At 40.3% G+C, this 144179-nt stretch overlaps 2 protein-coding genes and 2 long non-coding RNA genes across 8 annotated transcripts in view; all 4 read right to left on the bottom strand.

Annotated features, from left to right (window-relative positions):
* Window positions 1–24721: 24721 nt before the first annotated feature.
* On the bottom strand, window positions 24722–25805 carry LOC116656393. The gene is made up of 2 exons (XR_004311359.2): window positions 25339–25805; window positions 24722–25250 (listed from the first exon to the last, which is right to left on the bottom strand). It is a non-coding gene; the product is annotated as an uncharacterized LOC116656393 (long non-coding RNA).
* Window positions 25806–41983: 16178 nt separating this feature from the next.
* LOC26515561 lies at window positions 41984–105388 on the bottom strand. 5 transcript variants are annotated; one of them, XR_006507856.1, is made up of 5 exons: window positions 105152–105388; window positions 104768–104948; window positions 63321–63374; window positions 43403–43907; window positions 41994–42757 (listed from the first exon to the last, which is right to left on the bottom strand). XR_006507856.1 is itself a non-coding variant. In XM_032455864.2 (4 exons), exons 2-4 carry the CDS (start codon window positions 104937–104939, stop codon window positions 42699–42701), a joined length of 285 nt encoding a protein of 94 aa, XP_032311755.1. In that variant the 5' UTR covers window positions 104940–104948; window positions 105152–105357; the 3' UTR covers window positions 41984–42698. The 5 variants fall into 5 exon arrangements, 3 of the variants coding, with proteins under 3 accessions (XP_032311755.1, XP_032311753.1, XP_044573613.1); XM_032455864.2 differs by lacking the exon at window positions 43403–43907 and having other exon boundaries at window positions 41984–42757; window positions 105152–105357; XR_004311344.2 differs by having other exon boundaries at window positions 41991–43907; window positions 105152–105354.
* Window positions 105389–119673: 14285 nt separating this feature from the next.
* On the bottom strand, window positions 119674–120627 carry LOC123257747. The gene has a single exon (XM_044717685.1). The coding sequence runs from the start codon at window positions 120625–120627 to the stop codon at window positions 119674–119676; it is 954 nt and encodes a 317-aa protein (XP_044573620.1).
* Window positions 120628–143319: 22692 nt separating this feature from the next.
* The window catches only part of LOC116656390, a 1099-nt gene continuing 239 nt past the window's right edge, over window positions 143320–144179 (bottom strand). The window contains exon 2 of the long non-coding RNA XR_004311355.2: window positions 143320–144179. This exon is cut by the window's right edge and continues 29 nt beyond it. This is a non-coding gene — a long non-coding RNA (uncharacterized LOC116656390).

Here is a 144179-nt window from a genome sequence, read left to right as displayed (position 1 = left end):
ATCGGATCGGTTCAATGGGCATATGCGTGCTCTTATGAGTTCCGGATCAGCTGCCGAGATCCAAGGATGTTTGCTTATCCAGATTATCCTGCAAAAGTTGGATCCTGCCACAAAGCCCAAGTGGGAAGACACTCTCGCCGGAAGCAACGACAGCCTTCCATCTTGGGAGTCCATGGCACGATTCTTGGAGCAAAGGGGCCGGACTCTTGAATGCGTCGACTTCTCTTTGGCTGCGTATCCACCAGCTAACCAAGTGGGCCGAGGTAGATCTTTGAATAACCGATCTTCGTGCATGGTTATTAACGCCCGTCCTGTTCTCTGCGCCCTGTGTGGTATTTCGGTGCACGAGCTTCCTTCTTGTTCAAAGTTCGAGCTTCCTTCTTGTAGTGCTTTGACAATTGAGGAACGGTACGACAAAGTGCGGCGTCTGGCTCGGTGTTTTGTTTGTCTGGAGGATGGCCATCTCGCTCGCGGATGCTCAGCTTCCCGCTGCTCGACGTGGAATCACCGGCATCATATTTTGTTGCACCCTCGCGGGCAAATTTCACCCGCACGAGTCTCGCGTCCCATCGGTGCCGTTTCTGTTGCGCACTCATCCCGCTCAATCAACCCTGTTATGAACCAGGATCGCAATGCTGAGCTAGTGCTCCTGCCAACAGCCAATGTGCTCGTTCGTGGTCGATCTGGAGCCTTCTTGCCTTGCCGAGTTTTATTGGATTCCGGTTCACAAGTGCACCTCATCTCGTCTCGGCTGGCGAATGAACTTCAGCTTGGCCGTTCCAAATGCTCCACAACGGTGGCCGGTTTCGGCGGCGCTGGGTTTGAAACAGATGGAGCATCCGTTAATGTGTGCTTGAAGTCCCGCCTTAGCACGTATTCAGTGGAAATTGAGGCTGTTGTAGCTTCACATATAACGGACTATCAACCTAGCCAGGACATAGATGCTTCGCGCTGGAAGATTCCTGGCAATATGGATCTAGCTGACCCCAACTTCCACAAAACGCAGTGAGTGGACCTGTTGATTGGAGCCAGCTTATTCTTCGACCTATTGATGGCTGGTCAAATCCAATTAAGTCACGGGCTCCCCATGGCCCAGAATACTCGATTTGGCTGGGTTATTTCTGGACGCGGTGAACTATCACGGGATGTGTCGTCGATCTATACTAGGAAAGACAACCCACGGAATAACCACTGAAATGATGTGACTGCTGCCCCTTCCAACAGTGTTATTGAAGGCCCACCCTTCAATGGGGGGAGGATGTTGGGCCAAGCAGCCACCAAAAAGTGCATTTAAAATAATCATAAAATGCTTAGCTGCAGCTGTTGTTGTCAGCGTGTATTCTTCTCTGTTTTGTCTCCCAGTTTCGCATGCGCTTTATTGGTATTTGTAGCGCATGCACTTTGGGAGCTTTGGTGGAGCTTTTGTGCAACCTCTTAGGTTTTATGCACTTGTAATTCGGCATTGTTTTGGTTCGGCCGCGGAATTTGTTTTGGGGTTAAATTGAGCCACAATAAATTGAATTATAAAATTGAACCTTGTCTATTAATTCGGCCGCTATCAAAACGCTGATAGCTCAACAGCCCCTTCTTAACATGTCTTCTTAATGGTTATTAAAGCTAAGGGTGTTCTTGGCTTTATTAAAATATTATTCAATAACACTCTAATATGCACATAGCTAATACACACTGTACCACATGGAGAATTTATACAACATGTAAATACATTGTATTATTGTATAAACTATAGCAGAAAGTCAGATGTAAAACTCAAATTGAAATGTATTCACTTGGGAATGCCTCAGATTATATATATGAAGTGCATTTCCCCACTGCTTATTCATATACTCCATCTTTCGCGCTACTACTTACCACATACATACATAAGTAATAAAGTTTCTTCGCTGCCGGCTTTACTGGCAGCGCAGCTACGAGACTTTAATGAAATAAAGAATAAGAGATCAATATGAGAAAAAACTTTGAATGAATAAAGACCATAAAGTTCTATTTTTGTATCTTGTATATATTTGTATAAATTACTGCAATAAAAACCTGCAAGGATACACCACACCACATGGCGACCGAGACAGGACACCGTGGAAGATTATTAGTCCTTAGCAAAGACTAAAGCATCAAGAATAGCTATCGTTGGGAAGCGGAAACAAAAGGAAAAATATGAGTGAGAAGAGTGATATGATGGGAAAGCGCGGCAAAAAGTTAAAAAAAGAATAGCGCATCTGGGATGGCTACTCTATATGAAAACTCCGGCATCGGCATTGTCGACAGCTCAAAAGTTACAAAACGAGCTTGACTTTTTATTTGAAAAAAAACGAAAAAGTCCAAACACAACTACTCATTCAAACATCAAATATTAAACCGCCAACCCAAAAGAAGCTTCGGCAACAAAAAAAGATATGCCCCAACGACTGCAGAGGTCCCCTGGAATCACCCTTCTGTGATCACACATGTGCCAGCACCGGTGCCCCAACAAGATAATGAAATGATAAAAGATATCTCATCAGGCTAAGCCCGGAACATTGAGCCGACAGCGCTACTAAGAGCGCCTACCGAATAAAATATTTTTACCGAATAAACAAATTAATTAGCCTTAATGTAAATATTGTAAAATTGAGCGGTAACCTTTCTGCATGATTAGAGTGCGGCCTGTAAAGCGACACAAATACCAGGCAGGAAATTATGTAATATTAATTTTTACAACATTTAATTGAACAATTTGAATATATATTTTTAAAATGTATTTTTAAATGTAGAAAGATTCACTGTGGAAATGGACAATTTGCGAAAGCTCCTAGAAGCGGCATATGTTGACGAAGGCTTACCATTCGAAAATGCTGATAAGTTTAGTACTAAGGAAGTTATAATCACAATAGTTAAAAATTGTGAGCACGGAAACCTAAAAACTATCTTAGAAGCAGGCAATTTCAGTAAAATAAATGATGCCGTAAGTAAATATATACATTGTAGCACAGAAATTACTGGAAGCATTTTCAATATCAGTGTATTTTATCACAATAAAAGTCAACCCTATCGAGGTAATAACTTTAGTTGAAAATTCAGAGGTAGAGGAAACGGTTGTGGATATTACCATAATGTTAAATATAATAATACCAACAATGGCGGCAACGTCTATAGAGGAAATTACCGCGGGCAAATCGCTTATAGAGGAAACTCTAATAATACCAACGTTAGAATGACCCAAGGTAATTCGGAAAACTCGTAGGATCCTTAAATGATCAGAACTAGACAACACTAAGGTGTACAACATCAATCTCATTCAAATAACACAGTGCAACAGTGATTCTGAACTTTTGAAGTGACATAGTAGCAATTGTTTATTGGGTCGAGTATATCACAAAACCATGTATGAAATATTTGTAACACCCTCAAAATCTTGATTTATGGTTAAAAAACCGTTTTTTGGGACTTTTTGCGCTTAAAAATTCCTGAACGCGTTTTTTTAAACCGATTTTAAAATTGCCGGTGTTTTTCAATAGTTTGAGGTTGTAGCTTCTGAAAAAATATATTTTAGATATTGTTAAACAAAACGGACAAAATTTTTACACCTGAAACCGAAATTTTCGCCTTTTATTCGTCTTTTTCGGACCTATTATATTTTTAAAAGTGAATTTTTTTTTTAATAATAAGGTATATATTATCTAAATACATTTTAATTAATAGATATTGAACTTGCATAAACGCTTATAACGGTAAAAAATATTTTCCGGTAAACGGTAAAAAAATATTATATATTTTTAATAATAGTGATTATAAGGCTGTGAAATAGGCAAGAACGCTCGTTTTTTATCATAACAAGAAAGGAAAGCTAACTTCGGGCGGAGCCGAAGTTGATATACCCTTGCAGTTAAGGTTGTTCCATTTCCGATCGTTCAGTTATATGGCGGCTATTGGATATAGTTGGCCGATCCCTATGAAATTTGGCAAATCAGATTATTTTGCCCAAAATGGAATCTGTACCAAGTCCCATATTTCTAACATTAAAAACACCAAAGTTATGCCCATTCCGATCGTTCTATGACAGCTATAGGATATAGTCGGCCGATCCTTATGAAATTTGGTACATAAGATATTTTGGTCAAACATAACATGTGTGGAAAGTCCCAACCCTCTAAGTTAAAAAACACCAAAGTTATGGCATTTCCGATCAATCAGTTATATGGCAGCTATAGGATATAGTCGACCGATCCCGGCCGTTCCGACTTATATACTGCCTGCAAAGGAAAGAAGGATGTGTGCAAAGTTTCAACTCGATAGCTTTAAAACTGAGAGACTAGTTTGCGTAGAAACAGACAGACGGACAGACGGACATGCTCATATCGACTCAGGAGGTGATCCTGATCAAGAATATATATACTTTATAGGGTCGGAGATGTCTCCTTCACTGCGTTGCACACTTTTGACCAAAATTATAATACCCTCTGCAAGGGTATAAAAGTAACTTAAACAAAGATTTTGTTAAATTTTGTCGTACAGTGTAATGTAGTTCGAACAAATCAAGAGTCCAAAAGATAATGGTCTTGTCTCAATTTTACAAAAATTTGCACCGCAATTCTAAACTCAACTGAAAAGTCTATGTGGCCAGTAAACGGAAATATTTATACTTGAAACCGAGTCAAAATTCACAAATAATTTCCATAAACAAAAACTGAGATTAAGAGATAAAACACCAGTTTACATAAAAAATTATAATAGAAACGCTCATAGTCAAGTAGAAGAAATTCAAGCCTAAGTGCAAAAATTATTTTACGGACGGAATAATAGAGCAGTCAGTCTCAGAATATAATAGTCCCCATCTTTTAGTACCCAAAAAAGCACTTCCAAACAGCGAAAAAATTATTATCCGACAAAATTCAATTCCAAAAATTGATGAATGGATAGAGCTTACCGAAAATTTAAGAAATATAACGTCCTTTTCAACAATCAATGGTGCCTACCGCTTCACGCGGTTTGGTCTAAAAATTGCTCCCAAACTCTCTCCAGAGAATGATGGTGCTATGGAGCATTCTCAGAACTGGAGGCCTCACAAGCATTTCTTTATATGGATGATTTAATATTAATATATAATATATGCTTAAAAAATTAACCGATGTTTTTAACAAAAGCTGGAAATATAATCTTAAACTACATCCAGAAAAATGTTCATTTTTTATGCATAAAGTCACATTTTTGGGACACAAATGCTCAGATAAAGGAATCTTACCTGATGACAAAACATATAAAGTAATTGAAAATTATCCAGTTCCACACGAGCCAGATGATTTGTTGCATTCTGTAATTATTATAGAAGATTTATCGAAAACTTCGCCGACTATTCGCGGCTCATAACTAGATGGTGGAAAAGGTTATGGAATGTGCCTTTGGAGTGGACTGATGAGTATAAAAAAACTTTCTTACACTTAAAATCCCAGCTCTTGAAGCCGACCTTATTACAATACCCTGATTTTAAAAAAGAATTTTGTATAACCACAGATGCAAGTAAACTGGCGTGTGGTGCCGTTTTAACTCAAAATCATAATGGCCACCAACTAACAGTTGCATAGCATCTAGATCATTTACAAAGGGTGAAAGTAATTGATGGATTGTGTATTTGATGGGGAATACTTTTTGAGATTGTGTTAAATACACATACATATATTATATAAGTAATAAAGTCTCTCCGCTGCCCGCTTTACTGGCAGCGCAGCTACGAGACTATAATGAAATATAAAATAAGAGCTCATTATGAAAAAGGCTTTGAATGAATAAAGACCATAAAGTTCTATACTTGTATCGTGTATCTTGTATATACTTGTATCTTGAAAGAACAAAAATTATTCTTCGTTAGCTTTTTAAGCATTTTATCCATTTATTAAGTCGAATCTATCCCCGCGATTTGAGCCGTACGTGATACCGTAATGTTCCTCAGCCGATTTGTTGGGAGGTGGCCTGTTCGTAGCATCGGATCCCGCGTAAATAAAATGTCCCATCCTTCTATATATAGTCGACCGATCTTTATAAAATTGGGTTGATATTATAAGTTGGTTTAAAAGGAATACATAGAAAGTCCCATCCTTCTTCACGTAAATCTTCCTACTCACTGAGTTAGTAAGATCACTCCCGTGATCTTTGTGAAACTTGGTCAATTAATTGAGCTGACCCAAAATATAATCTGTAGAAACTTCACTCGATTTCACTCTTTCTCTATATACCGAACGGTCGTAGATTTTTTATGCGCTTGCGTTTAAAAGAATTTAAGTTATTAAACTACATTCTGCATTTATAATTATAAGATTATTTTGCCGTATTGCTACTCGTTGTGCAGTGTCATATTTTGATGAACATTATACGGAAATGGTAATATAGAAATGCTTTCGAGTCTGTATCTTTTTTTACCTTAAGTTACCTTAAGTTCTTTCATTACACATTAGTAATTAATTTTCTGAATTTATTTATTTGCACTTATTTGTTAACGCTCACCCAAAATATAATCTGTAGAAACTTCACTCGATTTCACTCTTTCTCTATATACCGAACGGTCGTAGATTTTTTATGCGCTTGCGTTTAAAAGAATTTAAGTTATTAAACTACATTCTGCATTTATAATTATAAGATTATTTTGCCGTATTGCTACTCGTTGTGCAGTGTCATATTTTGATGAACATTATACGGAAATGGTAATATAGAAATGCTTTCGAGTCTGTATCTTTTTTTACCTTAAGTTACCTTAAGTTCTTTCATTACACATTAGTAATTAATTTTCTGAATTTATTTATTTGCACTTATTTGTTAACGCTCTCTTCAACGCAGAGAACTGCTAAATACCGCTCCCTACATTGTAGGTTAATTCAAAGGTTAAAGGTTTGTATTGTTATTGGTGTTTGTATACAAAGGTTTGTATTTCAAATGATTTATTAAAATGGATTATCATATTTTCGGCTAGTTAAAATGTATGCAACAAGCCCATTTCATAATCCCACCATCTTTTGTTGGCTGTTTGAAACTGTTGCATACGCCGAATGGTTTGGCCTCACTGCATCTGTGTCTGATGCCTTTTTCCATCGGGAGGATGGACAGGGGTATGATGGAGACGTGGAAAGTTGAAAAAATCGTTTGGCAGAGGTTAGTGATAAAGTAATGAAAGAATGGACCCATCAAGAGGAATGGTATCCAAAGGGGATGCCAAGCTTACCGAGAGGGCGGCACTAGAGCACACATCTCCAAAAACGAAGAGAGCCACAAACCAAACTGGCTACCATGCACCAGGCGGACTCATTACTTTGGCGCGGGCATGGGGAGTGGAGATCTTGGCGACTGGTAAATGACGGAAGGATAGGCGACGACGGTGGTGACGAGCAGAATAGCGAAGAGCCGGCGGAGGCACCGTGACGTGGAAGAGGCATCTGAATTGTAAAAGATGTTAAGCCAAGAAGCTAAAATTTGCTATGTAAAATAATTTATTTTCTAAACCTGAGAAGCAGCGGCGGGCTTATCAGCAGTTCTGTTTTTGTTTATTTCTCCCCCGTTCGCATGCGCTTTGCTGGTATTTGTAGCGCATGCGCTTTGGGGAGTTTTTTTGTAGAGCTGCTGCACACTAGCACATCTTGCATTTGTGCGCGTTCTCCCGCCTCGCCTCTTGCCAGCGAAATGATAAACAAATGCATTTTTCTGAGTTTCTATCGCTAAGCATTGATTTTCTTGTATTTTTGGCATTATCTGCGGCTTCGAGTTTGGTAAGATTGAACCCTCGAATAAAAACATTGAACTTTGATTGAAATTGAATTGTGGAATCGTTTATTTATTTGGCCGCTCATAAAAAATATGAATAGCTCAACATTTTGGTGACCCCGACGTGATTTCATCCCGATTAATTATCGTGATCAGCATTTAATACCGTTGTTTTTGTTGTCACAAAGTTGCATTTTAATTTAATTGCACAATGGAATCGGGAGCTGAAGCTTCTGCATCTGCTGCATCAAGCTGTGAAAAGATGCTGCAGAGACGCGCAGAGATAACATGCCAGGAAATGGAGGTACTGCATCGGAAGGTCAAGGCTGCGATGCAGACCGACGATTTTACTATTTTGACCCTCAAGTCTATGGAGAAGCGTCAGCGCGATCGCTTCACCATTCTGCAGGAGTAATTGGAGGAGCTAAATTACAGCGAGATCGGGAGCGATTTATATTGGCGATTCTCTCAGCTGCCTACGGACGTGCACGTTAACATCCAGGTGGAGGTGGCCACGGGTTCCATGAGAGTTGCTGCTCACTCTACGCTTTTGGATGCTACCTGTGGTGCTGGGATTTCAGCCACTCCATACAGGCCTGCTCCCTCATTGCCCCCGTTGCCAATGCCAACATTTAGCGGCGGCTATGCCGAGTGGCCGGATTTCTGCGCCCTATTTAGGACAACCATTGACAGTCCAGGCTCAAGGCTCAAGTCTGAGCACTTAGCCCGCAGATGCTCATCCTTCCGCTGCCCAATTTGCAATCGCTGACATCATGCGCTATTGCATCCTTGCGAGCATTTATCTAGCGCCACTTCCGTTCCCGCTTCCGGTTTGGATCCGGCCAATGAAGGTATGGTTGCGACCTCTCAGGCTCCTCCTGCTAATACTCTTGTTGCCCAGGATCGCTGCGCTGAAGTAGTGTTCTTGCTAGGCTAGATCACGAGCGTTTCTTCCTTGTCGAGCGCTACTTGACTCTGGCTCACAAGTTCATCTTATCACATCACGGCTGGCCAGCCAACTTTAGCTTCATCGGTCCAAATGTTCTCTAGCACTGACTGGCCTTGGAGACGCTGAATTCACTACGGATTCTGTGTACATTGAGGCAGTTGTGGCACAGAGCATCATAGAGCGTCAACCTGGCCTGAACATAGATGTGTCCAACTGGAAGGTTCCAGCCAATGTAGCTCTAGTTGATCCGAACTTCCACACGTTTTGGATGGGTAGTTTCTAGAGGAGGTGGCACCCCAGGAAAACTTTATATGGCCGCCTCATATAAGATGATTCCTGCTGACCCTTTAGACGATCGCCTCGATTATCTTCTCCACCAATTCTGGGAATTGGATGCTTGCACTGCGCCTATGATTCAGGCTACTAAGGAGGAGCTTGATTGCGAGGCCCATTTCGTCATGCACCACGTCCGTCTTGAATCAGGTGCCTTCAGTTCGTCTTTCAATCAATCTCAGTGCGGAGCTGTTAGGGGAATCCTATGCACAGGCTTTGTGGCGGTTCCATTCACTTGAGCGCGAATTTAAGGACCCATACGTCTTATAAGTCTCTCATCAAGGAATACTTGGATCTGGGTTACATGTCTATGGTGCCGCAGGAATTGCGAGGTAAGTGCCAGTATTTCCTTCCCCATCACTGCGTCCTGAAGGAAGACAGTTTTACTACTAAGCTGAGAGTTGTGTTCGATAGTTCGGCTGCTACATCCTCTGGTTATTCCCTCAATGATGTCCCGATGTCCGGCCCCGTTATTCAACCGAAGCTTTTTCATACCTTGCTTCGGTTTCGGTCTCACCTTGTAGCTTTGACAGGAGATATTTGTAAGATGTACCGCTGTGTAAGGGTCTTTCCGGATGATAGTTTTCTGCAGTGCATACTCTGGTGAGATTCTATCCATGATGACGTGAAGATTTTTAAGCTCGACACCGTGACGTATGGCAGGACAGGACCTATCGTCACCAGGGCAAAGATCCTATGGCAGAGGCTGTGCCGAGAAAATTTGACATGGGATGAAAGCCTTCCTCAATTCCTTCTCTCCGAGTGGTTGCAATTCTGTTCCAGTTTTGACCAAACTCAGCGAATTAAGTTTCCTCGTTTAGTCATTTCCTGCCAAGAAAGGCTGGTGGTCCACGGATTTTGCGACGCTAGCTTGGGTGCGTTTGGAGCTTGCGTATATGTATTTTCAGGGTCTGATTGTCGAGTGGCACCCATTAAAACTAAGACAGAACCGAAGCTAGAACAATCTGGAGCTGAGTTACTAGAAAGACTGATGGCTGAAGTTGCTGATCTTGGAACTGAAGTAGTGGAGATAAAGGAGATTATTATTGTTGGTGTGACTCCTCGGTTGCCATATCCTGGATTCAAGATGAACCTGCTCGATTTGACGTGTTTGTTTTTAATCGCGTCTCTTCCATACAGGAGCTCACCAAGGCGTTATGTTCCTACTGCTTTTAACCCAGCCGATCTACTGTCAAGAGGTTCTCTTCCCACTGAGCTATTAAACTCCCAGCTTTGGTCCCAAGGCCCTCCATTTTTTCGTGGTTTCAAAGATGATTGGCCCATCGCTATTGTGGCCGAAAAAACAACTATCGGACTTCGCGCCACGACTTTATTGGCTACGGCTCTACCCAGGGATATCGCCGCATTGTCAAAGTTTGCCAACTCGTTTCCCTCCCTACAGAGAGTGTTCGCCTACACTTACAAATTTTTCCGCCGCATCCGTCAAGACGGGATTTCTGTCCATGATCTCCAAGGAGGAACCCATCTGCTGTTGCGCGTCGTCCAGCTTACCAAGTTTAAGGAAGAGATAAGCTTACTGAAATCACGCAGATTGGTTCCGCCCTCAAGCCTGCTTGCCTCGCTTGCTCGCTATGTGGATGATGCTGGTTTGCTTAGTGTTGACGGGCGATTGCGGAACTCTACGCTGGATTTTGATGGACGTCATCCGATCATTCTTCCCAGAGGCCATCCCGTCACTTCGGCTATGGTGACTCACTTTCGCGAGAAGAACCTGCTTTCTGGCCCTCGAGCGCTAATTGCGAAAATCCGTTCTCAATACTGGCCCATTGGGGGGAGGAAGACCGTTTCAAGGGTTTTGAACAAATGAATACGCTGTTTTTGCGCAAAGCCTCGTCAAGTGGAGCATGTCATGGCTGATTTTTGCGGAACGTTTTTCTACAAGGCAGAGACTCGGAGTAAGGGTTTAAATGTTATGTGAGCGTATTCATCTGCTTCAGTACGAAGGCAATCCATTCGGAGTTAGTCAAGGACCTTTCCATCGCTTCATTTCTGAGCGCCCTCCAACGGTTTATTTGTACGCGACGTACAAGACAGATATACCCAGACAGATATGGTCGGATCATGCCACCAATTTTGTGGATGCCAAGAATGAGCTTATGGAGTTCAAGCGAAGATTCCTCAGCCAGGATCACCATTATATCGAGTGGCGGTTTATTCCTCCATTGTATCATGTTCCATCGAACGTTCCAATGATTTTAATGTAATAAACAGCCGAAGTTTGGTTTAATCTTCTTTATTTTATTTAGGTCAGGAGCAGCTGTTGTTGCCGCTCCGAGCTCATAGGAGTTTCTGAATTTACAAATTTACTTAGGAGTTAAAGGAGGTCTAAGTCTCGTAACTGCGCTGCCCAAAGCGGCAGCGGAGAGACGGTTATGTATTCTTAAGTATATAGTTATGTTATGTATATATGTTCGCTTAGGAGGAGGTATGTGGACATGCATAAGGTCCACTCGTGTTACGTATATGCGGACATATGCACTTTTCGGCGTACAGCAAAGGCACAGCGGGCGATTCATATTTCGGTGCACTTAGGTTTATGAACGAGACCTTGAATAACATAAACACTGCGACAAAGTGTTACAATGTGTACCCTTTAAGTACTCTTGGTACAGTGGGTGGTCGATATATATATAAGATATTAATTGTGCATATATGTGCATATTACATCTCCCTCCTTTTTAAAAATAACGTAATTTAATGAAGTTATTTTCTAACATAGATTGTACAAAATTTAATAAATTTTTCTTTTTTTGTGGGGTTATTTTCGGTATGCTTATTTTTCTCTTTTTTTTCATTATTTGGTCATTTTTATTTCTTTTTTTTGTTTTGTTTTTATGTATGGTTATTTTTCTCTTTTTTTTGTGTTTTTATGTATGGCCATACGTGGTATATTTATAAAATTTTGATTTTTTTGATTTTGATAAATTTTTTTTAAAAAATTTTGATAAAAAGTTTTAATCTATCTTTATGTACTATCCGTAATGAACGTCTTCATTGGACCGTACTTTAGAATAAAATCTTCAAATATAGCTTTTGCTTCTGTATTTGCATTTTTGTTTGGTATTGGTATCGCTACCAGGTATTTGGTTAAATCCCATATGAGTGTTACTGCGTACACGTTTCCATTGTTTGATTTTGGTAGTGGACCAACCGTATCTACAATTATGTGTTTAGTTGTTTTAGACTTTTGGCATTTAGGACATTTCTTTATGTACTCTTTTATGTCTTTGGACATATTTTTTCAGTAATAGTGTCTCTGGACTTAGTCTGCCTCATGAACGATCTCATTTCGTCCTGAACAGCACGACAACCGTCACAGCAAAAGTGGAGACCAGATCTACGCGAGATTGCATCCGAAACTGAGGCCGTGAACCCGGCACACTTAGCGTGTAAAACGTTTTTCTATTTTATTCATTTTCTATTTTACACGCGCAGCGAGTCGCAACGATATTCTTTCTTATGACCGTTCACTTTGGATGGCTGTTCTTGATTGCTCAGCAGGGCTTTACTCTCTTTCCCTACCGCGCTCTTATTCTAATAAGCTTCTCTCTCTTCATTTTCAATGCTCATTTATTTCCTTTTGGACCATATACTTAACTTATAATTAATCAGGAAATATTATTTGAATTAAATCTATCTTATCTCCGACACGGCCTTCCTGACTATAACACGTCCTCGTGTTGCTTTGCATAGAACAAGATTTATCAGATTTTTTTTAACACATCATTGTCAATATTTTATATTACTTATCATATCCCTATGATTACAAAGCTTACTTAAACTTCAAAACAAATTCAATTGCACTTCTTGTGCCTTCAAGCGTTAGTTTGACGGGATAACACTTCTCAAACTCTCTAGAGTACAAGCTCTCTTCCGTACAAACCCAACCACTTGGATATCCATCAGAGATTAGCTTAGCAGGATAACGCTCTCTTCCGCTCAAGCTCAATCATCTGGTTACCATTTCACTCATCATCAAATCATAATTTTAGCAGGCTTCTCTCATACAAATCAGAGTACTACGCTCTCTTCTGCATAAAATGTTTCCCTCGCACCCCTCTTGGTTCACAGATCTCTTGCTTGCACGCACTACTTTTTGCCGTCGTCAAGCTCTTCTTCAAGTTCTAAGGTCTCTCGATCTTTAGGCACACTACGCACACTACCATGCGGGTATTTATACACTCTTCTAGTTGTCAATGATTTTAACAAATATCGGTCACCATCTAGCAATTGTACAATTTCGAATGGTCCCTTAAACTTTGGATCCAACTTCGTTTGGTGCCACTCTTCGCTTTTCAGCAATACATGATCGCCAATATTATGCCTTACTACCTGAGCATGCTTTTTATTTACTCTTGCCTTATCATACTGAGCATTCTTACTTATGCCTTCCTTAGCTTCCTTCCTAGCCTTATTTAGATCTACACGCTCTTCCTCATTTACAGTGAGCATTCCCAAGGGTCTCGCTTCTTTGCCAATCATCAGCTCTAATGGACTATGGTTAGTTACCCGGTTCATGGTACAGTTTATTGCCAATTGTACTTCGCCCAATGCTTCTTACCATGTTCGCTCACTTGTCTCTACAGCCGTTAGCATGCCCTTTAGCACACTCATAACGCGCTCCACCTGGCCATTTGCCCTACTGGCACCCGTTGCTACTACATGAAGGTCAATTTTGTTATTGGAACAGAATTTTCGAAATTCGCTACTCGTGATGCATCTACCTTGGTCCGCTATAATTCTGTTAGGAACACCAAATACTGATATCGCAGACTTTACTGACTGTATGCAGTTCACCGTGTCCAAGTTTCACGTGTGGTACAGGTAAACAAATTTGGTGAAGGCATCAAATTAATTATTTCCGCTTAATTTCCCACTTATATCAATGTGCACCGTATGCCATGGTATCTCTACTTTGGGAATGGGATGTAACTCCGATTGTATTTTACCTGACACCGATTTTGACAATTTACATGTCTCACAATTTTCTACAAATCTTCGCACGTATTTTGACATTCCATCAAACCAATATTGCTCGTAAATCTTATCTAGGTTTTTTTGCCACCCCAAGTGCATTACAGCTTCGTGAACATGATTAACCACCGACCACCTAAATGCCCTGGGTACGACTGGCAAGCATCGTGTCTTCCCATTTCTTTGAATTTTACGATGCAGCAAACTATTCCTGATTTCATAAGAATTAGCTATTTCTTTCTGCATTTCACCACTATTTCTTCTGTTCGGAAGAAAGCCAGTTGTGGGTTATAGTTGCCAAGTCAACTCGTACCTCCACTACTTTACTCAAACTTTCCTGCTCTACTATGGTGACGGGATTCCTAGACAAGCAGTCAACGTGAGCCATTTGGCTCCCTTTTTTATATTCCACCTGGAATTCGTATGACTGCAGAAATGACCACCAACGATGAACCCGCGGCGTCAATGCCGCTTTCTTTTGACTTGCACTAACAGAATTACAGTCCGTATATACTGTGAAATATCTGCCGCTTAAATAATGTCGGAAATTTCTAATCGCATTGTACACCGCCAATGTCTCGAGTTCATACGAATGATATTTTGACTCGGATATTGTGGTGCATTTACTGTAATAATCAACTACACGGCGATGACCATCAACCATGTGCAATAGCATAGCGCCATACCCATCGGCGCTAGCATCCGTATGCAGCTTTATTGGTAAATTTGGATCGAATATGATCAAAACGGGATCACTAGTTAGCACCTTAATAATTTTGTTTCGAATTTCCTCATGCTTTTCGCTCCACTCAAATTCGTTTATTTCTGATGTTAGCAGATAAAGAGGCTTCATTACTTCTGAGAAATGTGGGACAAAATTTCCTAAAATAAGATGCTAAACCTATGAACTGTCTAGTTTGTGTGACTGATTCTGGTTTGGGCAGTTGGGTTAGTGCTTGTATTTTTCGAGGATTGGGTTTTAGCTCGCCATCTCTTATAAGAAAACCTAAGTACTCTATCTCTGTTTGCAGAAAGTTGCATTTTTTAATGTTAAAGGAAACGCCTGACTTTGATAATACGCTTAGAACTGTTTCCAATCTGTCAAATGCTTCCTCTATAGTACTAGAAACAATTAATACGTCATCGATATAGACTACTGCATATTTATTAACCAAATCCCCTAAAGCTCGAACTATGGCACGTTGAAAGACTGACGAAGCGTTTTTGAGGCCAAAGGGCATAGCTAAAAATTCATATTGACCCTCTGGTGTCACGAATGCAGTTCGCTCAACCGAATCGGGGTGAATTGGCACCTGATAGAAGCCACTGGCCATGTCTAGGCTAGAGAAATATTTACCGCCTTGCAGGCGATCTATTTGGTCTGATATTAATGGCAAGGGGTATCTATCTGACACAGTATTTGCGTTGAGTTCTCGATAATCTATGCACAGTCTGTCACTGCCGTCCTTCTTTTTTACAAGTAACATTGGACTAGAGAAAGGGGAGCTACTTGGTCTAATTACGTTGCATTCTAGCATTTGCTGAATCTTTTCTCTTACTATTCCTTTCTTACTCTCGCTAAGACGATATGGTCGTCTCTGTACTGTTTTGTTTACATCCACTAAACGGATTTCTAAAGAACCTGTAGTAACACGTCTAATTGGAATGCCATCAATGAAAAATTTGGAATATTTGGCCAGTATGTCGTTTAATTTTAACTTATCACTATTGATTAGCTCCAAATTAACATTACTTTTAGGATCTATCTCGTTTACATTTTTATCATTGTTTAAAGACAATACGGTTTGAGTTTTGTAGATATCGAATCTATCTCTTTCTAAAGTTACTCCAAAACCAAGCTCAAAAATGTCTTGTCCAATTATCATATCATATTTGAGGCACTTATTATCTACTACGTGAAATGACAATTCAAAATTAAATTCAGAAACTTGTATGGTGGACAGAATTTGCATATTGCTCTTGACAACATTGTCGCCTATGCCTCTCAAAACAACCATGTTTCTTTACTACCTACTGTTTCTTTAACCAAAGAGCATTCTGATCCAGAATCAAAGAAAAATGGAAACTTCTCACGAAATTGAATTGCAGTCCCATTTGGCTGATGTACTGCGCACATGTCTACTCTCCTTTCGTTGCTGCTTCGGCTCGCTGTTGCTATTCCTCTCGTTCACACTGAAGCGATATATCCAACGCCGCCACACTTAAAGCAAGTTATTGTTGATCTTTCGCCTTGGCTAGTCTCGTTTCGTTCTTCTGTTCTCCTCTTGCGACACTCCATTGCCTTATGTCCAAGTTTTCCGCAATTATGGCATCTAATCGGCGTCTGCATTTTGAATCTCTTTCTCTCGGGTCCCTCTGATCCAGAAAATTCTAAATTTCTGCTGAACGTGTGCGCCTTGAGTTGTTGTTGCAGTTTAGCGCGTGTTTTTTATGTTTGTGGTGAACGCTACACGCTGCAGTCATGGGTCGATTTGGGATGCATGAGCCAAGACTAGGGATATAGCGATCTCCTCATGGGTCATTGATTTCCACTTGGTCAATAACGATGTAATTAGTCGGCTGGAATACACCGAGAGGCATTCATTTGCATTGGGACGTCCCTTGAGCATGTTGAGCAACACTGCTGCCGGCGTCTCGTTGCCTTCGTAGCGTTCCATGAACAATTCTCGGAATTGCGACCAGCTCATTCCGGGAAAAAAAATTTGCGAAAGCCACTGCGATGCACTACCGAGTAGCGATTTGCTGAGCGTCATCACCAAGGATGCACCTTCTCGTGGATGTTCACTTAAAATCATATCCGCCGTTTTGCACCATGCTGCCGCGTCGGCTTCTGCAGCTTCGGGGTTGAATATCGGTAACATCGCGGATGCGGCGCGCGTGTCAGGTTGCGGCGTTGCTTTTAATAGTTCGGTTATCACTCTATTTTGCGATTCTAATAGTCTGCGCCAGCTATCTTCCGAGTTATCTTGTAGGGGCGGTGATCCCACTTCTGATGTCGGGAAATGTTGGTCGTTTTTTTCAGTCATTTTCTATTTTACACGCGCAGCGAGTCGCAACGATATTCTTTCTTATGACCGTTCACTTCGGAGGGCTGTTCTTGATTGCCTTCCCTTTCCTCTTCCTTCTTTCCATCATTGCGCCACGCTCAGCAGGGCTTTACTATCTTTCCCTACCGCGCTCTTATTCTAATAAGCTTCTCTCTCTTCATTTTCAATGCTCATTTATTTCCTTTTGGACCATACACTTAACTTATAATTAATCAGTAAATATTATTTGAATTAAATCTATCTATCTCCGACAAACACATATTGTTATTTACCTGCAAGGTCACTACTTTACGTACTTCATCATTATTAATGACTTCATATACGTTTGGCTTTGAAGCATTTTCTATGGATTGCTTATGCAATTCTGTTTTTTCATTTCCTGCGCAGGATTTTTGTCTACTTTGGTTTCTGGTAGTGACTTTCAGAATTTTATTGTTTAAATGTATGTTTTTCAAGACGGTGATTTTTATTCTAGACAGCGCATCGGCTACAAAATTATATTCGGCTGTAAAATTATATTCCTCTAATTCAAGTCTTATTCGTGTAAGTTTGGATCTGGGATTTATCATTGAAAATAAATAGGTAAGTGCTCTGTGGTCTGTTTTGACAGTGAAGTGCCTACCATAAATATATGGTCTGAAGTATGTTATTGCCCAATGAATAGCTGCTAATTCTTGTTCTGTAGTGCTATTGTTGCTTTCACCTTTCGTAAAGGATCTGATGCGTATTTGCTAGCATCTGTAATTATGCACAATTCTTTGCTAAAATCTGGGTATTGCAACAGAGTGGGGTTTATTAATGCTGATTTTAGATGTTCGAAAGCGTTTTGGCATTCTGTTGTCTATTCGAATTTTACATTTTTCCTACATAATCTTGTTATGAGACGGGAGTATTCTGCAAAGTTCTTTATAAAACTTCTGTAATAATTGCAAAATGCAACGAATCTTTTAGCGCTGTCCACATCATGTGGGACTGGGTAATTTTTAATGACGTTGTATTTTTTGCCGTCAGGCAAGATTCCTTTATTTGTGCATTTATGTCCTAGGAAGGTGACTTCATGCATAAAAAATGATCATTTTTCGGGATGTAACTTTAGGTTGTGTTTCCTACATTTCTCGAAAACATCAGTTAGGTTGTTGAGCATGTGGTTTTCGAAGCAACCTATGACTATTATAGTCATCCATGTAAAGAAATGCTTGTGAAGGTTCCAATCCAGAGAAACCTATAGTCATCATTCTCTGAAAGGAGTTTGGAGCTATTTTTAAACCGAATGGTAATCGCGTGAAACGATATGAATGTTTGTTAAAAAGGATGTTATATCTCGTAAATTTTTTTCGAGTTCAATTTGGTAAAAACCGGACATTAAGTCGAGACATGAGAAATACTTTGCTCTACCTAGTTGATCTAAAATGTCATCGATTCTAGGGAGTGGAAATTTATCAGATAAAAGTTTTTTATTAATTTGACGATAATCAATTACTAATCGCCATTTTTTATTTTCTGAATTTGGGAGTGACTTTTTTGGTACTAGCAAAAGTGGGCTGTTATAAGGTGATACAGAGGGTTCTACTATTTTATCATTAATGAGTTTTCGGACTTGTCTATACGGGTTCATCATCACTTAACCTCAGTTTTTGTTTATAGAAATTATTTGTAGTGATCGCTTCGGTTTCTAGTCCGAATACATCACTATACTGGGTGCATGATTTTGTAGGTGGATCATTGAATTGAGGTGGGAAGTTTTTTGTAAGTTGGGATAATACAGTTTTTTTACGGTTTTCTGGGTCTGTTTTTACTACATCGTAGTTTGAAAGTGGTTCATGTTGAATATTTTTAATATTAACTACCTGATCTATATTTGTGGTATTTAGTAGTCTTACATATGCATTCTGGACTGTTGCTATGGTATTTGCTATATAGATACCTTTATGAATCTCTTGATTCGGAATCAGTACACTATTTTCTTCGGAGTTTATCTTAACTTCGGATGACTTGGGATCTTGCTGGCAGAATTAGGGAGTTGTTGCCAGAACTGTATGTTATCGGAACATAAATTGGATATTTGAGATTATTTGGTCTAATTACAAGCCAGTCTTCAGAAGGCTTGAAGTCTAATTGACAACTGTACCTTTTGATAAAATCTATTCCCAGTATCCCATCACAAGGAATAGCGAATTGCACATTTACTATGTGGAAATCATGTGGGATGATGTACTTAGAAGTTTGAATTTCGATAGAAGTTATGCCTTTTGATTTGGTAACCTCTTGGCTTATACCCTGTATGTTTATGATATGATTATCTTGAATGTTTTGAAAATTATCAGAATTATCAGAATTAATAGAAAAACTAATTCTTTTCCTGTTGCTGCGTTTATGAAACTAACGAATGTACTTTTACTGAGATTTATAGTGTGAATCTTGTTGTTTTTTACTGACGCGTATCTAAAGATGTTTAGGAGTTTTCCGAATACGTTTGGGCTATCCTAATATTGTTATTTTGGTTATTATTATTATTACCGTTATTATTGTTGTTTCCCATCACGGCTTTTTCCGCCGCGGTTGTTTCCACCACGGTTATTTCCGCCGCGGTTGTTGTTTGTGTAATAACTGTTATTCTGGTTATTGTTATTTCTGTAGTAACCAGATTTTTGATTATAACCGTTACTTTGGTAATATCTGGTATTATTATAATTACCTCGATTATTACCTCTACCGCAATAATTGTTTCTGAAATTATTACCACGATAATTATTTCCTCGTTGGGTGTATAATATTGAATTGGCATTACCTATCATTTCAGTACTGCATTGTATGTACTTTGTGACGGCTTCATTCATAGTTACGAAAGTGACTGCTTCCAATATTGTTTTGAGGCGGCCATGCTCACAGTTTTTAACCATTGTGGTTATGGCCGCCTTGGTACTGAATTTGTAAGCGTGTTCGGCCGATAGACCTTCGTCAATGTACGAAGCTTCTAGGAGCTTTCTTAACCCTCTAGTGCCCAAGACCGCCTCTAGACGGGTAATGTTAAAAATACCGTTATTTTATTCTTTTCAATCCTTTTGACTCGGTTTTGCATTGTTTCTAATTTGGGAAAGTCCAAAAATTAAGTTGGTTGCTTTTGGAATACATACTAGAGCTTGCGCAAGCTGCTGTATTCATTTGAAGAAGAAAATTTGTGAAACTCGAATGAATTAATTATTTTGTAAAAAGTGCAAAATGTAAATATTTTTTTTAAATATTATAAATAGTTTGCCGGTGGAATAAAAAATTGTACCGTGTTGTTGATAGTCTCAAGGACGCAAAATACGAAACTCACACTAAAAATAAGCTTTCGTTAGCTTTTTATTGCATTTATAAAATATCCCGTCTAGAGGCGGTCTTGGGACAATTCGGGAAAAAAAATTTATAAAGTAATTTAGAAAGGGAAGCAACTTATGACATATTTAAGTACGAATAACTGCTTGAATAATGAATTAATTGAATAATGTAAATAAGTTATCAGCTCTTTCCGACGTGGAGATTGAAAAATTATTAAATTCTATTGATTTTGGCATTGATACCATGACATTGATCTATGTTGGGTAGAGAGATTTGTGTAACTTCAAGCGGAAGTCCTACTCCTTTTGCAAAATGGTTGTCACCCTCAAGTTCGATTGCGTCCAATTCACCTCAAGCATAGAAACGCAAACGTAAAGCGCCTGCTGATCATAATACTGCTCATGTTAAAGAAAGCACAATAGCTGAATGTGGATCTGTTTGGACTATGGATCCAAAAGCACCGCTTTTAAAAAAGATGTTGTGGTACCAAATGAACCTATTCATGGATATATCTGCAATATCCTTTAATGAGCCTGACCTCGGAGAACTTCAAAATCTGGATACGCCATTCAAGTGTTTTCAATTTTTATACCCTTGCAGAGGGTATTATAATTTTGGTCAAAAGTGTGCAACGCAGTGAAGGAGACATTTCCGACCCTATAAAGTATATATATTCTTGATCAGGATCACCTCCTGAGTCGATATGAGCATGTCCGTCTGTCCGTCTGTCTGTCTGTCTGTCTGTCTGTCTGTCTGTCTGTCTGTCTGTCTGTCGGTTTCTACGCAAACTAGTCTCTCAGTTTTGGAGCTATCGAGTTGAAACTTTGCACACACCCTTCTTTCCTTTGCAGGTAGTATATAAGTCGGAACGGCCGGGATCGGTCGACTATATCCTATAGCTGCCATATAACTGATTGATCGGAAATGCCATAACTTTGGTGTTTTTTAAGTTAGACGGTTGGGACTTGGTACAGATTACTGTTTGGGCAACATAATTCAATATGCCAAATTTCATAAGGATCGGCCGACTATATACGATCCGCTATACATCTAATAATTTAAAATGCGTGGCGCCACCTAGCGGACTGCGACTGAACTGCAAGGGTATATCAACTTCGGCTCCGCCCGAAGTTAGCTTTCCTTTCTTGTTTTTTATTATACTATTATTGAACATATCACATAGGTATCAGAATTGATTACCTAATTTTTTGTTGGCTTATCATCCCAAAGCCGCCTCTAGGCGGTCCAAGGATATAGTCATATAAAACTCGATCCGAGCAAAAATAAATGTTTTTTTAAAACAAACATTTAATTTTGATACATACTGAATCCAAAAATAATTTTTTTCTTGGAAAAGAAAATTTGGGCACTAGAGGGTTAAGTTGTCTATTTCCTCACTTTTCTTAAAGCGAAAGACTTTTCACTTCCTCACTTTTTCTTAAAGCGAACGGACGTGTTTTTTTTGTGCGCACTGCGTTTTGAAAAATCTTTATTTATTATAATAATTATAAACAATCCGGTGTTTATTTTTATTTATTTACATAAACCCGATTCTTTTCATCCCAAACATCCGATTCGCTTCGCGTGTGCAGTGATATATTTGGAGGTAAAATAATAAATTTATTAATATTCTTCCAAACATAGCACTGCTCTGCTTCTTCATCCTTTACGGTGTTGCTTCTTTTGTCTCACACTAGATTCTTATCTATATTCTTTGCTCTTATACTAACTCTCACTAATCGCCCTCTTTATTCTCCCTTTTTCGACTCTTTGGCACAGTGGTTCACGGTACGTCAATAATAAAAATAATATATTCATAATGGAATTTAAACTTGTCTGTGGTTTGAAGTCTTGTAATAAGACAATCTCTTCATCCCAGCCTACCATCCACTGCTGGCTATGTGAAAACGTTTTACACGCTAAGTGTGCCGGGTTCACGGCCTCAGTTTCGGATGCCATCTCACGTAGGTCTGGTCTCCACTTTTGCTGTGGCGGTTGTCGTGCTGTTCAGGACGAAATGAGATCGTTCATGAGACAGACTAAAAGTGGATTTAAAGAGCTGGTTAGCGGTTTTCGTAAAATCAACGACCAACTCTGTGCGCTAGATAAACAGTTTAGTAGTCTTCAACTACTAAATGAGTCTCCAAAGCGTAAGAAATCTGCTTTTAGTGATGTGCCCGTGGCGAAAAGTCTTCAGCCTATTCAGCCGACAACTATGCAGCCGCTCATATCTCTGGCCACCCCAAGGGCCGGACCTGGGAAAAATTCGGTTTCCGAATATCTCAGCATAAACGAGCAATTTTCCGATATGTCCTCTGTGGCATCGCTTCAAGTGATACCACCAGACCCAATAATTGAAACCCCCTTAAAAGTCACCGAACAGGGCAATCAAGCTTCCGGACCCCCGGTACGAACTGATGCTGCCATACTCGTTACGGCGGCACCAAAACCCTTGCAGGTGATCCCACCATCGAAACACATATTTGTTTCCCGGCTTGCCCCTGATACTTCTGAGATTGATCTCTCGGCTTACATCAAAGCCAAATCAAAAGCCGACATAAAGGTGGCAGATATAACTAAATTTAAATATAACTATACCAGGCATACGTCATCTTTCAAAATACGTGTGCCCGCGCAGATGTTCAAGACGATTTGTTCCGCCAGTTTCTGGCCAGAGAACATTTTCGTCCAAGATCATCAGCCAAGTACGGTGAAGAAAAAAATGACCAAACCTGTGGGAGTGAAACTCCCACATGTTAGAGCCACTGACCAACCTTCCACGTCAGCTTCAAAAAACTAATGCCTTCACTAACACTTACCTATCAGAATACTAGAGGGTTACGAAGTAAGCTTCCCAAACTGTATTCTGATAGTTCTTTCTTTGCATCTCACATTATAGTCTTTACAGAAACTTGGTTAAAGCCGGAGATCTTAAGCTCCGAAGTTTTTCCAAGTAAGTACACCACTTTTAGACGTGATAGAACTCTGCGAAGGGGAGGAGGAGTGTTAATTTCTGTAGACTCCAATTTCGCTTCTGAAGAGATTAAATCACAAGAGTTTGGTGACATAGAATTTCTTTGCATTAAAATCATATTGTCCGATAAATCATTATACGTTACGTGCTCCTACGTACCCCCTTCGTCCGAACCGCCCACATACTGGCAACATTTAGACGCTATTAGGTTTGTTTTTGATCGTCTGTCTGATGGTGACCAGCTAGTAGCTCTGGGTGACTTCAATATCCCAGAACTCAGGTGGTCCAATGTTAAAAATTCACCGTCTTTATTGCTGAATTCGCACCATGACTTCCCGGCGGGCATGTTCGACATGTCACTCGGGCAAATTAACCACGTTAGAAATTCTTTAGGTCGGCTGCTGGACTTGTGTTTCGTTTCTGATCCTGATGGAATTACTCTTTCCAGAACTTTACCACTTTCCAACCCAGAGGATCCATATCATCCCACTCTTGAGGTTTTAATAGAAAACAATAACGTAATTGGCCTTAAGCCTACACTTAAATCTCATAAAGTTCGTTTCTTTCGTAAGGCTGACTTTATGAAATTAAATAAGTTAATTTTGGAATTTGATTGGTCCAATCTACTGGCATGTGAAGATGTAAACATTGCCTTAATTAAATTTTATTATACTTTGAATAAATTTTTCGACGTTTGCGTGCCATGGAAATATCCGTCCGTTTCAATTAATCCGCCTTGGTATACAAGGCACCTAGGAAATTTAAAGATCGTTATGAATAGACTTTTAAATAAACATAAAATATCTGGCTGTACAGTTAGTTATTCAAGATACTTAGTAGCTCGGTCCAATTTCACCGTGCATAACGCTGAATGTTATAGGAGTTATATACGCCGCTGCCGGATTCAGTTTACTCAGGATCCGAAGCAGTTTTATAACTTTGTAAACACTAAGCGCAAACATGTATCTTCTCCTCCTATGCTTATGTTTGAGAACTCATATGCGAACACTGATCAGGCAATGGCCGATCTCTTTGCACAGTTTTTTCAAACAACATACTCACCTAGCACTAGTACAGGTCAGCCTTACACTTATAATATCCAATCAGCCAACCTTATATTTTGCCCTTCTTTTGATCAAAGTGGTGTGTTATTGGGTCTTCTTAAAGTCAAGCCCGTGTATTCGCCAGGCCCCGATGCACTATGGTCCAGACGACCCCTTTTGTTGGCATAAATTAATAACTCACGAATGGAACAAGATATTTCGATCTAGTTTTTTTTATTGGGTTAATATAATCCATAGGCAGTAGAAATTTAAAAAAAAATGGGTGTGGCACCGCCTCTTTTTATATATATTTTTTTTATTTTATTAAATGTTTTAAAATATGGTTGTATTGGATCAAAAACATAATATTAATATACAGTTTTAATAAAAATCAATGAAATTAAGGGTTCCACATAAAGGAAACAGCTTCAGGGATCTGAAATAGATAACGTTTAAGTTTGTATTATGCTTTTTAAATTTGATTAATTAACAGGCCCAAATGTTGTAAAAGCTCTTGATTTTCATTCTCTAGTTCAAAATTTAGTTCGTATTTAAGACTGTCATCGAATTCCTCTTCATATTCGAAGTCTTCACTTGGGCCCCCTTCGCATAAGAGCATTTCCAAGACTTCAGGTGGGAGCTTCATTTTTTTAAACGGTAGCATATTTTCTTACTGGCATCCTCAAAAGCTTGCATTTTTTTCTCAAATATTTCGCCACTAGTTTTAGATTTAAAAAAATCAAGAATTGCTTTGTACTTTTGTTCTTGGGTCTTCACAGACTTCCATATTTCAAACAATTCTGAGTTGTCGAATTTTAGGTTATGAGCTAAAAACGCAAATTCCAAAGAAAGTGGTTAAAAGTGGCAATTCTGACTATATACAATCGAAAGATAATTAATTACTCTACGACGTACAAAAGGTTTCAAGGTTGGACTAGGCTGGACTCACTTTCTACAGCTTTTTAAAAACGAGATTTCTACACAATTTTCACAGTTCAGACGATTCACTTTAACATATAACTACGAAGACACCACAACAATATATAACATTTCATTATACACAACACGTAGTACAAACCCCACTGAATCTTATTCATGTCTAAAGATTGGTAAAATTGTTGTATTTTTTGCGCAATGTGATGTTGAAAAAGACTCTTTTTTTTCACTTTTACACTTCAAACTTTTTTCAGTATGACCAGCTGAGTTTAAGTTCCGATTTCGTGAATGTGGCGCCATCTATAAAAATTTTTAGTATGCAGCATTGATAGTCGGTCTTCTCCGAATAAAATGCGATTAAAATGACTTCGATATTTTAACTTTTAAAATTTGAATTTTGGCCAACAAAAGGGGTCGTCTGGACCATAGTGCGATGGAGTACCAGGCTGTGTTCTGAAGAACTGCGCCGAGGCTCTGTGCAAACCGCTCCTTAAACTCTTTAATCTTTCGCTGGAGACTTCGATCTTTCCCCTTATGTGGAAGGAATCTTACATTATTCCTCTTCATAAAAAAGGGAAAAAATCCGACGCTGCCAATTATAGGGGCATTTCTAAATTGTCAGCAATTCCGAAGCTTTTTGAAAAACTTATCACTCCACATTTGCAACACCTATGTAGTTCAATAATATCTCCATGCCAGCATGGCTTCATGAAGCGCCGCTCCACCACTACCAACTTACTGGAGCTAACATCTTTTATCACGGATGGGTTCCGGAATGGCTTACAAACAGATGTCATTTACACTGACTTCAGTAAAGCATTTGACTCTGTCGACCATTCGCTTCTTATAAGTAAACTCAGTCTTTTGGGATTCCCAACTAACCTCCTTATCTGGATTTCGAGCTACTTATCTGGAAGAACCCAACGTGTCTTCTTTAAAGATGTTACCTCGCGTGTAGTCCGCGTCACATCTGGGGTGCCTCAAGGAAGCCATCTTGGACCCTTACTTTTTACACTTTTTATTAATGACTTGCCCCTTGCCTTAACTGATTCACTCGTACTTATGTACGCTGATGACGTTAAGCTTTGTCTTCAGTATAAATTCACTAGTGCCCAATCTAGACTTCAATCCGATTTGGATAAATTTCAAAATTGGTGTTTTGCAAATAACCTAAAGCTTAATGGATCGAAATGTAAACTCATGTCCTTTTATCGAACTAGTCCTCACCAGGCTATGTACTTTCTCTATGGGAACGCTTTAGAACGATTAACTCAGGTTAACGATCTGGGAGTCCTTTTAGATTTGAAACTTAAATTTACCGACCATATATCTACCATGGTTAATAAAGCTATGGGTGTGCTTGGCTTTATTAAAAGATGGTCAAAAGAATTTAATGACCCGTACATAACAAAAACGTTATATACATCATTGGTTCGTCCGATTCTTGAGTATGGATCGTGTGACTGGAGTCCTCAATATGGAGTACACCGAGATCACATTGAATCTGTACAAAAAAACTTCCTGATTTTCGCCCTTAGGGGACTTAATTGGGATGCAAATCTTCACCTTCCCACTTATCATAGTAGACTTTTATTAATCAACTTACCATCATTAACAAATCGTAGAACTATGCTGGGTGTTATGTTTCTATATAATCTTATATATGGTAATGTAGACAGTCAGCATTTACTAACACGCTTAAATTTTAACGTTCCTAGTAGAAGGACTAGAAACTTCCGTCCTCTACTCCTTAGCCATTGTAATTCGACATATGCCCAACACGATCCGTTCAGGGTATTATGTTCGGACTACAATGGTCTCTACCACACCTTGCCACTTTGCTCCACTAACAATCTTAAATCCTTTATACTAAACGCCTTATCTATGCAACACTCTTCCTCGTAATATCTTACCCCTACTCTTCTCCTAAACGTTCTCGGATCTATCCCCGCGATTCGAGCCGTACGTTATGCGGCAGCGTCCCTCGGTCGGTTGGACGGGAGGTGGGCTGTACGTATGCAGTGGGAACCGCGCGATTTCCGTCGTGAATTTTTCCGCAGTTTTGCCTTTCTGGGTTGTTTTCGCCATTTTGGCTTTAATTATGTCAGAGGTTTCTCCGACTATAGTGTCTTGTAGTTTTCTGATTATTGCTTCTATTGTTCTTTCATTTTGGACTCTGTATAAAGTTGATCCAATTATTTTGGATTTAATTACATCTACAGCCAAATTCTCGAATGTGCCTTTCGTTAGGTTAACTAACCTCAAAGCTGTTATAAATCTTTGAAGGTGTAACCTTTGCCCGTTAAATTCCGGGATGGCTTTCGATATTTCTTTAATGAATGCCCTTTGGGCAATGCTCTCATCAGCCATTGTGGTTGGTTTTAATTCTACAATGCTGTCGTTAAATTCAGAGTCGGTCAAGTCTTGGTCTGATAATTCAGATTGAATAAGGACTGCCGGTATCGTAAGGTTGTTAATATCTCTTTCTTCTATTTCTTGTTGGTCAATAACTTCTTTTGATTCAGGTTCGTCACCAGCTTCAATTGTTATTGAAGTATTGAGAATAGTAGGTATTGAAATATCAAGCTTGAACCTTTCTTTAACAGATGTTAAATTAGATCTTAGACTGATCAAAAACTTTGATACTCGAGACCAGTGATCTGGATTTAACTTTTCTCTGTGTTCATATATTAATATTCGAGCTTCATTAAAGCATTTAACTAAAATTTCTACGTGTTTATTGACCGTTGTTTTTGTATCGGTCTATTCTGTGTTAGTGACTTATGCGATAGTTCTTTCGATAATTCATTCCATTCCATTATATTATGGGTATGGATTATCTTTTAGAAACCATCATAACAATCGTTCTACCTAAAATTGGATGCTCGTCTAATCTTGATTTCACTAGCACACCCGGAATTGTTGTTAATACTATTCCTTTTTGGGTTGCGGTGCAGTGAAACAATGGTGAAACATGGCAGTTAAATGTTTCTATATAAAGAATTTCTAACTCATACACACTGGGGTTGTTGTTACTAAATGCTGAATTCTTTCATTTAAATATGGGTCCTTTTCATATGTTTTTTTCATGGCTCTTTGTGTATTCATACTGGGATTATTTCTTTTCAATTTTCTTTATTTTATTTATTTTTATTTCATTTTATTTTCATCGTACGAAAAGATAAGATTATTTAAGAACATATGAAATCGTATTTACTATATCATAATTTGGCATTGAGCGTTGTTTTGTTTTTTTTTAGTTATATATATATATACTTTTTTTTTTTTTTTTTTTGATATATATTTTGTCCAGATCGATAGCCTGGTTTTTATTAATCGCTCTTTTTGCTATGCATTTATTATGAAAAATGTATGGTTTCTACAAAATGAAAGCGATTAAAATGAATTTGATCAAAATGAATACAATAATTGATAATAGAATGTTTGTCAATTCTGTGTTCATTGTTTTGGACTCAATTTTATTTATTACATTTGCTGTGGAGTCCACTTGTTTTACATCTACTAAACCCATTTTGGGTATTTTTTCAAAAATTGGTATATAATTTTTTGCGTAAATCGTATGATTAAATTTATTATTTAATTACCTTTCAGTTTGGCTCTTTTAAAAACTTTCCTTATTTGGCTATATATCATAGCTTGCAAATAACTGTTAACCGGTTCGAGCGGTAATAAGTGTTTGTCACTGAGACTTTGACAAAAAGTCTGAGAGCAACCGATTGAGTTGCTCGTATACAAATTTTGCCCGCGCTCAGTCGAAAAACACTTTTTTCTGTTTTCGTTTGGTCTGTTCATTCTCGGACCGTTTGCTTGAGTTCGACGAAGTTGTGTGAAGTTTAGTGGGCTCAACTTGTCAATTTGCTTTGTAAATCTCTCGTGTAAACAGTGATTCATCAAATTTATTGAAAATGGGACGAGAACTTAATAAAAAAGTGCATCATTTTTTTATATTTAACAAAATGGACAACAAAGTTGTCCAAAGTTTAGTTGTTAAGCTTAACTCAAAATAAATGAATTTAAAAGGAAACTATTCATTTTTTAATTAAAATAATCAATATATTAGTTTGAAATTGGAAAATTCACGTTTAAAATTTTAATAAGTTTTTTCGTCAAATTTCATGTACCATGTGCCACTGTGCAGCGAAACGAAAACAAATTATTGAAAAGATTTTTTGCGCTGACTTTTTCAGTCAATCGGTCTTTTACTGAGTCTCTCTGTGCGAGTGTCACTCAAATCTCTCATTGAGCGATGTTCGGTAGATGAGAGTTTCATGATTTTCTCATCGTAATTCGTTCAACAGAAAACCGAAACAAAACAAAACAAGAAAGGAAAGCTAACTTCGGGCGGAGCCGAAGTTGATATACCCTTGCAGTTGAGTCGCAGTCCGCTAGGTGGCGCCACGCATCTTATATTATTAGACATATAGCGGATCGTATATAGTCGGCCGATCCCTCTTTGGCATATTGAAATATTTTGCCCAAAGAGTAATCTGTACCAAGTCCCATCTTTCTAACTTAAAAAACACAAAAGTTATGCCAATTTCGATCGATCTATGACAGCTATAGGATATAGTCGGCCAATCCTTATGAAATTTTGTACACAAGATATTTTGGTCAAATATAACATGTGTGGAAAGTCTCAACCCTCTAACATAAAAAAACACCAAAGTTATGGCATTTCCGATCAATCAGTTATATGGCAGCTATAGGATATAGTCGACCGATTTCGGCCGTTCCGACTTATATACTACCTGCAAGGAAAAAAAGGATGTGTGCAAAGTTTCAACTCGATAGCTCCAACACTGAGAGACTAGTTTGCGTAGAAACCGACAGACAGACAGACAGACAGACAGACTGACAGACAGACGGACAGACAGACAGACAGACAGACGGACAGACGGACATGCTCATATCGACTCAGGAGGTGATCCTAATCAAGAATATATATACTTTATAGGGTCGGAGATGTCTCCTTCACTGCGTTGCACACTTTTGACCAAAATTATAATACCCTCTGCAAGGGTATAAAAAATAGCCATGTTTTTATGTAAAACAAAAAAAAAAAAATAAGAACAAAAAAAAACAATATATATATAGCATAGCTTGCAAATAACTGTTAACCGTTTTTTTACTTACGCTCTGTTTGCGAGAGCAACCGAAACGAAGCATGCCGTTTCGGTTCCTCTCTGAGCAGCAGGCTTTGTTATGCCCTTGCAGAGGGTATAATAATTTTGGTCAAAAGTGTGCAACGCAGTGAAGGAGACATCTCCGACCCTATAAAGTATATATATTCTTGATCAGGATCACTTCCTGAGTCGATATGAGCAAGTCCGTTTGTCCGGAAAGCTCACTTCGGGCAGAGCCGAAGTTGATATACCCTTGCAGTTGTGCCATTTCTGATCGTTCAGTTATATGGCGGCTATTGGATATAGTTGGCCGATCCCTATGAAATTTGTCAAATAAGATTATTTTGCCGAAAATTGAATCTGTCCAAGTCCCATCTTTCTAAGATAAATAACAGCAAAGTTATGCCAATTCCGATCGTTCAGTTATATGGCAGCTATATGATATATTCGGCCGATCTATATGAAATTTGGCAAGTCAAATTATTTTGTCCAAAATAGAATCCGTACCAAGTCCCATCTTTCTTACTTAAAAAACATCAAAGTTAGGCCAATTCCGATCGATCTATGACAGCTATAGGATATAGTCGGCCGATCATTATGAAATTTTGTAGACAAGATATTTTGGCCGAATATAACATGTGTGGAAAGTCTCAACCCTCCAACTTAAAAAACACCAATGTTATGGCATTTCCGATCAATCAGGTATATGGCAGCTATAGGATATAGTCGACCGATCCCGGCCGTTCCGTTTTATATACTACCTGCAAGGAAAGAAAGGATGTGTGCAAAGTTTCAACTCGATAGCTTCAAAACTGAGAGACTAGTTTGCGTAGAAACCGACAGACAGACAGACAGACAGACAGTCAGATGGACAGACGGACAGACAGACAGACGAACAGTCAACAGACGAACAGTAAGGCGAATCGCCTTACGGTCCATATTGATAAGGATGGTATGAGCAGCGCTTGGACCGCTGGCCACATAACGATACTTTTCATCCGGGAACCGATGGAAACTGTATAGGTTCGGACGCACTTTTGTGACGTTTTGCGTCCAGCCACCAACAACTGTTCCGGAGTCTTCTCCAGAGAAGCCAAAAGATCCTCGGGCAGCTTGCTGGGTGGATCTAGGTATCTATTTAAATAACTATTTTATGGGTGGTGTTGTTTTGGGAAAGTAGGGATTGTAGGTGTTTCGTGTGGTGTGTGGGTGTGTTTGTGTATGTTTTAACAGAGTTTGGTTTCAGTAGGTTCAAACAACAACAATTAGTTAACAATTAAAAAAAGGCACAAGTTGCAAATTCCGCAAAAGGCTAAAAACTGGCGCTTCACACAGTTTCACATAATTGGCACATGCAACTCGTGTGTGTGTTTCAGTTTGTGTGTGTTTCTGTTTGTTGATGTTATTTGTTTGCTGCCCTTGGATGGCAATGACAAATACCTTAATTTGTCATCTTTGGAAAGTCTGTTAAAGGCTACCTCACTGCTTCTGGTGAGTCTAGTTGGTAGTGGTGGTGTTGTGGTGGTGTTCTGGTCTGGTCTGGTACTCATCGGCAATATATTTTTTTTTTTTGCCTCAACTTGAACGTCACGTCTACTTTTCTCTCTGCTTCTCTTCTGTCACTCGTTTTTTTTTTAAACAACACATTTATTTTGTACACACGCTTCGTCAGTTTTATGTTTAAATGCTACTCAACTAATAATTGGTAATTAAATGTTTCGTTTAAATAAATTCTCGTTTAAAAATCGACGCTTTAAAATTTTTGTCCATTTATGTTTGATCACATAAAAATAAAAACACATACTTTTTACTTCTTATTTTAGCTGATCACCGCCTGACATGATAACAATTAGAGCATTCTCAGCATTTTATTGTTAAAGGCGGTGGAAAATATTTTCCACATGTAACTTAATCAGATTTAGCGTGCTTAATCTTAGGACTCGTGTCCTCTCATTCGCTTTTGCAAGTTTTGGTTGTCTCTTTCGCAATCGTGTAGGACTCTTTAACTTATTTTCGGTTTTGTGCCTACATTTCAGATGCGCCCGTAGCGGTGAAATATTCAAAACTTTTTGGGATATTTTTTTCGGAGTGCCATAGCAGACAGTGGCAAAGTGGCATCCACGTTTGAAAAAAAAAAGACTAAAAGTCATTCAGGAGTGGCAAAGCGCCATCTACAAGTGAAAAAAGTACCAACAAATTTGTTGGGAGTGTCAAAGCGCCATCCACAAGTGAAAAGAAAAACTAAAAATTGTTTAGGAGAGCGGTCGCGGACAGTGGCCAGTTCTTAACAAAAACATTTTAGTTAAATTAATTAAATTAAAAATTTAAAATATGTATGTATGTATAAAATATGTTTTCTTTTATTGTTTGGTTTTTTATTTTCGTAATCTAAAAAAGCCAATATATGTATTTATACATATTCGTCAACCGTATATGTCTCTGTAATGCTACAAATATGCACCTTAGCTTCACAGCCAGTACCATGGGTTGCTCTACTTATCGAACTATAACTTGAGCAAGCGACTTTTCGCAGATATGAACAATATTTCAAAAGTTGCGTTCTCAAAGGCTATCTCAACATTTAATAGAAATATGATCGTTAGAGCCAATTTTGAAAAAAAAAATTTTTTACTGTTTGTTTTTTGTTTCAGTGTATTTCTTTTTCCTTAAGATTTAGATATTTGATCTTAAAGAAAGTGAAAAAACGTATTTAAAAAACATTTCTAACGAAATATAACATGTAAAGTTATGAGGGTCGTTCAATAAGAAAATTACAGATATTTTTTTTTTATTTTTCAACATAGTGCCCTTTTAGCTCTACAAACTTTGCCAATCGTTTTTCCAACATTTTTATCCCGTCCAAAAAATAGGATTTCGGAAGCTCTTCAAAATACTCATTTGTTTGAGCAATGATGATGCAACAATTCCATTTTCAATTCCTCGATTTTGGCCATGGAAACAGCGCAGGTGTGCACACGCGCATTATTCTAATGCAAGAGGACTTTTTTCTTGTTCAGATGAGGTCGTTTCTTTTTGATTTCCTCGCTCAACCAATGAAATAACGACGCGTAATACGCTCCTGTTATTGTTTTCCCTTTTTCCAAGTAGTCTGTAAAAATGATGCCCTGCGAATCCCGAAAGACCGTGGCCATCACCTTGCCGGCCGATGGCACAGTTTTTGCCTTCTTCGGAGCCCGTTCACCCTTGAGAATCCACTGTCTCTTTGTTTCTGGAGTGTAGTAATGTATCCAGGTTTCGTCTATAGTGACATATCGTCGAAGAAGTTCGGCCTGATTGTGATGAAAGACCATCAACATAACCTTAGAGTCCACTACACGATTGCGCTTATTCTCATCTGTGAGTATATGCGGCACCCATCTTGCCGAAATTTTTTTCACATTCAATTTTTCATTCAAAATTGAAGCGACTGTCCCTTGTGATATGCCTGTGGCCTCAACTAATTCGCGCACTTTGATTCGCCGATCACCCAAAATCAGATGATTTCAGGAGTAGCTACCTCAACTGGACGTCCTGAACGATGTTCATCTTTTGTGGATGAACGGCCACGTTTAAATTCGTTCACCGAGTTGTAAACCGTCGCAAACACAGGTGTAGATGTGCCATGAACTGCATCCAATTCGGCTTTGATATCCTTCGGACTTAAGCCTTTCAAATGGGGATGTTTGATAACAGCCCTGAACTCGCTTTTGTCCATTGTTACAAACACGTGTATTTTACAAACTTTGATCGACGATAAAAATTGACCTAAATTATCGATCAAGCTGAAATTTGGGCAGCTCCAATCGATAGTGGAACTTACACAAAAAAAAATCATTCATTTTGGATCGGGATGGTTAAGTTACCAATCGTATTTTGGTATGAATGGTATATCACTCATTCAGATTGAACGCACACAGAAAATTTTTAATTCTTCGGCTATATATAGTACGCGCCTGCTACAAGCAGGGCATGCGTGTCACCACCTAGCGTACTGTCGCCGATTTAATATCCTCTTACTTAACTGCTCTTAGTGTAAGTTTAGAACGTTTAATCGCAGAGTGCTTCTCATCGTCTCGTATTCGCTTGGGAATCACGTCGTAGATCGTGTTTTCTTAATAAATTATCTTGGAGTTCTTTTTTTTTTTATTATAATATCCTCTTAGTTAACTGCTCTAAGTGTAAGCTTGTAACGATTAATGTGATACTAGTGTTAAATGGTAAACTATTTAAAAGTTAATTTCCTCTGACCTCTGATATATATCCGACCAGACTTGTTATTTAACCTTTGCTCTCTAACTTTATTTTTGCTTATTGGCTATGGCTCTCTTAATGAGCTTTATGAGTTTCCACTTCAAGGAGGTTGTTCAGTTACCGAGCGTTTTCGGGAGCTTTATTTATTGTTTCAAATAAATAAAGTGACGACGGTGTCTGTAAGACTTCTCCTACTCGCTGAGCACTTTGCGGGACTCAGCCTTCACCGACTCCGTCTGAGGCTGGACGAGCAACTCTGACTGATCAGCTGCCAAGAGGACCTTACCATTGTCGACAAACAACCCAACCGAGCCAAGTTTTTTGGATGGAGGCAAACCAGGAGACAGATGAATTTGCCCCACACAAAGCAGCTCGTAAAAAATCCAGGTCCAATTAACAAATCAACTGCCTGAGGATGGTGAAAATCAGGAAATGCTAGCTTCACATTGTCGGGACAAGCCTAAAAACCTTGGGCATAAGTTTAATACGTGAGAATGGCCATCACAAATCATGCATGCGGAAGAGTTGGTTATCACAAACGCAGAGTTACCTGGATAAAAAGATCTACGCCATCCTACCGCAAGGTTTGGTGCATATGTTGTCGTCGGCAAACCCATGCACTCCAAACTCCAGCATCTCTGCTCAAGGAAACTGGCTATAGACTTCCCACGTTAGAATGGAATCCAAGGAATCCGAGTCAGCTTGCATTTTCTTTCACTTAGACTGCGTGGCACCATCAACTTTCTGCAACAGAGCTTGGATTATGATGCAGCTAGCAATCTGTTTCGTTGTGCCCATCCTTGCCAGGGCTCGCATATGCGAATTAAATTTATCCGAAATCTTGCGAAGCCTCGTCGCCGATGCAGATTCTACGGTCCTCAGATGCATTATCTCATTACCATGAGCTTAAAAAATAATCCTGCGATTACTAAACCTTTTGTTGAGCAGCTCCAATGCGACGTCATAATTTTTGTCCGTAAGCTCAAATGATCGAACAGTCTTCAAGGCAGATTCACGAAGGCAGGACCGCAACCGCTGAAGCTTCTCGACCCGACTTATAAATAGCATTGTGTCCACCATGGTCGAGAACAGTGACCGAAAGTCAAGCCACTCCGCATAACCTCCACTAAAAGTGGCGGCAAAGCTTGAAAAGTTCAAAATTGGTGGCAAAAGTAGCGTTGATCAGTGTCGAACTCGGCGGCAACAAACTGGAGCGCCTCATAATCTCCTGGTTCAGGATAAATCGTTCTTTCCTCGCCGCATCGTTGAAGTTGACGCTCAGTCCGCCCCTGAGTTCTGCAACATCCAGCTCGGACAGCTCCTTGTGTGTGCTCTTGAAATACGCGACGATGCCTTCCAATCACTAAGCCGCACATTTATCATCACCTCCGGAAATGCCTTCACTGCTTTTAAGGAGGGCAGCAATCCTTGAAGGTCCTCAAAAAGGACAACTGCACTTTGGCTCAGGAATTCTTTCCTTCCAGGAGTGGCACAATCGAAAAACGGATTCATTTTTATGTTATTTATTGTCAGCTCACGACCCACTGTGCAACTTCTTTATGACGGGGTAACGGGTGTGTATGAGCGATTGTAGCACTCTGCAAGCAGCGTATTTATCAACAGTCAACAGATGTTAATATTGCGCGCACAAATCACAAACTGAATAATGTTTTTTAATGTTTTAATTTGTTTATGTTTATATATTTTAAGCCGCGCAGCTCAAATTTCCAATGGAAAATAATTTAACTGTTCGCCCGCAGAGCGTTATGCGGCCACTACGTCGATCTTAAACTCGCAGGAATAACGGTAGGTCCCGGAGTCGTAGTTAAAGAATGTATAAAATCTGACTAATTTACCTAGATTCTGCAAGGGACTGCTCGGTTAACCAGGTGCTTGCTGTGATCAGGCTGGAGTTGATGTGGGGTACTTGAAGTCCTGGGATAGTTCTCCTCAAGTACAGATGGTAAGGTGGTTCGGCTGATTCCTTATCGGCCGGTCCTACTTGTGGTCCGTTTCACGGGAGCAATACTCGAAGTAGGTTGGGTAACGCGGGGTCTACTTGTGGTTCGTTTCACGGGAGCAACACTCGAAGTAGACTGGTATGCCGTGTGTTCTACTTGTTGTCCGTTTCACGGAAGCAGCACTCGAAGTAGAGTAGATAATGAAGCCTTTCTTGTGGTCCGTTTACACAGGAGCCACTCGAAGTAGGTTCGATGATGGAAGTTCTACTGGTCTGTTTATACTGGAGCCACGCGAAGTAGATAGCTTTTTTAGAGACTCCTAACTTGTGAACCGTTTTACACAGGATCACTCGAAGTAGGTTAGTTTTAAGTGCCGTAGTTCAAACACTGAGTAACGAGACGATTCACTCTGATTTTGCAACTATCTTTATTTCAGAAGAAAAATTCTTATATAAGATGCGAAATTATACATAATTTAATCTAAAAAAGGTCAATGTTATGGACGAGCTAAAACTAATTTTAATGCCAGGGTCACCCACCTCTGAGTCTGCTGACTCAGACTGCTTGTTCATGCATTGCTTGTTTTTTGCTTGCTTTGGTCCGTCGGTCATTCTTCCCGCTGATAATGCTTCTGGCGCCGTCTACTAGTGCTGGGTTAATAGGTTTGATATAGTTATTACTAATTTACTTATGCTTACCAATACCAATAACCGAAACCGTAAATCCCGGAGTCGTAGTCAAGAAATGTATGAAATCTGACTAATTTACCTGGATTCTGCAAGGGGCTGATCGGGTTGACCAGGCGCTTGCTGTGATAAGGCTAGAGTGGATGTGGGGTACTTGAAGTCTTGGGCTGGGTTTCCTCAAGTACAGATGGTATGGTGGTTCGGCTGATTTCTTATAGGCCGGTCCTACTTGTGGTCCGTTTTACGGGAGCAACACTCGAAATAGGTTGGGTAACGCGGGGTCTATCTGTGGTCTGTTCCACGGGAGCAACACTCGAAGTACACTGGCATCTACACAGGAGCCACTCGAAGTAAGTTCGATGATGAAAGTTCTACTGGTGGTCCGTTTGCACTGAAGTAGATAGCTTTCAGAGAGTCCTACTTGTGAACCGTTTTGCACAGGATCACAGGTTGATTTTAAGTGCCGTAGTTCAGACACTGAGTAACGAGACGATTCACTCTGATTTTGCAACTATCTTTATTTCAGAAGAAAAATTCTTATATAAGATGCTAAATTATACATAATTAAATCTAAAAAAGGTCAATGTTATGGACGAGCTAAAACTAATTTTAATGCCAGGGTCACCCACCTCTGAGTCTGCTGACTCAGACTGCTTGTTCATGCATTGCTTGTTTTTTGCTTGCTTTGGTCCGTCGGTCATTCTTCCCGCTGATAATGCTTCTGGCGCCGTCTACTAGTGCTGGGTTAATAGGTTTGATATAGTTATTACTAATTTACTTATGCTTACCAATACCAATAACCGAAACCGTAAATCCCGGAGTCGTAGTCAAGAAATGTATGAAATCTGACTAATTTACCTGGATTCTGCAAGGGGCTGATCGGGTTGACCAGGCGCTTGCTGTGATAAGGCTAGAGTGGATGTGGGGTACTTGAAGTCTTGGGCTGGGTTTCCTCAAGTACAGATGGTATGGTGGTTCGGCTGATTCCTTATAGGCCGGTCCTACTTGTGGTCCGTTTTACGGGAGCAACACTCGAAGTAGTCTGGTATGCCGCGGGTTCTCCTTGTGGTCCGTTTCACGGGAGCAACACTCGAAGTAGGTTGGGTAACGCGGGGTCTACTTGTGGTCCGTTTCACGGGAGCAACACTCGAAGTAGTCTGGTATGCCGCGGGTTCTCCTTGTGGTCCGTTTCACGGGAGCAACACTCGAAGTAGGTTGGGTAACGCGGGGTCTACCTGTGGTCTATTCCACGGGAGCAACACTCGAAGTACACTGGCATCTACACAGAAGCCACTCGAAGTAGGTTCGATGATGAAAGTTCTACTGGTGGTCCGTTTGCACTGAAGTAGATAGCTTTCAGAGAGTCCTACTTGTGAACCGTTTTACACAGGATCACAGGTTGATTTTAAGTGCCGTAGTTCAGACACTGAGTAACGAGACGATTCACTCTGATTTCGCAACTGTCTTTATTTCAGAAGAACAATTATTTTATAAGATACTTAATTATACAGAATTAAATCTAAGGAAGGTCAATGTTATGGACGTGCTATAACTAATGTTAATGCCAGAGTCACCCATTTCTGAGTCTGCTGACATTTCGGCTTAGCTAGCTGGTTTTAGCTTGCTTCGGTCAGGTGAGATCTCCAACATTCAGAAGATACCAACGATAATTCTATCCAGCCTGTTGTCTCCTTGGGCATCCCATGTAGTACTAGTCCTCTTTCTGGTTGGTCAGTGCGCATACAGGACTCATGGTCCTCTCTTGACCTGGCTTCTTGATCCCTTTTGGAGATGCATGCCGTATTACCGACGACTTGTTCTGCCTTGATATTCCTGATTCCGGTCGCACTGGCCCTATCACAATCCATCCAAGCGCGGTATTTTTTAGTAGTGGCTGTCTTTCTCCCAAATACGCTGCGAGATGATTTCGGCGCCCAACAAAAGATCAACATTCTGGGGCTGCGTAAATTCAGGATCGGCTAAGCGCAACTGAGGTGAGATATTTGGCGCTTGAATAGGGTGGGATAGTTAATTGGGAATTATTTCCGGTAGTACAACGACGTTGATTTGATCTTTAAAATCAGTGGTTAATGATGATAGGGTCACCACAGCCTTTTTTCGTGAACTTTTAGTTGTTCCTCCCAGTGCATCGATGTTCAGGGTTGATGGCTCCAATTGTAGTTCAAGTGTGTCAGCCATCCTTATGGTGATTATGTTAATCTATGATCCAGAATCTAGGAGTGTGCGACATTGCTGAGGGGTTCCTGCTGGTCCATGTATTGCCACTTGGGCGGTTGGTAACAGAACGGTGGGCTCATCTGTAATCGAAGTGGAGCGGTCGACGTAGTTTTTTGCATTGTTACTTGACTGGTTGCCTGACGCTCAAGGTTTTCTAACATCTGCTTCAGATCTATTTTTTGCTTCACCTGTTACATGATTCTCCAAATAACGGAATTTTACTGCATCGCTGTAGTCTTGATTGTGGATTCCGTAAAAATTTCGTAGAATCGATGCCAATGTCGGTAGTCTCTGTCAAACTTTGGAATTTCTACTAGTGGTATTACAAACGGAGGTGCGATCGCGGGATTTTGTGTCGATGCTGAAGTCGATTGCGATTCTTTGCTCAGAAACGAAAAGTATTCTGTTCGTACCACCTGAAATCTGTCATCGGTGTATCCATCATTTTTATACCCTTGCAGAGGGTATTATAATTTTGGTCAAAAGTGTGCAACGCAGTGAAGGAGACATCTCCGACCCTATAAAGTATATATATTCATGATCAGGATCACCTCCTGAGTCGATATGAGCATGTCGATATGAGAAACGGACAGACGGACAGACGGCGTCTGTCCGTTTCTACGCAAACTAGTCTCTCAGTTTTAAAGCTATCGAGTTGAAACTTTGCACACATCCTTCTTTCCTTTGCAGGCAGTATATAAGTCGGAACGGCCGGGATCGGTCGACTATATCCTATAGCTGTCATATAACTGATTGATTGGAAATGGTATAACTTTGTTGTTTTTCAAGTTAGAAGGATGGGAGTTTCAATGGGTTCCTCTTTTGGCAAAATAATTCGATATGCCAAATTTCATAAGGATCGGCCAACTATATACGATCCGCTACATATCTAATAATATAAGATGTGTGGCGCCACCTAGCGGACTGCGACTCAACTGCAAGGGTATATAAACTTCGGCTCCGCCCGAAGTTAGCTTTTCTTTCTTGTTTATGGCTGGTTCCAGGTCGATGAGATCATGGGATCCCGTGACGATTTCCTTAAATAGCTCCTTCATGTGTTGTCTGGCGTGTGTGGACACTTCCCGTCCTTCGGTGCGGTTGCACAGAAAGTCTTTCATATCGTCTAATCGTCCTTCATGTCTTGGTTTTAATGGTGCAAATCGAAGGTCTTCTCCTTCGTTTCCTCGTGATGGTTGTGTCTTTCGCTCGAGATTTTCGCCTGTTTTCCGGGGCCTTTGTGACGGACCTGACACAGATGGGATTCCATCCGAAAATGTAGCTTCATACTCTTTCATAAGCTGTTCTAGTGCTTTGGCCTTTGTGAAATACTCATTCTCAGGACTTAGTGCTAGCTCATGGAGCTAGGGTCTGGGTCCATGAGTGGGTGAGCTGTTGGAGTCTCTCCTCGAAGTATCCCTCCTTGAGTTTTCGCTCTGTCCTTAGTGAAGTTTCTTATTAGTCTTTGGATGGCTATGTTGTTTTCAATTTGCTCATCAATGAGCATTTGGATTACGAGGTCTGATTCTGATCCCATGGTTTCGATGTATCCCTTTTTTTTTGATGAGTTAAATTGCGTTCACGTCGGGGTCACCAAATGTTCGTCCGTAGAGCGTTATGCGGCCACTACGTCGAATTCGAACTCACGGGCAAAACCGTAGATCCCGGATTCGTAGTCAAGAAATGAATGAAATCTGACTATTTTACCTGGATTCTGCAAGGGACTGATCGGGTTGATAAGGCGCTTGCTGTGATAAGGCTAGAGTGGATGTGGGGTACTTGAAGTCTTGGGCTGGGTTTCCTCAAGTACAGATGGTATGGTGGTTCGGCTGATTCCTTATAGGCCGGTCCTACTTGTGGTCCGTTTTACGGGAGCAACACTCGAAGTAGTCTGGTATGCCGCGGGTTCTCCTTGTGGTCCGTTTCACGGGAGCAACACTCGAAGTAGTCTGGTATGCCGCGGGTTCTCCTTGTGGTCCGTTTCACGGGAGCAACACTCGAAGTAGGTTGGGTAACGCGGGGTCTACTTGTGGTCCGTTTCACGGGAGCAACACTCGAAGTAGTCTGGTATGCCGCGGGTTCTCCTTGTGGTCCGTTTCACGGGAGCAACACTCGAAGTAGGTTGGGTAACGCGGGGTCTACCTGTGGTCTATTCCACGGGAGCAACACTCGCAGTACACTGGCATCTACACAGAAGCCACTCGAAGTAGGTTCGATGATGAAAGTTCTACTGGTGGTCCGTTTGCACTGAAGTAGATAGCTTTCAGAGAGTCCTACTTGTGAACCGTTTTACACAGGATCACAGGTTGATTTTAAGTGGCGTAGTTCAGACACTGAGTAACGAGACGATTGACTCTGATTTCGCAACTATCTTTATTTCAGAAGAACAATTCTTATAAAAGATTCTAAATTATACAGAATTAAATCTAAGGAAGGTCAATGTTATGGACGTGCTATAACTAATGTTAATGCCAGAGTCAGCCACCTCTGAGTATGCTGACTCAGATTGTTTGTTCGTGTACTGGTTGTACATGCATTTCGGCTTAGCTAGCTGTTTTTTGCTTGCTTCGGTCAGTCGGTCATTCTTCCCGCTGATAATGCTTCTGGCGCCGTCTACTAGTGCTGGGTTAATAGGTTGGATATAGTTTTATGCTTATTACTAATTATTAATAGGTGTGCCAATAGGTTAGTGGGTTTGAATATTGCGACATGCTGATGCATATTGATTGGATGAAATTACTAAGTGTGTATATAGGGTAGTAGGTCATGGCACTAGGTGACAACATCAACAAATGGTTTTCCTAAGCACAATCACATCGGGGTTCACCAATGTTCAGGTACCGAGCGTTTTCGGGAGCTTTATTTTATGTTCCAAATCTAGGCTTTAATAAAAAACACGGACCTTTAGATTTCTATGTATGATTACAATTTATTTAAATGATTTGTTTTATATATAGAAAATATGACATATGAATGTGACTGCGTAGGGTTGATGACTGAATTAGAATAAAAAACGCGGGAGCGGAAGTCTGGTACTCTCCATGAGAAATAGGGTGTAGTTGTTAAATATTTTTGTGAGTGCTGTCTAACGATGCTGGCGACTGGTGGTTGTTTGAGGAGTCTGTGTAATATATGTTGTAAAGGGTAATTTTTTAAGAGTACTAATTATTTAAGAGTAAGTAAGAGTAATTACTTACTTTAAGAGTAAGTAATTATTTTTTTAGTCTATGGGGAAAAGCCGAATACGATTAAAGCTTACAGTATAACATAACACGTGATGCAACATGTGACACAAAAAGTGACGTTAAATTGGACCTTCCGAATGAACCACTTGAAACGGAGCCGCAAACAACATTTACGTGAAGGTATTTTAAAATAAATGGCAAAGGCCAGTTTATAGATTCCAATAAAAATGTTCATTCAATGATGAAAATTTGTGTGTTTTATTCGATTTTGAAAAACTACGCTTAAAAAATCAGCCGTTTTATATAGGTGATTGTAAGGAATACATTGTATGTCATTCTATATTATTTTATTTTATTTTTTTATTATTTAATAGAACATTTTTTTTTTTAACAACTTAGCCTAGAGGAGGTTACTCTATACTATACTACTCTAAGCTGCGGGAAAGCACAAGTATTAACAATTGAGCGCAAAGGTAATTGCAGAATTAACTGCAATTTGTATATTAGCCAAAAAGACAAATAAAGAAAAAGAAATAGAGCTATATTTGAATTGAAACTTTTTAAATTGGTGAAATGCTTACCCAAATATGACACTCCCCAAACGCGTAGCGATACGGGTATAACTTTAAGTCACATTCTTAGTGTGAAAGAATGAACTTCAAGATTAGTATTTAAGAAGTCAAGTTTAAGTTTTAGTCAAGAATATAAATTTATCACAAGCGCATTTAGTTTTTGCTTTGTACAACTATTATCTTTTGGGAGTCACGGGCGCGAGCACCAGTGCTTTTGTTTTGCGTTGTTGTCTCTAGCTACTAGAAATCGGTCCCCGAGAAAGTTGAAGAAGTCCATAAATTGCAGTTTCTTTATTTTTTAGTACTTGGATTAGATATGTCTAATATATCTAATATAATAAAAATATTGGGTGCTGTCGTACCGGAACGACAGGTTCAATAGGTATTGAATACCAGTTGCAATCCTTTAATGCTGTCGGGTCAGGCATCAGCCACAAAATAGATAAGATCACTAATATTTAAGAATTGGTCTCAAACCGTCTCTTATCGGCCGCACCGCTTCAACGGGCTTTATCTATAAATAAATAAATATCCATAAATTGAAGCTTTTGTCTCATTTCATTTCATATGCGCCCATAAATATACCTTTTAAAAATAATTAATTTCGTGTTATTATTTTCATTAAAGGTTATTGAAAAATCTCAATGACCAAACATTGGTGACCCCGCCGTGATTTAAGTAATAAAATTATATGTAATATAATATTAGGTATAATTTAATATAAATTTATATTTGCTACTGTTGGAATTATAAATTTATACATGAGTGTACAACGCACTATGTGGTTGGTTATGTACTTAACTGTAAACTAATTGTCGCTTACTTATGTTTCTAAGTTCGTCTGCCTGCGTGCAGTCTATCATATTTTATTGAAGTCAGTCGCTAATGAAGCTCAGAAACGAATAAATCTAATAGGTTATGGGCCCAGAGTGCGTATAAACTGCGTGTAACCTAAAATTTCTGAACATTCCGAAAAGTGACTCGAATTTGCAAAAATGAGTGTATCGTGGCAAATTGAAAAATTAAATGAAAGTAACTATGATGTATGGTGCATGACCATGGAGAGTTTCCTGATAGCGTCAGACCTCTGGGATGTGGTCAGTGGTGATCTGGTTAAACCAGAAGACGGTGCCGATTTAGTCAAATGGATTAAAACTGATAAAAAGGCTCGAGCATACATAGTAATGAACATGACGGGGGCGCAAATGACACAAGTGAAAAAGTGTATGACCTCCCGCGAAATGTGGACTAAACTAAACAGGCTGGACTCAATGAAAGTTTCTGGGCAGAAGCTATCAAGACTGCATCCTACTTGAGAAATCGCGCAGAGACGTCAACTTTACATGGTATGACCCCTTTTGAAGTATGGACTGGCAGAAAACCTTGCGTAGGGCACTTGCGAGTTTTCGGTGCGAAGACCATTGTTCTTAACAAGATGCGAAAGAGGAAATTTTCTCCAAAGGGTGAAGAGCATATTTTGGTAGGATATGCAGAATTGTCAAAGGCATACCGCTTATATAATTTTGAGAAAAGAAGAGTCATCACAGCCCGTGACGTAATTTTTATTGAAGACGATTTTACCAAAAAGGATTTGGCTAAGGTGTCTGAATATCAGATCGTTGAACTCCAATGTGAAACTCCAGTTGATGAGTGTTTGCAAGTAGAACCTGAGGTGAGTTCTAGCATTTTATCGTCTACGGAACAGCAACCTCAAGATGTTGAGGCTAGAAGAGGACCAGGACGACCAAAGATGATACTCACTGGGCTACCTGGACGCCCGAAGAAGCAATATACCATGCTAAATATCCTGACAACTGAGGATGTCTCAGTACCGAGTAGTTACAGCATGGCACTAAGCTCAGAGCATGGAGACAAATGGAAGGCATCGATTCAGAAGGAGATGAATAGTTTGAAAGCCAATGGTACGTGGTCATTAGTTGACTTACCCGAAGGCCAGAAGACCATTGGATGCAAATGGGTATTTGCAGTTAAACGAGACAAGTTTGGCAACGTCGAGACGTTTAAATCAAGACTGGTTGCTAAAGGGTGCGCACAGCGCCTAGGTATTAATTATTTCGAAACTTTTTCTCCAGTTGCTAGATATTCAACAATTAGACTTGTCATCGCCCTGGCCGTGGAATATAAAATGTTTCTGCATCAGATGGACGTTTCGTCAGCATACCTCAACAGTTACTTGCAAGACGAGGTATATATGCGGCAGCCTGAAGGCTTTGTTGACAAACAGTTTCCAAAACGGGTCCTGAAGCTTCACAAATCGTTGTACGGCCTTAAGCAGAGTGGGCGAGAATGGAATGAGCAGCTCAATGCCGTTCTATTGAAGATTGGTTTTACTCCGTGTCCGAGTGAGCCATGTTTGTACATACGCAATACCCAAGGCATCATGGGAATTGTAGTTGTGTACGTTGACGACTTGATCATATCCAGTTCGAGCAAAGATGACCTGAATGAGATCAAGGTGCTAATCTCACAGTCGTTTGATGTGGTCGACAATGGCACATTGAAACATTTCCTGGGTATGGAAATTGAGCGAGAGGGTGACACTGGTGGAGTAAGGATTGGTCACAAACAATATATTGAGACACTTCTTAGTGAGTATAAAATGCAAGACTGTAAGCCTAATAGTATACCCCTAGAAGTTGGTCATCAAATCAAAACCAATCCCTTATTGGATCGCTTATGTATCTGGCAATGACTACCCGGCCAGATATCCTACACTCTACAGTAAAACTTGCTCAGCGAAATGCAAGTCCGCATGGGGAGCACGAGGCAGCTGCTAAGCGTATACTGAGATACCTTAGAGGCACATCGGAGCTACAACTTTGTTTCAAACGCACAGGTCGAGATATCCATTGTTACGTGGATGCTGATTGGCGTTCTTTGCTGCAGGCGCTGCTTTCAGTTGGGAATCGAAGAAGCAGAGCGTAGTGGCACTAAGCAGCACCGAAGCAGAATATATTGCGTTGTCTGGCGCTGCTAAAGAGGCAATGTACATCAAGAAGCTGATTACCGAAATGGGGTTTGGTGGCATTAAAACGTTACAGGTCTTTAGCGACAACCAAAGTGTTTAGCCACAATGTTTAGCCAAAAATCCAAAGTTCCATGCGGGAAGCAAACACATTGATATTAAGTATCATCATGTCAGGGATATGTTTAAAAGTAAAATTATAAATATTGAATATGTATCTACTGAGAATATGATTGCTGATGTATTAACAAAGAATTTGAATAGAGTAAAACATGAGAAATGTATTAGTCTACTAGGACTTTTGTAATGAAGACATAATGCGTTGAGAAGGAGTGTTGGAATTATAAATTTATACATGAGTGTACAACGCACTATGTGGATGGTTATGTACTTAACTGTAAACTAATTGTCGCTTACTTATGTTTCTAAGTTCGTCTGCCTGCGTGCAGTCTATCATATTTTATTGAAGTCAGTCGCTAATGAAGCTCAGAAACGAATAAATCTAATAGCTACTATCATATGAGCAACATTGGTTGTACAACTTTTTGAAACACCTTAAGCTTACGTTAAAAAATTAACAAAAATTTTTTAATTAAAAAATTCATAACTTTATAATCAAGAAAGATATTAAAACGCTCTTTACACCGTTGGAAAGGTTTCTTAAATATCTATTTCAGTTTATTTAAGACCAAACGACTTAATAGTAGACAAAAAAATGCACTGAAAACACATTTTTTTTAAAGAAAAATATGTTAAAAACAAGAAAGGAAAGCTAAGTTGATATACCCTTGCAGTTGTGCCATTTCCTGCTGATCCTTATGAAATTTGGCAAATCAGATTATTTTCTCCAAAATAGAATCTGTATTAAGTCTCATCTTTCTAACTTAAAAAAAAACAAAGTTTTGCCAATTCCGATTGTTCAGTTATATGGCAGCTATAGGATATAGTCGGCTGATCCTTATAAAATTTGGCAATTCAGATTATTTTCTCCAAAATAGAATCTGTATCAAGTCCAATCTTTCTAACTTAAGGGGGCAGGATGGTTTCAGAGGCTGAAAAATAGCAGATTTTTGCGATTATGTTTTTCATTTCTGAGTGATTACAATTATTCAATTTTTTTACACGATACACGGCTATATTTGGAGAGTATCTAGGAATTTTTTTGTTAAGAAATAATTATTATTTATCCCGTGACGGGCAGTCGGCCGGAGTCGCTTCTGGCCTTACAGTGTTATCGGAAATGAAAAAATTGAATTGATTTACTGAAAATATTAGTTTCTTGTGCGGATGAACGAAACCATTTTGAAAAATATGCGATTTTGAATTTTTGGCGCGGTTCTAAAGTCGGAGGTACCATTTTTTCATAAAAATCAGCCTAATATTTCCCGTAAAAATGGTAAAAAAAAAATTTAAAAAAAAAAAACGCTCGTTCATCCGCAAGTATTTATTGTATTAAAGATGTGTGCAAAATTTTATTTAGATCCGAGCATTACTTTTTGAGTTACGTTACGCACCGACTTGAAAAAGTTGTTTTGAGAAAAACACGTTTAAAGTTTTATAAGCAATGGAAAGTATATGGAGAGAAAGAAACTAGAAAATCGGTATCTCAGCGAGCTTTAGTCCGATCGATATGAAACTTCACATGATATTCCTGAGATAATGTTCTATTATATATACAATTTTTGAAAAAAAAATTTTTTTGAAGTCTCAAACCATTCTGCCCCCTTAAAAAACAGCAAAGTTTTGCCAATTCCGATTGTTCAGTTATATGGCAGCTATATGTTATAGTCGGCCGATCCTTATGAAATTCGGCAGAACAGATTATTTTGTTCAAAATTTTAAAACACAAAATAGTTTTTGTAGAAACAGACAGACGCGTCTAGACGGTCAGACGGACAGACGGACATGCTCATATCGACTCAGGAGGTGATCATGATCAAGAATATATATATTTTATAGGGTCGGAGAGGTCTCCTTCACTGCGTTGCACACTTTTGACCAAAATTATAATACTCTGCAAGGGTATAAAAATTTGTATAGTCCTATAAGTGCAGCTACTAATTTTGTGCAGCCACCTGTGAAGCTTGGTGTTACGTACACATATGTACATACAGGGTTGGGACTTTCCACACATGTTATATTTGATCGAAATATCTTATGTACAAAATTCATCAGGATCGGCCGACTTTAAGTTAGATAGATGGGACTTAGTACAGATTGCATTTTGGGCAATCTTATCTGATTTGCAAAATTTTATTAGGATCGGCTGACTATATCCTATAGCTCTCATATAACTGAACAATCGGAATTAAGCCATTAACTTTGTTTTTGAACGGTTGTTTTTACGGTTTCCGTTTTGGGCAATCTAGTCCTATTTTTCATAAGGATCGGCCGACTATATCCTATACCTGCCATATAACTGATCGATCGGAAATGGCACAACCTTGCTATTTTAAAAGATGCTTAGGGCTGTTTCCAATATTTTTATAAGAAAATTTATTTAATGGTGAAATTCTCATAAGGATCGGACAACTATATTCGATCCGATATATATAATAATAATAAAGGCTGCTGCTAAACTGCAAGGGTATATCAACTTCCTTTTTTGATAATTTATTATATACTGAAACTCTCATAAGGATCGACCTCTCATCTGTTTATTTGTTTAAGCAATTTTTTTCCCGCACTACGAAACAATTTTGGATTTTTAATAGAATTCGGGCTAATTTTCAATCAAAGTTTTTAAACTAACCAAATTCCAAATTTTTTTTCTTCGTCGTGCCGAACAAGAATATTTTTGTATGCATATTTTTAATATTTTTGAATATTTTTGTACGCCTATATAGCATATTTTCGTCACCAAAGCATGCAGGTTCGTCACCGGTTCTTTACTTCGCCAAGTGGTTTTTTATATCATTTTAATTAGGCGCAGTTTATATATAGAAGCGATGAATTCCAGCGGCGTCGTCACAGGAGAACCCACTCCAGCTCAGAGTGTCATTTTAAAATGCAAGGCAAAGGGTATCCCCCAGGATTTGAAGAGGATCCAAGGAGCCTCCAGCCAGTACCCAAGGTGGAAGATGCCATGCTCCATGCCAATTGGTCGCCAAGTAGGAAGACTTCAACGCCATCCACGGGGAGCTTGAAGAATTGGATATTTCGAAGATCAGTAGCCACTTGCGATGGACCGTGTCTGAGCTTGTAGCGTCGTTGCATGCCGAAATCGAGCACGAGACGTCATTGCGTTGTGCTCGAAATGCTGCCTTAGTTTTCAAACCTTGACTCCTCTTGCTCTGCCTACTTTTAGCGGAGGATATTCGGAGCGGGCTGATTCTTACTCAGCTTTCTCAACAATTGTGGGCTGCAATCCTCACATAAGTGAGGTGAAAAAGCTGCAGAGATTGCGATCTTGCCTTCGGGACTCAGCCGTAGATGCAGTTCGTTCCTTTTAAATCTTCGAGAAGAATTATGATGTCGCGTTGCATCTCTTGGAAAAACGAATAAAAACCGTCGGTTAATATTTCAGCCTATTGAAAGAAGGTTCAGTGGCATCGCTTCGAGGGCTTTTAGATAAACTCAATGCCCACATGCGAGCCTTGAAAAATTATTCTTCAAGTGCTCCTTGAAGGGTTGGACCCAGCTACCCAGGCCAAGTGGGAGGAATGCAGCGATGCAGTACTCTGGAGGCTATGTATGTGGTCATGGCCGCGTACGCGCCGGGCACTCATATGGGAAGACGTAGAGTCGCAAATAATTGTAGATCGTCCTTTATCATCACTAATTCACCTTCCCCTGCCTTTATATTATGTGGTGGGTCCCACGTAGAGTCTGCCTCAGATTTCTGTTAATGCCCCCAAGAGCCGTCTTGACGAGGCAAGGCGACTCTGTCTATGTCGGAAATGACTCCAAACTGGCCATCACCTGCGTGCCTCTCTGCTAATTATCGCAGTTGTGGGAGGAGGCATCACTGCCTGCTGCATTTTTTTGATGTGCAGTTATCCAGCAAACCAGTCTTTGATTGTGCCGTCTACGTCAGCCACAGCCGAGTGCTCCGCGGCTTCATCACCCGCGGTTTCTTGGCAGTGTCTGGAATTGGCGACACTGGCTTTGCGATAGACGGATACTCAGTCAATGTGCTCCTACGGTCCCGTTGCTCCGAATATTCGGTCCTTGACATCGCAGTCATCGCCCCCAAAATCACGGATCTCCAGCCTAGTCTCAGCTTGTATGTCTCCAGTTGAAATACGCCGGCCAACCTCACTTTAGCCGATTCGAAGTTCTTCCGGCACAACGTATCTATTTGCTTACCGGAGCCAGTCTACTTCCTGTGTGTTGTTGCACCGTTGTTGCAGGAAACCCGGCTTGGATGGGTTGTGGGGGTGGGAGCGGTTCACACATGGAGTGGCCGTTGGCGAGAAGTATCGATCTAGTCCCCGGTCGAGATGTAGTTTAGACACTGTGGCGGGTTTTAGAACCGCATCTGAAACTACCAAGCGCGCAGTGGCTAAGCTTTGCCTCTTTGCCCCTTAAGGAAGAAGTTGAAGTACAGGCCTCAACTGGGGGAGGATATCTGGTCAGGTAGCAGCCACGGCATAGATTTCCACCAGAAGCGCACATCTGTTGCTGGAGGTTTTTATGTAGCGATACAATCCCGTCTTTATTTCCTATATATCTTCATATAAATTTATTAACACATCAAGTTTTCTATACTGACTTTACTGCCTTTTTTTAAATGGTGCGATTAAATTTATTGGCAGCTTAAAATTTTCTCATTGTGCTTTACACTTTGCTGCTACAAAGATCTGCAACTTCGCCCGACTCTCTTCGCCGTCTCGCCTACTATTCAACAGTGCAACTACGTACTTAAGACATCGACCTGCTCTTTTCACAATATCTGTTACATCGTTCTTCGAAAACACGAACTCCTTACGCCGTCGTTTCAAGCTTGATTTTGCTTTCCAAAAAATCGTTTGTACTCGTTAAGTTTCGTCACTAACCATACAACATATAGAATTCTCATTTCATACAACGAAAATGGACGCAAAAATTTCTTGCGACAGTCCCCCGGAGGCCCCAGAGAGAATCTTACTCTCATTCTTGCGCTCAAATTCTCTCTGAACGTTTTTGGTTGTTCAGTCACTGAGAGGCGCATCATCAAGAATGTTGCTCCGCGGTTAAACTGATCTTTATATGTATGCGTACTCACGCATTCACATATACGGTTTCATGTGTGTGCGTTCAACTTCGTTTTGAAGCCAGCTAAAAATTTTAATTTTTGTAACTTTTCAGGCATGCTACCCTATGAAAATTGGGGTATACATTATACGGTAATGATGAAAAAATATGTTTTATATTTTAATATTTCAACTTATATTTTATATTTGTTATGGAATACGATTAAGTGGTAGCTTTAAAATGTTTTTCATATATACATATACATATACATATGTCAACGAATGCATTAAAATCTATATATTAAGGTAGAAACAGGATATATTTCAGTCGATTGCTTTTAAGTTGTTGTAGTTCTGCAAGCGGATGGTGTTATATACCCTTCGGATGGATGAGTTTTGTTGAGTGAGAATAAACAAAAACAGCTGATTTTTTGTTTCTGTGGGCATCAGTAGGGTACGCAAGAACCATCCGTTTGAAAATAAGAACAGTGAAATTTCGGTTTTAAGTAAAACCGACTGAAAGATACCCTGTTCCTATCTTAGTACAATGATTTTTAATTGTTCGTAAATATATAAATATATAATTTCGTAAATATATATGTAAAGCATTTTACAGCTTCCATCTAATCGTATTCCTAAATATGTATAAAAAGTATGAAATATTAAAATATATAATATAATATATAATAAAATTTTTTCATAGTTAAATATATTGAATTCTTCCATTTTCTTAGGGTAGCATGCCTGAAAAGTTACAAAAATCAAAAATTTTAGCTGGCTTCAAAACGAAGTTGAACGCACACACATGAAACCGTGTATGTGAATGCGTGAATACGCATACATATAAAGATCAGTTCAATCGCGGAGCAACCTTCTTGATGATGCGCCTCTCAGCGACTGAACAACAAAAAACGTTCAGAGAGAATTTGAGCGTAAGAATGAGAGTAAGATTCTCTCTGGGGCCTCCGGGGGCCTGTCGCAAAAAATGTTTGCGTCCATTTTCGTTGTATGAAAGGAGAAGTCTATATGTTGTATGGTTAGTGGTTTCGTATACAGTGGGATTTTATCTACTATCTACATGATCACAATTTGTACAGCTAAATGAGTTTGAAGGTACTATTACAGATGACTCCTTCCTCGGAAAACACCTCGGAAAGCGTTATTTGTACCATATTGCGGATATGCTCAATTCTATTCAAGAGAATATAAGGTCACATCAAGCTCAATATCTAACATTTTCATCCTAAAGAACTATGGCCTAAGCAGACAATTGTTCAGGAATACCTACCTAGAGACCGTTTACCAGTTCTGGTTTTAGTGTTTCAAAAAACAAAATAATGTGTTCTCCATTTGTTATCATAACTTTTGCAGTAGCTCAATAGCTCAATATCTAACATTTTCATCCTAAAGAACTATGGCCTAAGCAGACAATTGTTCAGGAATACCTACCTAGAGACCGTTTACCAGTTCTGGTTTTAGTGTTTCAAAAAACAAAATAATGTGTTCTCCATTTGTTATCATAACTTTTGCAGTATTCTTGGAAGTAAGGCCAAATTTTAAATAATATTAAAACTTATTAGCGCTTATTGAAACCTGAATCACTGATCACGAAAGTATTATTCCCTAGTACACTGTGTTTCGAATGGATGGATCTTTGCTGTTTATAATGAATATTCAGCTGTGCTTATACCCTTTTCTTTGGTTCTTCGTATATTTACCTGGCCTGTTCCTATGTACCTCATTTGGTAGAAGATCCTTTCACCACCTTGTAGCTTTTAAGTCTGTTTTATTGTTGCTCAACGACTCGGATTTAATCTTAGCTACGGGTGAATTTCATTTTCCCTGGTTTTCTCTGGTATCCAGTTAGCAGTCCAGTGGCCAAATGACTTCATCGATCGCTTAACTGATATTGCACTTTTTTTTCTGTCCCCTTCATAACACTTATGGCAGATTATTTGACCTCATATTGTCTAATGTGACATCCTCTGCGACAGAAATTCAGTCTTAGTCATTATCGCTTTCAGGACTTACATCATCCTAAACATATGGTTTCTGTGAATATCGACGGTCCTTATGGTCATGGTAGCATGGTTACTCTCAATTGGAATTTGTTATTCTGTTCTTGTGTCAAAACTGGATTTATTCTTTTGTCAATACGAACTCATAAAAATATTCCCAAAATCTTGAAAGCTTGGTATTACTACTCACATTGCATAATATGATCCTAACTCTATTTATCCATTTCAACACTAGGCATAACATAACATATGTTTCCCTAAATTTAACCACCATTATGTGTTTAAGGAGCACTCTACAATGGATAATGTTTCTGGTGTCATTCTTAGCCACTGCTCTGATGTCCGATGCTATCCTCTTACTATCCTATTTAATTTATCCTTGGAGCTTGCATGCCTTCTCAAGCGGTGGAATGAATACTTTATGTTTCCCTTCATAAAAGATGTTCCGAAGCCGTTTTTAAAATCTACCGTCTGCAATTCCCAATATGCTGAAGAAACGTGTTACATCACAATAGTAACACTTTTGCAAATTTATCATATCCTTTTTACAGCAACCTTTTAGCAAGCAACCTTCTGGAATTCTCCTTGATTATCCCCCTTGGTTTTCTTTGCCGCATGGAAACTGATGTTGGTTATACTGATTTTAGCAAAGCATTCGATCCTGAAAATCATCTTTTCCTTTTACGAACACTTTATCTTATGAGTTTTCCTCCAAAAATCTTACAGTGGATGACTTCATATTTATCGTATTGTTCGCAGCGAGTACCTACTATAACCATTTCATCTGGTGCCCCTCAAGGTAGGCACTTAAAACCGTTGATGTTTGTCCTTAGAGTCATACGTTAGCTATATAAGCTGATGATGTCAAGAATAGATCCGAGATAGTTTAAGAGAAGAGTAAGAGTAAGATATCACGAGGAAGAGTATTGCACAGATAAGACGTTTAATATAAGAGATTTAAGATTGTTAGTGGAGCAAAGTGACAAAACGTGGTAGAGACCATTGTAGTCCGAACATAATAACCTGAACGGATCGTGTTGGGCATATGTCGAACTACAATGGCTGAGGAGCAGAGGACGAAAGTTTATAGTCCTTCTACTAGGAACGTTAAAGTTCAAGCGCGTTAGTAAATGCTGGCGGTCTACATTTCCATAAATAAGATTATATAGAAACATGACACCCAGCATCGTTCTACGGTTTGTTAATGATGGTAAGTTGATTAGTAAAAGTCTACTACGATAAGAGGGGAGGTGAAGATTTGCATCCGAATTAAGTCCCCTAAAACCTAAAGTCAGGAAGTTTTTTTGTGTACAGATTCTATGTGATCTCGGTGTACTCGGTGATTGAGGACTAAAGACACACGATCCATACAAAAGAATCGGACGGACCAATGATGTATATAACATTTTAGTTATGTACGTCATTTAATTCTTTTCGTTCGTTCCAAGGCGTTTCCATTTAGAAAGTACATAGCCTGGCGAGGACTAGATCGATAAAATTACATAATTTACATTTCGATCCATAAAGCTTTAGGTTATTTGCTAAACACCAATTTTGAAATTTATCCAAATCAAATTGAAGTCTAGACTGGGCGCTAGTGAATTTATACTGAAGACATAGCTTAACGTCATCAGCGTACATAATTACAAGTGAATAAGTTAAGGCTAGAGGCATTAATAATGAGTGTAATTAATAAACAGTGTAAAAAGTAAGGGTCCAAGATGGCTTCCTTGGGGCACCCCAGATGTGGCGCGGACAAAACGCGAGGTAACATCTTTAAAGAAAACACGTTGGGTTCTCCCAGATAAGTTTCTCAAAATACAGATAAGATCAGTTGAGAATCCCAAAAGACTGAGTTTACTTATAAGAAGCGAATGGTTAACAGAGTCAAATGCTTTACTGAAGTCAGTGTAAATGACGTCTGTTTGTAAGCCATTCCGGAACCCATCCGTGATAAAAGACGTTAGCTCCAATAAGTTGGTAGTGGTGGAGCGCGGAGTCATTATTGAACTACATAGGTGTTGCCAATGTGGAGTGATAAGTTTTGCAAAAAGCTTTGGAATTGCTGAAAATTTAGAGATGCCTCTATAATTTGGAGCGTCCCGTTTTTATGCAGCGGAATAATAAAAGATGATGAGACAAAAAATTAATATGACGCGAGGTTAGAGGGGCATTGATGTAAGTCTGGTACTCTAAATGGGTAATAGGGTGTAGTTTTCAAATGTGGTCACAGCAAAAAAGTTAAGAAAAACATTTTAAATTTATTCCAGCAACAAATTGGAAACAATAATTTTACACAGTTTTTACCACTGCATGATTGCAAATGTCCTTTATTACCATATGAAAAACATATTAATAAAATCATATAATTTAACCTAGTTTCTATGTACATTAGATAAAATATGTTAGTATTATTTCAAATTTATTCTAATGATTATGTACATTAAATTTCGTTTACAAAACCTAAGTTTATTATTACAACCAATATAAAAATTATGATGCACACAAATAACAATTAGCCATGGACAATACAGTTTATAGGTTCATAAGAGGGTAATTGAAATACTCGAAGAAATATGTATTCCGTACAAATTTTTATAGAAACAACTTTTTAATTTTTTTAATTTCCTTGACTGAGTTATCAACCTATAGAATTGAAACTAAAATATGATGTTCGAATTAATGTTCCTAAAACAACTAAAATGAAAAAAATTGTTTAAAACTTTGAAAGCTATTGACTAGTGATCAAATATCGTCATCCACATGTACCTTCCAATTGTAAGGGACCAAATTATCCAGAAAAAGTCGAATCTTGATCAAAAATTCTTAAATCGTAAGATGCTGTTAAAAAATACATTTTTAAATATTTAATATGTATCTACCAGTATTGATTATTGTCGCTAGTTCTTTTTCCATTGAAAGTAAGTTTAATTTCTTACTCGATTTATCTAACCAAACGCTTACATCACCCACAATACTCTCCAACGAAGTTGTTCCACCTTTAAATGAACTTGGTAAGGTATTCATTAAATAACTAAATTTCGTAACTTCTTGATTATTTTTAAAATTTTTTGCAGCACTAGTCGTTTGAAAGTATAAATCTGCCTGTCTCTTTTGTAAGGTAGCAGAATGCTCATAAATGCCTTGTACAGTTGATAAAACAGTACTAAATTCACCAGGTCTTCGCCCTGATACGTATAGTGTTACAACGCTTGCATCCTGTGAATTCATTACTAATTCATTATGCCTACTTCGCTTATGACCATGGCTACCTTTTTTTATTTTTTTGCGTGAATTTTTAGATGTTGGCATTGTATTTCTGTTTGATGGCATTTCTAAACTATAGTCGATATCATCGATGGCATCTGACTTTACATTTGAACGAGTTACTTCCAAGTCTTGAAGGTTCTCACTTATTAATAATTCGGGTGATTCCGGTTTTGAAATTATATGTGGTAACGATATAGGCTCCTGTTGTTGTTGTAGCAGCAACTGTTGTAACAACAAGCTGTTTATTGCTGCCGGTCCATTATTTTGAATGTTCTGTACCATTGATGGAGTATTAATGATTGTGTCTACACTGTATTCGGTAGCAGTTATAGTTTGAGCAATTGTGTCGTATACAGTAGTAAAAATTTTTTTACCCTGAAATGTTATTGGTAATATTGTGGACTTTCCATCGAAAATTGTAGTTACATATGTGGATGTATGGGTTCGATATTCAGTTATAGGTTCGACAGATGATGTAACTGGTACTGGTGATATATAATTTTGTTGCTGACCATTTATAGGATGAGCAGGTAAATTTAAATTTCCTAAAAGTAACTGCGAAAGTAATATATTTGCAAGTGGTGCATTAGCAGAAATTTGGGGCTGTATTGTAGATACAAGATATTCTACAGAGTAAGCTGTTGATGGTAAAATGTGTGAAAATGATGTCTTTCGACCACGTATTGTAGTGGGTGTAAACGTTACAGTACTTGTGATAGATTCATGCAAAAGATATTTGGTATATTCAGTCAACCCAGCTTCATTTATCTTAGACTCCTCCCTTTTAAGATATGTAGAAGTCAATCCATTTTTACCGACAATATTGGTATATTGATTCGACCCCACCAGCTCCGTACTGCTTTTAGCGGTTATAATATTTTTATAATCTGTTTTATGGCCATTTACAAAAGGTACAGTGACTTCAGATGGTATAAAATGTGTAACTGTGATTATTTTCTCTTCCTGCTCAACAATTTTTAAGTCGGAGGCATACTCGCTTCTATTTCGGCTGCGCACAGAACCCCTTCCTCTTTTAGACGTATTTGTGTTAATATTTCTGGAACGTGATATATGCGATAATCGTCCGTGTTCTCCATTATTTTTGTTATTATAATTATTATGGCTCTTTATTCTTTGGCTGGTAGAACTACTACTTGGGTTGGAACCAATTGCGCGTCTTGTCGAAGTATTACCTAATTGTCGACGGAAATTGCTTTGGGATCCTGAACGTGTATTGCTTTTGAAAGTATTTTCATTTTCTCGTAGGGTAAACTGACGGCGCTTTGAAGATGGTCGAGTTGGTCTAATTGTTTTATTCGTTGTTGCAATTGTAGAGTTAAAAATATTACCTTGTGTTGGCATCTGATTACTCCGTGAAGAATAAAATCTCGACCCAAAACGCGAATTTGATTTAGCTGAAGAATGGGTTGTTTCTTCTAGCTCTTCAAAGTTGACTTGCATAATCTCTTTACTTGGGGTAGATATCGTTGAGTTTTGACGACGAAACCTAAATCGATTCATAACTTTTGCTTCCGATTGACGACGTCTTCTTGTATGAATTTTATGGCAACAAAATATTCGGCTTGACCGCTTGTTTCGATGCTTTTTACCATTACTATTTTCTGCTTCATCGTTTTCATATTCATTTTCGGAGCTATTTTCGGAACTGTTTGTATTCGTTATATCTGTGGGTTCATCTTTCTGCTGGGGTTGGAATAGACCACGAGGAGGGAATAGATTACTTTGTGACCTCGACCTGGCTTGAAGACCAATAGGACGGGGAAAGCTTCGAGGTGAAGGTTTAACTGTTGTAGTTGTTGTACTGGTTGTAGTTAACAATTTGGAACGGGATAGCAATGGATTCCGTCTAAAAGAAGCTACTGGCGAATTTCCTAAATTTTTTTTTGGTGAAATAAATCCACTTGGTCTATTTACTGGTCGACGAAGGCGTAATAATTGATTTTGATTGTGTTGCGAAGATTCTACTTCTTCACTTACTTCTGTTGAGTTCTCTTCTTCGATGCTACTATCTGAGGAAAGGTGGTCATGGGCGATGGTTTGTGTTTGAGAGCCCCCATAACTAAGGGATAAGGTGTTTGGCTTAATACGAATATTTGATGTTATTGATGAGCCGCGAAATACAGCTTTTGTTTTTTGACGAAGTAAAATATTATTATTTTGTCGCTTAGAACTCAGATTTTGAGCTACTTGTACCGATGGAGAGAGTCTGTTTCTTGAAGCGAAATATACAGTGTTGGATTCGAAGATTCCATGCAGTTCAGTTGTTAGTTTGGATGGGCGGCTAAAAAGTCGTCTGGACGTATGCGTCTGATAAAAACTAGATTCGTTAAGGCCTTTTACTCCATTTGAAAAGACACCACGGCGGGAAGAGCTGTATTTACCATTTATTTTTAAAGCAGGTGTTGCCGTTATAGTCGGAGTTATGTCGGATCTAGTAATAATAGTCGCGCTAAGAGAATTTTGACTTTTTTGTTTTGGGGCAAATGTTGGTCTATTTCGTGAAGCAAAGGGTCGTATTACTGGAGCAAAAGTCCGTTTTGATGTATTAAGCGGATCCGTGGATTCATCGTTTTGAGAACCCACATTTTCTATTATAATTTCTGGTTTAGTTTTCATGTCCGCATTATTAATAGTTTCAGAATAATATTCAGACTTTTGAGATAATGGTTTTATTACATTAGTTGAAAAAGAATAATTTATTGCAATTGTTGCCTTAGTTGGTATAATGAAATTTTCTGAAAAAGTGTTTTCATACAAAAAACTAGATGTACTTTCAATGACTTGCGCATATCGATTGTCAATAACCGTGCCGATAACTTTTGATTGGTACAAAGTAGTGGTATTATTTTGGATTCGTTTGCCTTCGATGAGTCTAACCAAGCCCGTCCTATGCAACTTTGATATTGATGAGCTTTTATCAAACTCAGTTTGTAATAAAGTTGTTGCTAAAATTTTTTTTTTCGATTCGTCAATTTTTAGTCTGGAGGTACTGCTAGTTATCTCAACACTATATCCCTCGTCATTTACTTTTGACAGAATTTCTGTTGTAAAATACAAAGTACTAACTTCATCAGCATCAATTATTTTCTTAAAATCAAACAAAACTAATTGGTTATCAGAAGTACTTAATATATACGCATTTTCGGTTGTGGGATGAATATATTGTGGGACTGCGGAATTAGCTACTGGTGTTGAAAAAGACATTTTATTGCTTGTAACAACATTAGTTACAGTCTCAAAACGGGAATCGGTAATAGTTTCATTTCCTTTATATGAAGTGGTATAATACGTATATGTTGTGTAGTAAGTTATAACATCAGAGGAAAGGTGTAGGCTTTTTAGGATATCAGTGGTGTTTGTGGTGATATCATAGTCCCGGGTTTGATTAACACTGTATATTTTAGATGAAGATGTGTTTACGGTTTCTTGTAAGATATATGTAGGTGATACTATATTAGATAAAGTTTCCTCTCTGCTTACTGTTGTAATTTCACCATCTTTAGCTAATTTTGTCCAATATGTAAACGTTGTAAAATATGTAATAGGGAAGATACTTTCTTCTTTTAATGTTTTTGATGGTTGCAATATGCCAGTCGCTATATTTGTCAATGTCTCAAGGCGACTGATAATATTTGTGTCATTGCCGACGTACATTGTTGTATAGAATGTAAATGTGGTAAAACTGGTTTGTAGAAGCAACGTTGCAGATGGAATTATCTCCTCAGTATTGCTTTCCGAACTAACTTGATCATCATGATCCAAGAAATCGTTTTTCACTTTGTACACAGAAGTCACAGACTTATGATTGTCAATTTTATTTACAGATGCTTTAAGCTCAAGTTTTTCTGCTACGGATAAATTTTTACTATAGTTTGGTTGTGTAAAAATTAAAGTGTGATTGCTTAAAAATTTCGAAGTTAGATAACTAGTTATCACATTTGTCCGCGACATGATCTCGGTATTGTTATCAGAAAAAATTGACGTATAGTAAGTATAGGTTGTATAAAAAGTTTTTGTGTATTTCAAATCATCAAAACTTGCCGTTGCTTGTGTGAAGCTTTCAATTTCAGAAATATTTTTTGTGTTATGGGGTAGAAGTTTATTTGCAAGCTCTGTTGGTATGGTATATTTAGAAACTGTATGTATAATATTAGGATTTGATTGGTTGTTTTTGTTTTCAATAATTTGATTTGCTTTAACTGTGCTTAAAACTTGTGAAATAGATTCTTCTTCAGTTCTATATTTCGAAGAAAGTAGGCTAGTTATAATCTCTGTATGGCTAGAAACAGTGGTTTTGGAGCCTTCAAAAAATGTTGTCAAATAGGTATAAGTGGTAAAAAAAGTTTTGTAAATAAAATCAAAGTCATCAGTAACATTGACATATTCATCATCCTCATCCTCTCCCTCATACTCATTTTCGTTGGTGAGGTCGTAGTATTCATATTGTGGAGAAATGGTTTCTTTTACCTCTTTTGCTGTTAATTTACGTTGAGGCTCAATTAGAAGAATAGTTTTATTATTCATATCAATCAGATCCGTAGTTTGCTGAACCTGGGAAGCCTGTATACAGTAATATTTAGTAGTCTTTATAATATCATAATTGGCAATCGGATTATCTTTTATAACATCATCCACAGCTAGAGATGACGTATCAAAGAGAACCTTTGGCATTTGTGTAAAAAATACCTGCGATGTTGTGTGATCGCATGTATAATTTTCTTTTACGTTGTTTGATGTTGTGTCTATTGTTACTAAAGTTTTGTTTATCTTGGCATTAATATAATTTTCTTCAATATTTTTATTAATATTATTTTCTCTTTGAACCGAGTTTTTCTCTGGCTGAACATTATTTGTATAATGAATCAATTTAGTTTTTGCAATATAATTGGTAAAAGGATCATCATCTAAGAAAATAGTGGTGGCACCTCCAAGCACTTCTTCACTTGACTGATTTTGATGATAAAAGCTCATTTTATCCATTTGAAAGTAATCCTTCGTTTCGTTTATGGTAAAATTGTACTGTTCATTTATTGATGTATTTAGTTCAATTCGAACCGAGGGTATATAATTTGAGCTTAGTGTAATCTGAGTATAATTTTTTGTATTTATTGGATTCTTTAAAAGAATTGATTCATCAATAATTTTATTTGAGCTTTTTGAGACACGATTTGAAACATCTTCAAGATTTTCATTCGAAGCTATATTCTTATCGTACATGTTTTCTAAAACCATGGTTTTCTTCACAGAATTTTTGTTTTCGGGTAGGGAATGAATAGTTTGAGTTAGGAATGATTCGGATCCTAATGTAGGCACTCCTTTTATCGAAGTTACTTGTCCAAAGTGTTTATTATATTGTAATGTACTTGGTAAAAATACAATAACACTGTCACCAACAATAGTAGTAAACTCTGCAAATCCATAATATGTTACAGTAGAAGAGTCTATTTTCGAAGTAGTTTCAGCTTCATGTTCAGAAATATTTCTGTTCACATTTTTTCCAAACCGTTCATGAACGGTATCATCATTTAAATTGTTGATTGGAATAGTAGCTCCACGAAAAACTGTATTACGATTTTTAACCGTAAATGTTTCCAAGTCTTCAACGGGTAAAGACTGATTACTTTTAAGTGTATTTAACTCTTCCTTATTTTCATGAATAGATAGTGTCAGGCTATTTCTTAATTTTTGCGGCAGCAAAATTGACCAATTTGAATCTTCCCCTCTTGGTGTTATAGATTCGGTTTGTTTCGTCCCCTTTACGTTAACGAAGTCTGTATTTCCTACAAAGTCATTCTTTTTAATGTCAAGACTATCGTCAACATACTGCCATTCATGGACATCCAAATTAAATAAGTCGTTGTGATTTTGTAATAGTTTGGAGTTCTTTTGGAAAGGATTTTCCCCTACCCAGCTTGTTTTAACAGCAGGAGAAGTATTATCGTTTCTGTAAAGAACTCTAGATCGTTTTTTAAGATATTGTGCGTACAGTCTTCCGTTATTAAGAGTGGTTCCTACAATCTTGGTAGCAAACTCGGTTGTTATTCCATTTTGAATAAATGTTCGTGCTGTTGATGTTAAAAGTCCAACTTCAGGCCGTAGCTTTAAAAATCTTCCATGGGTATCGCCCACGCGACCTGACGCATTATTAAGCAAAATTACAGTTGTTATATCTAGGTAACCATTCAAAGTTGTTAATAACAATTTAGGATTAGTACAAAATATAATAGTTTACATAATCCAAAATTTTCAATTCGAAATAATTTTCCAGAATATCCAATAGGTGTGAAACAATTTATGTACATAGAAAGAAAAAAAGAAAACGTAAAGGAATTAAATAAAAAAATTTGATTTTTCCTCTATTAACTAGCTAAAACTTTTCAAAAATCTTGTCTTTATATAATATTTGATCAAGTATCATCATTTCCAAGTATAATTTACAAAGCTTTATATTTTCTTACCGTCAGCAGCAAGATTTGATATTATGGGTGTTGGGTTGATTGGATAAGGCTGATCTGTAAGCATTGGAAATTAATCATAAAATAATTTATAGATAAGGAACACTAGCATCGGGTGAAGCCGAAGCTTATTACTGTGGGCGGCAGTTCTCGAGGTGGCGAACCGCAGACCTTAGCATGCGCGAGAAGGCACTATAAATAGCCAATGAATTAACAATATTATATGTGATCTTAATGAATGATATACCAATACATAGTTATTGTTTTAATGAGACAATTTCTATCTGAACATTTGTCAAAAGTTGTGAGGTTTGGGCGAAATTTTTAAAACAGAGAAATTTTAAAATACCTTATTTTACTTTAAATTACGTTAAATGATAAAAAATAAAAATAAAATGTGTTTATTAACAAAGGCATAACTTCCTGCAGCCAAGCAGCTACCAAAAAATGCATGTAAAATAATCATAATATGCTTAGCTGCAGCTGTTGTTATCAGCATGTATTCGTCTCTGTTTTGTTTCCCAGTTTCGCATGCGCTTTGTTGCTCTTTTGTAGCGCATGCACTTTGGGAGCTTTGGTGGAGCTTCTGCGCAAGGTCTTAGGTTTTATGCACTTGTTAGTCGGCATTGGTTTGGATCGGCCGCGGAATTTGTTTTGGGGTTAAATTGACCCATAATAATAGAATTATAAATCGAACCTCGTCTTGTTAATTCGGCCGCTATCAAAACGCTGATAGCTCAATATTTTGTGACCCCGACGTGATTTTATCCCGGTTGACTGTTGTAATCAGCATTAAAAGTGCCAAGAAAACGCCGTTGTTGTTGTTGCTACAAGTTGCATTTTTATTGCATAATGGAGTCTGGAGATGAGACTATTGGAGCTGCTGCCGCAACCCCGGAAAGGACGCTGCGGAGAAGAGCAGAGGTGACCTGCCAGGAGAGGGAGACGCTGCATCATAAGGTGAAGGCTGCGGCGCGGAATAAGGATTGCACCATTATGGCGCTGGAGTCAGTGGAGAAGCGTTTGCGTGAGCGGTTCACTGCGCTTCAAGAAGAGTTGGAGGAGCTTAATTTTAGCGAGATCGGGAGTGATCTGTATCGGAGATTCTCGCAGCTGGCGACTGATGTGCAAGTGGACATTCAGGTGGAGGTTGCCAAGCGCTCCATGAGAATCGCTGTCCACTCCACACTTCTCGATGGTGCCAGTGTATTGCCAATGCCATACAAGCCAGCCCCCTCCTTGGCTGGCCGGATTTCACGCCCTTTTTAAGACAACGATCAACAGCCATCCTCACCTAACGAGATGGAAAAGCTCCGGTGGCTCATTTCATGCCTGCGCGAGTCAGCCTTAAATACGGTGAGAGCTCTGGAAATTACTGACGCGAACTACGATGTAGCCCTTGACCTATTGCGCAATCGTTTTAGTAATCGGCGTTTAATATTTCAGTCTCACATTAATGAGATCCTGCAGCTTCGTGTGGTCGAGCCAGGGTCTGTTGCTACTTTGCGGGAGCTATCAGATCGGTTCAATGGGCATATGCGGGCTCTTATGAGTTCCGGATCAGCTGCCGAGATCCAAGGATGCTTACTTATCCAGATTATCCTACAGAAGTTGGATCCTGCCACAAAGGACAAGTAGGAGGACACTCTCGCCGGAATCAACGACAGCCATTCATCTTGGGAGTCCATGGCACGATTCTTAAAGCAAAGGTGCCGGACTCTCGAAAGCGTTGACTTTTCTTTGGCAGCGCATTCACCAGCTGACCAAGTAGGCCGAGGCAGATCGTCCAATAACCGATCTTCGTGCATGGTTATTAACTGTCCTGTTCTCTGCGCCCTGTGTGGTGTTTCGGCGCTCGAGCTTCCTTCTTATCAAAAGTTTAGTGCTTTGCCAATTGAGGAACGGTACGATGAAGTGCGGCGTCTGACTCGCTGTTTTGTTTGTCTAGCGGATGGCCATCTCGCTCGCAGATGCCCAGCTTCCCGCTGCTCGACGTATAATCACCGTCAGCATATTCTGTTGCACCCTCGCGGGCAGGTTTCACCCGCACGAGTCTCACGTCCTATCGGTGCAGTTGCTGTTGCGAACCCATCCCGCTCAATTAACGCTATTGTGATCCAGGATCGCAATGCTGAGCTAGTGCTCCTGCCAAACAGCCAATGTACTCGTTCGTGGTCGATCTGGAGCCTTCCTGCCTTGCCGTGTTTTAAAGGATTCCGGTTAACAAGTGCATCTCATCTCGTCGCGGCTGGCGAGTGAACTTCATCTTTGCCGCTCCAAATGCTCTACAATGGTGGCCGGTTTCGGCGGGCTGGGTTTGAAACGGAGCGTGAAGTCCCGCCTTAGCTCTTATTCAGTGGAAATTGAGGCTGTTGTAGCTTCACATATTACAGACTAACAGCCTAGCCATGACTTAGATGCTTCGTTCTGGAAGATTTCCGGCAATATGGATTTAGCTGACCCCAACTTCCACAAAGCGCAGCGAGTGGACCTGCTGATTGGAGCCGGCTTATAATATGACCTGTTGTCGGCTGGCCAAATCCAGTTAGGTCACGGGCTCCACATTGCTCAGAACACTCGATTTGTCTGGGTGTTTTCTGGACGCGGTGAACTATCACGGGATGTGTCTGCGCGCTGTGCTGGGGAGGACAACCCACGGAATAACCACTGCAATAATGTGACTGCTGCCCCTTCCCACATTGTTATTAAAGGCCCACCCTTCAATGGCGGGAGGATGTTGGGCCAAGCAGCCACCAAAAAATGCATGTAAAATAATTATAATATGCTTAGCAGCTGTTGTTATCAGCATGTATTCGTCTCTGTTTTGTCTCCCAGTTTCGCATGCGCTTTGTTGCTCTTTTGTAGCGCATGCACTTTGGGAGCTTTGGAGGAGCTTCAGCGCAAGCTCTAAGGTTTTATGCACTTGTTAGTCGGCATTGGTTTGGATCGGCCGCGGAATTTGTTTTGGGGTTAAATTGACCCATAACACAGCGTTACAAAAAAAACAAAAGTGAATGATCTTTTTAAGTGACATAGTAGGAATTGTTTATTGGGTTGAGTATATCACAAAACCATGTTTGAAATATTTGTAACACCCTCAAAATCTTGATTTATGGTTAAAAACCGTTTCGGGACTTCTTTGCGCTTAAAAATTCCTGAACGCGTTTTTTCAACCGATATCAAAATTTTCGGTGTTTTTCAATAGTTAAATGTTGTAGCTTTTGAAAAAAAATATATAGCGTGTATAACTGTAGCCTATAGTATAGCCTGTATAGGTGTAGCCTGTAGCCTGTATACGTGTAGCCTTTAGCCTAAAGCCTGTAGCCTGTATACGTGTAGCCTTTAGCCTAAAGCCTGTAGCCTGTATACGTGTATACCTGTAGCTTGCAACCTGTAGCCTGTAGCCTGTAGCCTGTATACGTGTAACCTGTAGTCTGTAGCCTATAGCCTGTGTACCTGTAGCTTGTAGTCTGTAGCTTGTCGCCTCAAGCCCAGGTACAGACTACAAGCTGTCGTCTCTAGCCTGTAGCCTATATATATATATTCTTAACCAGGATCACCTTCTATGGCGTTCGCAACGATAATATCTCTCAAGGCAGCAATTCAACCGAAAGACGAAGAGGTCGAGCAATTTCTTGCAAAACATACTAGTGACAAAAGAGCAAGTTCATTGTGGAGCTTCCGTTTAAGACTTTAAATTCTGAGCTCTTCAAAATATCAAAATAACAACGTTACGAAAATTAACAAGATATTCTTGTGGGATATATGCAAGAAATCTCAACGAGTGAAATTCCTAGGAAAAGAATTTCAACTTTCCACATCATCCTGTATTGAACTTGGAATTCAACGAACCACATTGAACTTAGAATTCAGCGGACTCTTTTTGTGTTACGTCTTTTCAGCGGACATAGTGAAATGTAACGTCAGATGGAGTGAAATACATAGAGACTTTCAGAGAACCATATTAGAGCCACCATTCTTAGAAGTCTTAGATCTGAAGCAACTTAATTATTACTGACCACCAGCAGGAGTCTTCGAATGCAGCAAAAATCATGTTGAAAGACTTCTGTGTTGACGATGTTCACTCTACATAGTAAGAGCTACTGCCCGATTAGGCATACTAAATTTAAATAAATTAAAATTTATCGTAAAGTCCTAGCTGCACCAAGAGGGTTAGGACCAAGCACCAAGGGCTGCCAGATGCCTCGCGAATATTCGATCTCTCGGTATATTGACACTAAACTTAGTTCAATTGAAAATACTCTCTTAATAACTCTGGCTATTGAATTTAAATTGGGACGACCAACTACGGAACTATCCGCCATAGCTCCAGAGATTTTCAGGTTCAGAGCGTCACAGAGAAAATCGAATGGCAAGGCTGCATGCACCAATTTTTAACTCAGCTGTGGTGTATAAATAACTGGTTAACGACGATGGAACCATTTGGCAATCAATGCTTGCAGCCAAAACAAGGATGGTACCTTTAAAGATGAGTGAGAAGCATCAAAACAACTGTTCTTCACTTTTGTCAAACGCATATAAAGCTTAAGGGGGCATGCGCACTTGTAATTTTCAAAAAATCGATTTTTTATTTTGCATTTTCTTATAGTGTGTATATTTAGAAATGTGTTTACAAAATTTTGAAATGATCCGGTGAAAATTCATTGAGATATACATGTTTAAAGGTAGGGGCGTCCGGTTTATGTAATAGTGAGTTGAAACTTTAAACACGTTTTTGTCAAAACTACGTTTTTGAAGTCGGTGACCACTCTTACTCGAAAACTAGTGACCCGATTGTCTTGAAATCGGAAAACTACCGCTTTTTTTAACGAAAAACGATTGTTCATTAAACTTAGATAGGTCGCCATTTTGATTTCAAACGATTCAGATTTTCACAGTCTTGGTCACCGCGACCCGTGGTTTTCAGAATCAATATTTTCTACTTTTTTTTTTTTTAATTTAAGTTAAAACAAGAAAGGAAAGCTAACTTCGGGCGGAGCTTAAGTTTATATACCCTTGCAGTTGAGTCGCAGTCCGCTAGGTGGCGCAACGCACCTTATATTATTAGATATAATGCGGATCGTATATAGTTGGCCGATCCTTATGAAATTTGGCAAATCGAATTATTTTGCCAAAAGAGAAATCCATTGAAACTCCCATCTTGAAAAACAACGAAGTTATAGCATTTCCGATCAATCAGTTATATGGCAGCTATAAGATATAGTCAGCCGATCCTTATGAAATTCGACAAATCAGATTGTTTTTCCCAAAATCGAATCTGTACCAAATCCCATATTTCTAATTTAAAAAACACCAAAGTTATGCCAATTTCGATCGTTGTATGACAGCTATAGGATATAGTCGGCCGATCCTTATGAAATTTTGTACATTAGATATTTTACATAAGATAGTCGACCGATCTCGGCCGTTCCGACTTATATACTGCCTGCAAAGGAAAGAAGGATGTGTGCAAAGTTTCAACTCGATAGCTTTAAGACTAAGAGACTAGTTTGCGTAGAAACAGACGGACGGACAGACGTGAGGTGATCCTGATCAAGAATATATATACTTTATAGGGTCGGAGATGTCTCCTTCACTGCGTTGCAGTGAACATTATAATACCCTCTGAAAGGGTATAATGATGTACTTTCACATAATAAAGCGATATTTCAAAAAAATTCAATAGTTTACGAGAAAAAAATTCGGGAAAAATTCCTATTTTTTGGCGCTCCAACTGCGCATGCCCCCTTAATTAAACATAAACTGCCTAACTACATAAGTGGTAGTTACGACGGACAACCCTTTGGATAAATTTCTCAATCATCGCAACTTATTATGGTTGAAGTTTATGTATCTTTCTTCTTACTGATTACATGCTTATATTTTCGACCACCATCGAAAAGAGCATTAATTTACATTCGATAAGATCAAGGCGATAAGGATTCGATGGCTGCAACACGCTCAAGCTGGCTTTCAATAGGATTTCCAGTTACTACTCGTAATCAATCCTATGAAGAACCAATCTTAATTGATAAAGTTTTCACCAATAAGACTAGTTTACACGAAAAATGAATTTCCATAAATGAATTTCCAAAAAATTTACCATTTTCAAAAATTTTTCTTAATGCCATGACTTTTTGAAAATATGAGATTAAAAACTCCAATTTAATTGAAGAAAATATTGGTTAACCACCTATAATAAATTCAATAAAATTATTTCGAGTTATCCCTTAAATCCAAAATTAAAACATGATATGATCTACTGATTTCAATAAGAAAATAAAAATCTTCCATAGGAAAATGATTGGAGAAAAATCATAGAAGACCAAAAATTAATGTAGAAAATGTGAGATTTCAACTTTGGATGAGTATTCCAAAGATATGGTAACTGCTAGATACTATTTTTTAATTTTAGTTGGTACACGTACATTTCAAAAATGATATGTACTAGAAACAATGATGGTCATCGGCCTACATAATTCAATATATGGTAAAATTTGATCAATTTATTCTCTTAGGTGTACCGCGGAAACTGTAGGTGATAGAACCTATGTTTGTTCTGGACTTTGGTTCAGGAGAGCTTAAAGGTTATGGAGCAGGTGAAATTATGCGTGGAGATTTTTTGCTGTTGGCGTGTGTAATTTGTGAGATTTTCAGAAAAAAATATATTAAACAGTCAGCCATTGAGACGTAATTTCCCATGACCCCTGGAAAAAGGGTGCTTGGATCGGTTGAGTAGTTTCCAAGAAATCTTGACAACTTCGAAAACACAGTTTTGAGAAAAACGCTTTTAAAGTGTGCGCTCTGCCTTTACCTGCCTATACCTGGACCTCGAGCGTCCACGTTTTCAGGACTGTGTATTCGAAAGTTTTATTCGAATCGACTTGAAAATTTGGGAGAATATTCTCAAGATTCTGTAAAATCTGTAAATTCTGTAAAGATTCTTTAAAAAAAAACAATATTTTTCCAAAGGTTTCAATATTCAAGGTAAACGATTTATTCACTAACAATTTAAGCCCAAGATCATCGAAATCGAGTGAAAAGTTTGAAAGTTATAGAGTCCTGAGTGAATATTGACATTTTGACATTTTCGCACCTTTTGACTCGTTAGTTCGAAAAAAAAATGTTTCACTCAAATTTTTTCGTTTGTGTTAAAACATTGATTGAGTCAACTAGAAAACAAATTGTATCTGAAATCCAAGACGACTGTTCTTCTTTTACTGTTTACAGTTTATTTGTAAAATGATGGGTCGGAAGTTCTCTCACTCAATATGGGGACAGATCTTGCTGATTGGACCATCTTGTTGTTATTCAATCATGACATTTTCAAAGTGAGACAGAATAACTTTTGAGTAAAAGATTCAGAAAAAGTAAAGTGAGTGAAAGAAATAAAAAATGTTGTATTTTTTAATATACTGATGAACTTACCGATTCGTTCGTATTAGGCTCATGAGCCAGTGTATAGATAGTTCAAAAGAAGAAAGGATAGTTCGAAAGAAGAAGTATTTGCCCTTTGGAAAACCTTTGTAGTGGAGAAATCCGATTGACCATGTGACTGATTGTTACTTCTGTTTGGCGAAAATCCAGGGAAACATTTTAAAGTTATTTTTCCCGTCGTACAATCAGTTACAAATACCGCACCACACTCTCCTCTGTAATCTAAACGAGAGCCTATAGCACCCCTAACAATAGTAAGTGATACTCTGAAAGAATTGTGCTTGTGTAGCGATCTTGAAAACAAAGATGATGAACCAAAGTTAATGAATCAGAATGAACTTCATGATTTATGCCGTTATCTTAACCTGTCCAAGAATAAATCTGAACTTCTTACACCCGCTTACAAGAGAGAAAATACTTACACACAGAGTCACGTACTATCATAAAATTTCATGAAATCTTTCAAACTTTCCGACGTTGTTGAAGGTTTCTTGGGAAACAAAAAGAGTCCCAATGCTTGTGATTTGATACATTGAAATCAACATGAATGAAGTGAGTACAACGTATATATCATGCATATATAAATATATAATTAGAAAATTTTTATTCTGAAACAATTGTTCCTTTTAAGTTGTCACTGAAAATGCATTTTCTTGATAATCATTTTGATTCATTTCCTGCAAATTTAGGAGCTGAATGCGACGAACAAGGCGAAAGATTTCATCAGGAGTTTTCAGCTATTGAAATGCGATATGAGGGTTTTTGGGACAAGGGTATGAAGGGTGATTACTGCTGGATGCAAGTGCGTGACAAGAAAATTTTACACAAACAGAAAAATTTGAGTGAAAAATTTCAATATTCACTCAGGACTCTATAACTTTGAAACATCCACTGGATTTCGATGATCTTGAACTTAAATTGTTCGTGAATAGTAAATTATTCGCCTTGAATTTTGAAACCTTTGGAAAAAAATTTTTTTTTGGAAAGATCAATTTGAAAAATTGAAATTTTGAGAAATTGAAAATTCCTCCGAAATGACACTATTTTTGAACTTTGGTCGCTTGTTAATTCCAGAATTTTGATTCCATATCCACGTAAACATAATTTCAATACCTTTTGATAAACAATCGATCTGTTTGTAAACAGTTTTTTTCATGAGATATTACCAAAAAACTGAAAACGAAAGATTTAAAAAAAAATCTTTGAAGATCTTTGAAAAGATCTTTGAAACGGTTCTAAAGAAAAACAAGAAAAGAAAGCTAACTTTGGGCGGAGCCGAAGTTGATATACCCTTGCAGTTGAGTCGCAGTCCGCTAGGTGGCGGTACGCATCTTATATTATTAGATATATAGCGAATAGTATATAGTCGGCCGATCCTTACGAAATTTGGCATATTGAATTATTTTGCCCAAAGAGTAATCTGTACCAAGTCCCATCTTTCTAACTTAAAAAACACCAAAGTTATGCCAATTCCGATCGTTCTATGACATCTATAGGATATAGTCGGCCGATCCTTATGAAATTTTGTACATAAGATATTACAAATATAAGATGTGTAACAAGTCCCAACCCTCTAACTTAAAAAACACCTTAACAAAAAAGTTATGGCATTTCCGATCAATCAGTTATATGGCAGCTATAGGACCGATCCCGGCCGTTCCGACTTATATACTTCCTGCAAGGAAAAAAAAGATGTGTGCAAATTGTCATCGATAGCTCTAAAACTGAGAGACTAGTTTGCGTAGAAACCGACAGACAGACAGACGGACATGCTCATATCGACTCTGGAGGTGATCAAGAATATATATACTTTATAGGGTCGGATATGTCTCCTTCACTGCGTTGCACACTTTTGACTAAAATTATAATACCCTCTGCAAGGGTATAATAAACGGACGCCATTTTCGTGTTCTCCGACCCCACAACAAAAACATATATATATATATATACATATAAAACAATCATCCATTTCAAAGTTCACTCGTTTACCTTTCAATTTGTAAACTAGTGTGATCGACAAGGAAAACCTGCTCACAGAGGGACGGGGAATCTATCACTCCCTCAGCATTGTCAATTCCAAGGGCCTAGGTCCTTTCGAATCTGATAGTTACCGATTTGCAAACCCAACCACGCTTAACTTAAACCTTTAAGCCTTTTGTGTAAGAATAACAACCCTCTTACCTCTTAAATAAAAATCTATTGAATTTCTGTTGGCATAATTAGTATAATTTTTCATTAAAATTGGCAAAAATTGATTAAAATACTATGTTATTATTCATAAATAACATAGTAATAAGTAATAAAACACACATTAAATTAGAACCTCGAAGATTAATCAACAAGATACCAACAACCGAACCGAAGATACCAAAGACTTACTTGCAACAAAACCAACGGCGGGCGACTAGTGGAATAAACGAGAGAACAGACATGCCACAAAATCAATGAAAAGCTAAAAGAGTGACTTGAAGCAGCGAGCGACTCATACCCTCGTTCAACAGAAGCGGCGCAGATTCACACTTACGCAAGAGAGAAGACTCACCGTTTTGCGACAGAGAAAAAATCAATAATGTTATGAAGAATTGAGACAACATAATTTTGATTATGTAACATATATGACAGTTAAACAAATTTTAGCAGAGGATAAACTTGGCGAGTTTTTGGAAGACAAGCCGTGGATGAAAAGTCAGTAAAAGTAAGAAATGACTACCAAAAAGGAACGGCTTCTACCAAGTAGGAGAAGGATAAGAAGGACGATAATAACATTATGTAATATTATTTATAATTATGTCGATAAGTGGTGTTGGTACCTAGTGCCAAGACCTACAACCCTATATTCACACTTAGTAATCTGATCTAATCAATGGCCATCAGCATGTCGCAATACACAATAATAAGACCCTATTAGCACACCTAGTAATAATTAGTAATATGCATGAAACCCAGCCCTAGTAGATGGCGCCAGGAGTGGAAATCAGCAGTATCAGCGGGAAGAATGACCAATTGACCGAAGCAAGCAAAGCTAGCTAGCTAAGCCGAAATGCATGAACAAGCAATCTGAGTCAGCAGACTGAGGTGGGTGACACTGGAATTAACTATTAATTTCCTAGACTTAGTTATGTATAATTTAGCATCTTATATAAGAATTGTTCTTCTGAAATAAAGATAGTTGCGAATACAGAGTAGATCGGTTCGTTACTCAATGTAAAGGTACGGCACTTAAAACCAACCCACTTCGAGTGACCCTGTGTAAAACGGACCACGAGTAGAAACCACGTTATCCAACCTACTTCGAGTGTTGCTCCCGTGAAAAGGACCACAAGTAAGATCGGCCGATTTGGAATCAGCCGAAACCCCGTACCATCTGTACTTGAGGAGAACCAACCCAGGACTTCAAGTATCTCACATCAACTCCACCCTGATCACAGCAAGCCCCTGATTAACCCGATCAGTTCCGTGCAGAATCCAGGTACATTTAATCAGAACTTTCCAGGTACATTTAAAGAACGTATACTTTGACTTCAATTCCGGGACCTACCGTTACGCCCGAGAATTCAAATTCGACGTAGTGGCCGCACAACAATCTACGGACGAACAAGTGGAATATGGGTGAGCTAGCCAAGAGCAATAAAGCTTTTGGTAGTATTGCAGTAGAGCACACCCCACACATGTGAAACTAGTATCACTACCGGGAGTGCGACTGTGCGTGGCTGCTGCGTTTTCCACAGCCCGTGCAAGTAACGAACTTTTACGAATCCTTTTTACGAATCCAAAGGGGAAAATACGCATGTCTCGTCCCTTGATCCAGGCCTCCCGGGCGTATGCACGGCATTATTATGCCCCGACACGGTGTAAAGGAGGCACAACGCCCAGTCTCAGGCCAGTCACAAACCCGGCTGAGAATATGCCTCCCGGCGTGGGGCGACCTAGACGACAGCCTGGCCCGTGTTCTGTCAGTTCGTTACAGTAACTTTTACTTATATTTATGGTATTTTTATGATTATTATTAATTTTTTAATTATTAATTATCCATTATTATCAAATGGATGAATTTTTGCCAATAAAGGTATAATGCCTTACAATATAGGCATTATCGATATGTGTTGCGCCCGAAGTGCATGCGCAACAAAAGAACAACAAAGCGCATGCAAATCTGGGAGAATTAAAGAATATGGAACTGCTGATAACGGGCAATTAGTGGACCGCTGCGGCTAGGTTCACTGAGAGAATTAATTAGTTATAATAATGATATTTGATGCTGGCACAAGTCCCAGCCCGATGAGGGATTAAGAACAGCAGTTTCCGAAAATCCATCGCAGACAACTGCCACACGCGACGTGGAAATAGCGACCACGGGGCGAGCGGTGGATAGCAGGGGCATTGATGAGAGGCAATTGACCACGTCCTGGCTACCGTGATCGTTGTTCAGGTTGCGTTCTAATTTCAACTCACGAGAACCCGATTGGATATCGCGGTCCAGCGGGGAATCCTGACCGCATGAGCGACGATTTTCCAACAGACCACCATGCACCTTCATAGCCGCTATGGTTGGTTCCGTCATTGACGGAGCAGTGGGACCATTGGTGCCGTCGAGACAAGTGGAGTGTGCAGGTACCCTCATGAAGTTCTTTGCCATTCCCACCTGAATGTCAACGCGCACATCAGCGGCAAGCTGGGAGAACTTCCAGAATAATTCACTCCCAACTTCAACAGAGCTCAATCGCTCTAACTCATCCTGGAGTGTGGTAAATGGCTTGCGCAACAAAATTTCCAACGGCTCCAGTACCATGATGCCCAAATCGTCCTTCTGCACTGCAGCCTTGACTTTATGATGCAAGGCTTCCATCTCCTGGTAGGTCACCTCTGCTCTTCGTCGCAAAAGCCTTTCCCTGCTTGCAGGAACCGAGCCACTATTTACGTCTCCAGACTCCATTATGTAAGTTTTTTGTGCAAGGTACTATGCAATGGAAACAACAGCAATACATTTTTCTTTACAAGGTTTCCTTTAAGCACTTTAATGATCACAAAATCAAACCGGGCGCGTTCACTTCGGGGTCACCAAAGGTTACATTTGGTGACAAACATTTGACTTTCAACAATTCTTAAATTGACAGTTCGGCAGGATAACTTTCAATAAACAGTAATTTGTTCTCTTCTGCGCGAACCCGAACATTTGCTGTCAACATTGGTGTATCTTTCATATGTCCGACAAGATGGGATCGGAAGCACTTAAGAGTCGAATGTCATTCGGATGCACTTTTTCCCACCTTAGCCAATTTGACTTAGCCAATTTGCAAGTATTTCAATTTTCGATAAACTTTCGAACGAACTTTGACTTATTTTCGCACCAATAAGTCCATATACTTAATCCTTTTTCTTTCGCACCCCAGTTCTTCTTGTATGTGCGTACTTTTGCATTTTCCTGTATAAAATTCCCCGTCTCAATTCATATGTCTTCTCGACACCTCTTGGTTATGTTAAACCAACTATCTCAAGATCGCGTTTTTTCTCAGAGTTTTTGCTCGGATACCTCAGTCAAATGAACTCGTTTTTCAATTTTCTTTTTCACTTTTCTTAATTTTTTTATTAGTTTACTAGCAGTACCCTGCCACGTTTCGCTGTGGCATATTGTTGTTGCACGCATAAAAAATAAGTCAAACAAAAAAGAATAATTTTCAAATTAATTAAATTCTGTAATACTTGTGGGTATACAATATTCTTTGTTTCTCCTCCTTAATCATTCATTATTATTTCTGTATTTTAGTACATAGGTTGCTCTTCACTTAAGCACCTTGTGATACACGACATTTTTTGTTTTATTATCAGGCGCAAAAACAAACAACGCAGATGGTCTTCCGACCCGTGAACATGCCACGTATAATTGACCATGGGAAAAACATGAATGTTCTAGATTTAAACCACAAACTTTTAAGGATTGGCCTTGTGATTTGTTGATTGTCATGGCAAATGCAAGACGTATCGGAAATTGAAGTCTTTTAAATTCAAACGGCATATCGGTTGGGATCATCGGGATCCTCGGAATGAGAACTTCCTCACCTTTGAATTTTCCTATCATTATCGTAGCGTAAATTACATTGTTCATCAATTTACTAACCACCAAACGCGTACCGTTGCACAGTTTTGGTTGGTTTATGTTTCGAAGCATGATTACTACGGAGCCAACCTTTAGGCGTAAATTGTGCGGTGGTAAGCCAGGCACGTCCAAAGAGTTTAAAAATTCAATTGGATAGTTGGTGGCTTCATCTTCATTTGTGACGCAGTCAATAGATTTGAATGAATGCATTGTTCCAATGATCTTATTTTGAATTATGTAGTTCAGGTCATCTACATCTTTATTCTTAGCCGCTAAAATTGCTCGCTCACTCAACCATTCATTATTTTTGTAGTTAGAAATAATATTTGGAAATACGTCCTTGTATCTACAAAATAAAAACCAGATTCTTTAACTACATTCTATGTAAGTACAAAAATAAATACCTTAAATGTCGGATTAAAACCTCCTTCTTCGATAATGTCTGCCCCAAATGACGTCATTTGGAAACAACTATTGTATTTTCGAGTATTTGCAAGAAAGTGGCGTGATTCTTGTGTTTCGCCGCAAAGCAATGAATACAATGGCTCTTGTGGCGGAGTCAACACTGGCAATTTCTCTTTACCATTAACGCAGCATAATCCAGGCGTTTCTCCGGAAAACTTTAATGCACCACAATACTCGCAAACAACGTCCATTTGCCCAATGCAAACGCTAGGATGCAAGCTGTAATCATTGCTGCAATCGTATCGAAACGCAGCTCGATTCAAATCAGCTAAATATCTGCGTCGCAAATTGAAATCTATTTGAGAAGCACGAAGTCGAGCCATACTATTGCGGCGCTGTTCACGTGCAATTTCTCGTTCTTCTTCAGTCCTTTCATATGCAATATTTTGTATTGTTCTTGCATTACGGCTTTGTCGGGAAAGATTCGACCGTCTTGGTCGCGGCATTATTAATTAAACTTCACTTCACTTCAATCCACTTGTTAATTATTTATTAAATAGAAATAGTTTTAATATTGATTTCAGCGCAACACAATCTTTTTGGTTCGTTGTTAAATTTGAGAGCCTGACTATGAATTTGACTTCGTTTGTAACTGACATTTTGACATTTGACATTTTCTTCTTAGCTGTCTGCCTAAATAAAAAAGTATGGGCCAGGGAGGAACGCTGTCGAACGGGACAAAAAGTATCCTATGTCCTTCTCCTGGCTCTAAGCTACCTCCCTACCAATTTTCACTCAAATCTGTTCTTCCGTTCTTGATTTATAAGTTGTGTAACATAAAACACGATGTTCTTTTATATATATAGATTGCGTGTTTAGAAAACGACGTGTGACATTCTTTCTCACTTTGTCGAAACAAATGACCGTAGGTTAAATTTACTTTCGACTGGCTTTTAGCGAATTACACAGTTTGAATTGTGCTATCATGCAGTTCGAACATGTTTCAAAAGCTTTCAAGATTTTCTTCGGTTTTGCCTGTTTTACTGTGACAATTCCTTATAATCGGCTGATTGGCTGATTGCTCGCGAATCAATCCTTGTGATAATTGGTGGCGCACCAACAGCTTCTTTTGTACGGATAGTCGCTGATTTTCTTGGAATATATGGTTTTATGTGTCAAAACAATCAGTGGTTTCTACTTATCTTACTAAGTAAATTCTGTGGGCTGGGCAACGCGATTATGCGATTACTCATTGCGGTTTCCGCACGGATAAACACCATTGCCCATTACTGGAATAAGCCCACTACTAGTTCTTCGACTACAATTACGTTAAGAAATATTTTGCCGTTGACCCCCACCTCCTTATATTATAGCAACTGCATCGGTTCGCGGTGCTGCCCAACTCAATGAGCCTTCTCAATTAACAGTAATGGGAAAAAAGGGGAAGCCAGCTCCCAAAAAAAGGCTCATGTTAATAGGTTCGCCCTACTAGCAACAGAACAAGACGATTATGCTCAAATATTATGCACTGTATATATACAATGGAATATTTAGGTCTCACTTTATGTTTTCGTTTAAAATCCAGTGATTTTCCCCTAGATTGTTTTCAGAACGTTTGACTAAGCTCTTGGACTTTGTCAATATTGCTGTTGCTAGCATTTCCCCAAGCTATACGGCAGATCTTCGCAGTCAAGACAAAGGCGTTACAAGACGTCGCAGTCAAGACAAAGCGTTAATAAGCCAATGGAGTTTATTGGCGTTTAGTTTCAGCTGCGTTTCTTTGGCTGCACCATATTTCCTATCGAGATGTTCTCCCAAGTACGTTACTTTGTTTGTTCCCAACTATTTTGAGTTGGAATACCTTGTTGACAAAAAATCTTTGAGCTTTCGCTGACTTAAGAATTCAAAATTAAGCTCTCCCCCAATGATTCAGAATATCATCGTACCTAGGCCCTAAACGAGGGTGACTTATACTCAATTTTTGCCGTTTATGAGGATAATGATAAAAAATTATAATTTGGGTATACAAAATTTGGCTGCCATTTCGCTAAAAGATCTTATCTCTAGTGAGTTAAATAAAAAGGCCCACCTAGTGATGAACATTTATTAGCCATTAGGACAGAAAGCCAGTCGCAGCTTTATGAAGAGCAATCTACAGAAGCCCCCAGGTAAAGTATGTGGTTGGTGGACCTTAGTAAAATAAAGGCATATTCAAAACTGTGAGCCAAGAAGATTTAAATAGCGTTGTTTACCAAAACTATTACGTAAAAGATCAAGGGATTCCATAATAAGAATCTCCAGCGCTGTCACGGTCTCCAAAGCAGATTCCTGTATACAAGAAATGAGGCACCTGAGCTGTTCCATTAGGGTTAGGTGGAGATGGTTGTGGAGATGGCTGTCAATGGTGATTTTGCAGAAACCGATGTTCTTACTCTAGATTCCATCATGTAATTCCGCAACGATACAAGGCGATGAGAACAACATTATAACAATATAAACCATCGCGATACCAAAGCACGATATGACGCCGTTCCCAAAAGCTTGGAGACAGACAGACAAGAATATATGCTGATAACAATCCGTTGTAGCTAAACAAATAAAGAATATTTAGAATATTTTAATCGGGTTTGAAACTATTATTATTTTCTGAGCCAAAAAATTAAAAACAAAAACATTCATTATTCTCTGAGCGAAAAAATAAAAATAATCTGATAATCTGAGATTCTCACAGCTGGTGAATGAAGTGCAGGTGGACATTCAGGTGGAGGTTGCCCAGCGCTCAATGAGAATCGCTGCCCACTCCACACATCTCGATGGTGCCGGTGTCTCACTCATGCCATACAATCCAGCTCCCTCCTTGCCACCGTTGCCGATGCCAACATTCAGCGGCGGCTATGCCGATTGGCCGGATTTTTACGCCCTTTTTAAGACCACGATTGACTACCTAACAAAACTGGAAAAGCTAAGGTGGCTTATTTCATGCCTGCGGGAGTCAGCCTTGGAGACGGTGAGAGCACTGGAAATTACTGACCCGAACTACGATGTGGTTCTTGACCTATTGCGCAATGGTTTTAGTAATCGGCGTTTAATTTTCCAGTTTCACACAACGAGATCCTGCAGCTTTGTGTGGTAGAGCCAGGGTCTGTTGCTACCTTACGGGAGCTATCGGATCGGTTCAATGGACATATGCGGGCTTTCATGAGTTCCGGATCAGCTGCCGAGATACAAGGAAGCTTGCTCATCCGTCTTGGGAGTCCGTGGCACGTTTCTTGGAGCAAAGGTGCCGGACTCTTGAATGCGTCGACTTTTCTTTGGCTGCGTATCCACCAGCTAACCAAGTGGCCCGAGGGAGATCTTTGAATAACCGATCTTCGTGCATGATTATCAACGCCCGTCCAGCTCTATGCGCCCTGTGTGGTGTTTTGGCTCACGCGCTTCCTACATGTCCAAGCTTCATTGCCTTGCCAATTAGTCAACGGTACGACGAAGTGCGACGGCTGACCCGACATCATGTCTTGTTGGACCAATGCGGGCAACTATCCAGCCCAAACAATTCCCCACTAGTACGCGGCTAGGTTTCCACCGCTGGTGTTGCCGTTGCTGCCCCACCTTCCCAGTCAATCAACACCGTCTTGACTTAGGATCGCCATACTGAAGTGCTTCTGCCAACCGCCGATATCCTTATCCGTGGTCGATCAGGTGCCTTCCTGCCTTGCAGAGTGTTATTGGTCTCTGGTTCACAAGTTCACCTTATCTCATCGCGGCTGATCCCAACTTCCACAGACCGGAGGGTGTAGACTTGCTAATTGAAGCCAGCCTGTTCTTTAACCATTTGTCAGTTTGATAAATCCATTTAGGTCATTTCCTCCCAATTGCCCAATATACGCTATTTGGCTGGGTGGTTTCTGGGAGCAATGGACTACCGCGGGAGGCTGGGTTGCCCTATACAGAAGGAGATGCAGAAAAGAATAAACGTTCCGGACCCCTGAACTCGTTACAAGAACTCTATTCCCACATTGGTCTATTGGGGGGATCAATGCATGGTCAAAGGTTTGGAAGAAGTTGGTGTGCCTTGTTCACCCTGCACGATTCCTAAATCGTCTTTGTTGGCACCTAATGCCAGGACCTACTACCCTATATGCACACTTAGTAATTTGATCCAATCAATATGTATCAGCATGTTGCAATATACAAACCCACTAACCTATTGGCACACCTATTAATAATTAGTAATTAGCATAAAACTATATCCAACCTATTAACCCAGCACTAGTAGACGGCGCCAGAAGCATTATCAGCGGGAAAAATGACCGACTGACCGAAGCAAGCAAAAACCAGCTAGCTAAGCCGAAATGCATGTACAATCAGTACACGAACAAACAATCTGAGTCAGCATACTCAGAGGTGGCTGACTCTGTCATTAACATTAGTTATAGCACGTCCATAACATTGACCTTCCTTAGATTTAATTCTGTATAATTTAGCATCTTATATAAGAATTGTTCTTCTGAAATAAAGATAGTTGCGAAATCAGAGTGAATCGTCTCGTTACTCAGTGTCTGAACTACGGCACTTAAAATCAACCTGTGATCCTGTGTAAAACGGTTCACAAGTAGGACTCTCTGAAAGCTATCTACTTCAGTGCAAACGGACCACCAGTATAACTTTCATCATCGAACCTACTTCGAGTGGCTCCTGTGTAGATGCCAGTGTACTGCGAGTGTTGCTCCCGTGGAATAGACCACAAGGAAACTTCACTAAGGGCAGAGCGAAAACTCAAGGAAGGATACTTCGAGGAGAGACTCCAACAGCTCACCCACTCATGGACCCAGACCTTAGCTTCATGAGCTAGAATGAGTATTTCACAAAGGCCAAAGCACTAGAACAGCTTGTGAAAGAGTATGAAGCTACATTTTCGGATGGAATCCCATCTCTGTCAGGCCCGTCACAAAGGCCCCGGAAAACAGGCGAAAATCTCGAGCGAAAGGTGGAAATGACAGATTTCATGTGGTACGAACAGAATACTTTTCGTTTCTGAGCAAAGAATCGCAAACGACTTCAGCATCGACACAAAAACCCGCGATCGCACCTCCGTTTGTAATACCACTAGTAGAAATTCCAAAGTTTGACAGAGACTACCGACATTGGCATCGATTCTACGAAATTTTTACGGAATCCACAATCAAGACTGCAGCGGTGCAGTAAAATTCCGTCATTTGGAGAATCAGGTAACAGGTGAAGCAAAAAAAGATCTGAAGCAGATGTTAGAAAACCTTGAGCGTCAGGCAACCAGTCAAGTAACAATGCAAAAAACTACGTCGACCGCTCCACTTCGATCCAGTTCACGAGTGCACTCGAGTGGTGTGTTTAGCCGCAGCCCTGCTTACAGATGAGCCCACCGTTCTGTTACCAACCGCCCAAGTGGCAATACCAGCAGGAACCCCTCAGCAATGTCGCACACTCCTAGATTCTGGATCATAGATTAACATAATCACCAGAAGGATGGCTGACACACTTGAACTACAATTGGAGCCATCAACCCTGAACATCGATGCACTGGGAGGAACAACTAAAAGTTCACGAAAAAAGGCTGTGGTGACCCTATCATCATTAACCACTGATTTTAAAGATCAAATCAACGTCGTTGTACTACCGGAAATAATTCCCAATTAACTATCCCACCCTATTCAAGCGCCAAATATCTCACCTCAGTTGCGCTTAGCCGATCCTGAATTTACGCAGCCCCAGAATGTTGATCTTTTGTTGGGCGCCGAAATCATCTCGCAGCGTATTTGGGAGAAAGACAGCCACTACTAAAAAATACCGCGCTTGGATGGATTGTGATAGGGCCAGTGCGACCGGAATCAGGAATATCAAGGCAGAACAAGTCGTCGGTAATACGGCATGCATCTCCAAAAGGGATCAAGAAGCCAGGTCAAGAGAGGACCATGAGTCCTGTATGCGCACTGACCAACCAGAAAGAGGACTAGTACTACATGGGATGCCCAAGGAGACAACAGGCTGGATAGAATTATCGTTGGTATCTTCTGAATGTTGGAGATCTCACCTGACCGAAGCAAGCTAAAACCAGCTAGCTAAGCCGAAATGTCAGCAGACTCAGAAATGGGTGACTCTGGCATTAACATTAGTTATAGCACGTCCATAACATTGACCTTCCTTAGATTTAATTCTGTATAATTAAGTATCTTATAAAATAATTGTTCTTCTGAAATAAAGACAGTTGCGAAATCAGAGTGAATCGTCTCGTTACTCAGTGTCTGAACTACGGCACTTAAAATCAACCTGTGATCCTGTGTAAAACGGTTCACAAGTAGGACTCTCTGAAAGCTATCTACTTCAGTGCAAACGGACCACCAGTAGAACTTTCATCATCGAACCTACTTCGAGTGGCTCCTGTGTAGATGCCAGTGTACTTCGAGTGTTGCTCCCGTGGAACAGACCACAGGTAGACCCCGCGTTACCCAACCTACTTCGAGTGTTGCTCCCGTGAAACGGACCACAAAGAGAACCCGCGGCATACCAGACTACTTCGAGTGTTGCTCCCGTGAAACGGACCACAAGTAGACCCCGCGTTACCCAACCTATTTCGAGTGTTGCTCCCGTAAAACGGACCACAAGTAGGACCGGCCTATAAGGAATCAGCCGAACCACCATACCATCTGTACTTGAGGAAACCCAGCCCAGGACTTCAAGTACCCCACATCCACTCTAGCCTTATCACAGCAAGCGCCTGGTCAACCCGATCAGTCCCTTGCAGAATCCAGGTAAATTAGTCAGATTTCATACATTTCTTGACTACGACTCCGGGATCTACGGTTTTGCCCGTGAGTTCGAATTCGACGTAGTGGCCGCATAACGCTCTACGGACGAACAGTCCTAATGCAACTGTGGAGTAATCTATTACAAGATGTGTCTGCTGCTCTTCCAGGGGAAGAGGGGAGAGGATATTAAGCTAAGCAGCCCCAAGGTAAGCCGATTAGACAATTGATAATTTGTTTAGCTGCAGCGGCATTTTTTCTTTTCTTTTGTATCCCAGGTTTGCATGCACTTTATTGTCATTTGTAGCGCATACGCTTTTGGGAGCTTTGGAAGAGCTTCTGCTCCAAAGCTCTTGCTCTTCTTGCAAATTTTTGATTTGTTATTTGACGGGCCGCTATTTCGTTATATTGCGCGGAATTAGCTCTCAATAAATTATAAACCGGAATCGCAATTGTTTTTATTCGGTCCATAATTGCGCTCCATAATCATTATATGTGATTTTTATTTTTTTCTACGTTTTTCACTACGTCGAACTTGGACTCGCGGCCATAGCGGTAGGTCCCGGAGTCATAGCCAAAGAGCGTATAAAACCTGGATTCTGCAAGGGTTTGATCGGGTTGACCAGGCGCTTGCTGTGATCACAGGAGCAACACTCGAAGTAGGCTGATTTTAAGTGCCGTAACTTGATACCGAGTAACGAACCGATTTACTCTGTATTCGCAAGTGCCTTTATTATGGACCAGGTGTTTTTTTATAAGATCAGAGAATTACTTTTTTTGTGGCTTAACTATGGTTAGCTGATCAATGTTAATGAAAGTGCGTGCACTAAGGTCAATGTTAAAGAAATTACGTGCTATAATGTTCATGTTAAAGAATGTACGTGTTGCGCTATGGGTCTGCTGACTCAGATCGCTTGGTATTGGTTTTCTGCTCAGCACGCTGGTTTTGCTTGCTTAGGTCAGTCGGTCATTCGTATTTCTGATATTTCTGATTTCTGTTTCTGGCGCCGTCTATTAGAGCTGAGTTATTAGGTCTTGGCACCAAGTGCCAACATTCTCCCTTTTGGAGATGCCTGTTACCTATGCCGGTTTATGTGTTCCCCTCGTATTTTTTTCGAATTGTTACTTGACTGACTCCCAAGGTGATCTAACATCTGCTTCAGAGATTGTCGATTGGTTGGATCGGTGATGGCTAGTTCTAGAGATGACAGCATATGTGGGTCCAATCTTTCCTCAATGATGTGTATCAAGTTTGGATCCCAGTTCTCGCACTTTGAGTGCGTTGAGAGTGGCGACCGTTTGGGGCACGGTATCATGTAAGCTGTGCAGCTGGTCCGCTGATCCATTTGCTCTGAGGTGTTCGAAAAGCTCTTGGATCGCGGATTTAATCTACAGACGTTCATTTTGGTATCGATTCTTTAGTCGTTGCCAGGCATCCTGGTAACTGGTCTGTTCGCCAATTGACGTGAGATTAGGTTTTTTGTTTCACCTGTTACATGATTCTCCAAATGACGGAATATTACTGCATCGCTGTAGTCTTAATTGTGGATGCATTCCGTAAAAATTTCATAGAATCGTAGCCAATGTCGGTAGTCTCCGTCAAACTTTGGAATTTCGAACGAACGAACGTCGAGGCGGAAGACGGCCTGTGTGTGGCTCTCTGTCCCTCTTGGTGTTCCTCGCTTAGAAAAGTAAAATATTCCGATTATACGACCTGAAATCGATCGCTATTCGAAATCGAATTATCTATAGTAATTTTAGGACCCAAATCAATAAGGTCTTGATGGCCGTCCACAATCTTTTTCCATAATTCTTTTATATGTTACCTAGTGTAAACCGATACTTTTTTATTTTCTTATTGAAATCTTATTAATATGGTAGGTGCTAGATACCATTTTTATACCCTTGCAGAGGTTATTATAATTTTGGTCAAAAGTGTGCAACGCAGTGAAAGAGACATTTCCATCCCTATAAAGTATATACATATATTCTCTATCAGGATCACCTCCTGAGTAGATATACGCATGTCCGTCTATCTGACTGTCCATCTGTCTGTCGGTTTCTACGCAAACTAGTCTCTCAGTTTTAAAGCTATCGAGTTGAAACTTTGCACACATCCTTCTTCGGGTAGTATATAAGTCGGAACGGTCGCGATCGGTTTACTATATCGGTTTACTCCTATAGCTGCTATATAACAGTTTGATCGGAAATGTCATTACTTTGGAGTTTTTCAAGTTAAAAGGATGGGACTTTCTATGGATTCTAATTAGGGCAAACGTATATGATCTATATGATCTATAGCTGCCATATAACTGATTGATCGGAAATGTCATAACTTTGGTGTTTTTCAAGTTAGAAGGATGGGACTTTCTATGCATTCTAATTTGGGCAAACTAAATATCTTATCTGCCAAATTTCATATGGATCGGCCGTCTATATCCTATAGCTGCCATATAACTGATTGATCGGAAATGCCATAACTTCTTTGTTTTTCAAGTTATAAGGATGGGGGCTTCAATGGATTCCTCTTTGGGCAAAATAACTCGATATGCCAAATTTCATAAGGATCGGCCGACTATATACGATCCGCTATATACCTAATAATATAAGATGCGTGTCGCCACCTAGCGGGTGGCGACTGCAAGGGTATATAAACTTCGGCTCCGCCCGAAGTTTGCTTTCCTTTCTTGTTTATTACATTTCTGCTTTTTTAATACCCTTGCTGAGGGTATTATAATTTTGGTCAAAAATGTGCAACGCAGTGAAGGAGACATCTCCGACCCTATAAAGTATATATATTATTGATCAGGATCACCTCCTGAGTCAATATGAGCATGACCGTCTGTCTGTTTCTAAGCAAGCTAGTCTCTCAGTTTTAAAGCTATCGAGTTGAAACTTTGCACACATCCTTGTTTTGTTTGCAGGCAGTATATAAGTCGGAACGGCCGGGATCGGTCCGGAATAGGACTATTTTCCCCAAAATAGAATTTGTACCCAGTCCCATCTTTTTAACTTCAAAAACACTAAAGTTATGCCAATTCCGATCTTTCTATGGCAGCTATAGGATATAGTCGGCCGATCCTTATGAAATTTTTCAGATAAGATATTTAGGACAAATTGAACAAGTCCAAACAAGTCAAACAAGTCCCAACCCTCTAGCTCGAAAAACACCAAAGTTATGACATTTACGATCAATCAGTTATATGGCAGCTATAGGATATATTCGACCGATCCCGGCCGTTCCGACTTATATACTACTGTACGCGTTCAGGGAATGTAAGCAAAAAAAATTGCAAAACCGTTTTTTTAACAATAAATCAAGATTTATAGGTTGTTAAAAATATTTCATACACGGTTTTGTGTTATATTCGACCAGATAAACAATTCCTATTATTTCACTTTACAAGTTCATTCACTTTTGTTTTTTTTGTAGCACTGTGTAATTAAAAAAAAATAAAGAATACATCTCTGACCCTATAAAGTATATATTTTTGAACCGAATTTCCGTCTGTCCGTCTGTTTTTGAGTTTTGAATCTCTTAAATCCAAGCTTGGAACATATAACCGACGGGATCGGCCAACAGTATTCCAAAGCTACTGCGGTAGGACCTTTCTCTAATTTTTCCTTACCTTTTTTTAAGAAACAGTCGATAATAGTGGATCTGAAGAATGTATGTGGTATACGTCAATCATAGTATTGAAAGTCCTAACTATATAAAATATTTTTATACCCTTGCAGAGGGTATAACTGCCATGTAACTGAATGATTGGAAATGGCACAACCTTGCTTTTTTTAAAGATGCTTGGAGCTTTTTTCAATATTATTATTAGAAAATGTATTTTATGGTGAAGTAAAAATAATATAAGCTGTTACCCAACTTTAATTTTAACAATCAAAAATTGTAAGGGGATTTGTACTAAAGGTTCTCTCAGCTCGCAATGGACGTGCCCCCTCCCTCCATGTCAACGTTGCCGGTGGCAACATGCAGCGGCGGCTATGCCGAGTGGCCGGATATTTGCGCCCTGTTTGGGACGAAGATTGACAGTCATCCTCATTTTACCAAAATGGAGAAGTTCAAGTGGCTTATTTCATATCTGCGGGAGTTAGCCTTGGAGACCGTGAGAGCGTTGGAAATAATTGACGCTAACTTTAATATGGCCCTTGATTTCTTGCGCAACCATTTAAGCAATAGACGATTAATATTCCAGGCTCACATCAATGAGATCCTTCAGCAAAGGGTGGTCGAGCCAGGATCCGTTGTATCTCTTCGAGAGTTATCCAACCGGTTCAACGGTCATATGTGGGCCCTTTTGAGTCGCCGTTTGTGAGTCACCGGCCAAGGATGCCTCCTCATCCAGATCATCTTCCAGAAGCTGGACCCTGCCACAAAAGCCAAGTGGGAAGACTCTCTCGCAGAAAGCAGTGATGACATGGGCAGCCTACCAACCTGGGAATCTATGGGTCGGTTCTTGAAACAAAGGTAACGGACCTTTCTTTGGCTTTAGCTCCGCATCTACCAGCGAATCAGGTGTTCCGAGGTCCGGTAAGATTTTTGGAGGAAGACCCATAAAATAAAGTTTTCTAAAAGGAGACGATGATTGAGAGGATCGAATTCTTTGCTAAAATAAATATAAACAACATCAGTTTGCATGCGTCTTAGAAAACCCCTGATGGATGATCGAGGAGAATTCCAGAAGGTTGGTTGTCGTAGAGCGATGCTTGACAAAAGGATGCTATGATGAGGATATGATACATTTGCAAAAGAGTTGCTGTTATGATGTAACAAGTTTCTTTAGTGGTTTGGAAATTACAGACAACTTAGCAATTCTACAGTAGTTTTTAACAGCTTCTTTGGAAAATTTTTCATGAAGCAAAATAATAATTTATTATATAGCTTGGTAAGGCTTGCATGCTCCAAGTATAAACTAAATAGGATAGTAAGAGGATAGCATCGGACATCAAAACAAGACCGACTAGGAAGAATGCAACTAGGAACATTATCAGGACCAGTAGAAAATGAGACAGCCATTGTTGAGAGCACCTTAAATACATAATAATAGTAAAGTTTAAAGGGACATACATATGTTGCTTATGTATGGTAAAAGAAAAGGAAAAGGTATAGCTCCAAAGAATCGGTAATATTTTTATAAGTCAGAAACGAAGGAAAAAGGTTTTATTTTCGTTTCGAATTGACAAAAGAGTAAATAGTATTTCGTCTAGTATTGACGAAAGAATAGATCAAAAAATGTTAATTGGGGCTGAACATTGATGCTATCAATTAGATCAATTAGATCATTAGGCACGTTGGTATACACAGAAACGAATAGTTCTCCAAATGAACAACACATTATTTTGTTTTGTAGAAACAATAAACCTGAAATGGGTAGCTGTGTGTCTCTTGGTAGAAATCCGTAAATAATTGAGTGCTTAGATCGGAAATTTTCAACATGTTGATTCGACAATCTTTATCGAAGAAATTGAGGCTCCAGAACTCGTTGTTGACCAACTCGTTGTACGTTGACCAATAAACTGTTTATATATTCCTCCTTCATCTGAGGATATTGCTTATCTCACTTCAATATTATCAGTGGTCAATGATCGTGATCCTAGTCCTAGTCGACTTTAACATCCCTCTCATCACTTGGCTCTTTACTTTATGTTTCCAAGCTCATAAAATGATTTTACTGATGCTTCCGAGCGATGGAGCACGTAGCTGCACAAAGCACAATGAGACAACTAAATTAAATTAACAACTAACATTAAACAACTAAATAAATTAGTTTATATGTAGATTCATAAGAAATCGAGCGTGAATTAAATATCACAGTATCATGTTAGATTGAGCGGAAGTAAGTTAAAGAAAATTACGGAACAGGAATATAAAAAACATTCGCCGACATCTTACCTCGAAGCTGCTGACGCTAACGCAGCAGCATTGTGCAATATGGCAAATATGAGTATAAGTGAACATCCGCAACTAGGTGCATCCTTCGAAATGAGGCTCAGCAAATAGTTGCTAGGTAGTGCATCAAAGTTTACAACAAATACAAATTCGGGTTGAGCTGTAACAACAACTCAAAGCGCACACGTTAAACAGAAATGTAGAACTTTCTAGAATGCAGGGCACCGAAAAGAAGAGGTTCAAAATGCAAACGCCGAATGCTTGGAGCACTCAGACCAGGCCAAAGCAACAACAGAATGACGATGTCGTGAGAGAGATGACTTGTTTCAACAGCAAGACAATGTAGCAACGGGAGAAGAGGTGGCTTGTGTCGTTACATCAGCCCAACAGGACTGCAATTCAACTTGGTGAGAAGTTTTAATTTTTTCGATTTGGGATCTTAATGCTCTCTTTTAAAAAAGACAGTCGGAGAGAAGCTAAACAAGAAAAGGAAGCTACCTTCGGGCGGAGCCGAAGTTTATATACCCTTGCAGTTAGGTAGCAGCATATATATATACGATCGTATATAGTTTTCCGATGCATACGAAAGTTTCACTATCATATCCGTTTTCTACTGTTTGAAACAGGTTTGAAACAGCCCCAAGCATCTTTAAAACTAGCAAGGTTGTGCCATTTTCGATCATTCAGTTATATGGCAACTATAGGATATAGTCGGCCGATCCTTATGAAATTTGGCAGATAGCATCTGATCGCCCAAAGTAAAATCCATAGAGAATTTTACCATCAAATCAATTTTCTAATAAAAATGCTTAAAACAACCCCAAGTATGTTTAAAAATAGCAAGGTTGTGCCATTTCCGATCGTTCAGTTATATGGCAGCTATTGGATATAGGATCAGGATATGATATAGGAAATTTGGCAGATCGGATTAAGTTGCCCAAAATGGAATCCGTAGAAAGTCTCATCATTCTTGTTGCGGATCGATTATCGATAGTTTAGTATTTAGTATTTACTATTTAATATTGAAATGAAGGCCTCATGAAGAGATTGGGCACACTAGATATATAATTATGGCGCGCTCGAAAGCCATGGAGTGTGAGAGGTTATACTGCGGTAAGATATCTTTATTAGGATCATCCTTGTACTTGTACTAACTTGTACTCCCACCAGAATAAAACATACACGCATACACACTTTGGCTTGTGTACTAAAGGCGGGTCGCCCCATCGCCGCCTTATGTTAAAGGCAACTCCCACCCGAGTGACGAAGCTTTTATTCGCAGTCAAGCGACTATCGATATTGATTTGGAATTGCACCGTGGTGAGAGGGTCGATCTTGCGTAGACAGCGCAAAGTGCCTGCACGACATGATGCAGCGTTCGCCAGAAGGAGTCCTCACTAAACGAGGGACAGGATATTGTGACGCAAGTAGATGGCAGCGTATTGTTCCCGCAACCGAGAGCAGGGACGTCGCAAAACGGCGGCCGAAGCAGTGAAGCTCCGGTGTCATCTGTTCAGCCGGCAGCATCTGGAGCCGCCAAGAAACCGAGAGTGGCCGATCTCTTGGAGAGGATCGCCGAGCTGGAGAAGGATTTGGAACGCGCTCAGCCGCCATTTGCAATCAGCCTGACCGTACCTAACCCAACAAGTGTTTTTCATGCGGCGTCAGGGAGACTGCCATCTTGGAGCGGATCTCAAACGGTGCTGTGTACAGTTTTGCAGAACTGTACCACAAGGAATAGTCACGCATCGCCATTTTGCGCGGCACTACGGTTCCAGTGCATGGTTTCGGGCTACACAATGAAGTGGCCGGCGGAACATCGGTACGAGCGCCTTCGCCTGGAGACGGTGCTTGGGCGACGAGTATTGGAGGAAATACAAGCTGGGCGCCACGAAAGCTTCCTGAGCTGCCTACGTTCGGAGGGAAGCCAGAGGATTGGCCCATCTACCTTTGCGCGTTTACGGAAACGACGCAAGCGTATGGTTGTACGGGCTTGTAGAACAACCAAAGGCTACTGATGGCTTTAAAGGATGACGCGCGTGAGACGGTGAACCGTTGTTGATTCACCCCAGCAATGCGAATGCAGTGATGGAGCAGCTGTGTTTCACATATGGCCGGCCGGAGCAACTAATACGCAGCCAGCTCAACAGCATTCGAGATGTGCCCGCAATTACGGAACACAATCTAGGAAAGCTCGTCGCTGCCGCCACACATGTGAGTAACCTCAAGGCCTTCTTGCAGTCAGCGAAGGCAGAGCAGCATCTGGGTAACCCTACCCTGATGGAAGACCTTGTGGCCAAGCTTCCGATAACTAAACGAGTGGAGTGGTCAAGGCACGCTGCAACTATTCAGCCCTTTCCGACTATTGTGGACTTTAGTTCGTGGTTGACGGAACTAGCGAATGTGGTCTGCGTGGTGGCGGACATTGATGGAAAGGAGCCAAGGCGTCGATTGCTTCATGCCAGCATCGACCATGAGCTGGACGAGCAACAGGAGAGCTGCCTCAGGAATTGTCCAATATGTGGAGGTGTTGGACAACATGCAGTTCGGGACTGCCAACGATTTATTGGAGTCACACCTACAGAGGTGGAGGATCGCAAGAAGACATCGCTTATGCTTTATGTGCTTGCAAAGCGGGCATATGACTGGATCATGCGCTGCGTCAGGAGAGTGCCCCTGACGCGTGCCCCTGATGCGTCAGAGTGCCCCGGATGCGTTTTCGGAAAGGAATTTGAGCTGTGTCGACGAAGACCGAGAACGACTATTGTTCCGTGTATTACCGGTAACGCTATACGGGGGTGGAAAGCAGGTGGATACGTACGCTCTCCTGGATGAAGATTCTTCGGTGACGATGGTCGACAACGAGCTGGTTGCAGAGCTAGGCGTACAAGGAGTACGTCGCCAGCTGAATATTCAATTGTACGGAGGCAGGGCCACAAGAGAGCCTACTAACGTGGTACGTCTGCAGATTAGTGGAACAGGCAAGTCCACCCGACATGTGCTGAGAAACGTGTATGCCATTTCGAATTTGAGTTTGCCGATGCAGAGCCTGCACAGAAGAGATGTTAGGAGCGTGAACAAGGAAGCCCGATTACCAATGAAGCCCTACGAAAATGCAGAGCCGAAGCTGTCTTGGAGGACACTACGGTGTGAGTTGGCCGCCGATACCTGACGGGATTATTGTGGAAAACGGATAACATTGTGCTGCCACGTAGTTAGTAGTAAGAAAATAAAGCGAGACGGGCAGTTCGGGATACGCTCGGCGTCTGGAACGACATCCGACCCGAAGATAGATGTGCGCAACGATTTCTGTGGAGAGATGAGGATGACCAACGGGTCCCCGACGTTTATGAGATGTGCGTGATGACGTTTGCAGCGCATGCTCACCGAGTGCGGCGCATCATGTGAAGACAGTGAATTCCAAGCGATTCCTGGATTCGGATCCCAGAGCAGTCAAGGCCATCGTGGATTACCACTACGTGGATGACTATGGGGACAGCTTGTATCCACTAGAGTGAAGGAGATACATGCAGAAGGCGGTTTTGAGCTTTGCAAGTTTTCGTCTAGTTCGCTTACAGTAGAGAGGATGCTCGAACCCAGTGATCACGCCCAGAGTATTGGATGGGGTGAGGCCGAGCAAAAGATTTTGGGAATGCGGACTTCAGGTTTCGAGTTAAGTACCACAAAGTTGCCCCCATCGTATCCGATGGGAAGAGAATTGCCACAAAAAGGGAATTCTTAAGTATGGTCTTGTCAACGTTTGACCCCTTTGGGATTTCTGTGTTGCCTGATGATAACAGCGAAGTTATTGTTGCGAGAGGTCTGGAGAAGGAGGATCCCATGGGATGAGCCTCTACCGGCTGAGATGTACAACGCCTTTATGGATTGGCGTAAGGAAATGGATAACGTGGAACATTTTCGGAGCCCACGTCACTATTTTGGATTTGGGCTGGTGGAGCCTATCGAGATGCACGTGTTTGTAGATGCGAGTCAGTCGGCATTCACGGCAGTGGCCTACTGGAGGATCACGTATGATAACGGCGACGTGCAAGTGAGGGTCGTGTGCGCAAAGACGAAGTGTGCACCGCTGCAGGCAGCAGTTCTAGGAACGAGATTAATGGCAATAGTCAGGCCATAGAGTGCCCATTGCAGAGATTGTGCTACGGACGGACTCGAAGACAGTGCTGCGTTGGATAGGCAGCACGCGCAGGCGCTACAAGCAGTTCGTAGGGATCAGAGTAGCCGAGATTCTGGAGTCAACGAAGGTGGCCCAATGGAGATGGCTACCGTCCGCCGACAACGTGGCGGGTGATGTGACTCGGGCGCATCGCAGCGTAGACCTTTGTGCTCGTTGGCACGAGTGACACGTTTATATCGCTACAGAGATTCTCCAAGCGTCCTAAGGTTCACACGTCGATGCCGTGGACAAAGAGTTGAGCTTGAGAACTACGAAACAGCTGAGGACTTGTTGGTCCGTATAGCACAACGTGAGGCGTTCCACGACGAGATGCAGGCCGCAGAGAATGGCCTGGCGCTATACCTAGATGGCAATGAAGTCCTGCGAGCGTATGGCAGGATTGATGCTGCGCTATGTATACCGTACAGCGCCAGGAGGCCAGTGATCATCTCTCACGGAGATGATTGTGCCCGATGCCCATGTGAGGATGAAGCATAAAAACGTGGATGCTACGATGGCGGAAATCCGGATCATGTTCTGGATTACGAGGCATGGGAGGGTGCTTCGCACTATGATCTCGGGATGCAGCGAGTGTAAGCAGCACAGAGCACGGCCAATGCCGCCGATTATGGGACCCCTGCCAGAGGATCGTCTGGAAGCCAATGGCTGGCCGTTTAAGAGCACGGGCCTCGACTTCTTTGGAGCACTGCTAGTGACCGTTGCTCGGCACCAAGAAAAACGGTGGGTGGCCTTGTTCACGTGCCTAACGGCCAGGGCGATTCATTTGGAACTGGAACATGACCTGTCCACGGATTCCTGCGTAATTGTAATCAGGAATTTCATCTGCCGTCGATAGACTGCGCAGCGACAACGGCAAGAACTTCGTTGAAGTGGACAAGAAGGCCAAGAGATTTGCGGAGATCTTCAAAACCGAAAGGATCCAATCGGAGCTGTCAAGTAAGGGCATTGAATGGATCTTTAATTGCCCAGCGAACCCGTCAGAGGGTGGAGTCTGGGAGCGAATGGTGCAGTGCGTGAAGAGTGTGCTGCGTCACACAGTGAAGGAAGTGGCGCCGAAGGAGCCCGTACTGGAGAGTTTCCTGATAGAGGCGGAGAGTATTGTTAATTCTCGTCCGTTCACCCATTTGCCAGTGAGTGAGGACCAGGAAGCCCCTCTTACGCCAAATGATCTACTCAAGGGAGCTGCTTGCTTACCGGATACCCCCGGCATGGATGGAGGCCTTATTAAGGACATAGTAGGAATTGTTTATTGGGTCGAGTATATCACAAAACCATGTTTGAAATATTTGTAACACCCTCAAACATTAATTCTGAATAAAACGAGACAAATTTCATCAAAACATAATGAAAATTGGTGAAGTTATAACGCTTTTCCCAAAAAAAGTCAATTCAACCAATTATGTTTTGATGAAATTTGTCTCGTTTTATATAGAAATAAGAGACAACATTGATATGTGGCAAAAATGACAGAATTTTTTTAAATCGTACCGAAAAACTGGCGTCAAAATCCGAAAAACACGAATAAAAGTCGAAAACTTCAGTTTCAGGTGTAAAAATTTTGTCCTTTTTGTTTAACAAAATCAAAGATATATTTTTTTTTCAAAAGCTACAACATTTAACTATTAAAAAACACCGAAAATTTAAAAATCGGTTGAAAAAAACGCGTTCAGGAATTTTTTAGCGCAAGGAAGCCCCGAGAAACGGTTTTTTAACCATAAATCAAGATTTTGAGGGTGTTACAAATATTTCAAACAATTCCTACTATGTCACTTCAAAAGTTCATTCACTTTTGTTTTTTTTGTAACCCTTTTAATGCGCCCCGCTTCAAAGTTGGCGGCTTTGGATTTGAGTGAAGGGGTTCTTCACGGAGTTGGGGATGTCGAGGATCGATTATCGATAGTTTATTATTTTGTATTTAATATTGTGCCTTCATGAATAGATTGGGCACACTAGATAGATAATTATGGCGCGCTCGTGGTGAGTTTGGCGACTTTGGTGGTTTGTTACCTCCAACAAACTTCTCAACAGCCGTCAAATAGGATTTAAAAGAGGGAAGTCTGAGAAAGACTGTCTACTATACGTAAATGCAATCATCAGCAGGTCCCTCTCAGAAAAAAGGCACGTATCAATCTTGACTTCGAAAAAGAATTCGAGAAAGTAGGACTTCACACCATTAAAAGTCAACTGACCAAATGGGGAAGTGGACCTAGATCAAAAAAGAAATACGTAACCTACGTACCTAAATACGTACGTATTTTATGCAACCGCATTGAGTGTGCAGTGATATATTTGGAGGTAAAATAATAATTTGTTTAATTTTCCTTCCAAACATAGCCCTGCTCTGTTTCATCATCTCATACGGTGTTGCTTCTATTCTATTGCTTCTACTCTCGCTCAATAGAGGTTCTTATCTCTATTTCTTTGAATCTTACTAACTTGCACTAACTGCTCTCTTTAAACTCCCCCTTTTGTTTCCCCTTTCGGTACAGTGGTTCAAGGTTCCTTAATAATAAAATCAAATAATATTAATAAATTAATTATTAATTTTTTTAATAATTCTTAATAAATTAATTATTTAATTTTTAATAATTTTTAATAATTTTTAATAAATTAATTATTTAAATTGTTAATAATTATGGAATTTAAATTGGTCTGTGCATTGAAGTCTTGTAATAAGACAATCTCGTCTTCTTAGCCTACCATCCATTGCTGGCTCTGTGAAAACGTTTTACACGCTAAGTGTGCTGGGTTCACGGCCTCGGTTTCGGATGCAATCTCACGTAGGTCTGGTCTCCACTTTTGCTGTGACGGTTGTCGTGCTGTTCACGACGAAATGAGATCGTTCATGAGGCAGACTAAAAGCGGTTTCAAGGAGTTGATTAGTGGTTTTCGTAAAATCAATGACCAACTCTGTGCGCTCGATACACAGTTTAGTAGTCTTCAACTACTAAATGAGTCTCCAAAGCGTAAGAAATCCGCCTTTAGTGCTGTGCTTGGGTCGAATAATCTTCAGCCTGCTCAACCGACAACTATGCAGCCGCTTATATCTCTGGCCACCCCAAGGGCCGGACCTGAGAAAAATTCGGCTTCCGAATGTCTCGGAATCAATAAGCAATTGTCCGATATGTCCTCTGTGGCATCGCTTCAAGTGATCCCAGACCCAATAATTCAAACCTCTGTAACAGTCACCAAACAGGGTAATCAACTGTCCGGACCACCGGTACGTACTGATGCCGCAGTATTAGTTACGGCGGCACCAAAACCCTTGCAGGTGATCCCACCATCGAAACACATTTTTGTTTCCCGGCTTGCCCCTGATACTTCGAAGATTGATATCTCGGCTTACATCAAAGGCAAAGCAAAAGCCGACATAAGGGTAGTGGATATTACAAAATTCAAATATTCATACACCAGAAACACGTCGTCTTTCAAAATACGTGTACCCTTGCAGATGTTCAAGACGATTTGTTCCGCCAGCTTTTGGCCAGAGAACATTTTCGTCCAAGAACATCAGCCAAGTACGGTGAAAAAAAAGAAAACCAAACCTGTGGGTGTAAAACTCCCACATGTTACGGCCACTGATCAATCTTCCACCTCATCTTCCTCAATTTCAAAAAACTAATGTCTTCATTAACACTTACCTATCAGAATACTAGAGGGTTACGTAGTAAACTTCCCAAACTGTATTCTGATAGTTCCTTCTTTGCATCTCACATTATTGTATTTACAGAAACTTGGTTAAAGCCGGAGATCTTAAGTTCCGAAGTTTTTCCTAGTAGGTACTCTACTTTTAGATGTGATAGAACTTTACGAAGGGGAGAAGGAGTGCTAATTTCTGTAGACTCCAAATTCGCTTCTGAAGAGGTAAAATCACAACAGTTTGGTGACATTGAATTTCTTTGTATCAAAATCACTTTGTCCGATCAATCTTTGTATGTTACCTGTTCTTACATACCACCTTCGTCCGAACCGCCAACATACTGGCAACATTTGTCCGCTATTCGTTTGGTTTTCGATCGTCTGTCTGATGGTGACCAGCTGATAGCTCTGGGTGAGTTTAATATCTCAGAGCTTATATGGTCAAATGTTGAAAATTCACCGTCTTTATAGCTTAACTCCCATCACGACTTCCCTGTGGGCATGTTCGACATGTCACTCGGGCAAATTAACCACGTTAGAAATTCTTTAGGTAGGCTGTTGGACTTATGTTTCGTTTCTGATCCTGATGGAATTACTCTTTCCAGAACATTGCCCCTTTCTGACCCTGAGGATCCATATCATCCCACTCTTGAGGTTTCAATTGAAAACATCTCCTTTATTGACATTAAGTCTACACTTAAATCTCATAAAGTTCGTTTCTTTCGTAAGGCTGACTTAATGAAATTAAATAATTTAATTTCGGAATTTGATTGGTCTTGATTGGTGATTTACTGGCATGCGAGGATATAAACATTCGCCGCTGCAGGATTCAGTTTACTCAGGATCCGAAGCAGTTTTATAACTTTGTAAACACTAAGCTTAAACATGTATCTTTTCCCCCACTGCTTACGTTTGAGAACTCTTATGCGCACACTGATCAGGCAATGGCCGATCTTTTTGCACAGTTTTTTCAAACTACGTATTCACCTAGCAGCAGTTCAGCTCAGCCTTACACTTATAATATCCAATCATCCAACCTTATATTTTGCCCATCTTTCGATCAAAGTGGTGTGTTATCGGATCTTCTTAAGGTCAAGCCCGTGTATTCGCCAGGCCCTGATGGAGTACCAGGCTGTGTTCTGAAGAACTCGTTAAACTCTTTAATCTATCGCTGGAAACATCGATCTTTCCCCTTATGTGGAAGGAATCCTTCATTATTCCGCTGCATAAAAAAGGGAAAAAATCCGACGCTGCAAATTATACAGGCATCTTTTAATTGTCAGCCATTCCAACGCTTTTTGAAAAAAATATCACTCCACATTTGCAACACCTATGTAGTTCAATATTAACTCCTCATGTCTTTTTACCGATCTAGTCCTCACCAGGCTATGTACTTTCTCTAAGGGAACGTTTTAGAACGATTAACTCAGGTGAACGATCTAGGTGTCCTATTAGATTTGAGACTAAAATTTACCGACCATATATCTACCATGGTTAATAAAGCTATGGGTGTGCTTGGTTTTATTAAAAATTTGGTCAAAAGAATTTAATGACCCGTACCTAACTAAAACGTTATATACATCACTGGTCCGTCCGATTCTTGAGTATGGATCGTGTATCTGGAGTCCTCAATATGGAGTACACCAAGATCACATTGAATCTGTACAAAAAAACTTCCTTACTTTTGCGCTTAGGGGACTTAATTGGGATGCAAATCTTTACCTCCCCTCTTATCGTAGTAGACTTTTACTAATCAACTTACCATCATTAACAAACCGTAGAACGATGCTGGGTGTCATGTTTTTATATAATCTTATTTATGGAAATAAAGACAGCCAGCATTTACTAACACGCTTAAATTTTAACGTTCCTAGTAGAAGGACTAGAAACTTTCGCCCTCTGCTCCTCAGCCATTGTAGTTCGACATATGCCCAACACGATCCGGTCAGGGTATTATGTTCAGACTACAATGGTCTCTACCACATCTTGTCACTTTGTTCTACTAACAATCTTAAATCGCTTATATTAACCGCCTTATTTGTGCAACACTCTTCCTCGTGATATCTTTCTTCTCGCTTATCTATCTTGGATCTATTCCCGCGATTCGACCCGTACGTTACGCGGCAGTGTCCCTCGGTCGCTTGGACTGGAGGTGGGCTGTACGTATGCAGTGGGAACCGCGCAAAAAATCAGAGTCCGAGTAAATCACAGGCAATCACTAATCAATCCACTCTAAAATGGGATACCGCAGGGTTCCCCTTTGTCGGTAATTTTGTTCCTTATAGCATTCAATAGCTTATCTAACACCATTAGCATGCATAAAAATTTCAACTTCATTGCATTTGCTGAAGACTAGAACATTATCGTTGATCTGAAAAAAGAAAAGAACCCGCAAATTGATTTAAACCGCTTCTTTGAGGAAATTAACAACTGGTGTGATACATCAGGAGCAGCTTATCTCTTTCGAAATGCAAACATATGCATATTTGGAGAAAACATTCCTGCGCTTGCCGAGTATCCACACAATCACACATCATTGACTCAGTGTGGATTATCATTCGACTCAAAATATAGCTGGAAACAGCATAATAAGAATTTGACAAAAAACTTTTACAAATTCCTTAAATATATTAAAACTCCTAGCAAATGATACAATTTTCAGCCAAAAACCCTAGTCCAAATCGTAAAAAGCTTATCCAATGTTACTCCTCTTGAAACAAGAATACAACACCTTCACGCTAAATTATCAAAAATCATAATCCAATCAACAGATACTCCACTGATACCAATAATTCACAAAATCCTAAAAAACAAAATCACAAAATACAGAAACTCGGCCATACAAAAAAGTATAAACTCTTGTACCAACCTAGCCCTGAGAGCTTTTCTCTCAATTCAGCAAAACTCATACCAAAACAAAACCGCCCTGGCAGAAAAAAAAAATCAGAAACAATAGACACAACCCTAAGCAAATACAGCAAAGATCAAACAAACCTGTCAATATTCAAAATAGAATTTTCAGACATAAAAACAAAAATGAACAACTTCACATTTATTTATACTGACGGATCACTGTACATCAATATACCTGCGTACGCTATAACCACAGAAAACTGTATCCTTAAAATGGCCATACTTCCGCCCTACTCCTCAGTCTATACAGCTGAGATAATTGCTATATTAGATATTATATTAGGCATTGAAATAAGTCGAACAATGAAAGGAAAAATCTGCATTTGCTCCGATTCACTCTCTGCCTTAAAGTCAATAAAAAATATCGACAGTATCCAAACCTGTATCCAAAAATAAAAATCCTATACACTCCAAGCCACGAAGGAATCATAGGGAATGAATTTGCTGACGAAGTCGTTAAACACGCAACTATGGCACCCTTGATCACAACAAAAAATCTCAACCAGACCGATATAAACAGATACATAAAATATAAATTCACAACTCACAAAACCAAATTCAATGCACGTCAAGCTGGTACCAATCTATAAACACAAAAAAAATTTAAAATCTACGATTACTCTAAAAACAAGGAATATCCAGCTTTTCTCCAGTCTATGACACACAATACTCAACCTCCAATACCTGCCAGATTTGCAACCAAGCTTCAATGACGTTAAACCACACACTCAATGAATGTATAGTTTTTAACCCAGACCATATCCACTTCCCAAATGGTAATCTCCACTCTTCCCTTTCAAATCCCACAACTTGTTGGGACTTGTGCCAGCATCAAATAACATAATTATTTCTATTTAATTCTCTCAGTGTAACTAGCCGGTCCACTAATTGCCCGTTATCAGCTGTACCATATTCTTTGTTTCTCCCAGATTGGCATGCGCTTTGTTGTTCTTTTGTAGCGCATGCACTTTGGGAGCTTTGGTGGAGCTTCTGCGCAAGCTCTAAGGTTTTAGGCACTTGTAATTCGGCATTGTTTTGGACCGGCCGCGGAATTTGTTTTGGGGTTAAATTGACCCATAATAAATTGAATTGTAAAATTGAACCTGGTCTTTTAATTCGGCCGCTATCAAAACGCTGATAGCTCAACACACCAAAATCCTCAAAATCCTAAACTTTCATAAAAAAACAAAGATAATAAATCTCCTCTAATAGCACAGGCCAACAGCAAAAAAATATACCTTTATACCATAACCTTTAAGCTCCCCTGAACCAAAGTCCAGACCAAACATACATAGGTTCTATCACCCACAGTTTCCGCGGTACACTTAAGAGAAGAAATTGATCTAATTCTACCATATATTGAATTATGTAGGCCGTGTAATGGCGATGACCATCATTGTTTCTAGAACATATCATTTTTGAAATATATGTGTACCAACAAAAATTAAAAATGGTATCTAGCAGTTACCATATCTTTGGAATACTCATCTAATGTTGAAATCTCCGATTTTCTACATTAAAAACATATGGAAAATTTTTATTTTCTTATTTAAATCTTATTGATATGGTAACTGCTAGATACCATTTTTATACCCTTGCAAAGGGTATTATAATTTTGGTCAAAAGTGTGCAACGCAGACTTTTATTTTCTTATTGAAATCAGTAGATCATACCATGTTTTAATTTTGGATTTAAGGAAAAACTCGAAATAGTTTTATTGAATTTATTATAGGTGGTTAAACAATATTTTCTTCAATTAAATTGGAGTTTTTAATCTCATATTTTCAAAAAGTCATGGCTATCTACAACTTCTGTAAAGCTTTACTAAACAAGCTGAACCTGCAATAGATACGTTTTGAATATAGAAACAGTTTTGAGTATTCCAAAGATATGGTAACTGCTAGATACCATTTTTTAATTTTAGTTGGTACACATACATTTCAAAAATGATATGTACTGGATACAATGATGGTCATCGCCATTACACGGCCTACATAATTCAATATATGGTAAAATTTGATCAATTTCTTCTCTTAGGTGTACCGCGGAAACGGTGGGTGATAGAACCTATGTTTGTTCTGGACTTTGGTTCAGGGGAGCCTAAAGGTTATGGAGCAGGTAAAATTATGCGTGGAGATTTTTTGCTGTTGGCCTGTGTAATTAATAATTAATTATAATTAAATGTCCAACAACACAATATTAGTAGACATTAAGATCAAGCAAACATAAACAGACTATTGAGTAATTATTTAGTAATTGTGATAAAAACTTGAATTTGACAAAGACTTTCACATTAAGAAATAGTAACTAACAAAAAAAATCAATTACAAAAAAAATAATAAGAAGAAGAAGAAATAACTAGAAAGGAAAGCTAACTTCGGGCGGAGCCGAAGTTGATATACCCTTGCAGTTCAGTCGCAGTCCGCTAGGTGGCGCCACGCATCTTATATTATTAGATATATAGCGGCTCATATATAGTCGGCCGATCCTTATGAAAATTGGCAGATCAGATTGTTTTTCCCAAAATAGAATCTGTACCAAATCCCATCTTTCTAACTTAAAAAACACCAAAGTTATGCCAATTTCGATCGTTCTATGACAGCTATAGGATATAGTCGGCCGATCCTTTTGAAATTTTGTACATAAGATATTTTGGTCAAACATAACATCGATAGCTCTAAAACTGAGAGACTAGTTTGCGTAGAAACAGACAGACAGACAGACAGACAGACGGACAGACGGACAGACGGACATGCTCATATCGACTCAGGAGGTGATCCTGATCAAGAATATATATACTTTATAGGGTCGGAGATGTCTCCTTCACTGCGTTGCACACTTTTGACCAAAATTATAATACCCTCTGCAAGGGTATAAAAAAATTAGGGCCAGCCGAATCCCTTAGTAGCTATGGCTGCGACACCCCCTCTATAGCCTTAAGCAAACAGATTTTTTGTAAAAGAATATTGTGTACAAATTTTTAAGAAAAAACTTAAAAAAAGGAAGATTATAGCAGGAAACTCCTATAACCTAGCTACCCGACTATAAGATGCCTGGTACTCAAATCTCCACCCGAAATTGAAATACCCCTTTCTCAATATACTATATTCAAAATATTCAATAACTCAAAAAAAATAAGTTGAATACTTGTGTTTTGGAATAAACAACTCAAACCATTCACCCTACTGAAAATTAAAAGCAGATAACTTGTCAAAAAATGGTTCAATTTGGCTGAATGTAAATTAGGCATTGGAATAGTTTGGCATTTAAAATTTAAAAAAAAATTTTCGGAGCTGGCGCAAGATTTTATTTTTGGTGGCGAAAGGGAACAGGAAAATCTTTGACAGAAACTGCGTGGGACCAATGAAATGCAACAAAAAAAACTGTTTGCAACTGATGCAAAACACTGTTTGCATCGCTCAAAAATTATTGATTAATTGATTAAAAATTAATTTTTTATTATTTTAATTATTTAAAAAAAAAAATTTTTTATTTAATAAATTTTTTTAAGCATATATAAATTTCACAACAGTTACTAGTCAAATTAGGTTTAAGTTATTCGATTAATTTTTTTTTGTCAAAATTTATGATATTTTCAACTTAAAATTAAAAAACTCTCTAATTTGTTTAGAATTTTGGTCTAAACCTACTCTGACCGTAAAAATTAGTTGCAAAATATTTAAACATATTAAAGCTGTTATTTTTTACACGTAAAAAAAACATCTGCCCACATTATAGTCAGCTAAAATCGAATAAAATAATTTTGTACAAGTAAAACAGGTTTAACTGGCTGGTCTATACTGACAAACCAAACATGTAAAAGAGTCCATCGCGTTCATAACATAACGGGCTCGATTTATAAAAATAAATGTTTATATATACATATACATACTGAAATAACTCGTAAGTACTAAAAAAATAAATAATTAAAAACTTTGTCCATTCAATTTATTAATAAAATGTGATTTCTGCTTTCTATCAAAAAGTAACTTTGTGTTCGTTACTTTTTAACAGTACTTAACAAATTACTTTTTACCAGTATAAAAACAAATTAACTTTACTAATGTTATGAAAAATGATTACCAATTTCCTGAGAAGCATCAATGTATCCCATAAACATTATTGCGAAGATCAAAGCTAGCCATTTTTTATCGAAGAAAATTTTCCAATCCATTAGATAGCTGCTGTAGTATGTGTTATGATTGCATTTGAACTTATTTTTTCCGGTTCTTCTTATTTTGCGAGGTTGTAGCATATTTATTTCCTTCAAATACAATCATAAAATTTCTCACTTAGAACTGGATTTTTTCAGTATACTTTCTCTTTTGTCAGTATAAGTAAATTTATAGGCGTCTTGCTCAGTATTTTTCTGTTTGCTTTTATGTTATTTACATACATATTTTTTCCCGATCATAAAGATCAGAAAAAAACAACTTAAAAACTAAAAATTCTTTTATATGGGCTTACAACTCGGGGACAAACACAACCAGCAGTTAAAACGTAAGCAAGGTAACTAATTTTTGTGCAACAATCAAAAACTCATCTGGTTTATGGCTTAAATGCCGACTACGAAGAGCATGAGAAATAATTTTATCCGAAAGGTGGTTTGTCTGGTTTCGTCTCAAGACCTACTCTCACTTATACCTATAGTGACCTATTTCTTATTTATACTCTCTCTGAGGCATTTCTGCGATAGTATCGTATGTTGTTTTTTACAAAAGTAATATTTGAATTTTGTCACAAACTAGCCACATATTATAACTAATCGCTATAGTGTCACTAAATAAAAATATTCAATTATATTTTTGTCATTACTTTTCTAACTTTAGTCATTAAAATATTTTACTGTAAAGTTCGATTTTTCGACCTACGATAATTTTGATCACGACGACTAGTTGATAAAAATAGCTAGCAAGGGTAATCCGAACTCACTCCCTATGAAATTCTTATCTCAAACATATGGCAGTATAGCGGTAGTTTCCCCAAATAATCGGTGGTTGCCACTGCAAAAGCTAGCTTTGCTATCGTCACGAGCACCATCCCATAACTGGACTTCGAACCAGTGTGTAGTTTCTGCTGCCCAGCAACATAGCACAAAGGCGCGTTAGAGTCGACACATAAACTGTACAATCCGAAATTTAAGGGAATTTGGCAAGAATACGATAAGTGCTGGTTCCAGGTCCAATAAAAGTTTAATGTAATGAAAAAATTTTAATATTATTTAAAATTTTTAAGTGGTAAATTAGGGTAAATTATGGGGTTAAATTATTATGGGGGTAAATTACACGGTGCGACAGTGAAAAAACACTTGTGAAACGAGATAGTGTAGGTTGTTAATCTGGTCGAAGAGAACTCAAAAATATTTTTTTTATATTTTTGGAACCCTCCAATTTTTTTTTATTTAAAAAAAAACCGTTTTTCGGGACTTTTTTGCGCTTAAAAATTCCTGAACGCGTTTTTTTCAACCGATTTTTAAATTTTCGGTGTTTTTCAATAGTTAAATGTTGTAGCTTTTGAAAAAAAATATATCTTCGATTTTGTTGAACAAAAAGGACAAAATTTTTACACCTGAAACTAAAGTTTTCGACTTTTATTCGTGTTTTTCGGATTTTGATGCCAGTTTTTCGATAAAACTTACTAAAATTCTGTCATGTTTGCCACATATCAATGTTGTCTCATTCATTCTGAATAAAACGAGACAAATTTCATCAAAAAATAATGAAAATTGGTGAAGTTATAACGCTTTTCCCAAAAAAAGTCAATTCAACCTTGCGTGCGCTCCGGAGTACCTGTGTGTATAAGTCAGGAATATGCTCTTCTTCTTATAGTGCTCCCATGGTTTTATTGACTTTTTTTTGGGAAAAGCGTTATAACTTCAACAATTTTTATTATTTTTTTATGAAATTTGTCTCGTTTTATTCAGTATTAATGAGACAATATTAATATGTGGCATAAATGACAGAATTTTTGTCAGAAGAAAGCAATATACTCTTATTTTTATACACATTGTTCCTCCGAAGCGCCCGCTAGGTTGAGTTGACTTTTTTTGGGAAAAGCGTTATAACTTCACCAATTTTCATAATTTTTTGATGAAATTTGTCTCGTTTTATTCTGAATGAATGAGACAACATTAATATGTATCAAAAATGGCCGAATTTTTGTAAGTTGTACCGAAAAACTGGCATCAAAATCCGAAAAACACAAATAAAAGTCGAAAACTTTAGTTTCAGGTGTAAAAATTTTGTCCTTTTTGTTCAACAAAATATATTTTTTTTCAAAAGCTACAACATTTAACTATTGAAAAACACCAAAAATTTTGAAATCGGTTGAAAAAAACGCGTTCAGGAATTTTTAAGCGCAAAAAAGTCCCGAAAAACGGTTTTTTTTAAATAAAAAAAAATTGGAGGGTTCCAAAAATATAAAAAAAATATTTTTGAGTTCTCTTCGACCAGATTAACAACCTACACTATCTCGTTTCCCAAGTGTATTTCGTTTTTTTTTTTTGTCGCACAGTGTTATTAGGGTAAATTACAATGCTACAAAAAAAACAAAACTGAATGAACTTTTAAAGTGACATAGTAGGAATTGTTTATCTGGTCGAGTATAACACAAAACCGTGTATGAAATATTTGTAACAACCTCAAAATCTTGATTTATGGTTACAAAACCGTTTTTCGGCACTTTTTTGCGCTTAAAAATTCCTGAACGCGTTTTTTTAAACCGATTTCAAAATCGACGGTGTTTTTCAATAGTTTAAGGTTGTAGCTTTTGAAAAAAAAAAATACATCTTCGATTTTTTTAAACAAAAAGTACAAAATTCGTACACAAGAAACTGAAATTTTCGCCTTTTTTCGTATTTTTCCGATTTTGAAGCCAGTTTTTCGGTACAAAGTACAAAAATTCTGTCATTCATGCCACACAGGCCAACAGCAAAAAATCTCCACGCATAATTTCACCTGCTCCATAACCTTTAAGCTCCCCTAAATCAAAGTCCAGAACAAACATAGGTTCTATCACCCATATATTGAATTATGTAGGCCGTGTAATGGCGATGACCATCATTGTTTCTAGTACATATCATTTTTGAAAATTATGTGTACCAACTAAAATTAAAAAATGGTATCTGGCAGTTACCATATCTTTGGAATACTCATCCAAAGTTGAAATCTCAGATGTTCTACATTAATTTTTGGTCTTCTATGATTTTTCCCCAAACATTTTTCAATGGAAGATTTTTATTTTCTTATTGAAATCAGTAGATCATACCATGTTTTCATTTTGGGTTTAAGGAAAAACTCGAAATAATTTTATTGAATTTATTATAGGAGGTTAAACAATATATAGGAGAATTCCAGAAGGTTGGTTGTCGTAGAGCGATGCTTGACAAAAGGATGCTATGATGAGGATATGATACATTTGCAAAAGAGCTGCTGTTATGATGTAACAAGTTTCTTTAGTGGTTTGGAAATTACAGACAACTTAGCAATTCTACAGTAGTTTTTAACAGCTTCTTTGAAAAATTTTTCATGAAGCAAAATAATAATTTATTATATAGCTTGGTAAGGCTTGCATGCTCCAAGTATAAACTAAATAGGATAGTAAGAGGATAGCATCGGACATCAAAACAAGACCGACTAGGAAGAATGCAACTAGGAACATTATCAGGACCAGTAGAAAATGAGACAGCCATTGTTGAGAGCGCCTTAAATACATAATCATAGTAAAGTTTAAAGGAACATATGTTGCTTATGTATGGTAAAAGAAAAGGGAAAGGTATTGCTCAAAAGAATCGGTAATATTTTTGGGGCTGAACATTGATGCTATCAATTAGATCAATTAGATCATTAGGCACGTTGGTATACACAGAAACGAATAGTTCTCCAAATAAACAACACATTATTTTGTTTTGTAGAAACAATAATCCTGAACTGGGTAGCTGTGTGTCTCTTGGTAGAAATCCGTAAATAATTGAGTGCTTAGACCGGGTGTCCATGTGACGTGATGGCGAACCTAACAAATTTACAGGCAATGAATTGTTGATCGGAAATTTTCAACATGTTGATTCGCTCAACAATCGTTATCGAAGAAATTGAGGCTCCAGAACTCAAAATTGTACGTTGACCAATAAACTGTTTTTATATTCCTCCTTCATCAGGGGATATTGCTTATCTCTCTCATCTTTCTGCCATTTTTTCAATATTATCAGTGGTCAATGATCGTGATCCTAGTCCTAGTCGACTTTAACATCCCTCTCATCACTTGGCTCTTTACTTTATGTTTCCAAGCTCATAAAATGATTTTACTGATTGTTGGGACTTGTGCCAGCATCAAATAACATAATTATTGCAATTTAATTCTCCCAGTGTAACTAGCCGCAGCGGTCCATTAATTGCCCGTTATCAGCTGTATTATATTCTTTGTTTCTCCCACATTCGCATGCGCTTTGTTGTACTTTTGCAGCGCATGCACTTTGGGAGCTTTGGTGGAGCTTCTGCGCAAGCTCTTAGGTTTTAAGACTTGTAATTCGGCATTGTTTTGGTTCGGCCGCGGAATTTGTTTTGGGGTTAAATTGACCCACAATAAATTGAATTATAAAATTGAATCTTGTCTATTAATTCGGCTGCTATCAAAACGCTGATAGCTCAACATTGGTGACCCCGACGTGATCGCGCTCTAATTGATTTGTGATCATTAAAGTGCTTAAAGGAAACCTTGTAAAGGAAAACTTGTTGCTATTGTTTCCATTACATTGCACCTTGTACAAACACAAATTACATAATGGAGTCTGGAGACTTATTTAGTGCCTCGGTTCCTGCAAGCAGGGAAAGGATATTGCGGCGAAGGGCAGAAGTGACCTGCCAGGAGATGGAAGCCCTGCATAATAAGGTCAAGGCTGCAGTGCAGAAGGGAGATTTGACCATCATGGTACTGGAGCCGTTGGAAATTGCGTTGCGAAAGAAATTCACCGCACTCCAGGATGAGTTAGAGCGATTGAGCTCAGTTGAAGTTGGGAGTGAATTATGCTGGAAGTTCTCCCAGCTTGCCGCTGATGTGCGCTTTGACATTCTGGTGGGAATGGCAAAGCACTCCATGAGGGTACCTGCACACTCCACTCGTCTCGACGGCACCAATGGTCCCACTGCTTCGTCCATAGCAGAACCAACCATAGCGGTGGTGAAGGTGCAGGATGGTCCGTTGGAAAATCGTCGCTCATGCAGTCAGGATTACCCGCTGGACAGCGACATCCAATCGGGTTCTCGGGATTTGAAGTTGGAACAAACCTTGAACAACGATCACGATAGCCAGGACGTGGGCCATTTCGTCTCATCAGTGCCCCTGCTATCCACCGCTCCCCCGTGGTCGCTATTTCAACGTCGCATCTGGCAGTTGTCTGCGATGGATTTTCTGAAGCTGCTATACTTAATCCCTCATCTGGCCCGCGATTTGGATTATTGTCACCGTTGCCGATTAAGTCAGCGCCCAGGTCTGACTCCATTCTGGACTCTAGCCTGCACCCTTCCAAATCGCTGCTGCCGCCGTCTGCAGCTGCCAAGGTGGCTGCTGCTCTAGCCGTGAAGGCTCCCGATCCTGCAATCGAAAGGTGCGCCTACGCGCAAGTTCGGAAAGAAGTTTCCTTCCACTTTCGCCACTCTATTGACGCCTGGTTCGAGCGTTCTCTGGATCTGGATGGACACGGCAGCCTGCAACTGAGAATTATGGACCTTGGTCAGCAATATTATGTGATGAAGCTGTCCCATGCCCCTAAGGATTTTTTTTTGAAAGATATCCGTTTTCTACTGTTTGAAACAGGTTTGAAACAGCCCCAAGCATCTTTAAAACTAGCAAGGTTGTGCCATTTTCGAACATTTAGTTATATGGCAACTATAGGATATAGTCGGCCGATCCTTATGAAATTTGGCAGATAGCATCTGATCGCCCAAAGTAGAATCCATAGAGAATTTTACCATCAAATCAATTTTCTAATAAAAATGCTTAAAACAACCCCAAGTATGTTTAAAAATAGCAAGGTTGTGCCATTTCCGATCGTTCAGTTATATGGCAGCTATTGGATATAGGATCAGGATATGATATAGGAAATTTGGCAGATCGGATTAAGTTGCCCAAAATGGAATCCGTAGAAAGTCTCATCATTCTTGTTGCGGATCGATTATCGATAGTTTAGTATTTAGTATTTACTATTTAATATTGAAATGAAGGCCTCATGAAGAGATTGGGCACACTAGATATATAATTATGGCGCGCTCGAAAGCCATGGAGTGTGAGAGGTTATACTGCGGTAAGATATCTTTATTAGGATCATCCTTGTACTTGTACTAACTTGTACTCCCACCAGAATAAAACATACACGCATACACACTTTGGCTTGTGTACTAAAGGCGGGTCGCCCCATCGCCGCCTTATGTTAAAGGCAACTCCCACCCGAGTGACGAAGCTTTTATTCGCAGTCAAGCGACTATCGATATTGATTTGGAATTGCACCGTGGTGAGAGGGTCGATCTTGCGTAGACAGCGCAAAGTGCCTGCACGACATGATGCAGCGTTCGCCAGAAGGAGTCCTCACTAAACGAGGGACAGGATATTGTGACGCAAGTAGATGGCAGCGTATTGTTCCCGCAACCGAGAGCAGGGACGTCGCAAAACGGCGGCCGAAGCAGTGAAGCTCCGGTGTCATCTGTTCAGCCGGCAGCATCTGGAGCCGCCAAGAAACCGAGAGTGGCCGATCTCTTGGAGAGGATCGCCGAGCTGGAGAAGGATTTGGAACGCGCTCAGCCGCCATTTGCAATCAGCCTGACCGTACCTAACCCAACAAGTGTTTTTCATGCGGCGTCAGGGAGACTGCCATCTTGGAGCGGATCTCAAACGGTGCTGTGTACAGTTTCGCAGAACTGTACCACAAGGAATAGTCACGCATCGCCATTTTGCGCGGCACTACGGTTCCAGTGCATGGTTTCGGGCTACACAATGAAGTGGCCGGCGGAACATCGGTACGAGCGCCTTCGCCTGGAGACGGTGCTTGGGCGACGAGTATTGGAGGAAATACAAGCTGGGCGCCACGAAAGCTTCCTGAGCTGCCTACGTTCGGAGGGAAGCCAGAGGATTGGCCCATCTACCTTTGCGCGTTTACGGAAACGACGCAAGCGTATGGTTGTACGGGCTTGTAGAACAACCAAAGGCTACTGATGGCTTTAAAGGATGACGCGCGTGAGACGGTGAACCGTTGTTGATTCACCCCAGCAATGCGAATGCAGTGATGGAGCAGCTGTGTTTCAGATATGGCCGGCCGGAGCAACTAATACGCAGCCAGCTCAACAGCATTCGAGATGTGCCCGCAATTACGGAACACAATCTAGGAAAGCTCGTCGCTGTCGCCACACATGTGAGTAACCTCAAGGCCTTCTTGCAGTCAGCGAAGGCAGAGCAGCATCTGGGTAACCCTACCCTGATGGAAGACCTTGTGGCCAAGCTTCCGATAACTAAACGAGTGGAGTGGTCAAGGCACGCTGCAACTATTCAGCCCTTTCCGACTATTGTGGACTTTAGTTCGTGGTTGACGGAACTAGCGAATGTGGTCTGCGTGGTGGCGGACATTGATGGAAAGGAGCCAAGGCGTCGATTGCTTCATGCCAGCATCGACCATGAGCTGGACGAGCAACAGGAGAGCTGCCTCAGGAATTGTCCAATATGTGGAGGTGTTGGACAACATGCAGTTCGGGACTGCCAACGATTTATTGGAGTCACACCTACAGAGGTGGAGGATCGCAAGAAGACATCGCTTATGCTTTATGTGCTTGCAAAGCGGGCATATGACTGGATCATGCGCTGCGTCAGGAGAGTGCCCCTGACGCGTGCCCCTGATGCGTCAGAGTGCCCCGGATGCGTTTTCGGAAAGGAATTTGAGCTGTGTCGACGAAGACCGAGAACGACTATTGTTCCGTGTATTACCGGTGACGCTATACGGGGGTGGAAAGCAGGTGGATACGTACGCTCTCCTGGATGAAGATTCTTCGGTGACGATGGTCGACAACGAGCTGGTTGCAGAGCTAGGCGTACAAGGAGTACGTCGCCAGCTGAATATTCAATTGTACGGAGGCAGGGCCACAAGAGAGCCTACTAACGTGGTACGTCTGCAGATTAGTGGAACAGGCAAGTCCACCCGACATGTGCTGAGAAACGTGTATGCCATTTCGAATTTGAGTTTGCCGATGCAGAGCCTGCACAGAAGAGATGTTAGGAGCGTGAACAAGGAAGCCCGATTACCAATGAAGCCCTACGAAAATGCAGAGCCGAAGCTCTCTTGGAGGACACTACGGTGTGAGTTGGCCGCCGATACCTGACGGGATTATTGTGGAAAACGGATAACATTGTGCTGCCACGTAGTTAGTAGTAAGAAAATAAAGCGAGACGGGCAGTTCGGGATACGCTCGGCGTCTGGAACGACATCCGACCCGATGATAGATGTGCGCAACGATTTATGTGGAGAGATGAATATGACCAACGGGTCCCCGACGTTTATGAGATGTGCGTGATGACGTTTGCAGCGCATGCTCACCGAGTGCGGCGCATCATGTGAAGACAGTGAATTCCAAGCGATTCCTGGATTCGGATCCCAGAGCAGTCAAGGCCATCGTGGATTACCACTACGTGGATGACTATGGGTACAGCTTGTATCTACTAAAGTGAAGGAGATACATGCAGAAGGCGGTTTTGAGCTTTGCAAGTTTTCGTCTAGTTCGCTTACAGTAGAGAGGATGCTCGGACCCAGTGATCCCGCCCAGAGTATTGGATGGGGTGAGGCCAAGCAAAAGATTTTGGGAATGCGGACTTCAGGTTTCGAGTGAAGTACCACAAAGTTGCCCCCATCGTATCCGATGGGAAGAGAATTGCCACAAAAAGGGAATTCTTAAGTATGGTCTTGTCAACGTTTGACCCCTTTGGGATTTCTGTGTTGCCTGATGATAACAGCGAAGTTATTGTTGCGAGAGGTCTGGAGAAGGAGGATCCCATGGGATGAGCCTCTACCGGCTGAGATGTACAACGCCTTTATGGATTGGCGTAAGGAAATGGATAACGTGGAACATTTTCGGAGCCCACGTCACTATTTTGGATTTGGGCTGGTGGAGCCTATCGAGATGCACGTGTTTGTAGATGCGAGTCAGTCGGCATTCACGGCAGTGGCCTACTGGAGGATCACGTATGATAACGGCGACGTGCAAGTGAGGGTCGTGTGCGCAAAGACGAAGTGTGCACCGCTGCAGGCAGCAGTTCTAGGAACGAGATTAATGGCAATAGTCAGGCCATAGAGTGCCCATTGCAGAGATTGTGCTACGGACGGACTCGAAGACAGTGCTGCGTTGGATAGGCAGCACGCACAGGCGAGCGACATATGTGGACTGGCGCTATACCTAGATGGCAATGAAGTCCTGCGAGCGTATGGCAGGATTGATGCGGCGCTATGTATACCGTACAGTGATCATCTCTCACGGAGATGATTGTGCGCGATGCCCAAGTGAGGATGAAGCATAAAAACGTGGATGCTACGATGGCGGAAATCTGGATCATGTTCTGGATTACGAGGCTGCGGAGGGTGCTTCGCAGTATGATCTCGGGATGCAGCGAGTGTAAGCAGCACAGAGCACGGCCAATGCCGCCGATTATGGGACCCCTGCCAGAGGATCGTCTGGAAGCCAATGGCTGGCCGTTTAAGAGCACGGGCCTCGACTTCTTTGGAGCACTGCTAGTGACCGTTGCTCGGCACCAAGAAAAACGGTGGGTGGCCTTGTTCACGTGCCTAACGGCCAGGGCGATTCATTTGGAACTGGAACATGACCTGTCCACGGATTCCTGCATAATTGTAATCAGGAATTTCATCTGCCGTCGATAGACTGCGCAGCGACAACGGCAAGAACTTCGTTGAAGTGGACAAGAAGGCCAAGAGATTTGCGGAGATCTTCGAAACCGAAAGGATCCAATCGGAGCTGTCAAGTAAGGGCATTGAATGGATCTTTAATTGCCCAGCGAACCCGTCAGAGGGTGGAGTCTGGGAGCGAATGGTGCAGTGCGTGAAGAGAGTGCTGCGTCACACAGTGAAGGAAGTGGCGCCGAAGGAGCCCGTACTGGAGAGTTTCCTGATAGAGGCGGAGAGTATTGTTAATTCTCGTCCGTTCACCCATTTGCCAGTGAGTGCGGACCAGGAAACCCCTCTTACGCCAAATGATCTACTCAGGGGAGCTGCTTGCCCACCGGATACCCCCGGCATGGATGGAGGCCTCATTAAGGAAGGAGCTACGCGGAAGCAGTGGCGCATGGCAAGGATGTTGAGGAACCGTTTCTGGAAAAGGTGGGTCTGAGAGTACCTACCCATTAGGGTGGGTCGAATTCCAACAAGTTGTTAAAATCGAATTCTAATAGTGCGGAAAACTTGCTACGGAATACTACAAGCATTTTGCAAAAAAAATTTTGAAATCGGTCAATATCTTCTGTTCGCGCATCGCACTTAAAGTTTCGAAAAATTTTCGAAAATACCGAATTTTCAAAACTTCTTAAAAGTACGATATAGTCGCAATTTTCCAAAGTTTAACTTATTATTATTATTATTTTGAATCATTTAAAAGGTTTTTTCGTAATTAGGTAAATCAATAGTGGTTTTAAGAATTTAAAATAAATAAGTTTTTAGTACAAATTTCATGCATTACGATTGTTTTTCACGCTCAGCTTTCCCCAGGATCAACGACGAGGACGTAGTGAAAAATCTGATCCCATTTTTTTTATTGCTATTTTTTTATTGGTTTTTAATGATTTTTTTTGTATTTTTTTAATGATTTATATATTTTTTTTTGATTTTTTTTAGATTTTTTAAAATTTTTTTTGTTGGTTTTTTTTAAATTTTCTTTTTGTTTTTCGATTTTGTTTTATTTGTCTGTTGTATACTGGGACTTGTTCTCAAATTTAGGCAAACTGCAACGAGAATATAAAGTTGAGCGTATGTAACCATCCCTATTGTGATAACCACATACCTTCTTCGACGCTTTAGTAACAAGCTTAACAGTTCGCTCTACTGCTTGAGTGTGGCATGGAAAGCTTAGCAAGTTGCTTTGACCGATTGATAGTTGGTTATCAATGGAAGATACCAAAACTGCATTTGACACATTCCTAAGTACTGGAGGAGGTGATACTACTGTAGAAGACCAGTCGATCATTTCATAGTACTTAGTGGCATTAGATTATACATATCGAGTGAAGAGCCCTCCGAAAACTTAGTTCACATAGTTACATTTATAATGAAAGTGTATTTACCTACTTGGTTTCAAATAAAAATGAGTGATTCAATAACAGATGGTGCGAGACATGTCTTCACATGTCTTCACAAAATTCTCGATACTTGCCAAAACGTCTTTTAAAAGTAGTTGATCCTGTAATTCCACCCAATGCTTATTTCGCGCATCCTGAAAATTTGCTTTTGTCTATGCTCACAGATGAAAATCTTAATCCTGGGGAAAGCTGAGCGTGAAAAACAATCGTAAGGCATGAAATTTGTACTAAAAACTTATTTATTTTAAATTCTTAAAACCACTATTGATTTACCTAATTACAAAAAAACCTTTTAAATGATTCAAAATAAATATAATAATAAGTAAAACTTTGGAAAATTGCGACTAAATCGTACATTTAAGAAGTTTTGAAAATTCGGTATTTTCGAAAATTTTTCGAAACTTTAAGTGCGATGCGCGAACAGAAGATATTGACCGATTTCAAATTTTTTTTTTGCAAAATGCTTGTAGTATTCCGTAGCTTGTTGGAATTCGACCCACCCTACTACCCATGCTGACACGGAGAGAGAAGTGGTGCTGCAGAGAGAAGTTGATTCAACGAGGAGACATCGTCTTCGTTTGCGATCCAGCCGTTTCGCGTCGAAACTGGCGGAAAGGCGTCGTGGAGGAGGCCTTTGCTGAAACGAATGGTGAGGTCAGACGAGCCCGCGTTAGAATCATGGATGGAGATCGGACTCGTTGGATAACACAGTGTAACAGTGATTTGGAACTTTTGAAGTGACATAGTAGGAATTGTTTGAAATATTTGTAACACCCTCACAATCTTGATTTATGGTTAAAAACACGCTTTTCGGGACATCTTTGCGCTTAAAAATTCCTGGACGCGTTTTTTTCAACCGATTTTTAAATTTTCGGTGTTTTTCAATAGTTAAATGTTGTAGCTTTTGAAAAAAAATTATATATTTGATTTTGTTAAACAAAAAGGACAAAATTTTTACACCTGAAACTGAAGTTTTCGACTTCAATTCGTGTTTTTCGTATTTTAACGCCAGTTTTTCGGTACAATTTACCAAAATTCTATCAAATACATAAGTACCAAAGTAATATATGTATAGATGCGACTGCGAGACCTAATGACCGAAGACCGAATTAGAAAAAAGACGCGGGAGCGCGGCTCAACGCTAGATGCTGCGGAGCGATTGAGAGAGCCCGGGAGAGAGCGAGACAAACGCTAGTGCATGACGGCAGATGCAGGTGGCCGATCGAATGCACGAGAGCGGGCGACGCGAACATAAATATAAAATAAAGTAACATCACGAACTCAATAAATTATTGCCGGCCAAACTTCTTTCCGGCGGCTGCTTGACCCGACATACTCCCCCCTTTGGAAGATGAGCTTTCAACAGCATCATGAAGGGGCAGCAGACACAATTTGTTGACTGCCCGTCTCGTAGCTCCGGACGCCGCCTTCAGCAGCGCCACCCGACACACTCCGTCATCTCCGACGACCATTTCCGTCACCCTCGCCACTTCATTGGAAGCAATCGTCCTTCACCAGCACGATGTCATTTACTGCTATGCCTTGACCAGGGATGCGCCATTTGGACCGTTGCTGCAACAGGGTTAAATACTCTTCCGCCCATCTGAACCAGAAACACTGCTGAAGATAGACGACGCGTTGCCAAGCATCTAACCGATTTATGTTAAGTTTCGTCAGGTCTGGCTCACTGAAACTTGAAGGAGGCCCTCAGTGCAGAAAACGATTAGGAGTCAGGACATCAAGATCAGCAGGATTTTCAGAGAGAGGGACTAATGTCCTCGAATTAATCACTGCAGCAATATTGTACACCGGCGTCTGCAAATCGTCGGTCTTTAGTACAGCCGAGCCCACGACTCAATAAAAATGATACTTGGCGTTCTTAACAGCAGCTTCCCACAAGCCGCCAAAGTGGGGAGAACCGGGAGGGATAAACTTCCACTCAATGGATTCTGGAAGGCAAAAATCCAAGACAGCTCTCTGGGGCTCGTCGCCAAGAAATAGTCTCTTTAATTCGCTCAACTGATTTTTGGCTCCAACGAAATTGGTGGCGTTGTCGGATCAGATCTGTCGAGGCCACTTCATGATAGAAATAAACCTCCTCAGTGCATGCAGAAAGGCGGCGGTGGACAGATCCCTCACCAGCTCTAAATGGACTACCTTTGTCGTAAAACAAATGAAGAGAATCAAATGTAATATTTTGTTTCGAACCTCCGACTTATAGAAGAAAGGACCGCAAAAATCGATGCCGGTTACATCAAAGACTTGATAACCTTCCACTCTCTCCTTCGGAAGATCGCCCATTACATGCTCCAACAAACGAGGTTTCATCCGAAAGCATCTCACACATTTATTTGACGCCTTGAGCACAGTTTTTCTCCCCCCATTCGGCCAATACGGAGAACGTTTCATCGCCAATAACGATCGAGGTCCAGCGTGCAGGTTGCGCTTATGAAAGCTAAGGATTATGCTTCGCGATACCGGATGGCTCCTGGGCCAAATTACTGGGTGACGACCATCGTAATCCAAGGATGAATTCTAGAGACACCCGTCTACTCGAAGCAATCCAAACTGATCCAAAAAGGGGGATAACGAAGCCAGCGAACTGGAGGAGGCAACCATTCCCTTTGTCTGCAACGTCCTTATTTCATCACCCAAATGAGCGCGCTGAACTGCCCAAAAAAGCATGCGACTCCCCGCCTAGAGATCATGAACGGTAATTCCTTTATGCCGAACCCGTCTGCCAAACTTATAGACGTAAACAAACACTCGCTGAAGAGCTGGAAAGGAGTTAACGTACTTGCATGTCGCCACGATGTCTGTATATGGCGACTTCACCAATAAAACTGAAGAGCGAAGCTCTAACGCTGGCCTCTCGACTACTACCGTTGCAGGCCAGTGCTCCTGTGTCTTTAACAGATAGGGTGGACCCTGACACCATAACCTGGATCCGATCAACTCAGTAAAGGCTCAGGAAGGGCTCCACGAGACAAGATATCTGCTGGATTTTCCAACGTAGGCACATATTGCCACTCCATAGAACTCGTCAGATTTTGGATGGTTGACACGCGGTTAGCGACAAAAACGGTAAACCTGGCAGGCTCATCTCGAATCCACGATCACACTGTTGAAGAGTCGCACCAACAAAAATACTTTCCTCTGTAAGCGCCTACACTATGAACCTCTACCATCATTCTCGCCAACAACTCAGCTCCAGCCAGCTCCAACTTCGGCACAGTTTACGTCTTAAGAGGCGATACTCGAGACTTCGCTCATAGAAAGCGCCTCTCAGCCCCTGAAGACCTGGAAACTATGTAGACACATGCTCCGTAGGCTTTAATGCTGGCGTCACAAAATCCATGAATCTCCACGAGTGCTCCAGACGAAAGCGCCAGCCGAGGAAATTCTGCACGTTGGGTGTGACTGCCACTCGGTGCAAGAAAGATGGCCTCGGCACAGCTTCTGCAAGAATATTTTTGCTTTAGTAACCACTGGACCAACAAGGCCCAGCGGATCGTATAACCACGCTATTGATGACAGGACAGAACGTCGAGACGGCTTCGAAGTGGACAGAAGAGAAGAAAACGAAAGCAGCAGCTGATCTGTGGAAGGATCCCAAGCCCATCCTAACGTTTTCGTGAAGTTGCTGCCTTCATCAAAAGTTAGATAAGACTCCCGATCCCGACGCTAGGGATATTGGAGCACCATTTCCTCAGCTGAAATTCGCCCTTGGACAAAAGCGCTGATATCTGCCCTAAAATGCCAACAACCTCCTCCTTGGAGCTGCCACCAGAAATGAGATCATCAACGTAAAAATCTCGAAGCAAGATTTCGGATCCCACTGGAAAGTCTTCAACCTCGTCCTTAGTCAATTGGTGCATCGCTCGTACGGATAGATAGGACGCAGGCTTTGTTCCATATGTTAAAGTGTCCAATTTAGATGTTTGTAGCTCCTCCAGAGGGGAATCTCGCCACAGAATGCACTGCAAGAAGCTGTCAGACGACGCCATCCTCACACAACGGTACATCTTACAAATGTCGCCAGTCAGCGCTACCGGATGCGAACGAAACCTTAGCAGGATGTGAAAAAGCTTAGGTTGGATGACCGGCCCAGCCATTAATATGTCATTCAAAGAATAACCGGAGGTGGTAACAGCGGAACCGTCGAACACCACTGTAAGTTTCGTCGTGGTGCTGTCCTTCTTTAGCACACAGTGATGTGGCAGAAAATATTTGCAGTCTCGATGCAACTCCGGCGGAACCAGGGACATATGACCTAGGTTAAGATACTCCTTTATGAAGGCCGAATACTGAGTGCGCAGTTCGAGCTGATGAGACAGTTTCCTCTCTAACGACTGGAAGCGACGTAGAGCCCGAGAGTACGAATCACCCAATAAAACGGAGTTGTGTTTAATTGGTAACCTGACTGTATAGGCACCACCTTCTAACCGCACGAAGTTTTTAACAAAGTGACTCTTGCAATCTAGTTCTTCCTTTGACGCCTTCACAATTGGATCGGTGCAGGTTTCCACTTCCCAGAACTGTCGAAGAAGTTGATCGAGCCGCTCATCTAAAGGCCCCTTTGGGCATATCAGTCCCGACCGCTCAGCAGCCATGAGAACCTTGCCATTGTCAGGACCTCCGCCTCCACAAACAACCCAACCGAGCCGAGTTTTTTGGATTGAGGGCAAACCAGGAGACAAATGAATTTTGCCGACACAAAGCAGCTCGTAAAATAATCCAGCTCCGATTAGCAAGTCAACTCGCTGCGGCTGGTGAAAATGAGGATCTGCTAGCTTTACATTGGCAGGAATTTTCCAAGAGCTGACGTCTAATGCAAAATTGGGCTGAAGGTCAGTGATGTTGAAGGCTAGGATCACAGTTACTTGCGCCGAGTAGTCAGAGCATTGGTATTGCAAACAGACTTGCACAGAAAACCCATCAGTGGAAAACCCTGCGTCACCTATGCCGGATACAGAAACCGGAGACGTTATCTTCCGCAGCTGCAGCTGGTTCGCCAGCCTTGAGCTGACTAGATGGACCTGCGAACCAGAATCGAGCAGCGCTCGGCAGGGCAGTAGAACTCCGGAGCGGTTCCTGACCAAAATATTGGCAGTGGCTAGCAGCACCACATCGCCAAAACGATCCTTGCCTACAAGAGAATTGACGGGAGCGAACGCTGACCGAGAAACAGCGTCGCTAGATGCAGAAACCTCGGGAGAGGAGTGTTGGCCTTGAGCTGGCGAATTGCTATGATGCCTGCGTTCACACGCACGGCAGCTTGACCCATTGCAATATCGAGATAGGTGCCCAGCTCCAAGGCACTTCCGGCATAAATCCAATCGCCTAACTTCGCCTAAACGATCCTCAGGCGACAAGCTTAAAAACCTTGGGCAGGAGTTTATTATGTGAGAATGGCCATTGTCGGATCAAGCAGCCGCCGGAAAGAGGATTGGCCGGCAATAATTTCTTGAGTTCGTGACGTCATTTTCTTTTACACCTATGTTCGCGTCGCCCGCTGTCGTGCATTCGATCGGCCACCTGCATCTGCCGTCATGCACTAGCGTTTGTCTCGCTCTCTCCCGGGCTCGCTCGATCGCTTCGCAGCATCAAGCGTTGAGCCGCGCTCCCGCGTTTAATTCTAATTCGTTCTTCACCCCCTCGCAGTCGCATCTAGGCATATATCATTTGTATAAACACAAACATTTCAAATAAATTGTATGAATATCTCTAAGCTGAACTTAAGCCAATATTTATAACGTTGAATATAGCTCCCGAAAACACTCGGTAACTGAACATTTGGTGACCCCGACGTGATTGTGCATAGGAAAAAAAGTTGTTAAATTATTTTCCCTTGAAAATGTGAGCTGCGCGGCTTAAAACATATAAACATAAACAAATTAAAAAACATTATATGGTTTGTGATTTGTGCGAAAAATATTAGCATCTGTTGACATACATACATACGCTGTTTGCAGAGTTCTACAATCGCTCATACATATTTCGTGAGCTGACAATAAATAAACAAAATAAAATAAATTTTTTGTTGAAAAATGAATTCGTTTTTCGATTGTGCCTCTCCGGGAAGGAGAGAATTCCTGAGCCAAAGTTCGGCTGTCCTTTTTGAGGATCTTCAAGGGTTGTTGTCCTCCTTAAAATCAGTGGAGACATTTCCGGAGGCGATGTTAAATGTGCGGCTCAGCGAATTGAAGGGAATCGTTGCGGATTTCAAGAGCACACACAAGGAGCTGTCCGAGATGGATGTTGCAGAACTCAGGAGCGATCTGCGCGTCAACTTCAACGATGCGGCGAGGGAGGCACGCTTCATCCTGGATCAGGAGATTATGAGGCGCTCCAGTTTGTTGCCGGCGAGTTCGACGCTGAATAACGCATCTTCTGCCACCAATTTCGATGCATCGTTTGGCAGAACCTTTCCGGCTTTGCCGCCACTGCCACTTCCCACGTTTAGTGGAGGTTATGCGGAGTGGCTTGAATTTCGGTCACTGTTCTCGACCATGGTGGACACAAACCCATTCATCAGTCGGGTCGAGAAGCTTCAACGGTTGCGGTCCTGCCTTCGTGAATCTGCCTTGGAGAATGTTCGATCGTTGGAGCTCACGGACAAAAATTATGACGTCGCATTGGAGCTGCTAAACAAAAAGTTTAGTAATCGCAGGCTCATTTTCAAGCTCATGTTAATGAGATAATGAATCTGAGGACCGTAGAATCCTCATCGGCGACAAGGCCTCGCGAGCTTTCGGACAAATTTAATTCGCATATGCGAGCCCTGGCAAGCATGAGCACGAGTAAGCAGATCGCCAGCTGCATCATAATCCAAGTGCTGTTGCAGAAGGTTGATGATGCCACGCAGTCTAAGTGGAAGGAAATGCAAGCTGACTCGGATTCCTTGAATTCCATTCCAACGTTGGAGTCCATAGCCAGTTTTCTTGAGCAAAGATGCCGGACTTTGGAGAGCATGGATTTGCCGTCGACATCGTATGTCCACCGAACCGGTAGGCCGGCGTAGGTCCTTTCATCCAGGTAACTCTGCATTTGTGATTACCAACTTGTCCGCATGCATGATTTGTGATGGCCATTCTCACATAATAAACTCCTGCCCAAGGTTTTTAAGCTTGTCGCCTGAGGATCGTTTAGGCGAAGTTAGGCGATTGGATTTATGCCGGAAGTGCCTTGGAGCTGGGCTTCTATCTCGGTATTGCAATGGGTCAAGCTGCCGTGCGTGTGAACACAGGCATCATAATCTGCTGCATTTTGGTGGCAATTCGCCAGCTCACGACCAAAACCCTTCTCCTGCGGTTCCCACATCTAGCGACGCTGTTTCTTGTTCAGCGTCCGCCGCCGTCAATTCTCTCGACGCTAAGGATCGTTTGGTGATGTGGTGTTGCTAGCCATTGCCAATATTCTAGTCAGGAACCGCTCTGGATTTCTACTGCCCCGCTGAGCGCTGCTCGATTCTGGTTTTCAGGTGCATTTAGTCACTTCAAGGCTGGCGAGCCAGCTGCGGCTGCGGAAGATAAGGTCTCCGGTGCCGGTATGCGGTATAGGTGATGCAGGGTTCTCTACATATGGGTTTTCTGGTCCGCCCAAAGGGGCCTTTAGATAAGTCAGGTATATACAGTCAGGTAATAGGTGATTCGCACTCACAGGCTTTACGTCGATTCCAGTCGTGGGAGACTGGATATAAATTGGACACGGTTATACATGGAACAAAGACGGCATCCTATCTATCTGTGCGAGCGATGCACCATTTGGCTAAGGACGAGGTTGAAGACTTTTCAGTGGGATCCGTCCGATTTGTCCAAGGTCGAATTTTTGCTGCGGAAATGGTGCTCCAATATCCCTAGCGTGTTTGACGGCGTGCCTAAAGATGATCGCGAGTCTTATCTAACTTTTGATGAAGGCAGTAACTTCACTAAAACGTTAGGATTGTCTTGGGATCCTTCCACTGATCAGCTGCTGCTTTCGTTTTTTGCTCTTCTGTCCACTTCGAAGCCGTCTCGACGTTCTGTCATCAATAACGCGGTTATACGAACCTCTGGGCCTTGTTGATCCAGTGGTTACTAAAGCAAAAATATTCTTGCAGAAGCTGTGTCGAGACCATCTTTCTTGGGATGAAAGCATACCTCAGGGTACACCGAGTGGCAGGAGATTTGCCGGAGCTTCAGTCACACCCAACGTTCAGAATTTCCTCGGCTGGAGCTTACGTCTGGAGCACTCGTGGAGATTCATGGATTTTGTGACGCCAACATTAAAGCCTACGGAGCATGTGTCTACATAGTTTCCAGGTCTTCAGGGGCTGAGAGGCGCTTTCTTTGAGCGAAGTCTCGAGTATCGCCTCTTAAGACGTAAACTGTGCCGAAGTTAGAGCTGGCTGGAGCTTTCAAAGGGAAGTATTTTTTCAGACGTGTTATCCTGGATTCGAGATGAGCCTGCCAGGATTAACGTTTCCAAATGCAAATACGTTAACTCCTTTCCAGCTCTTCAGCGAGTGTTTGCTTACGTCTATAAGTTTGGCAGACCGGTTCGGCATAAAGGAATTACCGTTCGTGATCTCAAGGCGGGGACTCGCATGCTTTTGTGGGCAGTTCAGCGCGCTCATTTGGGTGATGAAATAAGGACGTTGCAGACAAAGGGAATGGTTGCCTCCTCCAGTTCGCTGGCTTCGTTATTCCCCTGTTTGGATAAGTTTGGATTGCTTCGAGTAGAAAAATCATCTAGCCGATTTATGTTGAGTTTTGTCAGGTCTGGCTCACTGAAACTAGAAGGAGGCCCTCCGTGCAGAAAACGATTAGGAGGCAACGCGTTGTCTTTCTTCAGTTGTGTTTCCGGTCCAGATGGAAGGAAGAGTATTTAACCCTCTTGCAGCAACGGTCCAAATGGCGCATCCCTGGTGAAGGTATAGCAGTAAATGACATCATGCTGGTGAAGGGCGAAAACTTGTCTCCAATTAAATGGTCCATGGCGAGGGTGACAGAAATGGTCGTCGGAGATGACGGAGTGTGTCCGGTGGCGCTGCTGAGGACTGCTGCCTTTTTATGAAGCTGTTGAAAGCCCATCTTCCAAAGGGGGGAGTATGTCGGGTCAAGCAGCCGCCGGAAAGAAGTTTGGCCGGCAATAATTTATTGAATTCGTGACGTCACTTTCTTTTTTATTTATGTTCGCGTCGCCCGTTCTCATGCATTCGATCGGCCACCTGCATCTGCCGTCTAGCGCTAGCGTTTGTCTCGCTCTCTCGCGGGATCTCTCGGTCGCTCCGCAGCATCCAGCGTTGAGCCGCGCTCCTTCGTCTCTATTCGTTTTCGATCTTCCACCCTTCGCAGTCGCATATGTACATATATCATTTGTAGAAACCCCAAAACAATTAAATAAATTATATTAACATCTATAAATCGAACTGTGCTTGTTTTTATTAAAGCAAATATTTAGAACACAAAATATAAAGCTCCCGAAAACGCTTGGTAACTGAACACCCAGATTACACTATAGTCAGACTAAAGTGACTTTGCCGTATCCCGACGTGTTTTTGCGATTGCTCTCATCAGATTGCCTATGTCTTTGATACGAGCTTCCTCTCTTCACGACAAGCTTAATATACTGTATCATTTTCAGAGCATATTTGACCTATGTACTTTATTGAATATTATCTTTAATATTATTTCTGCCGCGCTCTTCGAATATTCATATATATATTCCCTTCCTGAGTTATATTCTCTGATCGTTTAATCCGTTACATCATTGTTACTCTGAAGCGATTATTCATCCCGGCGTATCTCTTTTGTTACGTTTTCTCTTCGACGTGCCTGATCCGAACGTGCATCTCTACCACGGAGTTTCTAATTGAACTCTTCTCGCTCTCACTACAGTGGGTCTAATTTGCACAGAGTCTAATTTGCACTGCTAAAAAATGCGAGTTTGGAGGATCCATCACTGGTGACTCGTATCTGACCTGCTGGTTTTGCAATAACTGCTCACATATTAAATGTGCTGGTGGTGGGCACAATGGATGGATAAGTTATCTTATCACAAAGAATATTGGTCTGACATAGTCTTGTATTGCCTGTAGAGAGATTGAGTCTGAGATGCGGACCTTCATGAAGCAGACGAGAAATGGTTTTCTAGATGTCCGTTAGCAAATTTTCTGCACTTAATGAGCAATTCCTTACACGTCAGACTAAATTTCTTGGTCTCAAGTTATTAAGTGAATCTCCAAGGAGAAAAGTTCCGAACAATATGGAGCAGATGAAATTATGCGTGGAGGAAAAAAAAGTTGGAATTTGTAGGCCTTTGTACTCAGCTGAACTAATCTCTTTCTCGAATCAGTTTGGAATCGAGTTCATCGCTGTAAGAATAGCGAATTCGAATTCAGACCGTGGGAGGTCATCTAAACCTAGCTGCAATATACTGCCCACCACGTTTCTGCATATCTGATATGGAGTTTATGCAATTCTTTGATACACTAGGCGATTGCTTTATAGCAAGTGGCGACTACGATGCCAAGCACCCTCACTGGGGTTCTCACCTAACCAACCCAAAGAGTAGACAACTATACAACGCTTTGATACAGCCAGGAAATAAACCAGACTTTCTATTACCGGGAAAGCCTACATACTGGCCAGCGGACCCACGGACGAAGCCAGATCTAATTGACTTTGCGATCACCAGAAAAAATTCCACGAAGCATCATTCGAGCCGAACCTTTGGATGACCTATCGTCTGACCATTTAATTGTCCTTCCTTATCTATTTCAACATGCCGAATTACAAAATAATCAAATTTATCTCACATCAAAAAGGACAAACTGGCTTAGGTACAAAAAGTACATAAGCTCTCACATAAACATAAAACCGTCAATTAACTGTAGCAAGGACATTCAAGATGCAGTCAACCACCTGGAAGACATGATGCTCTCGACTCCTGCGGCCACAGAAAAACCTCCATACTCCGCCACAAATTCCTATATAGAAAATCTAGTCCGTGAAAAGCGGCAGCTCCGCCGTGAATGGCAGGCACACAGATCCCCTTCTTCAAAGGAAAGGCTAAAAACAGCGACACGAAGGCTCACAAATGTCCTACGGAGCAGAGAAGAACTTGCTCAAAAATCATACATAGAACAGCTTTCCCTAAAAAGGACCAGGTGTCCTCAATGGAAAGCCCATCCTAACTTAAAGCCGCCCATAGAAGCAGATATGCCCCTTCGAAAACCAGATGGATCTTGGGCGCGCAGCGATGAAGAAAAAGCAAGCGTCTTCGCTTGTCACCTTTGTAAAGGGGAGCCTTTCATTCTTCCAGAGCTACCAATTCCAGATCCAATTCCAGCTATAGAATTTCAAACAACTGAAATCACTAAGGTCATCAAAGAGCACCTCAAGCCAAATAAGTCTCCAGGGTATGACCTCATTGCGCCGAAAATGATTATGGAGCTCCCTGCGTGCGCCAACAATTATATAAAAATTCTATTTAACTCTATTACAAAGCTTGGCCACTTCCTCCAACAATGGAAAAAATCCATTATAATAATGATACCGAAACCAGGGAAAGACAAAGCTTTGTCCTCTTCATATAGACCAATAAGTCTACTTTCATGGTTATCAAAGCTTTTTGAGAAACTTCTACTGCTCCGTATCACGCCTCATATGACTTCGAATAATATAATTCCTGAACATCAATTTGGCTTCCGAGAAAAGCATGGCTCCATAGAGCAGGTGAACCGTATCACATCTGAAATTCGAACCGCCTATGAACAGCGAGAATACTGCTATATTTCTGGACATATCCCAGGCATTTGACCGAGTCTGGCTGCAAGGACTTATGTATAAAATAAAACTTTTACTCCCACAAAACTGTCATGAGCTGCTCAAAACATACCTGCTTAATCGAGTGTTCACTGTAAAACAAAAAAACTTTACAACAGAAGAGTTCGAAATTAAGGCGGGCGTACCCCAAGGAAGCGTCCTCGGCCCCACCCTATATCTTCTATATACAACAGATATCCCAACAGACCAGCGTCTAACTATGTCAACATTCGCCGATGATACAGCCATACTAAAAAGATCTAAATGCCCGCTGGAGGCATCCAGAAGCCTCTCCTCTCACCTTGCACTAATAGAAAAGTGGATGGCGGACTGGCGTATAAAGATAAACGGTGAAAAATCTAAACACCTTTACTCTCAACAGACAAAACTGCCCCGCTCCAACTCTAAACAATACCATAGTCCCCTGAGGTCACATATCTCGGCGTCCAGAGGACTGCACTGGCTTGTCAACCCTCGTTCCCCACTTCGATTGGAATATAAAGTACTACTCTACAATTCAGTCATAAAGCCTATCTGGAAGTATGGCTCCGAACTATAGTGCAATGCAAGCAGTAGAACCATCACAGGAGGTCCATGGTATATTCGCAATGAAGATATGCATAGAGACCTAGGTATACCTCTCGTCAAAGTCGAAATTTCTCAACTCCAGGAAAACTACAAAAGGAAACTCTCCACGCACCAAAATCCTCTAGCCAGATCGCTAAACCAAGTTAGTCAGCAATGCCGATTAAGAAGAAATGACCTACCAGACCGTTGACATCGGAAGCCCCATAGTATAGATGTTTACAAAGATAAACTAATTATGTATTAGATTAAGGTTTTTAAAATTGTTGTTAGTCTTTTAATAAGAGAAGATCCAACAAATAAAAGATAAAAGCATGAAAAAAAAAAAAAAGAATAGCTGTTGGTCCGTCTCATATTTTCATGACCTGTTCCTATATACCTATCGGTTGAGGTTAATGTATATTTTTACCACCTTGAGGCTATTAAGTTTGTTTTATCATAGTCAATGACTCTAATTTTTTCCTAATTATAGGTGAATTCAACCTTCCTCAAATTTTCGGGATCCCGTGTGAAGATGACAATTCCCCGCATGCCAGTTGTCACAGCGACTTTATTGAAGAATTAATTAAAATTGCTCTTTTCCAAATTAACCCCTACCTTAACACACTTAGCAGATCTCTAAACCTTATTTTCTTTAATATGATAGCCTCTGTGACTGTAAATTGGTCTTCACCACTATCGCTTCCTGAGGACCTACACCAACCTACACTATTGAATATTCTTGCTAACTATAGGGCTCAGCATCTTACTAAATGTTTCCGAAAAACGTATTACAATACTCTTCGCAATCATTTAGCTGGAATTGACTGGTAATATCTTTCATCTTTTAACTCTATCGATGCTGCTACTGATTCTTTTTATGATGTAATCCACAATGCGTTGGACAAATTCTTTTTCGTCTTAAGATCAGGAAATCTAGAGCTTACAAAATGTTTCTTAAGTCTAGAATTTTGTTTCATCAGACAAACTTTCTTTACATTCGCGACCAGTTTATTATTCTTAATAATCCACTTTATAAGCGTTACATCGCGATTTGTAAGGCAAACTTCCGAAATGATCCGTGCTCCTTCTATTTGTTTGCCAATATGAAACGTAAATCAAGTTTTTTTTCTACTTCCCTATTTTATAGAAATATTTCTGATTCTTCAGAACAAGATATTGCTAATCTTTTTGCTTAAACCTATTCGTCCGATTCAACTGATTTTAATTTTACATACCGTTATTAAATTCCAAATATACACAATATTTTCTTGTCTAAATTTTATCATCTCGACGTTTCTAATGCTCTATCAACCTTGGATATATCATTTTCTGCTGGTCCTGATAATGTCCGGAGCTGTATTCTCAGGTACTGCTACGATATCCTACGCTATCCTCTCACTACCTTATTCATTATATTTAATATCTTTGGACCTTTCATGTCTTCCCAAGAGATGGAATGAATCTTTTTTTATTCAAGTTCATAAGAAAGGTTCTAAAATACTTATAGAAAACTGACACGGAATTGCTAAACTTCCTGCGATTCCCAAGCTGCTGGAGAAACTGGTTACATCGCAACTGCAACATCATTGCAAAAGCATAATTTTCTCTACCAAGCATGGTTTTGTCAAGCATCGCTCTGCAACAACCAATCTGCTGGAATTCACTTCCATCCTCCACAAGGGTTATCTAAAACGAATGAAAACCGATGTAGTTTACACCGATTATAGCATCTGCATCTTATAAATTTGTTATTATTTATAAATTTGTAACTATTAGCAGTCGGCTGCAACATCGGCCTGCTTAATTTTATACAAAGCTTTTGAATTTTGTTATTTTATTATGGAGTTAATCATGCACTTAAATTTCCCTGCGTAAAATTCTTTATTTCGATTATGATTACATCCTTTGGTATCGGAGTAATGATTCTTTATCTTTAGAATGATGGAACCGAGAGACTAATAGTTTTTGCTTCAACACGCAAAACACCAACTAAAATACAGTCAAATAGTATTATTTGTAATATTCAGAGTGCAACGATTTCACCAATATTAATATGAAAGAAAATTTATTTTGACAAGCACCTCCCTTTGATGACATCAATCAGGCTACAACGCGGGACTACATCAGACTACAACGCTACATTTTCGATATAAAATATCGTACCGCAGCAGTGCATGGCAACGCCGATGCTCTATCACATCTTCCAGTAGGTATGCATCCAGATTTTGACATAGAAGAGGAAGCCTGCAACACTAAGCTGAATCTTTTAGGATTCCCTACAGACCTCCTTACGTGGATCTCTAGCTAATGGAAAAACACAAAGAGTCTTATATAAAAACTAGAAAGGAAAGCTATCGCAGTATGAGTCGCAGTCCGCTAGGTGGCGAAACGCATCTTATATTATTAGATATATAGCGGATCGTATATAGTCGGCCGATCCTTATTAAATTTAGCATATCCAATGATTTTGCTCAAAAAGGATTTCCTATTTATGGTTATGGACAGTTAAGTTATGGACAGTCGGATAGGCGGACATGCTTATATCGACTCAGGAGGTGATCCTGATCAAGAATATATATAATTTATAGGGTCGGACATGTCTCCTGCACTGCGTTGCACATTTTTGACCAAAATCATAATACCCTCTGTACATAGGTATAATGAACATTTTCGCTTAGTTCGTAATACATCTGGAGTCCTTCAAGGAAGCCATCTTGGCCCGTTACTGGTTACTCTTTCTATTAATGACTGGCCCCCTGCAAGCTTTGTCTGCAATACAAATCCTTGCCTGCCCAACACAGATTTCAGCCCGATGTCGATAATTTTCAAAAATGGTGTTCAGCTAATGACTTAATACTGAATGGATCAAAATGCAAACTTATGTCTTTTTATCGCTATAGTCCCCACCAAGCTACGTACTATCTCTAGAGATTGCCTTAGAAAAATTAACTCCTAGTGTTCTTTTAGACATAAAACTCAAATTTTCCGATCATATTTCTTTAATGGTTAATAAAGCTAAAGGTGTTCTCGGTTGATGGGCAAAAGAATTCAACGACCCTTATATTAATAAAAACTTATTTATAGCCTGGGTCCGTCCGATACTGGATTACGGTTCATGTGTCTGGTGTCCCCAATGTGGTATTCATTAAGACCGCATAGAATCCGTGCAAAAGAACATCTTATTATTTGCTCTTAGAGGACCTAACTGGGATGCAAGTCTTTACCTCCCTTCGTTTCGCAGTAGACTCTTACTAATAAACTTACCTTACACCTTACTTACCTTGCCTTACTTACCTTACCTACCTACACAACCTTATTAATGGTGATGTAGATAGCCAGCATTTACTAATACGCTTACAGTTTAACGTTCCAAATAAAAGCACTCAAAACTTCAGTCCTCTATTCTTAAGACATTGTAGCTCGACATATGCACAGCATGATTATGGTTTTATGTTAAAAAAAATGGTTTGTATTGCATTATAACTTCATTCCTTTAAGATATGAAAACCCATTTTAAATTACCTAGAAGAGCACATCAATTCTTCTTTGTTATCTTTGCGTCTGGCAGTTGTCTGCGATGGGTTTTCTGTAGCTGCTGTGCCTAATCTTTCATCTGACCCGTGATTTTGTTTATTGTCACCACTGGCGACTAAGTCAGCGCCCTGGACTGACTTTCCCAATCGCTCTTAACCGTACTGACGATGATTATGATGAAGTGCGACTCCGCCCGGCGCGTGATCAAGACATTTCTTGGCTTAAGCGCTCTCTGGGTTTAATTAAGAATTTAAGACCTTGGAATCATGAGCAATATTATGTGATAAAGCTGTCACATGCCCCTAAGGATTTTTATTGAAAGTTTAATTTTGAATGGGGGGAGGATGTTTGGGACTTGTGCCAGCATCAAATATTTTAATAATCGCTAATTAGTTCTCTCAGTGTAACCAGCAGCAGCCAGCAGTCCCATAATTGCCTAATTTGACAGCGTTTATGGGTAAACTAAACTACTATTGCAATTTTATCCCAAATTATTCGCAGTTGGAAGCACCCTTGAACCAACTTCGCAGAAAATATGTAGGATACATTTTTGGGCCGCAACAGCATCACAGACTTTAAGTTTCACATTATAAACAAAACTGAACTAGCTCATTTCGATGAAAAATTACCACTGATACTAGCCACTGATGCTTCCTCCTTTGGTATTGGCGTAGTGCTTTCTCATCTTAAACACGATGAAACCGTAAGACCAACAGTTTTCAAATCAAAAAAATTTAGCTAAGCACCAAGTAAAATACAGTCAAATAGAAAAAAAGGACGTTTCATAATATTCAGAGTAAAACGATTTCACCAATACGTGACGAACACGGTGAAGTAAATACCGATTGGTCACACACTCTGCCTACGGGAACGGCCCAGATCAGGGAAGAGGCAAGGGGTCGGTTACTTCCTAATCAGCATCACCGCCACATAATAAAAATTTGTAGACAGAGTTAGGAAGGAGTTCTTTGGATGGATACGAATTCGAGACAGGAAACCTTGCTATTGAAGAATCAACGCCCTACCTGTAAAGAATCAACAGCGAATTGTTGCTGCCCTTACCCACATATAGTGAAATCGTTCAGCTCAGGTGCCCATAAAACTATAATTTTACTACATTCCAAATACCCAATTTCCTTACAAAAACATGGTTGCTTCTTCTTCTGACTGTATGCTTAACCTAAGCCCTTATTCTAATTGTTCGTAATTCTACTAAATTAATAATACAGCTTGATTAACAAATAACTAATAAATTGGAATGTAATACAAAAATTTGTCTTCAAAAAGGTAGAACAAAGTCTTACCAATCATTGTGATATGAACCAAATATTCATACGCTTTCCTATAGCGGCATTGTTACATGTTCAAATCGAAATATTTACTCACGCAACCATCCCTCGAAGTCCGCAGGCCTGTAGACAAGAGCGCTGGATGTTTTGGTGAATGGGTTAAATTCAAATTAAATTATGGGGTTTTGATGTACATATTGCAAACAATTGATCAATGCTTTACAGGAAAAGAGGATGAAAGTTTGTTCAATCCAATAAAATTTACAAAAAAAAAAAAAGAATTCTACATAAGAATAAGCTAATCCTGTCACAACTTGTCGCGCTTCTCTCCTGGTTGTTGTTGCTGTTGTTTAGTCATCGCTGTGGTTGCCGCAACGATCGTCGAGCATCACATGGTCGAGGTCGGATTATATGAACATGAGGTTCTGCGCCAGAAAACGGGATATGTTGCTTGCCGTAGGCTATGAAAACAATTGTAGGGCACTACCTAGAGATCTTTTATTATTATCCTCATGGGCGACATATGGGCTCATCTGGAGGTTTTTCCGCCACAACCACAAACACATGTGCAGATGCGAACGGCTGTGCACATTCACGGCCAATGTTCCGCTGCTGGAGTTGTCAGATAGTTAACAGCTTTAAAGGGCTGCGACAGCGATCTGTTATCGACTTATTTTATTCGACTATCGTTTATCGACTACTAACAATCGACTAAAGTTTGTTTACATTATTAGAATTTATCTTTGTTTATGTTTCGTAGTGAAGTTTTATTCGTACCCTCACCCAGGTTTTATCGACCTGATAATAGAAGGAGATGAAAGCTGAAAAAGGGTACTTTACCAAAGGTCTTTGGCTTGAAAAACTCCTAACTCCTTTCTATTGTTGTCTTCAAGCAGATATAACGACTGCCTTCTCATCTCTTTTATTCTGGCCTTGATTCCCACAGGTGACAAATTTCCGTTTATATACATAGCCTGGTTGCTTAAAACGAAATTTCTTTTTATAACTTCCCACCCACTTCGAATGTTCGATGTCGAGAACGTAAGTAGTAGTTGTTTTGATTTTTCTCGAATGCTTTTGTCAATCTCTTCACGATATTAGCTCGAATTCTCGGAAACTCGTCTGCTCTAGGCACCTTTGCGGATCCTTCTGCCAACATCTGGATATTTCTTAACAACTTATAATCTTTTCCTATGATTTAATTTCCTTACAATCTAATCTTTTAGCATGTGCTGGCCAAAGATTACATAGTAGGGGGATTCTCCAATTGATTGGTGAATATTATTTCTCAAGGCAGAATTTTTTTTTCCTATATACAAGTCCTACAACCTTTGGTCTAACCAAATATATGATCGTATGGGCTGCATTGATCGACCGGTTGACCCGCTCCACCGCGTTAGATTGCGGGGAGTAAGCACCAGTGAAAATATGTAGGATTTCGTGCTTGCATGTAAAGGCTGCGTAGTCCTGGCTTTTAAGCTGAGTGCCATTATCGCTAACCAAAATGTGAACTTTTTACTGGCTTTAGCCAACTAAATTTGAAGAAATGATCTATGAGAATTAATATGCCTATATTTCCATTCTGGGTTCTTGGGAATGGACCAATGAAGTCAATATAGATCCGCTGAAATGGTCTTTCACTTGTGGCTTGCACACCCATCGAAGACGTTGCGTCGGATGATTACAGGCTTTGCAAATATCGCACTGCGCTATATAATTGCGCACATCTATCACCATATTTGGCCAACAGAAGTTTCTCCGAAGTCGCTCGAAACATTTGGTCACTTCACCATGCGACGATGTTGGTTGGTCAGGTGCCGACTGAATTACGTTTGCTCTCAATTCGCGTGGAACTAGAAGTTTGTAAGTTACATCGTCAACTTCTTGATTTCCGCTAGCAAAGCCTGCTCGATAGTATATATAGATATTAAATTTTAGACACTAAATTTTTGGACACGGTCCCTTCTATCGCCAGTATCTCGATTGTCTCCTCGAATGATCGTGATAGGGCGTCCGGTACGACGTTTTGACTTCCCTTGTGATGTTCGATTTTAAACACAAAGCCTTGTAGCTTAGCCGCCCACCGGGCAAGTCTCCTGCTGAGGTCGGTATTAGCCATTAGCCATGGCAGGACTGAATGATCGGTAACAACTGTAAAATTACGCCCGTCTACATACATACGAAACTTCTTGATGGCAAACACAACGGCCAGACACTCTAATTCGGTAACCCGTTTCGTTGAGCCCATTCAATTTTTAGGACATGTATGTGATTTGACGTTCGTTGCCTAATTCATGGCATTGTGCTGGTACTCCTCCAACTCCGCACATTGACGCATCACATTGGATTATAAATGGATTGTCGTAATCAGGATGATTAAGGATAGGCGCAGCACAAAGCTTAGATTTGACTTCGTCAAAAGCTTTCTAAGCGTCCTCACTCCAGCTAAGGATCTTTCCGCGAAGTAAATCAGTATGTGGGGCTGTTATTGTTGAGTACTGGGATATGAATCGACTGCACCAGCCACACATACCAAGAAACACACACATACCAAGGGTTTTGGGGATAGGAAACTGATATACAGCACTGACCTTTTCTGGGTTCACTTGCAGTGTTATTTCACCCACTACATAACCTAGGTATTCGACTTTTCAATGGCAAAATTGGCTCTTCTTAATATTGATTGTAAGGCCTGCATGGCGTAATCGCGTCGCCACTTCTGATAGGTGCTTTAAATGCTCGTCGAAACTTGGTGACATGATAAGGAGGTCGTCCAAATAGACGAGCACGGTACGGTAGATACGGTATGACTTGGTCTATCAAACGACACATTGTATGAGGGCACAGTCCGAAAGGCATACGTCTAAATTGGTATAATGGCCTATTCGGAACGGTGAATGCCCTTTTAGGTCGGGACTGAGGGTCTAAATTGATTTGCCAAAAGGCATCTTTCAAATCAATTTTTGAAATGCAGTGAACTGGGGGAAGACGGCTTAACAATCCCTCTAGATTTGGAATCGGATATGAGTCATTTATCGTGACCTCGTTTATCTTTCTAAAATCAAGAGAAAACCTGACTTTATCTGTCTTGACTATTAATACAATCGGAGATTGTGTAACTTAAACATCCTGTCGATCTCAGCGCACAGAAGATTTTCACGCGCTGGTTGGTTTCACACGCCTCTGTTTGATTGGCTTGGCATTGCCGGTATCACTCGAGTGTTCGATTAAGTTCGTAATGCCAAGACCATCTCTGTCAGATGACGGAAAGAAATTTCACACAGGTGATTCACAGGTTATAACATAAGTTTGGAAGAATCTTCCTCAAAGTTTAATTCGTTTACTTGGCTTCCTAAGGAAACAGAAACTACAAATTTTTCCCAGAAGTCTATTCCACAAATAACATCGAGTGTTATCGATGGTACTTTTAAGAACTCAATTTCTGCCTCAATGTTGTTATATTTAATCTTAAATGTGATCGTGCCGAGGGTGGGTTTTTTTGTTCCATCTGCGGTTCATACGTGGCCGTGAGCCTTATTGTATTTGTATTTTCCTGAAACAAAATTTCCGCCAACTACGCTCTTATTCGCACCACAATCTAGCAACGCTAAGTACGGTTTATTGAACACCAACATAGATTTGCGAACGGACGGATGTCATTGCTTACTTAACTTATTGCTGATAATACGAAACTATTGTAGCCATGTTTTGATCTCCAGAATTCTCGTAGTCGTGCTGCTGCGCGACTTTTGTTTGTCCTTCTGATTTCGTTTTATTCTCTTAACCGAACATGATATGGCTTGATTTGTCGGTCATGGGAATTGTCCGATGTGTGTTTTGGGTGGTCAGGAATTACTATGCTTTCATTTGATTTATACTTCTCCTCGTCCGAGTCTACAGTCGGGCATCCGGTCTCGGATTAGCACTGTTGTCCGCCTGGACGTTTCCCGATTTTTGAGAACATTTTGTGCAAGTAGGCTAATAAATATATTTCACTATTTCCCCTGGTTTCTTCTGCGCATCGCGGTTTGAATGTCCTGATCTGATCGTTGGTCTTAATATCGTTCCCTTAACCGAGCTGTACTCTGTAGTAATCGCCAATTCATCTCCTCTGAACTCCTATGGCATCGCCAAAAGAAGGTTAAAGCTGGGCCTACAAACAACAAATTCGCGTACTGATACAAAAGATCAAAGTTCCCATTTAATGCGACGTATTAGAGTATTCACTTGATATATAAAATCTTCAACGGATATGTCTTTTGGTGAGCCAGAAAATTGTAGCTTCCAGTGAACAATTAAGCTTGAAATTTGGTCAGGTCGGATGGGGTGATTCTCTTTACGATTCTTTAGTGAACGATTGTCGGATATGTTATGGTTACCTGACACATGATTATCGAAAAGCTGACTTTGCAATGGGTCGGCTGTCGGTAATTCCGAATCCCATTCAAGTGATTGTCTTTGAGAAGGAGGTATGTTAAGGTTTTACATTGCCAGACTTATTTGTTCTGATAATACCGAAGAGAGTTGGGTTTGGTATGTTCCTAAAGCACTTGTTATGAGTTCCAGAATTCTCCCTTCTGAAACGCTCTTTGCGAACCTCCAGCACTTGGTGAACGCTGAGCTTGCGAGGTGGTGCGATTATTGGATACGGTTGTGGTTGACCTTGTGGTAGGTCTGGTATGCGGACGAGTTCTAGGAACGGTACCTGTTCGAGAGTTTAAATTGGATCCGTTTTGAACCCTCGGAACTTCTTAGGTAGTGTCTTGGGCTCCTCGCGTGCTATTATTGAGCTGCGAAGATAAGCATGGTTGTCGACAATTTGGACACGTTTCGTTTTGCAGTAACCATGCGGTGTTGACACGGAGTTTCAACAAATTCTATCTCGGCGTTGGTATCATTGCATATGGAACATTGCACCGACTCAACACCCAATCTTGAACTATTTTCAGGACTACGCCGGACTGGCATTATTTTGATTTCGATATTCAACAACCACCGAAATATAACGAATTCACTTTCGTTATATTTTTTTTTTTATTCTCGAGTTTGACTTAGAATATCAAATAGATTGATATTCTATTATTTTCACTATTTAATTTCGGAAACCTGACTTTTATGGGATATCTGGGGCTTATCCTTTGCTGTATCGATTTCATTTAATGTATTACAAGGGTTTCTGTGTGTATCTTCAGATCTCTATCGAATCTAAAACAACCTGATGTGCTCATTGCGTTAAATGAAAGAGTATACCTCTAAATATTCAAACCAATATTATTCTCAATTTCTTTTAGGCAACTTCCTGACAATAATAGAGGGAGAAAATTAAAACAAAATATTGGAAAATCAGGTATTGCTGAATTTTTCAACAAATACAATTCTCGAGTTTATGAATAATTATGGTTTGATGAGTTGATCAAAGGGTAAGAAGGAGTAATTGTTGATATATTCCAGAGAATGCAGTCTCGACTCCTTATTTCTTAAACACATAAAAAAAATTTATTGTTATTTCTAGAGAAACATCTTTCCTAATCCTTTAATTTATTTCCTGGTCTGGTTCTGAGGATTTTCCCAAAACACAGCAATCCTAGAAAAATCAAATATAAGGGTTTTTTTAAACTAAAGAAACTTGTTTGGAAGGCTGACTGTTAGGATAGGTTGGAGGACGGCTCGTGAGAGCAGGGGTTGCGATGATTAGTTTTTCTTGCATTTGGTGTTTTGTTTGTTCTTAGCTAGATTTTTTGTTAGTCCCACGTTGGGCGCCATTTTATTCTGTGACGAATTGGATAGCGATTGTTTGCATTATCTGCCTACGGGAACCTAGCTCAGGAAAGAGGCAAGGGGGTCGGTTACCTTCTAATCAGCATCACCGCCACACAATAAAAATTTGTAGACAGAGTTAGGAAGGGGCTACAGTCCTTTGGAAGAATACGAATTCAAGACAGGAAACCTTGCTCTTGAAAAACTAAGGAGGTGATGTTCTTCAGCTTGGCCCTAATAAATTGGAATGTAATACAAAAGTTTGTCGATAAATAAATATATACAGGGTGCGCCATCTTTTATTACGGGATGTGAATTTGCAATAACTTTTTGAAAAACATCCGATTTTCACAAATAAGGTATTTTTATTTAATTTGCTCGTATACAATTTGTTTGGACTAGTTGTGGAACACCATCGATTAAATGGCCGCCCTTATGGGCCACGGAAAAACTGGCTCTTTTTTCTGCATTTTCTATCACTGTCTCGACCATTTCGACCGGTATCGCATTTCGCGTTTCGGCTCGAATGCTGGCCTTGAGATCATCGATAGTCTGAGAATTACAGGCGTAAACCTTTCCCTTCAAATAGCCCCATTAAAAAAGTCTGGTGGCGTCAAATCCGGTGATCGCGGCGGCCAGTCAACATCGCCATATTTAGACATCAAGCGCCCGGGGAAGTTTCTCTTCAATAGGGCCATTGTTTGATTGACAGTGTGGCAAGGAGCACCGTCCTGTTGAACCGAGAAGTCGTTCAAACCATTTTCACGCATTTGATGGAACACAAAGTGCGACAACATCCACCGATAGCTATTTCCATCGACGGATTCGTTCTGACTGAAGAAATATGGCCCAATGATGGTTTTGGTGCCCGCCCAAACAGTCACTTTTTCATCATGAAATGACACTTGATGCGAAAATTTTGTTTGTTGACGCCGCCAGCCAGCGTGAAATGGGCCTCATCAGTCATCAAAATTCGGTGCCAAAAGTCAGGTTCACCATTCATCACCTGAGCGACTGTCATAATCCAAGCGCCTTGGTAGGTCTGTTGCTAAAATTTGTTGACTTGCACTTGAATTGAATTGAATTGCACTTTATATGGAAACAAATGCAAATCATTCTTCAAAATGCGTCGTAAAGTGGTTCCACTGAGTTCAAACTGCTGCGTACGGTGACGATACGACAAATTCGGGTTCTCGGCTACACTCACTCTCACCGCCTCAACCTTTACATTGGAACGTCTCGGTCGTTGATGAAAGGAATGAGGAATCCCACGGTACCGTACGACACAAAATTGACATAGAAACGACGGGTTGTGTTGACTGTGAGGGCACGTTCAGATAGCACACATGAATGGTTATTTTTAATGTACAAAGCCACTATTTCGGCTCGTTGTTTTGGTGTGTAGTGATTGTTTAAAATTGTACTGGATTGACGTTTCCAAAACATGTCTGACCACGTCAATCCCATGACAGATGCGAAAGTTATTCAATGTTTATATCCCGTAATAAAAGATGGCGCACCCTGTATATGTAAATTAGTAGTTAAGGTAGAACAAAGTCTAACCAATCATTGTGATATGAACTAAATATTCATAAGCTTCCCTATAGCGGCATGTTACATGTTCAAGTCGAAAGATTTACTCTCGCAACCATCCCTCGAACTCCGCAGGCCTGTAGACAAGAGCGCTGGATGTTTTGGTTAAAATTATGTTTGGCAAATTAAATTATGGGGTTTTGATGTACATGTTCCCAACAATTGATCAATGCTCTACGGGACAAGAGGATGAGAGTTGGTTCGATCCAATAAAATTTACAAAAAAAAAAAAAAAGAATTGTACTTAAGAATACGCTAATCCTGTCACAACTTGTCGCGCTTCTCTCCTGGTTCTTGTTGCTGTTTTTTAGTCGTCGCTATGGTTGCCGCAGCGATGGTCGAGCATCACATGGTCGAGGTCGGATTATATGAACATGAGGTTCTGCGCCAGAAAGTGAGGTTATGTTCACTTCCACGCTCCTGGTTGGCCAGGTTCCAGCACCGCTCCTGATCCACTGAGGCCCCAATCAAGCACACGTCGTCGGCCACAGACCTCGCCTATCGTGGCTTGAGTCTGGTCCTTGAAATCTCTGTGTCGAAACGGGATACGTTGCTTGCCGTGGGCTATTATTGGGCGATACAAAAACAATTGTGGGGTTTTGAACACTACCTAGAACTTTTTTATTATTATCCTATTGGGCGACATATCGGTCGGCTCCCCTGGAGGTTTTACCGCCACAACCACAAACACACGTGCAGATGCGAACGGCTGTGCACATTTACGGCCAATGTTCCGTTGCTAGTCCAAGTCCCACTCGTGTACCGTATTGGGCACTATAACAATTTCCACGTTTGGTGATATTATTTAACTGTTGTACTCCAACTGTTCACTTGTAAGTTTTGATCGCAAAAGAACAATTGGATTGAGCGGAAATTCGGTTGTTAGAATACGGAGTTGCCAGATAGTTCGCCTTAACAGCTTTAAAGGGCTGTAACAGCATTCTGTTATCGACTTATTTGATTCGACTAATGTTTATCGACTACTAACTATCGACTAAAGTTTGTTTACATTTTTAGAATTTATCTTCTTTGTTTATGTTTCGTAGTGAAATTTTATTCGTACCCTCACAAATGGCTATGTCAAGCGCCGTTTAAATTAGCTCAAGTCCAGGTCCTCAGCTGACCATTACGATGACAAATCCACAGAGTTCTGGTATGTACCTGAAATCCCGAAAACTGCCGTCAGTCATCACACTTAGAGTCGAGACGAACAGCTGCTAGGAAATGTAACTCAACAAACAAGGCAAATTCAACCAGCCCGCAGCTCGTCGGGAATTCCTGTTCACCAAAGCACTGGAAATCGCCAAGCCGTTGATCGTTTCCAGCCAAAGGATTTTAGGAATCCAATGCACTAACATAGTTTATAATTGTGTGAGGGAATGTGTTATATAATATATGTAGTAAATATTCAGTATATGTTCTGAATTAAAAACTTAAAATCTATGTCTATAACTTAAAAATTGCTTTCGCTAACATTATGGCCAACTCTGTAAACTCATAAATAGATAAAGATAATTCAATAAAGGCAGTTCGGAGCGATACTTCATTATGAACGGAAATATATCTCTCATATAGACTTAACAGGTCCTTCAGTATAGGCTCCCAGGAACTTAAGACTGCTTCGCTCATGTACCGGGGAGTGGCATAGTAAGTGCGCAACCGACTCCTAGTATCAGCACCGATAGCCGTGCTGAATTGGCGCCTATCAGTCAGGGCCCAGTAATTGGCTTTAGCACTAGACCACAGTCTAGCTTGTAAGAGAAATGAGTTTCGTAAATCTTTTCCTAGAACGAGTGGGTCAGATCATGCGCGAGGTTCCGCAGGATTTTGTTAAGGGGATGAAAGTTATTAAGGGGGTAGTAGGCACTAGTTCTTTCTCCGGAAGGAGAGGATTGGTGGTGGTTCCTCATGGAATTCTCCCGTGGTCCCTGTGACTGGGTACCATATGAGGCAAATGTCATGCGGCTCTGTCATCTCCTTAAAAAATCTGCAACAGTTATTGACTTTCCTAGAATTGAATGAGAAGCTCTCAAGTGCCTTGTATCCTGCCTGACAGTCCGAGAAGATGCATATTGTATCCTGATTGCCCCCAGGTGCTGGGAATTAAAATGCTTCCCTGATAGCTATTACTTCAGCTTTAAAGACACTACAGTAATTGGGGGTCGGAAGGACTCGCTGAGAAAAAGACACTCGCCCCTCTTGACGTATCTCTGAATAGACAGTATGCTTAGTCCCCTCGACACTGCTGTTGACCAGGATTTGTCATATTAGGTAAATAGATCGATAGTCTAGTTTCCTGATCCATTGCCATAGATTGACTCTGGCCTTATTTAGGTGAGCCAGAAAGATTAGATCTGGGCCTGGATAATTGAAGGGTTTGAAACTGTTAATCGCCCAGTTGAGATTCCTATTAGTTAGGAGGTATTCGAGTGAGCTTGGGCTCCGCATATCCTGGGTTGTCTTTTCCTCGGATCAACCTGGGAAGGGTATCTTTCCCAGGCGAGAGGCCTCTGATGTCCCCTGGATGTTGGAATAAAAACTGGCCCAGACATTCCACCACTTTCCGCAGCACACAGTAAGGGTTTCTACTATGGCGTTAAAACCTTCTATAGTTTCGCCATTCCCTGTAGATGGTCCCCATAAGAATCTAGTGTCTTTTTATACAGCTAATAGTACGCCTTTCTAGGGTTTCGTACTGCTAGTTGAGAAAAGTTTTCAAATTTTACCATTAACTCAACGTATCGGTGATCTGGGAAAAAATGTTTGTCAAGGCTGGTGACTTCTCTTCTGTTCCTGACGATAAAGGTGGGCTCTGAGCCACCAGAAGCTTAAAGCTGAGGATAAAATCGAAAATTTACTCACTCCTCTCCTTTGTGTCAGAGCTTAAGGTGCTTTTTCGGCTCTAGCGTAACTCCCATGATCATGAGAATGAAGGCTGCTCTTCTCCTGGAACCTTTATAGGAACCTTTTTGGTGTGTGGAGTGAGACACTATCGGACCGCGGCTTTTCCTTAGGGACCGCACCGATTTGTGAGGAGCACGATCCTAAGGTCTGGCTTTGCATGCCGTTCGGAGGTCCCATAGTAGGTCCCGTTTTGGAAGTCGATGCCCAAACTTCCCTTCTTCACCGGCGCGACCAGCCTTTGAATGTTATCCCATTATTGATAAGATATTCCGGTTGATATAGGATATATTTTGAAACATCGGTTAGAGTTTGCCGATCCTAATGGGAATTTTATAATATAACCAATTCCTTGCAATTTTTTTTTTTGTTTTTTTGTTTATCCTATTGCTCCGCTTGGGAGCTTAGAGCATCCACAAGTGCATTCCACCGGACCCTATTCTGCCCTGTTCTCTTTTGCCAAGGTGATGTTATTGTCAGAGAGTTCGCGTAATGTTTGATCGGCGCCAGGTTAGCTTGGGGCGTCCCACTCTTCTGCTTCCTTGCGGGTTTCACTCCAAGGCCATCCTAACTATGCTGTCTCGTTCTTTCCTTAGTTGTTTTCCGTTGCGAGAAGCGGAGGGTCGTCGTCGGGTTGGTTGGGTGATTGTTTACTGATCTTGTGTTTGTTTCTGTAATCGCTATTTTTTCGGTCGATCCGGTGATTAGCCGAGT

The sequence above is a fragment of the Drosophila ananassae genome, assembly GCF_017639315.1.
Source record: "Drosophila ananassae strain 14024-0371.13 chromosome 4 unlocalized genomic scaffold, ASM1763931v2 tig00000054, whole genome shotgun sequence".
NCBI classification, from domain to species: Eukaryota; Metazoa; Arthropoda; class Insecta; order Diptera; family Drosophilidae; genus Drosophila; species Drosophila ananassae.
This window is presented reverse-complemented; position numbering and strand designations above follow the sequence as displayed.

Coding starts and splice junctions, on each gene's coding strand:
- LOC123257747 (XM_044717685.1), bottom strand. CDS start 120,627: ATGGCTGCTGAGCGGTCGGGACTGATATGCCCAAAGGGGCCTTTAGAT.
- LOC26515561 (XM_032455862.2), bottom strand. CDS start 104,939: ATGCTACAACCTCGCAAAATAAGAAGAACCGGAAAAAATAAGTTCAAA. Junction 63,375..104,767: donor TGATGCTTCTCAGGAAATTG/GTAATCATTTTT, acceptor CAATGCTTACAG/ATCAGCCTTATCCAATCAAC. Junction 63,033..63,320: donor ATCAAATCTTGCTGCTGACG/GTAAGAAAATAT, acceptor ATGGTTACCTAG/ATATAACAACTGTAATTTTG.